This window comes from Diadema antillarum, unplaced genomic scaffold, assembly GCF_040938485.1.
Source record: "Diadema antillarum isolate AM-2024a unplaced genomic scaffold, OU_Dant_1.0 seq00002037_RagTag, whole genome shotgun sequence".
NCBI classification, from domain to species: Eukaryota; Metazoa; Echinodermata; class Echinoidea; order Diadematoida; family Diadematidae; genus Diadema; species Diadema antillarum.
The window spans coordinates 205523-316265 of NW_027272689.1; the positions used below are offsets into that span (position 1 = coordinate 205523).

Below are 110743 nucleotides of genomic sequence, written 5' to 3' on the forward strand. Positions count from 1 at the left end.
TTTGCCAATTACATGTACACTGTACAATGTGCAAACATGTGCAATGTAAAGCAAGTCCAGTGTCTTAAAAGATTAAGATTTATGATGGTTCTGATGAGCTGGTCATGGTGCATTTAAAAGTGTTTTAAAGAATTGTAAAATACAAATTGTACATCATGTTCTTTGCTCATTTAATTCGTATGTTAGGTGGCTTTTGCTATTTTCTGTTTATAAATGTATAAAATGGGCCTAACAAAATACTGAATGAATATTATGTAACATTACTAAATGCATCTGAGCTTTATGGATTACACAGCCAAATCTGGGATAGAGTGAAGAGAAAGTTGTTACAATCTGTTGTGTGTGTATGTTTGTGTTTTGTTTGTTTGTTTGTTTGTGTGGTTCTTATTCCTTACTTTTCCAAGGCATAACTGGAATACAGGTCTGCATTATTCATCTTCTACACAATTACAGAAAGGAACTTCAAATATCAATTATTGAACCTTCTGAAACATTGCAGTATCTAACATCAACATGAAATGGAAAAAAGACCACTAGTGAACTGTGTTGATTAAATACATGTGTACAACTTGTATCAGTGGAGGCAAAAATGAAATCTATCAAAAGTAATACTTTAACTGGTGCAATGATGTACTTGTGCAAAGATGTTCCTGATGGAGAAATTGTTATTTCATAAAATCAAAGCCATGCATGTACAGTCTATTTACTGTACTAGAGAAAATTCAGTTACAATGTTGTGGACATGTTTCCACATCACTATATTTTGGTGAATCTTAAATTTTCTTGGTCATGCATACTGTATTACAAAAAGTCTAACATTGCACAATACTCCTCATATTCATGTATGTATTGTGCATGACATGACGCTGAATTTACAATTGATTACAAAATATGCATATATGATACTCTCTCCATAGATCGCAAGGATTATAGTATTACATTTTACATAAAAAGATGTAGTACACATCTTCAAGAACTCGGGCATGACATTTTTTTTTTGTGGAAATATTATTGTATTTCCACTTTCCTGTTTCTCTTGTGTGAAGCCTATTATGTTCAGGTAGTGTGCAAACATCACAATTTACATCACACTGAAGATATGATAATCTTCTACAACGGGTCCAGGTAGTAGTCATCTGAAGAACCGTTCGATGCACATGTTTTCAATTAAAGATTTACACTTACAGCGCTCCAAGAGAGAAAGCTCACTTATCATTCTGTTTAATTAGCTAGGTACTTTTTCCATACATGCAAACCATCAACACTGATAGATCATTGACATTACTAACATCAGACGAACATAAAACACCAAACACATAACCACAATGAACTGGGAGAGATGTAGTACTTACCCTTGCCTTTGTATCTTAATATGATATTATATTTCTGTGTTCTTGTATTCAGAGTTCCTTTGGTTCCACCTCTGTTGCATGCACCTTGGTATGAAATACTCTCTACCAGTGTACTGTATTACAATGGTGCGTACGATGTCGCTGTGCATGTACCGTCCGATGTATTTTCCAGTGTGTGTAGTCTGCTACAGCTGTGTGAGTGCATACAAGTACGGACACACACGCATAATACGCGCATATTGTACGGAATCACCGTAGCGCGGCAGCGACAATCGTACAGATTCGCACTCACTGGGACATATCAATGAACGGGAGGAGGATTATTTGCTTATGAACGGGAGATTCGGGCCGTCCGCTTCGCCGCTCGGTCAAAGGGGGCTTGACAACCGCATAATGAGATAGCAACAAGCCGCGGGATAGCAACACAACCGAGGGAAAAGCAGACAGCCACGCCACGCGTAAACCGAGGCAGAGTCTGTCGTCAGCTTTCTTTACGCGATCGCTTGCGTTGGCCATATTTCTGGCATAAAACTGCTAGAACAGTTGCACATTCTTGAAGAAAGTTTTTAGGAAGAGAAAATTTTGTCAAGATGATGAACACAAGTATGCCAAACTCCACTACGTGGAATATCAAGCGCCGGAGAGACTTTGCACAGCTAGCGGACGGAACACAAGTTCCGGGGTGAGTATACCTATCAAAATTGAAGTGGTGATTATACGGCATGCATTACAATACGTTGTCATGTGTGATCCAGACGATAGGGGTAGATATATTCAAACATATTACAACAGTCTTTATTTCTTGTTTAGGAATACATGCATATAATGTTTATCTCTCATTATTCCACCAACCATGTAAATTAATTGCCTGTGCAGGATGCATGGAAACATATAGGCCTATCTCACCAATTAACCAATTATGAGTAAAACGTTCAGTCTACAATGTGTATGTGCACACTGTCACTGTTTACATGAGTTCATTATGCGTAACGTGCTATGTTTGTAATCAACTTCCTTGGCAACTCTCGAGAACTCTTCTAATCGTGTATTCCCTCGTGCTTGTGAGTCATGCTATTTGGAAGATTGAGTTCATGTTGGTATTACTGAATGTACAACATTCATCTTTTCATGATCAATAATGTTTTAATAGCTGACATGTTGATACTTCTGGGGTTAATTGTGGCGAATTGAAAACTACAACATTGTAGTAACGTCAATCACATCAAAATCATTAGAACCAAGTTTTAGGAGATGTTAGAAGTATATAGAGTAAGTCACATATAATCATGAATTTAGACATTTAGACATGATTAGAGGATTTGTTTAGCTCAATCTATATGCATCTTTTGTAGCAATTTTAAGGTCTTGTAGACATTCTCTTGAAATAAGGAAGTGCTTTAAAGTTTTATTTTACAATGTATATCCTTATCTCTTTTAAGGCAATTGTGTAAGATTTGTTATCCTTCTGTGTGTTTTCTTTTTATAAGCCATTCATATGTTTTTGGGTGAAGATGCATTAACTGTAGGGCCTACAGGAATTATTTGATGTGATTCTCAATTTGAAAGTTATGACAACCAACATGTAAAGTATAGAATTTTATGAATTTGAAAATGTTACATCATTTGCATGATTCGTCATACCAAATGGACCATCATTAATTTTCTTTGTTCTTCCATATTTCTGTATCTTCCATCAGATACTGTGGCTACATTGAGCAGTACAAGTATCATGTGGGGGATACTTATGGAAATGCAACCAACAGGTTGGAGAATGTAAGTGCAAAATTCCTTCAAAGTACACATATGAGACACAAACATACATCCCCTTCCTGTAATTATTATCACAAACTAGTGGAGACCATACTCTGGGTACACTGGTTGAACCCTTGATAGATTTGTGAATTTTATCAACCAAAGTCATTTTCTGCAAGTTGTTATGGAACAATAATCTATCCAAATGCTACTAACAGGTGGGTAAAGTGATATAGTGTAAATGGTTACCCATGGCCGTAATAGTACTTGTATGTCACTTACAAGGCCAATCAGTGAAATTCTGCATTTATGTTGATTATTGATCTCCATCATCAAAACCATTAAATTTCTATCATTTATTGACATCATTTTGTTTCTTGTAGCCCTCTGAAAGTGGTAGAGGTATATAAGCCTGGAGGTGTATTGTATATCATGCTGGTGTACATCAGGTCTCTCACACACCAGATTGAGAATGACAGTGATCATCAAGCTGTTGTGGTGTAGTAGTTTGTCTTCATTTATTGGGAAAAAATAGAATTTTTACCCCCCCCCCCCCCCCCAAAAAAAAAAAAAAAAAATATATATATATATATATATATATATATATATATGTATATATATATATATATATATATATATATATATATATATATATATCTTTTTAAAAGATTGGAGCATGGGTGGTGAGATACAATGTAAGCACTGAATAATTAGTTCAAGAAATTCCTGGATGTGCCCTTGTTCTTTATTGGATTAAATTGCTGAGTTGTCTGGCATTTTGTGATTGGGGTAATACTGCTGTAGGTGCTTAAAGTGCTTCAGTGTATAGTTCCTCTTCATTTACTCTTTAAGTGTATGTAGTTACCATATCTGCAGCATATCTTTGCATGTGCAGTACACAGTTGTACAGCATGATCTTACAATAAAACGAAGCCATATTGTCATGATAGAAAGGCAAAGACTGATAGGTATACAATCAATCCTAATGCTATCGAATGATTTCCAACCGAAAGGGATTGACTCAAAACAAATACATTGATCATATTTAAACTGATTTTTAGGGAAATGATGGGTTAGTTGTTGAAGACATTTCCAGCAATGCCATAACATCTTTAACTCATTGAGGATGGGCTGATTTTCCTACAACAAGTATTTACCATAGATGCCTGTCCGAGCGTACTCGGGCCTCGTCTTCAATGGGTTAATGATGTCACAATTACGATCGTTGCAATTAATCTTTCCTTCCCTCTCTCTCCTCTCCTCCCTTGAACAGAGACGGGCAAACCGCCATCCCATCATCTCTTCGTGGCCAAACAACTATTTCGAGGCCTCCACGAAGCACGTCGGCACAGGCCTCACTGGAGCCACCACACTGCAGGGAGAGAAGCGCCCTCTAAGGCTGCCCAGGTCAACGGGAGACAACAAGCTTACCGAGAAGATGGTGCCAGGATACACAGGTAAAAGTTAGATGGATATGACTTCAATGCACGAGGAAGATTCTTGTAAAGGGAGATTTTCCCCAGTAATTTACTTTATCCATATTCCATATGCTTATGATAAAAAGAAAAGTGGGAATGAGTACTGTAATTGATAACAGGATGTGTGTGAGTTTTAGAGTGATCATCTCATAATCGTTGGCTGAGAACGAGAAGGACGTTAGGGTGCCTCGAACACTATGGCTTTGGTGGAAGGTATTATAAAAACCATTATCATTCTCATAGTATAGGAGATGGGCGTTTTAAATGATCTTTTGATCTCATGAAGTCCATGGCATTGTAGAGTTTTCTCAATTATTGGTTGGTATCAAAGTTACACCCTGTTGCAGTCAAACTTCTAGTCAGAAAACCCTATGATGATGTCATTCTGCAATTATGATCATGATGGATTATGACTTAAGATTTTCTGACATCATAGTCTGATGATGATATGATTACAGGTACAGCGTAATCATTGATTGGTCAGCTCATTCATATTTATCCCTACACAATGGCTGGAGATCCATGCTTGCCCTCTCACCCACCTATAGTTTGTAGGCCCTACTGTTTATTCAGTCTTGTGATGTGTATTGTGAATAAGTGTAATAATCATACACTATCAACTTTCACCCAACAGGATACATTCCCAGAATGCCCTTCAAGTTTGGCAACACTTACAAGGAGGACTGCGACGTCTGCATCGACGACTTCCTCCACAACACAAAGACTCATGACCAGAAGATTCACAACCTGAAGACCACGGTGGTCCAGTCTAGACCGCTCCGCCCTGCCGCTGATGACAAGGTCGTCATCAAGCAACTCAACTTCTACCGAGACAGGCATCCCACTAGCAAAGTTCTCCTAGGTGAGCTATCCATCTCATTTGCAGACTTCGGTTGCAAAAATGGGGTAAATGCCACTTTTAGACATTTTACAGTGATTCCATCATCAGAAGAGAGCAAAATGAAATCTTTCTGATTATACTAAACCTCTTACATAACAACAAATATTTTTGAAGTTATGATGAAAAATATTCCACATTTTGCTATTATTTTCTTCGTTTTCTTAGCAGCTTTAATTGCAAATATTTGTTTATTATTCTAGTCCCCTCTAAGTCCTAACCTTCTTTTTCTCTTTTCTCATATCTCCTATCACATTTCTCTTTCCTTGACACTCTATTCCAGTCTCTAATCTGGTAGGAGAAATTGATTATCTAAAATGCTCCAGTCTTGAGTTATAGGAAAGGTAAACATATTTCAGTTGGGAAAATCTATTGGTAAGTGTTATATTACTTCTCTAAAAGTGCAATATTTATATAGTAATCACTCATTTTGCAATTGCCTCCTTTCTCAGAGGACAAGAGGGAATCCAGGGAGGCCCCAATGCCTGGCTACAGGGGTTTCATCCCCAGGCAAGGGGTGACAGAACTGGGCCTCGGTTCCAGGTACCACGAGATGTGTGACAAGTCCCTCAACGTCTTCTACGATGAGACCGACAGACATGCAATCATCTCCAAGCCCGGGTATATACCAAGGTGAGTTTTTGCACATTATCCCTCACGTTAGTATGTGCTCAGATTATTACTTTTATTATTATCATTATTAATGTTATCATTATTATTATTATTATTATTATTATTATTATTATTATTATTATTATTATTATTATTATTATTATTATTATTACTATTACTATTACTATTATTATCATCATCATCATCACCATTATCATCTTCATCATCATCATCATCATCATCATCATCATTATTATTGTTATTATTATTACATATTTGGCCATACTCTCTTTAAAAAAATCGAGTGAAAATGTTCTAGAAGGAGTGAATAACAGAAAAGAGTGAAATTAGAGTGAAATTGGAGTGAATTTTGAGTGAAAATGTTAATTTTCACTCAGTTTAGAGTGACCTCAGGGATCACTCAAAGATTTTGGAGTGATCCCTGAGGTCATTCCAAAATCAGTGATTTAGAGAGTACAATTGCGATATACAGTACAATGTCATGTAACATACATACAGTGGTATGCATGTAACATACATACAGTATGTTTACAGTGGTATGCGTGTATAGAATGTAATGGAGTGACACATGGGCCAGAGCTCACAAACGTAAAACTCTTTACTAGTACCCAGGGGCATGTGAGCCCTCGTGTGTCACTCCATATCACATTATAAGGATCAATATAATATCAAATTTGATTCATTGTAATTATCAATAAAACAAAAATTGGAAAATAAGAAATCGTTTATATACATCAATCGTGTCGTGATGATACTATAAACGAGATTTGCAATTGAATACATGATATCCTATACTATAATACTCGAAGTTGTTGTTGTTGTCGCGGCCTTATGTATTTCCTGTTTTATTTCGGCGTTGCTGGTTTCTCTATCTCCTCCCGAGCCGTCGGCTCCGGGCAGTTGCGACCGGTGCCGTCGGCCGCAGGAGAGTATCCTACATCGAATGGCGTGGGTTTCGTCCCCTCTCCGCCTCCGTGTCGACGTCGAGGACGAAAAAGAAAAATTAATTAGCGACATGCATAATGCATTTTTGTGCGTGACGAAAGAGCCGAGCGTTTCAATATTCACGGAACCTGCGCTGGCCTCCTGCTTTCTCGATCTTCCATCTTTTAGCTTGCAGAGACACTGGGGGATACTAAAGATGATGGTGCAGCGAAATCTCTGACATCTTCCGGCGGACGCGCACGCACACACACAATGTACCTCGCAGAACTCTATACACACTCTACACAGTGTGTATATAGTTCTGTGATGTACCTTTGCCTCCGCCTGTTACGTGTACTGAATGTATTGACGATGGTTTCACGAATCTGTGTGTGCGTGACATGGACTACAAGGGCATTTACGTACAGTTCGCCATTATTGGCGTCCCCAAATGAAAACAACGAACGTTGGTTATGTAATTGTATTTTGCACAACTGCAGAATACTATATGCAGCTCAGGTACGTCATTTAGTTTGCTCGCCGTTTGCTCTCAAGTCCGGTGTCATTGTATGCAGACTGTTTAGGACGCGGCTAAATATATTTGCCGATCGTACCTTACATATCAGATTACACGCGCAGCTGTGTCCATTCGTTTACTGCAGAGCTGCTGTAATCATACATATTCATAAGATGAGCGGACGTAGAGGAAAACCTCGCTTTGCCGACCGCCTATTTTTAAAATTGCAAGTGGAAATAAAATGTGTGGTTCTATGGTCTATCAAACCAAGTTTTGGTGACAAAAAAGAGGGAGCAAATGAAGACGAATGCAGTGATGTATATATTCTTCTTTCTTCCATAACATGGGAAAAATATTAAAGAAAAAAAAATACGAGGTCGTGAGAACCTACTCCCACGGGTGCCTATTAAACCTGATGACTATGATCTCCCCCTCCCCAAATAATAACAATGATGATAATAATAATAATAATAATAATAATGATAATAATAATAATAATGATAAGGATAATGATAATAATGATATAATAATAACAATAATAGGAGCAATAATTGTAGGCCTAATATTAATTATGATAATGTACAATCTGAAGCAGATGTAGTTCTATATTGATATGATATATCAAGCCAAGTTTTGGTGATTAAAAACAACAAGGAGGGAGCAAAATTATGAAGACGAAAATATCTTATTTTTCTCTCATAACGTGGGGAAAAGAAACATGAAAAAAAAAAAAAAAAAAAACCGAGGCCTTGAGACCAGCCGTGGATTCCCGCGGGTGCCCGCGTGGATGCAAGAGCAGGGGGTAATCAAAGTCATAGTGTTAATATCTTCCCGTTTCAACGGGAACAACCTGTGGGCAGAACTTTCGGGGAATCTCATTTGCGTTTTTGGTAATTTTTCCCTGAATGTTTTTGTTTTTTGCCCTGCGGAGGTGGAAATGTGTGTGTGCGTGAGGGGGGGGGGAGGGGTGAGGGGCAACAAGACAACTGTTGGACTTCAACGGGTGCAAATAACCCCTCGAAACTCAAGTTCTATAATAAAAGCAAGTAGTGGCGGGAATGATCCCTACCAATGGACCGGATCGCCTGGCATATACTACAAAAATGTATTATAAAATTTCTGGGAAGGGTGGTCATTTAGAAGACAGCACAATTAACGAAAGAATGAGAAGACTTTTCTTTTTATTTCTTCAATAAAAATGTGCAAAATCGTATTATGAGAAAAAAAAATAAAACCCCTCAGACCCGTGGATTTCCACGGGTGCTGCTAGTAACTAATTAATGATGCAACCACCCTCAGTAGGGTACAAGTACATGTATATAATAGAAGGGGAAGGAGGATCCCACGTGTTGGTATGTATACAGTGTACTGTCGTTGACCCTGTCATCATTAAAATCGGCATCACATTATTCTAATAATTCTGATCTAATGAGAATCACTGTTTGTTCTACTCTTCTAGGACCAGGGTACCTGATGAGGAAGCCAAGGCCAGCCTCCAACTAACAAGGGAGGACCCAGGAACACTCCATCAACGTCGCCTCTACAAACAGATTGGCATGGTTCCCAAATACACTGGCTACTTACCTCGTAAGTTGTCCTATTTTGGAATATACATGTATCTCTTTCCTTATTCATTTTGCTAGAAATAGATGATTTTTAAAACCCACTTTATAGTCACAGTATGTTGAGTGGGTGCAAAGGTTTTCCTGGTGATAATGCTGGATGCAGAGAGTAATTACAAACTTACTGCCCGAGTACAGTCAGTCTGATGGATGATAAACGGTAATTACAAAATATCTGAGCTAGGCCAAATTTAGTTTGACATGTGTCATTAGAACAATTTGTCAATGGTCAAAATAGTGATAAGCTTGACGAGATAGGTAATTTAGCACTCTGACTGTGAGAAAATATCCAGTTGAAAGAAATACTACAGATATACACTTGTCTCTGATATAATATACAAGTGACTCTGCATATAATATTAGCAAGCAGCTCCTTAGCATTCATTTGCTTTGAAAATAGATATCCTATATGAAAAAACTGTGTGTGCCAAATGAATGTCAATATCTTTTCCCATTCCCCTTTCTATTTTCAGAAATGCGCTTCCGCTTCGGACACACCTACGGTGATGCCTCAAGATCTCTTCCTGTATGTACTCACAAGCAGGCCAACTATGGAAATCACCTTCAAACTCTTCAACAATCCGCCTAGGAGGTTTCAGTCGTGAAAAAAGGAGAAAGTTTGTAGTTTCGTTCTCAAATGTGGTCTGTTTGGCTGAAATGAGAGTATTTTTCTTTGGCAACACATTTTTCTTCCATGATAATCAGGGCACAGAGACATTTCCAAACCTTGATTTTCTATCGATGAGGAAAAATGCTTTCCAGGAAAAAATTTGGTCAAAACTGAAGAGTTGATATCAGCTACTGTACAACCAGAAACATTTGTGGCATGAAACTTTCACGAACTGGAGCTGATGACCTTTTTTGCAGCATAAATGTTTCAGGAATTGCTGAAGATACTGTTGTACAGCATTGTGCTGGCATTCAATGCATCTAGTAGACAAAAACTTTTGCATGCATTTTACGTTCATGAATCTTGGTTCCTTGCAAAATTCATGAAAGTTTCACGCATGCAAAAATTTATGGTTGACAGTGTCCCTTGATGTACTTCCTGTCACAAAGAGCAATTCTGGTCAATTTTCTGCCATTTTGAGATGCTTCATTTTTCAATGAAGTTTCTCATTTCAGTAGTGTATATTTGTGTTTGGTGCAGCAAGGGTATCAACTTAACACATTGCAGAGGTCAGAGTATGATCAAGAACTTACTATGCGATTGTGACCGTTAAAAGTAGCTACATCGTATCACTATGCAAAAGCTTTTCCAGTAATTAGAGTATTATATGCAAATGATATTTTTTAACATCTTTAAAGAAAAGGCATAAAGGGCTACCAAAGAAAAAGAGCAGTAGAGTTAAAATTGAAAAATATCTTGAAGTTTGTCTTGCAACAGTTAATGTGAAACCAGAAACATTCAAAGCATGAAACTTTCGCAAAATGGAGCCAACAGCCTGTCTTGCAACATGAAACTTTTGCAAATCACCACTGGCATTCAACGGATAGTGTAGTCCTACCCGTTTGCGTGCATATTACTTCATGAATCTTTGCTTCTCACGAAATTCATGAAAGCTTCATGCACATTCATCCAACTGATCAATCTGCACAGCAGATAAATATTTGAAATCTAGCCAGGCTGATTTCCCCTTTATACTTCCAAGTCATTACACATTCTGCTGCTACTGAAAAGGTAATGGTGACACATGTTATTTTTCAAACACGAATGCAGTCACTTTTAATGACTTTTATGCTGATAATACCGTGTAGAGAAAGTAGCAAGCAAGCAGCAGTACTATTTCTATGTACTCGGTTCTCTGTTTGAGCCTCTGGACCAACAGGATGTCTGTTTACCAATTTACATTATATATATATTTCCCATCTTCAAATTGAAAGATTTATGACTGCTGTGATTTACAATATCTGCAACTACCACGCGGCATATTCATGCGTTCAGTGTGTTAATAAATGGTTAACTTTGAGGAAATTTTAGTTATAGATGATCCTTGAGGCATTATTGTTTTACCACTGCAGTGATATAATTCACACAGATTTATTCTTAGTAACTGTTACATTGCTTGCAATCATAATATGAACCAGAGTGCTATCTAAATAATGATATATGCACTTCAGAAAAGTTTCTAGGTCTATATTTCTCAGATTGCTTCCATATCACACACACACACACACACACACACACACACACACACACACACACACACACACACATACACACACACAAATGCACAAAGTAGGACACAAGTAACATCATGTGTTTGAGCTGAAAGATTTATTCATAACATTCCTTTGATTTCACCATATTCTAAAAATATAAAGCTTTGATACATTATGTACATAATTCTGATACTGCACATCACTGCAGCACAAGAGTGGCTAGCTTCACCTGTGCACAAATGAACAAATTCAGTTTGTACATTTTTTCTACATCATAGCTAAAGGATACTCATGTGGTGTTATAACTTTCAAATATATGCAGACCAACAAATATATCATTGTTCTCTGTGGCGTATTTGCAAATCTCACTGTATTCTCCACCGAAACATTAGAGGAAAATCTCTCTTTTTCATTACAATATTTTCCAGATTTGAAAAGAGGTAGAAGAAATAAAGGCTGGATTTGTGTGGATTGTGTTCCCATTGTAACTATATGACCGTGCAACCACAGATCAATATTACAAATTAAGTAAAATGTGATGGAATATATGCATGGTGCATGCAGTGTGCTCATAAAGGTACAAGGCATATAAACCTTTTGTTGAGGTTACTCACTGACTGATGTAGAACTTATTTGAATATATAAATACAGTGTAGTATACAGTGATGCAACTGTGATAATATGCTGCAATGTATTTTGCTTTCAGAAGTAATAGCTAAATACTTTCTCATTCCACAAAGATTGTTAGGAGAGAGTGGCAGCTGCATCATCCACTGATCGGCAAACAATTGATATTTTGGGTGTTTGTTTCTTCTGCTATATACTAACTTCTGGTAAAAGTATTGTCGAATGCTTCACTTTGAGGGGAGGGGGTTAGAATTAAACCCTAGCAGACAGGGGCTAATCATTTCTTTACATTCTGCATACCTTCCAATGAACCAACAGCATTTGTGACCGCCATCAACGATGAAAAAAAAAAAATTTTTGACCTGATACCACAGGCAGCGACAATGATTATTAATTATTCCAGCAAATGCTATGAGTTACATAATTGCGGGACAATTGAACTCTCAGTCATATATAGCGAGTTTTAATTGTCAATTTTGTGTTGCTGTAAGCAACAATAATTCTTAAAAGGCTAGAAATGTTTGTATATAATTCTGAGTACATGGTGAGAGATATTTTCTCTCATCTCCAATCAATTGTATATTTGTACATTACACAATCTTATTATTATTTGCTGTTGATACACACGTGATGTTTGTAAAGGTACCTGTTTTTCTAAGAAATAAAAATACTTGAAATGGTACTGGAAATCAATATCTCACGCCTCATTTTTCAGATGTCTTGTATGGTAATTTGTCTATACTAGTTATTTCTGATGGATAACAACCAGGTAGTATATAACCCAATGTGCAGATTCACAAAATTGACTTTGCACATTGGCAAAATGTGGGGGCACAAGTGCAACAGAGGCCATTCTTTGTGTCCTAACCACGTGTTTCTGATCTCATCTGCATGTATAATTTTGTTCAGCATCTTGTACTTCACCCATTAAATATGCCAGCTCACATATTATGCTGTTCCCAACCAAGACAAGAAAAGCTTGTAAAGTTTGTTTAGTCTTCTTTTTTCAACCAAAAAGTAAGCCCTCTTGTGGTGACCATGCCAAGATTATTTGTGGCAGGGCAGTTACTGGTAATCTTTGTTAAGCTCTACCCTGGACCCTTGACATAGGCCAACCCATGACATGTAAAGAGGCAAGTTTCAGCAGTGAGGAGAAAGAAAATGCAAAATTGTAACAGGTATCTGTTTGCCATTTAGCTGCATCCTGCAAGTCATGAAGCATCCCTATTCACCTTGGTTCTGGAACAAAATGTGTCTTACCTTACAGAGGTACTTTTTTTAGGACTACAACCTATCATTAAGTGTGAAATATGGCCCCATGAATAGACTAAAACCACAACATGTTTTTAAGGACCTTCTGGGAAATTTCACAGTCAAGTTTTCCTTATTTCCAATATCTTATTCTTGAAATAAAAATCCTACTAACATTAGTTGAGATCTCGGCATAAGAAGGATTAATGAGAATAATGGTAATAATTTACATTTATGTAATAGCAACATTTGTTTGATTTGTTTGATAGATACTTTATTTTCTGCAAATCAATATACATAAGTTACATAATCATGAAAATGCAGGAAATATACAAAGTAAATTAAACGCAAAGTCGTTTGACTTGCATAAACCACGATACATACTAAGTACATAATCATGAACACGTAGGACATATGTAAAGTAAATTTAACACAGTCTTTTGACTTGCATAAACAACGATATGAAAGAAATTTAATATACAGTATGCATGTCTATGCAGCAGTGATAAGAATAACATATATAGTTAAGAAACGATTATGCAGAGGGCCGCCATTATAAGCATTGCTTGAAAAGATGGCCGGCCCGAGGAAAAGATAAGGACGTACAAGGTGTACTGAGTGTGAATATAGTTGCAAATACAAATTTTCTCTTGCTTTTTCCCACAAGGCTTAAATATTCTGCCACAAAACACTCATGGCTTTGCTCAATATTTTTACTTGTATAAATGACCTAAGAATGCACATTAATTCTTGCAGAAATAGCAATTTCGAACAAATCTTGTGCAGTGTTTTAGCATTCACATAAACTATGATTGGAGTTTGAAAGGAACATGAACAGATTTGAAAGCATGTTTTCCATGAATGCACTTCTGCCTGCATAAAGAAATTCAGGAGGTCTAACATCAAAAATATTTCATGATTTTCATGAGAGAAAATCTCCATGAGTCCAAGGTATTTTTAAGAAGCACCTTTAATGGCAAAGAGTGGAGTGCTACATATTTGTCACTTTACCTTTTAAAAAAAAAAATGCTGAATACAATTAACTGCATAGCTACACTAACTTTTGGCTGCTTATCATGCCAAAGTAGCAACATACCATTATTTTGCTCCTTATTGAGAACAGAGGTCTTTGACAAATATACATCATTTTGAAGAAAGCAGAAAATAACAGAAAAAAATACCTGAGAATACATTATACTTCCATACAGATATAGTCATTAAAGTCCATAAAAGTTTTGGAGTACTATTTACAATGAAAATATATGCCTCTTGGCTTTCTGTGTTGACTGAAATATTGTAGCCTGTAGATATGCTATTTACATATATAGTACTATTATGACAACAGGTACAGCAAAATTTCCTACAAAACTCACACTTATCAAGATAATATGCTTTAACACTTCACTGATAATCATCCAAAATGGGAAATGTTACAAGGACAGTTTTACGCAGCTTTCTTACTGATTTAGATTATTAATCAGACTCTCAACAAGTAAAGTAGTCATTATTAAGTACACATGCATATATGTATATATACATACACATACTGATATCTTAGCTATAGCATTTTTTGTTTTTGTAGCTTTAGCATAACATAACGCATTTTCACAGGCAAATCTGTAATCATCTTGCAGCAAATCCATTAATTATGACATCAAAGCAACATGCAGCATCACTATCAGGCAGAAAGTATTTCAGCGATTCAGACTTACAGGGACCATAAGAGACTAAGCAATTAATCGGCAGGCTGCATTAATTATTTCATTGATCAATTTGATGTCTACATTCCTTTCCACTTCAAGTGTATGTCAGTATCAATATTTACATCCTCTCAGTATTCACTAGAAGTCAAAAGGAAAGAGTATGTGACATTTTGTGTCAGATAATGACCATTGCTATTGTTTTTTTTTTGTATGCATATCCATCCATTTTTCAGCAGCTTTGTGTGGCACACATTTTCACTGTCATGATTGTGCTTAGAATTTAGCCTGCATTCACGGCTTCACGTGGGGTTTTTTTTCTTTACTTTCCACTGATGTTTCTAACATGATCTCAAAGATAGTAAGACAAAACTCTCTTCTTTCTTTAGTTCTAAAAAAATTACAGTAGTGCTTTTGTGATGGTCCATGACAGGTCAACATCTTGGGAAAATAATGTGAACATATACTGAAAATCTTGCAAGCTAAAAGTGGGCCACCACAATTCAAGAGGAAGATTTTTGGGGTGTTTTTGGTTTGGGGTAGTTTTTTTTTTTTTTTTTTTTTGGGGGGGGGGGGGTGTTAAAAAAGAGATGTGCAAAATTGTGACTTGACTGCACTGAAACAATATATCTGATCTCAAATTTATACAAAAGCATACAAAATACTTCTTGATCATTGAAAATTGGGGTTTCATTAGATTTCCAAAGTTATTAAACTCATTTTAAAGAACGTTGTCTTACACAGAAACTCTGTTACACAAGGGAAATGAGCTAGTCTTACTTAATGTGACATGTAACACACCAGACAGAATTAACACAGATAGTCTTTAGTGCAGACTGAAGAAAAACAAAATTGAAGAAGCCAGCATCTGATTTCTTGGGGATGCACATCCACAGCAAAGTCATCTGTCATAAGAGACATTAAGCGATAGCCCTGGCAGCCGACTTGTTTGGTCTCAGTTATTCATCACAGTACTCCCATCCGGATCTGTCTTCCTTTAGTCTTTGTAATGATGCAAACATATGAGAGAAAGAGAAGTAGAGAATTATATAGACATAAAGATTCAGATAGAAAGATAGAGAGAGACAGACAGACAGACAAACAGATGGGCAGACAGAGAGGGAGGGGAAGAGAGACACAGACAGACAGACAGACAGACAGTCAGTCAGAAATAAATAGACAAAGAGAATGGAAATGTGGCATGATAGGATCATATTAATAGAATTATTGATCAACAATTTCAGTAGAAAAGGGCAATATCAGTGAATTGTTTGTGCCAAAATGGCACAACAAAGTCAAAGAAAACAAGTGTCATTATTATTCATACAAAATTGCATTATCCTGTTATTGTACAACAATAAGACACCCTCTTTGTTTCCAGTGGTGGCATCACATATATGAGAGGAAACAGGCATTAGTCATTGCTTTGTGAATTGCCCTGACATAGAATTCCCAAAATCTACGATAAACACTCTCACACTCTTGTTTTCACACTATTCACTTCTGATTCACTGCAAACACCCATGCTACCTAATTCTTAAATGATGAGTTGGGGGGAAAAACACCTCACAGCGCACTCACTTCATGATACGGTCATGTTGTACCTTGAAATGTGTGCATCGATCTACAGGGCAGTTCCACTTAATGTACTGAGAAGTCAAGAGATGAGGGGTCTAATTATAGAAATATATATGATATCCCTACTCATTCTCAGCAGGACAGGTATGTGCCCAAAAACTCATAAACGGGATGGGAACATACGTATTTCATCCCGTTATGTTTCAGACTAGGAGGAGAGAAAATAAGAATTACTTGAATCTCTTCCAACTGGTACTCTGTTCTTCTCGTGCATACCAAACCCATTAAAGGCAAGTCCACCCTCATATACATATGGATTGAGAGAATGTAGCAATATCAGTTGAACACATCAGTGAAAGTTTGAGGAAAATTGGGCAATCCGTTATGAAGTTTGAGTCCCGCCATCGCTGGATGAGAAGACTACTATAGCTTATGATGTCATGTGCGTAGAATGATATAAGGATAGTTTAAAGAAAATTCAACATATTTTCACTTTTCTTGCATAATAATAGAGCACATGACTTGCCTCTTTCAGAAGGTGGGGGAATAATATTACCCTTAACATATGTCAGTAGGGAGTCGAGGGAATATATACTTTTTTCTGAAAATGAAATTTTGTGGAATTCTCTTTACATTTTCCTAATATCGTTCTATGCATGTGACATGATACACTGTAGTAGTCTTCTCATCCAGCAGTGACTGCGCAGAAACTTCGAAAATTCATAACTTTTGAACAGATTTTCTGATGTTCCTCAAACTTTCACTGATGTGTTCAATTTACTCAATTTCATTTACTCAATCCTATATGAATGTTGACTTGTCCTTTTACTGAGGGACTCCTCCCCCATGTGCACCAAGCAGTAACCCTACCAGTTTTATAGTGTCTCACAGGCAAAGGGTCAAATGGTCCCCCCCCCCCCCCCCCCCGAGACATGAAGATGCTCTAAGGTTTCCTTTATACAAAGTGATGGCTGCAGTATCCTGCACGGTCCCACTTCTCAACTTACCTAACATATAGAATTCGTCGTTAGGCCTGAGGCTGGTGAAAATGGCCATCCTGTTTGCCATCGCGAAGAAGCAGGCAAAGTGGCCAATGTCGAAGGCGTCACGCTCGCTGAGGCCATGGACTTCTAGGTTGGTGAAATGCTCCTCCGTGATTGGCTGGTTCTTGGTGACGGCCATGGCAAACTCCAAGATGGCACGCTGTCTGTCTGTCAAGTTAGCAGATTTCCAGTTGACCGTCACCTTCAAGGTGTTAAAATTTGAGTGAGGGAACAGAGAGTGACTGACCACAGTAAGCATCTACCACAGGTATACAACCATGAGTTTTGCCCGAGACCTTGACAGCTGAATTCACTTAACACTCTTCATTCTTCTGTTAATAATTTTGAGTATTAATACTATGGCTTTTATGCAAAACACAAGTAAAATGCTACCTTTATCTGTTTTGAATACTTGGTATATACAGCATTTACAGGAGAAATTGGATGTACAACAGTATATGAATAGGTTTTACAGATGTGATTGTAAAATCATAGTCTCAAGTAATTTAGTGGAATGGCAATATAACCATCAAAATGAATAAATTGTCTTATCACTTACTCAGTATCTCAAAAGCCATTCAACAACAACAACAACAACAACAACAACAACAACAACAACAACAACAACAACAACAACAACAATAACAAAAATGAAAACATGATCATGGCATCATATCTATGCAGGCAATTTTGCCATTTACATAACATATTTCCAGAGAGACCAGTGCGGTATTTGGCCGGCTGATGAATTACCTGATCGGTGAGCTGTGGATCCTCAGTCAGCATCCGGAGCATGGCTCGGTGGGAGACGGAGCAGTACAGACATCTGTTCTCGCTGCTGATGGCCACCGTGATCAGTTCCTTGTCGGCCTTGGTCAGGTTACCCCTGTCGGCCATCAGGATCTCGTAGTAACCAAAGAATGGCTGGAAGGACTCCGGCACGTAGGACATCAGCTTGAAGATGTTGGGAAGGAAGCCACTCTGCATGTACAGGGAAGGGAGGGAGGGAGGGATTGGGGTTGGGGTAAACATTATGAATACTCTTGGTGAGAGAGGTGTTTTTGCTTGTTCAATTCAACAAGAGAGAATGATATGTCATAGATTTTTACACCACCTGATATTTGCCGTAAATTCTATTCAGAGAAATTCATACATATTCCTGCATATGAAGAGTTTTATTGCAAAATGAGCTGAGAGCCACTTTTATGCATTTCAAAGTAAGTCCATCATCAGAGAGGGCAAAATTAAAACTTTCCAGTAATACCTCACTTGTGACATAAAAAGAAATATTCTACAAGATTAAAAATATCCTGTATTTTCTTATTATTTTCTTTGTTTTTTAGCAGCTTTAATCACAAATATCTCAATTTTACAAGAATGGAGTTAGCTTGTTTTGTGATAAAACTCTTCATATAATGCTCTAACAGAGTCACTGTCAGGTTCTGAAATTATCGATTGAGGTGCAGGCAGACATTTATACTCTGTGCAAATTCAACATCAAGAATCTTTTTGCAATGTTGACTCAAGTCACGATACCAATTATTCATATCATCACTATTTATGCAAATGACACGAGGTTCACGTAATCAGCCAGTTCACTGTTGTGAACACATTCATGGACATTTTTCATATGAGGACCTCCCAACAAGATATCCATCCATCTGTACATACTTAGAATCTGGTTTGATAGCCCAGTCATTTTTCCGGCCGTCAAGGCAAGTCTCTGGTTGAACAACCTCTGTTTTACAAGCATGAGCACACAACTTGAATATTTCAGTAAACTGACATTCGACAAGTGTATTATGTGCCTGTTTTCCTAACAGAAATTTCCACTGACAAGAAAGCTTGTTCATGATTTGCCTGATCAGTGATGATGCATCAAGATACACAACTGGATTCCAAGAATTAGAGTATATATACAGTCATACTGTTCTATCAAAGGGAAGTTTTCCTCAAACATACTGGGTATGTGGATTTGATGAATGCACAGAAACAAGTGAGTTATTCTGTGAAAGTCGGAGGAAAATTCAAATGTTACGAATTCTTCAAAGTTTTTGTAAATTAAATTCCATGTGCCACTCCCAAGATGAGAAATCTTATTCCTATGTAGAAATCACTTGGACATCATACACACACACACACACACACACACACACAAAAAAAAAAGTGCTACGCCTATCAGAGTAACACGTACAATGATATTAAGAAATGTTAGGAGAACTTCACAAATTTTCAATTTAGTATATGAGCAGTTCACATTCCGTCAAACTTTTATTGAGATATGTGAGGCAAATATTATTCTCCATGCCTTCAGGGAGCTAGGTCAACTTCTCATTTGACATCCTACAGAAAGATATTATTTGTGGAAATGCTAGAACCAAATTTAAAGGAATCATAGTGTTGCATGCTTTTCACAAACTTGCAATTTTCTTTTTCAAACCTGCCCATACGAGGAAAAATTCTGGCACTCTGCAGCAGCAAATACTTCTCAATTAGGATAGGGGGTTAGGATCTCGTTCAATTATTCAACATGAGAATTATAGGAGAGGTTTGACACCCACATTTAATGATGGCTATTTTGAGCGGCTCGTAAGAAGACTTCTTTTATGGCCTTGACGTATTCAGGAGCGGGAGAGGTCTTTGTCAGATTCGTAATTTTAGCGAGGTCACACGATTGAATTAGTCCCTTCTACTCCCTCTTGCATTACCCCACATTTTAGCAAGAAGTCAGAATGCTGTGATTAATTCCGAATGCTAACAACAGAAACTACAAGTGCTTTCAAAGTGCATTCACCTCAAACACTGTCTGGTTAATGCATGAGACCAGAAGGTTACACGATGACGCTATTTCCTGGTGCTTGAATACACTTTACAACTTTACAGCAAGAAGTTCTTGGCTTGTCGGGCTAATCTAATTCCAGGAAGGATGCGTTCTAAAGTTCACAATCTAAGACGGTAGTTGATGATGATGGCAGGGTAGAAAGAAGAAACAAATAGGAGAAAAAATTAAAATAGTTACTAGGATTTGTCCCCGTAACTTTGAGTTAACTCTCAGACAAATTAGTAGGGCTGAATGTTAGTTTTAGTCAATTAGATGTGAGTTACTGCATACCTGCAAATGCACTGTATGAATACTGCGAATGTCTTTAGGGAGCATGTCGACTGCAAGTAAAAACAGTTGTTGGGCACAAAAGTGATGGAGTACTTGTAAAATATATGGTTTACATATACACGTATATGAGTAAAATCAGACAGATAATTATCAATAAGACATCTTCCTAGTCGAGTCTCTGGTCTGTTTTTCACTGAGGGGTCAAAATTAGGTGTTTGCAGTTTGGCTATACAAATGACACTTCGTGCCAACAGAATGTTGCTGATGAATTTGATTAATCAGTATATTTTCCAACACAATCATGAAGAATATGCCTCAGGTTTAGATCATATTTACTAATATCAGGCCCTAATGAACCAACAGCTATTGTGAGCTTGCCAGCCAACGTCAGTTTAGATGTCTTACTAATGTGCGAATAGCTATGAATGGGACAAGATCAATGCCATTCACTTTTTCTGTTGGAACAAAGTGCCTCGGTAGGTAAATGAAGACTTAAAACTTGCGCTTCCAAACCAAAATACCATCGACAGTGTATTCCTAGTGACCACTTTTTCAGGTTATGTAATGTTTCCTCATATTAATCATCATTTTTTACTATTTATTGTTAGTTTCTCATTGGGCAGAATTAATCTTCTCTTTCATTTGTGCTTGTTGTTTTCCATATACAATTTTTGTCAAGATGCAGTATGTGTTCGTCAGTAGCCACCTGAATCGCTGTAAGTCTAAAGTTGATATTTCAATCAAATTTTCTCTGATGTGTTCTTCTAATATTGCTGCATTCATTCCATCCACACATATTAAGACTTGTCCTTTAATGAACCATCTGCAGAAACTACTACTTTTGCATCAAGTGTGGGGTGGTGGTACATGAAGAGTATGGGTGTATTGGTTGAATCGATTGCCTCAACATCCTGTCTACAATCATATCTCAGTGATAATGTAAAATTCTAGTACTTTCTTTACAGCAAGAAATCTCCAGGTGCATCAAATTAAACTGAACAATGGAGTCTATCTTGCTGATTTGATTTGATTTGATTGATTTGATTGATTTGATAGATTAGACTGATTAGATTGATTAGATTGATTAGATTGATTAGATTGATTAGATTGATTAGATTGATTAGATTGATTTGATTGATTTGATTTGATTGATTTGATTGATTTGATTGATATGATTGATATGATTGATTTGATTGATATGATTGATTTGATTGATTTGATTGATTTGATTGATTTGATTGATTTGATTGATTTGATTGATTTGATTGATTTGATTGATTTGATTGATTTGATTGATTTGATTGATATGATTGATATGATTGATATGATTGATATGATTGATATGATTGATATGATTGATATGATTGATTTGATTGATTTGATTGATTTGATTGATTTGATTGATTTGATTGATTTGATTGATTTGATTTGATTTGATTTGATTTGATTTGATTTGATTTGATTTGATTTATTTTATTTTATCTTATTTTATTTCATTTTACCTGACTGCAAAGGAAGCAATGAATGCCTATGAGTAAACAGCCATGGGAATGACGGCTGCAAGTCTCATCCAAATGACTAGACAATGATACGATGCCTTGCCTCGGGCACAACTGCTGCAGGAACAGGACTTGAACCAGTGATCTTGTGCTTAATGATTTGTGGTCTGGATTTGAGCCATAGCAACTCCTCTTGTGTGAACTCTCGCTCTTTCTCTCGCTCTTTCTCTGCTTTTGTCTTTAATCTAGCTACAGATGAGAAACCCAGCCATTTTCCCCACAATGATACTTGCCCAGATCTCAAGTGTACCTTTTTTTTTCAGACCTCACAATATCACAATAAATTGAAATGCCTTCACTGAAATGTTAAAGGTATGGTAGAAATTAGTTCTGTTTCCTGTTTTATGCCACAAGTCAAGCCCTGAAGAAGACTTGTAAATAGGTCGAAAGCTTGGCAGAAAGTAAGAAAATATGCAACTTCCTACCAGTTCCTCATTTATTAGTCACAAATTCTTCTTACTGACATGTATTTCTCTCTAAGAAGTCATATTTTCCTCAAATTTCCAATATTCTCTGAGACGGCCTAAAAAAGTTAACCAATGGCAGCCAAGACGGTTGATGAGCCTGGTGTCACATCCAATTGGCGTCACAACAAGAATGCATACTACAGAATTGAGTTGCATTCTGCATGTGGTACTTTGTAAGGACAGAATGTTATTGATACATTTAGAACTGTAGTTGCTTCCTATTCAGTATGACACCCTGCCCTACTCTGACTTTGTTTCTTCACCTCCCCCCCCCCTCTTCCTTTGTCTCCAATTTAGCTAATAATGAGTAGCAGAGCCATATGGCTGCAAAATGATCAAATCTGAAGTATATTGTCCCTCAGTCCTTGAGACAAACAAACAACAATAGCACCATGGAAACGCTTCCACAAGAAATGTAATAAGCTGGGTAGAAATTAGATCTGTATTCTGTGATGCTGTCTGTATCCTTGTCGGCAACATCTGTCTCCTTTTGTGTGTACTTCTCTCTGAGTTTTCTAAAAGAAGTCCAAACATTCTCTAAGAAGTCTTAAATATAAGCCAATGACAGTTAAGCCAGTGATGGACCTTGATGCGTAACATCTGATTGGTGTCGCTAGAAGACAATAAAGACGGTAGTTCAGTGTCACATCCAATTTGCCTGCTCGGTCTCCGAAAAGCTTTGTTCCAATTTCCTCAGTACTTTTTAGTGCCAAGGCCTCTGTCCTCCCTGATTAGAGTCTTCTGACACTTTTTGCGTCCATTTGGAATGATTTATCCCCATCAGGATATTAATCACACAGGCTACATCCACTTTTAGGGGCATCGGCGGCCTCCTAAAACATGAATATACTTTGGGGCGAAGACAGAAGAGTTTTTGTCCCCGAGAAGCAAAACTGGAAGTTGTCAGGAGTTTGCGCAGGCAGGGAGGTTCATCTCACCTCCCTAGCACAGGGCACACAGCTCACAGTTTGAGCCAATGTGTTTAAAGGGTCCTCTGATGTTATGCCAAGTTTTGTGCCATTTCCAATGCAATCTCTTCACAACCTTACGCCTGCTATGCATGATATCTACACCCACAGAAGACATATCAATTTGATGGAGTTTGATTTTGATTATTTATGTTTGCTTTTTGTATTTTCTTCACTTCTCATAGGGTTCTCTTCCTTTATTCTATTTGTACCTAAAGTACTCCAATGAGTGCATTTGGCACATTACAAATCATATAAATTCTTATCATTATAATCATAGATATCTATGGTATATTTTTCTATTCGATTATGTTTCTGAGATGAAATACCTGCAACAAATTCTTCTGATGATATCATGTTGCATCTATACATCTTCAAAAAATACTTCAGCAGATATATCAAAATCATCTGAAACAAATGCAAACACTTCAATGTTTACCAAAATGTGATCAAAGGGGACATTCTCATTTTGAAGTGATTGTAAAGTTTGGCCATTCTCTGTCCACACTGCAACCAAAAATCATGATGTTACAGCACTTGCAATTCGTGGCTTTGGTGTCTACAATAACTAGGCAGGTTGGCTGAACATTTTGCAAGTGGCCGTGGGGAGGGAATCCAATCATTGAACCGAGGTTACATGACAGAAATCATGTTTTGTTTTGTTTTGTTGCTGTTGTGTAAGCATCCTCACTGGGAAAGAGAAATGCACCCTGACCTGCAATTTTTCCTGGCAATGTTTCGGATGACTTTTGGCACAGTTGCCCAGCAGTTTTTATTGAAATGTCATGATCTTTCTAATGCTACAAGGTTTACAGTCAGTGTGAATGGTCCACAGGAAACTCTCACAGATAAAACCTGCCAGAAGATGATTATTGCCAGAAAACAAGAATGCAAACAAGAGACCCAGGAGTCTATGGCGCAAACCTTCACCTTCCATGTATTCTAGTGACTGTTACCCAAGAAGAACATAGCAAACTTGTGGGTTTGGGGGCAGGCAAGGGGGCATGGTGTCCAATAATTTTGTATATTTTACACACTGGCAATAGTACCTGGCAAGTTTGTAGAAAGTCTGCCCATGCATTTTCACAAAGAAAATCAAAATATGTGAAAACTGGCCCCAAATTTGGTTCTGGCTTCAAGGGCCAGGGCCACCCCTAGATGTGCCATATACAAATTCAAAAGTGCAAGTCAGTGATGTATTTACTCAGGGCATTTCTGGCTCTATAAATTTTGTTTTAAAAAAGATTTATAATTATGGAGGCTCTGTCCCCTCCTCCTGTTTTTGTTTTGTTTTGTTTTGTTTTTTGTTTTGTTTGTTTTTGTTTTGTTTTTGTTTTTGTTTTTGTTTTTGTTTTTTTGCTTTTTTTTTGGGGGGGGGGGGAGGGCAGGGAGGGCAGGGGAACATGGTGTCCATGTGTACAAAAAGGACCTATACTGGTAGCTTATGCCATTCTAGCAATAAAACCTGCCCAGTTTAGTGACAAATTTGACCATGTATATTTTCAAGAAATAGATAAAAAATTCACAAACTGGGAACCCCCAGATCTGCCATGAACAAACTTGAAACTAAAGCCCCCAAACTATACTAGTGCATATAACATTAACTTTGCTCTATCACTTCTGGTTCCAGAGAGCAAGATATGCAGAATTAAGGGGATGGTACGCATTTGAACAAACTGAGATCCTAGCCCAATAGGGATGCTACCTGCCAAGTTTGGTGAAAATCTGTCATAATACAGGTCTTTAAGACCAAACTGAAGATGTAAAATGTTCATACATGCCAAATGCAGAACAAATGATCACAATAGCTTACCTGAGCCTGAGGTGCACTTAAAATGAATGCCAGATAAACAATACTAAAGAAAGGAATACTTTCATTTTATGCTTGTATTTGTAAACTTTATTTTGTGAGTTCATCGTGGGTCATACTGTGATACATGGGATGCTGCTACAAATATATTCAAAATTCGGACCTCTACAAATTGGTTCTTGAAGTTAACTGATCCCAGAAATTACAGGTAATAACTCAAGTCATTTAAAATGAATTGAATTTGCTATGGTGAACAGTACTTCATGAGTTCTTAACATAGTGACCACAATGCTTACGTTACCACTGTGCAGATGGTTAACAATCACTGATTTGTGAACCCGCTTAGATTTGTTCCTAGATTGATAACCCCCGGTATGGGGCTGACATTTGTAATAAAGCACCAATTTCGGCACAAAAGATACGGTCAATCTCGATGCAAAGTCACATTCATCACAGTTACAATGGGGCATGATAACAAAGCCCATAAAATATTACTGAATCACATTTCTAACCCACTTTAGAATTTCTACATCAATCTACTGACTCTCCATGTTGGGTTTAAAAAGCATGTAAAAGAACAACAGCCAGTACACTAAGAAGTGTACTGTATTGCATATTGACAGGCCCAAGTATATCACAGCTTCAACACTGGCAATGTGGTTTCTTTCAATGTTAGAGTGTCAAAGGATTTTGTGTGTATATGTGTATCGTTTAATCATGTCCTAATGTGAAGATATTACTGGAATGTCAAATATGTTCTGTCTGTTAATACATATTTCCATTTCATGCCCTTGTGACACCGTGATATATATCTATATGTCTGAATGGATAAAATTCAGTTCATCATTTTTCTTTTCTTATCCATTGATATTTTCTGAGCAGGCAGCACATTTGTATGGTAATTTTTAAATAGCGTAATAGAGGTAACAGGTGCTAGGGTACTCCTGTTATCTTATGCAACATTTTGATGAACATGTTAAAGGACAAGTTCACCTTCATAGACATATGGATTGAGTGAATGCAGCAATATTAGTAGAACACATCAGTGAGAGTTTGAGGAAAATTGGACAATCTGTTCAAAAGTTATGAATTCTTGAAGTTTCTTCTCAGTCACTGCTGGATGAGAAGACTATTACAGCTTGTAATGTCACATATATAGAACAATATAAAGAAAATGTAAAGAAAATCCTACATATTTTCACTTTTCCTGCATAATAAAAGAATGCTTGACTTGCCTCTTTCAGAAGGCAGGGGGAATAATATTACCCTTTTTAACATGTATCAGTGACAAGTTGAGGAAATGTGCACTTTTTTCCCCCAAAAAAATTGTGAAATTCTCTTCATATTTTCCTTAAACTTTCACTGATGTGTTCTACTAATATTACTGCATTCACCCAATCCACATGTATTTGAAGGTAGACTTGTCCTTTAACTATTTTCACCTCTTCAATGTGTACTTTGGTTTACTACATGGACTCTGCTCTCAAAGACCATGCCATGAGTGGAAAGTACTCATTACAGTAGTCGTTGTACAAGTGCCATTGATTAAAAAGAAGTTTTGATGCTGCATATATTTTCAAGTTAATCATACAATTCATAAAGAAGGCATCCATAGCAAACAAAAATCATCTAGAGAAATCAGCAATCGACAGAAGCAGCAAATGACACCACAGCTCTTGAAATGAAATGTGTGATTGATTAATCAGTTCTAGGTTTGTCAAAATGACTATAAAGTACATAAATGACCTAGGGCTTTGTTGAAACACATTAGGATTTTTCAATGGAAGTCAGATAATGAATGAGCTTCGCGTTTTCCTCTATGCGATGTTCTACTCTATTTTGTAGATAGAAGCAATCTTGAGACATGAAAATGGCTTTCATAGGTGTGCATGATTAATATTACACCATGCATGGTAGAAAACATTCCCCCACAAAAAAAAACAACAACAACAAAGAATAACCATTATTAGACAAGACAAAGTGCTACAAAATAACTTTCTTGAAAGTCTCTACAATTAAACCTCATGAATATTTTCATGATGGTCATGTGGGCTTTGGTTCACAATTCAAAAAAGCTCCTTGAAGAAAAGCTAGCTCTCCCTCTCTTTCTCTCCTCCCCGACTCCCACCCCTCTTTTCCCTCCTCTCCCAGAGCAGATGTTGACATCTCTCTCAAGGTCTCCATAAATTCAAAATCAATCTCTGTCACATGTTATCAAAAACATTGCCCCCCAGGCTGCCCAGATCTGACCCACTTCTATCCTGATGGAGGCCAGGAATATTGCATCTACCAGAAGAGAGCCCCTACCCCCAAAGTCAGCCTCACACCAGACACAAATTTCCTCTTGGAAAGTTTCATCGAAGTGCAATGTAGCAGGTTCAACCTAAAAATCTCTCCCCAATTCTCCCTTTCTTCCTATCTCTTTCTCTCTGATTTTTTTTTTTCTCTCTCTCTCTGTCTCTCCTTTTCTCTCTGGGAAGGGGATGAGGATTCAGGAAGTTACTGACAATGACCTCAAAAAATGGTTGTTTGGGTCGCATCATTGTTCGTTGCGACTTCCAGCTCAAATGAGAGGAAGAACGCGTCAAGTCACATTGCACGAAATCACGAAAAACAAGGGCATTCCTGTGATCTTGTTGGAGGGACTTACGATTGTGGAGTTTTTAGATCTATCCCGAGAGGAATTAGAGAAGGAATTTTGAGTGGGCACTTCCATTCTTTTCGCAAAATAGATCAGTGTGTCTGTATACTTTATGTCTCTTCTTGCATTGATCATAAAACATGAGCATACTGTTATTCAAATTTATGCATGTCCCAATTTCACTCATTGCTTTTTTATGTATTGTTGAAAAAAATAAAAAATAAAGTTTGAATTGGATTTGAAATGGGGTAAGGGGAGACAGGAGGAAGAAGAGAAGGGGGAGTAGAAGGGTGAGGAAAAAGAGGAGAATGATGAGGAGGATGAATAGGGAGAATATGAGATGAGGCTTATTGTTTGGTTTTCAACATTTAGCTTCAGTAACCATCATAAAATATCAGTTTGGAAGTGACAATGATGATCAGTTTTCATCACATGTACATCCATCCATCTTTACAAATGTCAGTGTGTCCACTCGAAGGTAACCTTGGACAGTTTATGCCCCCTCTCGGCCACTTCTCACATGGTCTCAGTAAGTGGTATTCTCTGTATGAAACAGACGGAGGGGAGTATGAGGTCGAAGCGCTTCAGGAGCACTCCTGGGCCCAACTTTGTGGATAAATGGGATATGATTGTGTAGCACACAAAAAAATCATTCAAACTGCTTTTATGCTTACAGGTGCCTGATGGGGTGGCCCCAAATGAGGGTGTAGGCCATCACAATTTTTTTTTTTTTGGGGGGGGGGGGGGGGTGTGCAATTGAGATCGATGATCTTCTGGAAATGATAGCTAACATATCCTATCTACCCTCCATATCCATGGCAGGATGATGAACTCCAACACAGCAAAAGTGGTGCACCCATACCATCCTTGACAATCGTGTCTGTGCGTATATGTGTGGCCATGTCTGTGTGTATGTACTTGCAAGTACATGTCAGAGCAGTAGAAGATAGATGTATCTTTTCTCCTTCCATTCAGACATCTCAATAATACTTGTTTATGCTCAGATCAAAGAAATGTGATGCATTGCCAAAACAAACAGTGTACTGACACATCAAGTCCGCACGTAGGGAAGAGACATGACGTGCAGGGTGGAGGAATTCAAGATGAAAACATGATGTTTAGAGCAGTCTCTGAACCGCAGAAACCATCCAACTTGCATTTGTTTTGCTAATCCTCCCATACAACATGTCCTAAACTTGGGACAAAAAACTGACAAATCTTTTCGAGATATTGATTTATTTCAAGGCCACTGGTAAGAATAGGCCACATTGTGGATATTGTCTGCCTGCTTCGGGGAAGTTTCAGGAGATCAAAAAACGCCAGCGTCGCTCAATAACAATCCTTCAGTGCACGCTGCCTTGAGGGCTGTAGAGGCCTGATTCAATTCTGAACCCTGCAAATGAGGTTATCTTACAGATGGAGGTCAACCAGGTATGGAAAGAAATGAACTCCACCAATTTTCACACGATAGGAGGGGGAAAAAAATCTGCAAATCACCGATTCTAGTTGTAATGTGAAATTATCCCGATTATATTTCTTTTATGCCACATCATGCCGCAAATCTCTCATTATGAGAAACACTTTACTACGTCGAGTCTTGATGTTAATCACCCATGAGAAAAGTTACACTGCAAGATTTTGCTTTTTATCATCCGAACAGCGTGCACTGTCCCCCATGACTGTATAAGAAAAGATGGAGCTTTGTGTGCCACTGTTGATCTTTCCTTTCATAAATTTTCATGTTGTTTCTGCATTTCTCTTTGAATTAAACCCTCCAGACAGAAACTTGAGAACAATGAAACAAATATCACATTTAATGTAGCATCATTTTTTCTCTTGCTAGATACTTGTGAGGTCAAATAAAATATTCCTTTCTCAATGCAATCATGACCACTCAACATCAAAAATAAAGTTTGTATGAATGAATGTAAATGAAGATTAGCCACATTGGGAGGATGTCAGTGAAACAGATTCCTTTGTTGTTAATACTTCACATTTTTCTTGAAAAAGTCAAAGCTTTACTGTTTATAGTTTCATGCTGTGAACAAAGATGTGCTGATGTACATATTGTCAGTGATGACCAAAAAGTTTTAACTCCAACAACCCTCCTTTTATGAAGAGTTTGATGCTGTTTTGGCCTTCTCTATAGCTGCCCACGTGCAAATTCACACGTATGTATGCATAAATCATGTCCCAGTGCAAATATACACTGTCAGACTGTTAAGAACTGTTTCAGTATTTTTCCAAGGTTAAGAGCTGACAAGATATATTATTTGTTTGTGTCACAGGCAAAAAAAAGAAAAGACATCAGAGGTCTTGAGTGGATATCTAACGTGGCCTTGAGCTCATCTTTTAAGAAGTAGTCCACCCTGGCTTGCTGGAGATCCTACCTCACTCTGTGTGCCACAAACTTACCTCTCACCACTTCATTCCAAAAAACTCCTCCCCTCCCCCATAATGTCTTGTGGCATGTAAGCTATAAGCCACCCTTTCCTACTCAACTCTCCCCCCCTCCCCCATGAAGAAGAAGAAGAAGAAGAAGAAGAAGAAGAAGAAGAAAAAAAAACCTCAACCCCCTATGAAGAAAATGGGAAAGAAATAAAATGCACTGAACACAGGGGAGTCACGCATCCCCGTTCAATGTCCAATATTTAGAGGAAAAAAAGAAATATCACACACGTAATATTTAGACATCAATGTCAATATGAATCAAAGGTTATAATCTGGCACACAAGTGCATCTGAAAACACACCGCAGGTGTTCCTTCTCTTTGCCTTCTGTTCACACAGAGAGGAATCTGTTTGAAGAATTTTGAAGAGTCAACATTTGTTTAGAATAGTGTCACGTTTTCACGTTCAACGTCCAACGTCTCTTCTTAGGGCCAAGAAGTGATGTGTATCAGCAAACAGAATGACACTTGACTTGGGTGAAACAATCCTGATGGATGAGAGATGTACCAATTCGAGGGCAGCAAGTGCCATCGCAGAGGAACTTGAATCACGTTTCAGATACCAATGTCCAACTACCAGTCTGAACTACTACCATCCCCCCCCCCCCAACACACACTCAAACAGAGTAGCACTTAGGTACCTGTATTTGGAGGATCCATCCATAGGCTCGAATAAGTTTTAAAAGGTGAACAGTTTCACATGTTTTATAACTCACTGCCATGCCACAAAGTGAATGCTTTCACTTACGCTGACACTTTCATTTGAACTTTCAAAAGGCTGCTCATGCTCAAAATTCCTTTGTGGATATGACAAATGTACTGACGTCAATCAAATGATCAGACCCAGTTCATCTCCATGGCATATGACTTCACACAAGTCATCTGGATTCCCAATAAATTTCTCCAATTCATCTGATAAAAACATATTTGTCATTTCTGCTCGCCATTGAGGCTTTGATCTCTTACCTACAGTAGGCACTGTTTTCTCTCCCCATTTCTATAATGAAAAAAAAAAAATCTCACCTAAATTGTTCTATCCTTATATTAGGTTAAACACAACATATTTGATGGCATTGCTTTGGTTTCTGGCAACTTCACACCACAGTTGAGATCACAGATAGTTCTGCAATTTGGCTTGCATTTTGTTAGAGTCGTATCAAATTTCTTCATACATTTGTAATTCATCCAAACACTCCTCCTCTGTAAAAACAAACAAATAAATAAATAATTAAAAAAAAAAAAAATCAATAAATGAAATAAAGTCTTTTATATTTATACACACATACTTGTGTTGTCAAATAATCATCTGTTTCTCCTTAGGTAAGTGCAGAGGGGATGGGTCATCATCACCAGATATCAGAGAAATGTCTTCCTTGGCAGACGGTAAAAATCTTGTGGCCTTGGAGTTCATACATGATATGACTTCCATGTCACCTAGCTACCATTCCAAACACCACCTCAACACGCTGGACTGCAGCCCCAACACCTATATAAAAGCCATCATGTCATTTGCCACAAAATAGTTAACCAATGATTGTGACAAATTGGATTCTACATCGTTCAGATGATTGTGATCTGGGGTACCGCCACCTCATACCATTCCAGACTTAATGGGATAATTGGAATCAATTCCATCGAATCAGTTCTTTTATCCCTGACCTGATAAATTCCTTTCCTCGGGTCAGATCATTTCAAAGGAATAATATCACCCACTCCCCACTTAACACATTTTGCTGAAAATGCGGCCAGGCTCCCCCTACCCCTTCCCTCATTTCTATCCCCACCCCAACCCTCTCCCCCTCCTCCAAGCATCTACTGCACTCACACACACACACTCACATGCATGTGGCAATCATCCAGGGTGATATAAACATTGCCTAAATCATACATTGAGTCGACTTTTAAGATGACATGGGAATTTGGTAAGGAAAGGACTTTTTTTTTTCCTGAACAACAAAATATGTGCAAACATGATTCAACTGAATTTCTGAAAATTTGCATCATGAATTATTAAGCAATGATTTTATGAAAGAAATTCTGATAATTCGACATAATCATGACTAATTCTAAATGTAGCATTGGTTTTCTCGTTCTCTCTATCTCTCCCTATCTATCACTCTCTCCTTTTTTCTCTACCTGCAGGTAAAATTTTTGTAATACAATAATTTTTAGTATAGTAAATATCTTCACAGCTCTCTCATTTCAAAAATAAGTGAAAGTATCACCCCATTATCCTATACCCTACACAAACGCAACAATTAAATATGAAACTACAAGTGTAGTACCTCAAAGATCCAGCAAATTTTAGTTGCTGTCGACCATTATCAGACCTGTTTCAAGAATTGGGTCACTAGTCCACTTTTTACCGGAACACTATTTCATTCTAAAATATTTCCTTAATGTTTCTGTCGGGGCCCATAAATCAGTGGTAGATACGTATGTTTACTTGAATAGGGTATGATTGTCAATATATTTTCCTAAATCTTTTTTAAAACTGCTCTACAGAGTACTGTGGGGAAAATAGAACTATGTTATGAGAAAAACAAATGCAAAATTAACTATGAAATCTGGTAAAAAAATAACAAACAAACTGAAAACTATATGATTTTTTCTGAGTCATAAACAACTCAAAGTCCCTCTAACCACATCCCATAAGTGAAAAAAAAAAAGAGGAAAGAAAACACTATAGACCAGACCACCTTCAATCAGTCAAGTTTTGTCTCCCTTATGCACATAACTGTTCTGAAATGGTTAAAGGTAGATTAAGAAACAGACTATTCCTCAGTATACATAGAGTAAAAAAAATGGGGTATAAGTCAAGGAATTCGAGTGGGCGGCACTACGCGTGAGTTGTAGGTGTCAGTCAAGTACCATGCCCAAGCTGGTCGAGACATCAGGGAATTCTTTGCCAAAGAATTTTGGGCACAGATAGATCTTTATGGATCTTCTTTGCCATAAAACCTGCCACTGACATGTATTCTAAGGTTAGGTAAAAATATGTTGCAGTGGATTGCAAAGTTAGATCTGCTCCAATCAATTTCTTTCCTACAAACAAACATTTGCACGTGCACACATGCACACACACACGCAGGCTATATCACAGATTGAAAACTAAAGTGGCACTAATGCTGTACAAAGTCTATGTTGAGTCAGTATCATGTTTATCAACAGACCACTGCTCACATTTAACATCCAGATCATATCAGAAATGATGTTGCTTTTTCCTTCTCAACCTAATACAATTGATTATGTCCATCAAAAGGAAGGAAGATGCAGCACTACAGACGGATGACCGAAGATTTGGCATGTCTGATCATTCTGCCTCTTTTTTACAGGAGAGAACTTTTAAGTGACTCTTCAATATGAGTCATGTTATCTGCCTCATCATATTTCATGTACAATGTTGCTGCCATGGCTGGTGTATGTTGACTATCGTGTTTCATGAGGGAGATCCATATCACTTTCTCACTGAGCTGCTCAGGTGACATTGACCCAAAAGATGGTACATCCACATGATTGACACACTTACAGCCCTCATCAGATCCACATGTACGAAGCTGCCCGCATGCAAACAAGCTCATCAAAATAGCGGGGATGCCTGGGCGGAAGTGCACCCCGCATCCGGGGCTGGATGACAGGGAGGGAGCACAGCTTCGCACCCAGGGGGCCGAGAAGCGGATGGATATATGTCTGGTGGTGCAGGGGGTCGCGACTAGGTGCACATAGTTCCACTGCCCCCATCGGCACAACAAAAGACATGAAGGAAGTGTGAGACCACGTGCATGGGAAGATTAACTTGGCATGGTTACTTGGAGATTGCATCTCCAGATGATAACTCCTTACAATAAACTGGTGGTAAACCACTTGACCTACATTTGACAAGACCTGCATTACGTGTAGTTCCATATCTTCTTTAGACAAGAGTTGGCCTGCAATGCATCGGACAAATTTCACGCTTTTGTCTGTTGCCTTGGAAACTGCATTACTCAAAAGAATATTTCACACTCTCCATGACATTTCCAGCATGTTATTTAACCTGTGTGCATCCGTTAGCTAATCAGTGGCTAGAGCACAAAGGAAGAGAATGAAATGAGGGTATGAATGCAGGGGACAGCAGGAAAGATGACATGCTTACTCACTCAGTAAATATGGCTGATTTGACCCATGTTTTGATCACAGTGAAATCAATAGACGCTTTCTCACTGTGCACAGAAGGCACATCCTGTTCAAAAATTTCAGTTGTGGTTGGGGGATTATGGTTTGTAAATTTGCCTCATCTTATAAGATTTGGGGAAAAAAAGCAATTAGCTGCAAAATCCTTAGTTACATAATCCCCTATGTACAAAAGGGACAACGATTGGTTAACTTAGGGGAAACTTGTAAAACTTTGTGTCCATTGTCTGAAGGATTTAGTAAGTAGATCTCAAATAGTGAGAAATATTTACTTAATTCAGTTATGCATATTATGCTAGCTACTCCTTTGGAAAGGGGACATTTGTGGCTATGCATTTCACAGACAAACAATCTAGGAGGGCATGTCAGTCTGGTCGAACGATTGTTTGTATGATGAACTGGTGTCATAATGACCTCGAGGGAAATATTAAGTTATATTGACTGGTATCTCATGCTGGCTTCTTACTCCACGCAAGATGAGATGATGGCCTTGTATTTGTTTCCGACGCTGAATGAGCCATCGCACAACAACCCCTGCACTATTCCCGACTCGTCAGGCGGGAATCCTGTGTGGGATTTAATGCTTTAACAGTAAAGCCCCGCACACTTGTTTACCTGATCCACTTGTAATTCACCAGCCAGTCATAATTCCCATCAGAAAACTAAGCACCAAAATAGATGTGACATTTCAAAAATCTGAAAGAGCATTTTTTTGAATGACTATTTTTTTCATTTTCCTAATACACCCTGATCCTTGCTTGAATGACAAATATCCATTCATGTCCATTTAGAAGACTTGACATTTTCATAGTCTATAACAGAACATTCAAAATTACCACTTTACCCACCTAATTTCCCAGTGTTAATCCTGGCAGTTATGATTTGTGACATCATATACAGTTGTGCCTATGACGCATTTGAAGAGAAATGTTGATATAGAAGACTTGACATTTTCACGGTCTACAACAGAATATTCTAAATTACCACTTTTACCAACCTTAATTTCCCAGTGTTAATCCTGGCAGTTATGATTTGTGACATCATAATATACAATTGTTGTGCCTATGACGCATTTGAAGGGAAATTTTGATATAACTTGCCCATTGATGAAACTGCAGAATGAGTGATAGCATAAGTGAAGGCATGAGTGGTCTCGGGGAAAAAAAATACCTACAAAAAAAAAAAACAAACTACTGATAAATGCCTTTTTTTGTAGATAGCCAACTGCATATGTTAGATGTTTTAATGCAAAACAAACAAAATACAACATCAACATTACAACAGCTTGTCATTTTTACAGCTAACAAAATTGCTGTATTCTCTGCTCCTGTATGCTTTAAAAAGAAGAATAATACCAAACACGAGTTAAGGTGGTCATTTTTTTTTGGCCAATTGTTTGTGTCTTTGTGCACTGCATTGTCAATGTTACATGCTATACTAGAGAAGTATGTATCCTTAATGCAAGCAAATTTGTCATCTTGATAATCAGCTCTATCTACATAATTATTTCACACATTGCCTAATTCAAATGATCACAGTTAGAGTTGAAAAGGAAATGAACAATACAGTTCCCTGGAAGCGGCTTTAAGTGCATTTTTCTTACAAGAACAATGTGTGAATAATGTTGTACTTTTAACATGAAAAGAACTTGTATATTACCCACTCGAGAAGGTACGGACCCAAACTCATTGATAAAAGAAAAGTTCTCAACAATCAGAGCTGGCAGATCGAGGTGGATGCGGAGGAGGGGGAGGGTGAGGGTGAGCATGAAAGAGCAGGGATTGAGCCAGTTAGTCTGAATGACGTCAACAGATTTTTATTGTGCTTGCACCGGAGGTCAAGTCTGAAATCTGTTTCCAGTAGCCAAGGGCATGGCCGTGGGCTTAAATTATGGCACAAATATAACTGTTGTGGATCAGGAGGAATGGGATGAGGAGAGCATCTACAAAGCTGTAGAGTTGCGCAGGAGCTGATATGAACGTTGTCAGTTGCAGGAATAGTCTGTGAGGCAGACCCTTTCTGACATTCACAACAGATTCTTGAACCCTGCACACAAGTCACAGCTGAAGCAACTTTTTTTTTTATAAATTTGAACATGCATTAAATTGGGGTATATGTTTGTTTGTGTGTGTGTGTGTGTGTGTTTGTGTGTTTGTGTGTGCCTATGTCTCCTTGTGCCCATGTGTAATTTGTACAAAACTTTGTATTTAAAAAACAATGACATATTAATCTACTGCACTCTCTGCAATTGAGTGTTCTCCTGTGAAAACTTGCAAAAACTTCCAGCATATTTCTGGCATTATTTGAAATATTGAAGGACTGTTTAACGTTTTTTTCACAAAGACTTCTAAAGTGCTTCCATCAGCTTTTTAAAAAGTTCCGACAAGTGCTGAACACCATTAATGATAATCCAAGTTCCCGTGCCTGATAAACTTCTGGTAAAACCCTTCACAAAGCCATTCAAGTTGTGTATGCTTATCAAAAGCCATGTGCCTTCTCTGTCAGGAATAAACAAACAAATCTTGTAAGCCCCTGACAAATACCAAGGCCATGTGACTTCTGCCTGGGGCCTTGGAGCTGCCATAACATGATAGGAACTCCCTCCAGATCACAAGGGGGAGGGGTGCACATGAGAGACCCCGGGGTCTGGGTGTTAGCCTAGTGCTCTGCTGGTAATGCCTGCCCTTGACCATTGGTGCTTCATACACAGGATGATGACAGAAGTTGTAAATATACACCATCCTTACATGGGAGGAAACACCCCACAGCATCTCCCAACTCTGTGCCTACTTGCAGGAGGACTTTTGCAGCTATTTCTGGAATGCCAGTAATTTTCGGCTGAAAATTACAAACAAGCAGTCTCTGGCCAAGATTCTCTCTCGCTTCTCTCTCCATCTCTCTCCATCCAACCATCCTCCTCGTCGTCGTCCAGGTCCCAACTGCTCTTGTGGAAAGTGAGCTCCTTGGTTGGTTCTCCATTTACAAGAGGGGGGAAAGGCAGGCGGAGGTTACCAAAACAAGATACCCAGGAAAGAAGGGAGTTAGGTGATCTCTTCACCCTCCGCCCGTGGCCAGAGGTTTGATAGATTGATACTGAACTGTTGACAACTTTTCCTCCCCAGCCCAAGTAAGAAGAGGGGTAGCAAGATGAGGGATGCGTTGTGCCCCTTGTAACAAACGACCAGCAACCCATCTGGTAGAAACTTGAAATATCAAATATGATACCCTCTCTTCTCATCCAGGGTGCACAAAGAGAGGGTAAGAGAGAGATGAGTGCTCAAACTCATCCCAACATTACTGATGTTCTCTCTCCTACCTATGCACTCATAGTCATGCTCTTCTGTAGATCTTTTTTTTCCACAAATTTCATAAAAGGACATGGCATTGATTGGAATTACTACACAATACATGTCTCAATCATGCACATTGCATGGATAAAAATATTAAACTGAGATCACTGGTTTTACTACCACCCTTGAAGATAAAGTCATGAGAGATAATATACGCCTACTGGAGTGCATGGAGCCAGGAAAGAATATCTAGAAGTACAGGCTCAATGTTATAATCACCTTCCACTTTATTTTCTTACCCTTTCTGTAAAAATCACTTCAAGGTTAACAGATAAAGGAAGTAATGCATGTGTAATAGTATGATTGAAAAATGTGTACTTAATAGCTTGTGATCAAAGCAAGGTGTAATGAAGAGGTTACAGTTCGTTATTCCGAAGGTTCGTTATTCTGAAGGCTTTTTAGTCCGAAGATTTGTTATTCCGAAGGTTCGTTTTTCCTAGTTTCATTTTCGGATTAACGAACCTCCAGAATAACGAACCTTCGGAATAACACCACAAATGTTCGGATTAACGAAACCTTTTTCATTTTCGGATTAGCGAACCTCTAGGTATAGGGAATTTGTGTGTTTTGGATTAACGAACCTTCGGAATAACAAACCTTCGGAATAACGAATAGCACCCAATGAAGATGCACACCTAGTTTCATCTTCTTTCAACATACATTCACTCTTCTAGCATCATGCATGAAAGAACACTCAACTTTTCACCTCTATCAGAGAGCAAGGGGAATGACATTACTCTTAACAACCATGTATGTCAGTAACAAAATGAGGTAACCTGTACTTTTCATCTAAAAAAAAAGTGGAATTCTATTAAGATTTTCTTCATATGATACAGCATGCTTTGCCTTACGCAGGCTCTCATGCCTCGAGAGTACCTGGTATGACAGATATGGTGCATTATAAATGTTTTTCTTGTTCTTGTTCTTGTTATTATTATTATTATTATTATTATTACTACTACTACTACTATCGTTGTTATTGTTATTATTATGATTATTATTACTATTATTACTATTATTGTTGTTATCATTATTATTATCATTGTTATTGTCATTATTATTATCATCATCATCATTATTACTATATTTCTTCTTCTTCCTATTATTATTATTATTATTACTATTATTATTATAATTATTATATTGTCCATACTGACATTACAAACTGTAGTAGTCATCTCATCTAGCAATGGTAGCATTTAAACTGAAGATTCATAGCTTTTCAACAGATTGTCCACTTTTCCTCAAACTTTGATAACGTGTTCTACTGATATTGCTATGTACAGTTACTCAATTCACAGGTATATTTGGGGTTTAGTCCCCTGTAAAGGAGGAGTCTCCTGGGCATTTTCTTCAATATGGTGGCCATCTGCACTTTCTACAGCTATTCTTATCAATACCTTATGATCCTTCATACTGCAAGATCAAGTTAAGTATACTTATATAATTTTATTTTGAGTTATAGTTTATCATTCCTCATTACATTCATTTCTTTCTGCAAGTTAGTGAACTTTATGTTGTAAAATGTTGTGAAATATCGATTGTATCATTCACTGAAAGTGCAGAAATATAGTTCCTGTTAAAAAAAAAATGAAAACACATCATATGTTCAATTTTGGATTAATTCTTTAAGAGGACTTATGCATTATATAAGAGTAAAAGAATGTAGGTTGTTTTTTAGTTTTAAGCTCCTTTTCTTCAAAAGAAAATAAAAACATGTTTACGAGTCACAGGCTTCTGTTGGCATTTTTTTGTGTGGCCAGAGGGCTAATGGATTTTGGTTAATTTGACGGCCGATGAAGGATTTTTTTTTTCTTATTTTGCTCTCTTTCTTGAGAGTTACCTGTTTTTCAACGTCTTCCATGAACCTCTTGATGTCCCTGGGCAGGGTCTCCCTCTCTGGGATAGGGAAGCGGCTGATGGGCTTGGAGTCTGATGATGGAGTCTCGAACAGTTTGGAGGAGGTTCCTTGAAGTCGGACGGAAGATATTTGAATGGGTGTCTGGAACAAAAAAAAAAGAGGAAAAAACATTCTAATTTGATGCCTTCTTATACCACACTAGCTTCATTTTCATTCATTTACTTATTAATTCCTTTCTTCTAATGAGTTACAACTAGCGATCTTCAAATAACACCTAACAAGGTAAACCGTGTAGGCCTACCTTTTTTTACCGACAAGCAACAAGTCAAAAAGGGCATACATAGATATATGCATTGCAAGATCCATTGAAACAAACAACATGAAAGGTATTTTTTCACCTTGAATACTTACGATGATTCAAAGTCATGACCTATGAGATGTACAAACATGATATCACTTTAAACTCTGTTGGATTGGAGATTATTCTACAAATGCTTAGCAGTCAAAAATAATACAAACTTACACAGAGCTCTCACACACAAATCACGACTTATGTGTAAAACAGCAGGAAAGTAAAATAATATATCCTACAAGGGTTCTACAAGATGATCACCAGTAGGCCCTCCTGTTCATGGAAAATTGATCACAGGCATGAAATGCATCTGATGATTCAAAGTGAGTTCATGTGATTAAATTGTTAGTTTGATGATCCAATTCAAGAAGGACCCAAAATATGTGCGATTTTGTGTGGAGAAAAGAAAGATAATTTGCACACTCCTCCCCTTCTCTCTCTCTCTCTCTCCCCTAAACGCAATGATATCACCAAGTAAAACAACAACAACAACAACAACAACAAAACAGCTCTCAAAGATGACACCATTTCACCTTCAACAGGAAATAGCAAATGAAGGAGAAACTTCCAGTCTTCTTTTCTCTAAATCGGTTTCATTCTCTCATGCTGTTTGACAACTTCAGTCAGAACAGGAACCACATTTGAAGCTGAATATGATGTTAGCTTTTGAAAATGGGTAACATTTTATTTGCTTGGACAGTTTCCAAATCCTTAGAGCCAGTTCTCTCCATCCCATTCATAGCGTTGCTCAGCACTGTATTATATTTTCTTACAAGAAAGATCAAGATAAACATGAAAAGGAAAATATTTAGAAAATGGCTATTAAATGCAAGCATCTTAAGTGCCCTAAAAGAACACAATTATCAAGACCCTGACTTAACCCATGAACCTGAAATATCTGAGATGGCGTGTGTGTCTGTGTGTATGTGTGTTAGGGTGTAAAAGGACATGTATACATTTCTATTTCTTTTCCTGGTTCATATCATAATTACATTACCTTATTTACCCTCAAATATGAGTGAAACATCACACCTGCTTTCTTCAGTGAATGTGAAGTAAGTGACATGGCAAGAATCCTCATCGTGTTAAAAGGTAGAACAAATACTTGAAACTGTCTACAAATGTAAAAAGAAAAAAAATGGACAGAAAAAAAGAAATACCAGATCATCTTTCAGGCTAAAACATGCTAGTCAGTCAGGCTGTTGATAGTAGGGTCATGTATGTCATAAAGTACATTAACCACAGAGTGTTGAGCATGGGTAACACAGTTATTTCTACCACACTCAGAGAATGAAAAGATCTCCCAGGTTTGCCAGCAGGCATACTTTATTATTTTTTCCCTTTCCGTTTTAGCAGTTCTGAAACGTGACTTGACAAGCAAGCAACTATTCAAATGGCACATATTGGGAGGCAATAACCTCCACCTTCGCATCAAACTGTTTGAGAGAAATAAAAACTGTTCATTTGTTGGAATAATAAAAAGAAGTAGGCAAACAAACAAACAATAATCAGCAATGCATTCATCTATTCACAATAACTCACGCTGAAGGCCGCACAATGTTTTTTTTTTCCTTAGAAAACATATACCAATCACCATCGTAGCTGCATATAGATCAAAGGGAAAATAGTGGAGCAGAACACACCAATAAGCCCAGCCTTTTACGCTGTCTAGAGGTATCAATACAAAAATAAGGAACATTTCTTCCCTAATGTCCTCACATAGGTCTCTCGGGGTATCGCCTGGGGCGAACTTATGGAACAATCGCATGTCATCGGATAATGCGAGTCTGGGCTGATGTTTGAAATTTAGCTACAAAAGAGTTTTAGGGTGAGCAGAATATCTCCTCCAGCGTCTGACAGAGTGTCCTTAAACTTGTGGCCCGCTTTATTCTTGTTTAATCATGTACGGACAATGACAGGCTCTGCTTTTGACCTTCACACGGGAGAATCACTAAGCCTCTTTCTTTCACCGCCTCTTCTTTTGTTTTCATTTACCGCCGTGATGCAGCCTTGAGGAAAGTGCAGGGGGAGGTTATGGCGTTTTGGTGCCACAATACGGGAAAGATGAATTTTGAATATTACTCACAGTTATAGATGTTTTGTTAATTCTGTTTGCCAGTATCGCATCCACACACTTTGCACCTTAATTGTTATGATGTATGCACTAAATTTCATTACTGAGAAAATTGTCTGCAATATCAGAATGACTGAAAAGGCTTATTGAATTTATTGATTACTGCCTAGCACATTGCTGATTAATAGTTACAGCATTTTATCATTTATTTGACTAAATGTGGTAGAAAAAAGGACCTCCAAAAAAACAAAGGAATGCTTGAAAAGAGTTGTGACAATGAAACAAGAAGAATACAACACAGGTTTAGTGGCATAAAGCCATTGGAGTTAAAGAACTGTTAAGCTGCTACAGTTACCATCTGTACCAAGAACTATATTGTTGTAATCTGCATGAGGTATTTCTAAGAACAGGTAAGAACATGGTTTCAATGAAATGTGGCACAAGAGCAAATAAACCATCTTTTTTTTCAAATACATGTAACCAACTTTTCATCATATAGGCCCTATACAATTGATTCTTTCACCACTGTTATAGAGATTACTAGTGTAGTTCTCTTTGTATGTATACTAGATGCACATTCCCATTCAAATCAAGCATCTTCTTTTTTTCAAATACATGTAACCAACTTTTTATCATACACTTGATTCTCTCACCACTGTTTCTATGACTACTAGTGCAGACTTTCTCTTGTACACTAGATGTACAGTCCTATGTTAGGCAGGCATCAGGCAGAGGTCATTAAAACCCTAGGGTTGTCATGGGGACACTTATTATTGATTGAAGTATGCAAGAATCAACAACAAACAGCAAACATTAGCAAAAAAGTTTATTCTATAAATTCATGGGAATCTGCATGAAACCTCTGCCAGAGGCATTATTTTACATTATATATATATATATACTGCTAGTCAGCATCAATGTAACTGTCAGTGTAAGTGGCAGTGTGTATTTGTAAAACTTGCTGCGGTATGCGCCACATGTCTATGGGCACTATAGAAGGTACAAAACAAACAAATGAAGAGTTTGTTCGCAAAAACTGATAAGTCCATATTTGCCAAATGGAGATATTAGCGATTAAAGGTCAAGAAAAATAAAGAAAATAATAAGAAAAATTTTGCTTCTTTTGACCATAACTTCAAAAATGTACTTTTATATGTAGTGAAAAATATATCATTTAGCAGGTATTATTTTGTACTTTAAGACAGAGACCGTACATCAAAATCTTCAAAAATGGAATTATCGGTTTTTGCGAACAAACTCTTCAAATGTTCTCCAAGATCATTTATAAGTCTGTACCAATGCTGGTATGGGTTGACTGGAAAACAAGTACATAATATATATCTGGAGGTTTCAAACTTTTGAACTGAACTGAACTGAACTATTGCAGTTACCATGGCACCTGTATGGCAATGAGAATGAACCCCAAATACATACACTGTCAGGGAATGCAGCAATATTACTAGAACATATCAGTGAAGTTTGAAAAAAAAAAATCAGATAACATATTCAAAAGTTATGAACTTTAAAAGTTTTGGTGCACCATCTCTGGATTAGAAGACTAATGATATTTATCAAAAAAATATACAGAAAATTCCAACATATTATTTTCACCTTTCTAGCATAATGAAAGGACACTTAACTTGATTAACTGCTTTAAGAAACCAGGGGAAACCATTTGTCCTTTAACATATATCGGTAACAAGTTAAACACGTACATTTTTCATACAAAAATTACATTTTGGGGCACTCTCTATGTATTTTCTCTAAATTGTTATGTGATGTCACAAACTACAGTAAACCTCGCATGAGTCGAAGCTCTCGGGACTGACGAAAATGCGTCGACTTAAGTGAACTTCGACTCTCGCGAGAGTCGATTTTTTTCGACTCACAGTTATGTACATGTATTATAGTACATTTGCATGCATGTGTGTGTGTGTGTGCGTGCGTGTGTGTTTGCATTCAAATTTGTCTGTTCTTGAAGATAATGTTCTTATTTTGTTCTAAATTGAACATGGAATTTGTATCAATACTAGTAGCTAAACGTAGTTTTGAGAATGTCTGCGCTAATCGTATGTGGCAATGTGCATGGTGCTATGTCTATGGTGCAACATAGGTAGCCATCACTGTCAACCTACCCTGAGACAAACACTCTCCCAGGCCCATCCCACCTCCATTGAACAAAAATATACAGCCAGCCGGGCACGCACAAACAAGCTCCGCCCACTTGGCCTGTCACTAAAATATTAAAGCAGCGATTGGTTGGCCAAGGAGTTCTGGCTTGACATGGATAAAGTATGGATGTGCTGTGTGTATATGGATAAAGTATGGATCGATGTGCTGTGTGTATACATGTATACATCTATTGTGTATGTATTCGACATGCGTGCGGAGCGGTACGGTGAGTGTGCATGCTTACCTGCAGCAGATCAGGGACGGGGTTCTGCGACATGCCGATTTTTTTTTCTCCTCTAAATGTAATGAGAATGCCAGACAAATCTTCTTCGGCTCAAGTGATGTAAACTACGTGTATTTTGTACAAAAGGGACTGAATGTTTTACTTCGACACAGCCGAAATTCGACTCTCGTACTTCGGCTTATCCAAATATTTCTTAGAGAAAATACTTAGGGAAAAATCGGGACTTTTTATTTTGCTTCGAGTTAAGTGATTTTCGACTCACTCGACGTCGACTTATCCGAGGTTTACTGTAGTAGCCTTCTCATCCAGTGATAGCTAAACTGAAACAAAAGAGCTAACAACTTTGGATTAGATTATCAGATTTTCCTCAAACTCTGCTGATATGTTATGCTAATATTTCAGCATTTATAGCATTCAATCTCAATGTATACTTGGGCTCCATTCCTCTTTAATGGTCACAACTGACTGGTTGTCACCTGGCTACTGCTGCAGCAGCTGCAATATGCAATAAAAAATACTTGTTTTTTTTTATTGAGGCAGATTACTAATATCTCACTCTGTTTTAGGCCTGTTTTAAAAAAATGCTGAGCGTTGTCAGACTAAAGAATAGCAAGAAGAGAATATTGCTGTCTTTACTGATGTTTGATTTCCTATGATCTTATAAACTAATAATTCTACTGTAATTCAGGTCATATTCCATATTGAAAATGTTATTCTTATTGGTATTATAGTATCTGTGATAAATGCTTACATTTTGTAAAGATCCCTCACAAACTTATTTTCTCCCCAAATGGAGCAAGTCATGACTTGCATTTTGGTCTTTTTATATCAAATTTTCTGTTTGAAAACTAACAAAAGGAAGAAGAAGAAGAAGAGAAAACTGGATGTAACAATAAATATAATCTCAAAGAGCTAAATTCTTGCTACAGAGCCAGCAAACAAAGCACTTTGGTCAATTTTCGCCATGAATTAATGAACTCAACTCAGGTTTTTGACACTTCTGATATCATACTGCCATACATTTTTCATTATTTCACATGAAATAGGAAAATTATGACATTTTTCATTTTTAATTATGTATTCTTGCAAAATATTGCAACTGGTCATAATAGTTTGCATGTCATTTAAATGGTTTATTTGTGTTCACGTTCTTGGGGAAGGAACACAGATATGAAACAGACAACAACAACAACATATTTGTCAAATTAGTTTAGGTGATGGTGCTATTGCTGTACATGTCTCCCCCTGGCTATACAGAGATCACCATGATGGCATTCTTCTCTTCTTTTTCAGTTAAAATGAAATTGACAAGAAAAACTAATTTGGGTCTCCATCCAATTATTGCTGTGTTGCAATAACTTAGCAGTGATTCCCTTTTAGGGAAAGGGGTATACTTGCTACATTATCAATACAAACATGATTTCTACAATTTTATTTTTGTTTTGCAAATCAATGTAGGAGCTACAACATGGGGATATCATTACCTCATGTATTTCACATATACATCATACTTGTAATGTATGTGGTTATATAATTGATATCTCTGTTGTATGACAATACTTAAAGATACAGTAAGTAAATAGTTTATGTCTGTTTTTAATGAAACGTTAAAGATTTATTTCATTGCACATTATTTCACTAGAAAATGGAACAATTTTCCCTATAAAACAAACTGGTAGGCCTACATGCTAAAGCTCCAAAAAGCCTCGCATCAAATATAATCACACCATGAATAGTAAAAAGCTTATAATACGTCTTAACTTCATGAGGTATAAAGAATGATTTTGAAATTACTTGTACATGATCTAGTTGTGGTTATTGTATATTTGCATACCTGTTAACCAATAAACTTGATGTGCTAATTTTTTCCCTGCTACTGTTTGAATACTATTTTGACATGCAGTCAATCTCAATCCCTTAAGACTTGGAAGTGTGAATCAAGGTTTGCAAAGTGTGCTAATTTATTAATAGTTCAGAATGTAACACAAGCAGAAATCCAAACATGGGATAAAAAATTGAACTTCCTTAACTTCTGGAGGCAATCACATAGCAACTGGCTGCAAAGCAACTGGTTTGGACATTTCAGCAAGCTTACAGACAATGTCCCATTTTCATACTTAGTTATGTCACCAAAGGAACGCAATTTCTTTAGATAATTTCTCTGCATGGAATTCAGTACTTCCAATAGCAAATAAGAGATCACAAGCTAAGCTCACCACTTACATGACAAAAAAAAAAAGAGATATCAATTAACTCCCATGTCTGATTATCTCGTTCCACAACAAGGTTATTTCTGAAACAGAACATTGATATCTTGTTATGTCCAGTTCTTATCTCAACTGACTAGCTATGAGTATATATCTCCGTATATGTAGATTTTTACAGACTTTCAGACTTTTACCAAATGATAAAATGATTGTATGACATAACTTGACACAATGATGAACATAGAGCTGCACAGTAGGGCCTACACTCATGGATGAATATTTTTCTAACTATTTCTGATAATAATAATAATGAGCACATGCCATTACATCCTTCATGAACAAAGAACAGCAAATTGGATATAGGAACCTATACCTCTCTCTCTCTCTCCCTCCCTCTCTCTCTCCCTCTTGTATTTTCAACATTTAGGATATGTTGGTTGTGTTTTTAAAACTATGGGATTTTGTAACCAGGCAACCACAAATTTTTGAATGTGTTACAATCTACTTCTATACACAAGTAGTAGGGCCTACCCATACCTCTTCATATATTAGTACATATCATCCACAGGGTAACTCTTAAGACAAAGTGTATAACAAAGAAATTCAATTGCAAACTCTGACCTTAATGAAGAACATTCCTTTTCAACCTGCATTCCACTACACAATATCAAATGTGAAATGCAGTTCACTTTAGAAAGACTTTAAATCTTTTAAATGTATCAATACAATTCCAAGTAATTGAAAGTGGACACCTGACTACTGATCAGTTTCAGTTGGTAAGATATCCTGCAGACACTGGCAATTTTTTTTTAAGAATCAAAGCTAGTAAGTACACTCTTACATAGAACCATTAACTGGATGCTACTTGGAGCTCCATAATTTTATGCTGAACACTGGTTTTGTTATTGAATGGCCATGACTGAAACATAGGCATCCATAGCAGATATGAAAGATTAAACATGAAATTTACATTCAGTCCAGTTACATTTTCCTTTCCAGATGAATGGTAATTGAGTGTTCTATAGCATATGACATTCCTGCAGGAATCAATCAATCTGCCATAATTTACAAAACTGAAGGAGCCTGGTCTATCCGAACAAAGGGGAGGAGAAGATTGCATACAAAACTGGTTTTATGATAATTTTATATAGGCCTATGTTTTATATAGTTTACCCTACTATTATGCAAGTGTCACATCTTTTGATATAATTCATGGTGTTTAAATTTCAAAATACCAATAAAACAGAAAGCTTTCTTGAAAGACTAAAGAGCCTTGTTAAAAAAAAATAAAGTTGGGCATATTCATACTTGCTATAGTATTGTAAAACCTGTTTTATGATATATAGGCTAGGTCTATGTTTTATATACCGGTAGTTTACCTTGCTATTAGGCAAGTGTCACATCTTTTTATATAATTCATGGTGTTTAAATTTCAAAATACCAATAAAACAGAAAGCTTTCTTGAAAGACTAAAGAGCCTTGTTAAAAAAATAAATAAATAAATTGGGCATATTCATACTTGCTATAGTATTGTATAGGCCGATATGAATCATGCAGCACCCATCAGGTTATTGAAAGACAATGCAACAATTCAACAACAACAAAAAGCAAACAGTAAAAGTTGTATGCCCCAAAGCTGAATTAGCCGATTAGGTTCGGGTCGTTGAAACACTTTTAGGGAGGATACCAAGTGTACGAGAGGAAGACAGAAAATAGGAGAAAAATTAGCTAGAGAAACATGCAAAGTGTAAATCAGACCTTCACTTCAGCCAATCCGAGTCGTTTGGGTGAGATGCCCTTCCAAACCGATGGAGCGAGTCGGATGCCGCACATCAAGCGATTTACCAAAGACGCCATCTCGACAAACTTTCAAGTGTTCGAAGTTCTTAGTTCGGTAGTGGTCTATCTACAGACGATAGCAGGAGGGCTTTCCACCAGCAGCGGCGTGTACCACCAGTACGCAAGCTTTACTCCGAAGAAATCGGCATGGCTCATGACGATCCAGGGTTTTTATACTAGCGGCCCAGTCAAAAGTTGGCAGCACCATGCGTCATCGCGACATGCTCTGTTGCACTTCGGCCGAACTGGCCGCTGGGGGGCGCGTTCGCCGCAATTCCATAAGATTCCGAATATTCTGGGATCGAGGCCACCGTGTAAATATACGGCGGGCGGCGGATATCGACCCGTGACGAAAATTGAGGTCTGCTCTCTACAATCAGGGGGCACTGCACCGAGCTAGTTCTGTGAATGGCCTGTTAATTCTGAGATCATGATTGACCATAATTTACAGTATATGGGCTTCCTAAAGTACAGTTGGCACCATGCAGCTTGTTTCATGTGATTTGTTTGCTTCCCTGTTCGTCTTTTTTCTTTTGTTGCTTTTGTTTGGAGTTTTCTGAATCCATTCCAATGATGCACGCTTCATGATTATGGATGTGTGAAGGAAAAGCGGCCGGTGTTGGCGAACTGCAGCGGACCAAAATGTTCTCTCAAGGTTTAAGTGGAATTGTTTGTTTCCTACACTGCTAAAGATCGACCAGAAATAATGAGATATATTTTCCTTTTAAAGGAAGAAGGGAAGAACATCGATTTATCAGATTCACAGCAGCATACTGGACAGCGTCTCTTTTCTTCTTTCAATATGTTTTGCGTAGGCTTCGTCTTTCGAGATTTGTCATTATTGTTACTTTAGTAAAATAGATGTTGATAGTTTCCTTGGCAAAAACAAATGCTTATTAAGGGATTAGTTGCTTCCTAGCTGTTTTAAAGGCTTCATTTAGATTGATTGGTATGAAACAGATCGCTGGTTTATCAATAGGGGTCTACCTAACATGTCTCAAATGATCATGCCTTTTTGCCAGGAGTTATGACATTCACTTATAATGAAACTGAAATTGGAGTTCTCACTCTTTTATCTTATTTTTTCATCACTATCAGTATCTTCTATTCAGTCCCTTTGTGTCTTTTAAGTCTCTGTATGTTTTTGCCTTCCCTATCAAGTGGTTTTTTTTATCTCTCTCTCTCTTTCTTTCTAGGAACTATTTCTGTAGGTCGTACTGAACAAGAAAAAAAAAATCTGCGCAACTTCCGCAAAGTAAATCGTTGCCATGCAGTGGCGGATCCAGAGGGGGCGCAACCGGCGCACACCCCCCCTTATTTTTCGTTAAAAACAAAAGAAATAAAAAGAAAAAAATGAAATGAAACCCGGAAGTGGCACCAAAAATATTAGTCACCCCCCCCCCCCATCCCCTTTACAGAATTCCTAGATCCGCCCCTGCCATGCATGCTAAATTGGCAAACGTCATCCGTACAGGACGGACTGCCTGTAAAATATTCATTCCCGTTTCCTTCTTTCATATTCTTCACATTTCCCCTCTTTTCTCCAACTCTATTTTTTAAAGTAATGTCATTCTTTTGATATTCTTCCTTAGCGCTCTCTTAACACCACTGAGCCGACGTTCCTTTCACCGCACAGAAGAAACCAGAATCCCTTCTTTTTTCCCTTTTTTTTAACCCATGCTCAGTGCATACCCGAAGAAGTTAGGTGCTTTATCGCAGGTGTATAAGTGGTTCAGGGGAGAGCAATTCTGTGTAGGCATCACTCCTAAATCGCATCGAACCTACGATGACCTAGAGAGCAACAGCTCGCTCTCCTTTTCAATACTTTCGGCAGCTATAATTTAATGTGCAAAGAACAGGAAACGTGAACAAAAATACAGTTGTTATCTTTTATAACCTAAGCATAAATTTGTGCAGACTGCGAAGAGATTCCTCCCAGTCCATGTTACACTTCTCTGATTTCACATCCCGTCTTTTTCACCCCCCCCCTTTTTTTGTCAGAATTGTGGAAACAGACTAGACAGCAGAGGGCGCTCTTACTTTTTAAAGTCGATTATTCATGAAGCTTTTTCTCATGTATTTCCCCATGGACCTAATATACATGGACTGTTCACGGCAGTCTTTCTTTGATGTAATGATCATCACCGACACCTGATTATGTGCATCTTAGTGAGTACATTCAGGTGTCTGGACAATAACGATTGTGTGATCATGTATTACCACTAACAAAAGAATCTTTTCCCTCATTTCAGTCTTGTTTCGGTGATGTGCATTTTTTAGATGGAAATGTCTGAATAAATACAGACGAGGAGGAGCAGCAAACCTGAGATCATTACAAATTATGTCAAAAGATGGGTAATTGCTGATTCGCACATTTCTGCAAGCGCATAAGACCTTGCCTAATGGCAAGATATATCTGTTCTCTACCATAACTGTCCTTTTTTGCTCTGAAATAAGCTGGAGAAAAGTGAAATACATGTTTTGAGATCACAAATGATAATCATTCTGCAAAAATGTTAGCTTTCTTTTAAAAACTGCCTGCTTCTCCAAAGCGAAATTGTTTGAATGTATAATGAAGAGAAATTTAAGAGATATGTGTATGCATATATCTGCATATATGTAGCAAGTGCACTATAGACGATGTGATGTAAAGCACTGTGCAATAAATAAATGGTTCATACAAGCACTATACAAATGTAAGTATTGTATTATTTTTCTCTCACTCACTCACTCTCTCTCTCTCTCTATTCATATATGATCTATATATATATATATATATATATATATATATATATATATATATATATTTATATATATATATACAGTTGAACCTCTCGTATCCGGACAAGTCGGGACCGGGGCTCATCCGGATAAGGGATTTGGCCGGATACGGGAGACTCAATACTTTATACATGTACATATACATACACATGTACTGATGTAGCCCATTGTAGTACCACATGTAGTAATGTGTATACTGCAACCTTTACATTGTTACATTTGGGGATGTTTGGGGATGTTAAAATGTCTGAAGGTAAGCAATTTGGAAGGAAATTTGATGTAATGTATGTTAATCATGTTGGAAGTAATGTGTAATTCATGTGTGTTTGTGTAGGAGTTCTCAAGGAGTTGGGAATCCCCCTTTCCTCCCGTAATTATTAAAAAAAATAAATAAATGAAGGCGAGATTGCGTCTGTATAATAGAGAGATCCGGATAAGACCAGGCGTCCACTAGGGCGCGGACAAGACGCGGACAAGCCCCGGAATGCAAATTTGGTATTCCGCACTCCTTCGGGAACCTGTCCGCACGTTCCTGAACGTGTCCGCTCACTGTCCTAAACATGTCCGGGCGTTTCCGCACCTTCGGGAGAGAGAAAAATTTCCGCGTCCAAATTTTGATCGAGACCAAAATTTGGACGCGGAAATGAACTTCCTGACACCTTCGGCGACTTGTCCTGACGATGTCCTGAGGATGTCCCGCTTGTCCGGAACCCTTCCGCTCCTTCCGCATACGCTCCGGAAAGAATCCCGTGGTGTGGGGAAGCTTCCCGAATGAAAGCGGAAGACACCAGGAATGTTTTAGGACAGCGCGGAGCCGATGCGGATCTATATATGCAAGTGTCCGGAACCGATGCGGAAATTTTGTGATCCAGACACGAAAATGTCGACACTTTCCGCGAGCGTCATGCCAATGAAACGCAAAATGAGCAAGAAGGGAGGCGAGGCCCCCATGCAAATATCCCCATCACAGGCACACCTTTCGTCTAGTGATGAAGAACAGGTAAATCTAAGGAATTTCCGGTCCCAGAAGGCAAAGAAGAAGGTAGTAGAGACTGTGCCAAAGCAACCAGAAAGAAGTGAAATCAGCCCCCTAACTTCCTAGTAAGTTTGTTTTGATTTGATCTTTTCAGAAATTATTTTTCATCTGAGTGACTTTCCTGGTTCCTATTACTTACTATAGTACATTTTCCTTTGTGTTGTTTTCGTATTTTATTTGCAAACAAACTAGGTTGTTCTATGTGACAGCCCAGCTGAAAAATCACAAAAGTGCGTGGAAGTACACTCAGAAAAAAAAAGCATAGAATTTTTGGCTAAATGTTAATGTATCATATAAACATGAACAAGTTGTTATTCATGCGTAAATGCTTTCTAATGATACAACATAATATTAGAACAAAAGACAAATTCATCACACTAAAAAGCATGAATTCAAATTGCAAAGATATACCTGTGGTCTCATTACAATGTAATGTCTTTGAAGCCCAAAATAACAATGAAAGCTAAAGATGATGGAGGAAAATGAAGAATTTTCTGTCACTTCAAAATTCAAGTGAAATGAGAGAAAAAGCAATAAATCATAAACTCCAAAAATTAAATCAAATTTCTGTCTTTCTTTTGTTTTTTGCTGAGTGTATATATTAAAGTACACATTAAGCATCACAAATCAGTTCAGAAATATTCTTTACCTGAATGATTTTCGTAGTTGTTATTACCTTATACTTTCTTCTTTTCTTTTTGTTTTAATTACAAATAAACTCGATTGTCCAATTTGACAGCCCAGTTGAACCCCCCCCCCAAAAAAAAAGTAAAAGTATAGGTTGAAAATATTTCCCCCATTTTTACACTTCATTGAAAATAGGCTAGTAAGCTCTAAGCATGAAAAAAAAATTCTCGGACTTGAAAATGTTCAAAAGTGATCAAAATAAGAGAGGGTTAGAGATGCACAAGGGTAAAAATCAGAGAAAGAAAAACAAATTTAATGATTAGGATCATTTTGGCATGCTCTACAGAAGTATCAGGCAAAACATGTCTACTTCACGATGGATAAAGCACAGGTCTAAAAAAAGGGAATAAAGAATATATATATATATATATATAAGTAACAAAACTGCAACAAAGTTCATGCTGTATTCATCAACAGTTTCTTTCTTGTGAAGAAATAAACCGTTGGTGAATACACCATGAACTTTACAAAGTTCATGCTGTATTCACCAACGGTTTATTTCTTGTGAAGAAATAAATCGTTGGTGAATACAGCATGAACTTTGTTGCAGTTTTGTTACTTATCTTTTTATCTTTCCCACACGTGGACTACCTTATCAACATGATTATATGTACATATATATATATATATATATATATATATATATATGTATATACATTTACATTTTTTATGTATATTATATATATATATATATATATATATATGGTTCAAAAAGTTTGAGAATATTATCCATGTGACTAGGCAGAGAAAATTGTTCTCCCAGATGAGACAAATCCAAAAAAAAAAAAAAAAAAAAAAATGAGTCGTCAGCCGACATGTAGACAATCCTATTCTTCGACTTTCGGTGGTCACATTTATCAAATAATATTGACTAATCATATTAATATAATATCAGCCGCTACTGCGGAAGCACAACAAGGAGCATCAATGACGGCTAGCAGTCAAATGAGGAAAAGTCAAAGTCAGCGCCAAATTTATACCTTTCCATTTTCCTGGTGTTGTCCGCAGTTTGTCCGCATGCCTAACTTGTGTTGTCCGGAAGGCATCCTGATTGTCCGCGTTCATTCCTGGTGTAATCCTAGATGTTTCCGCGCTGCCCGGCTACGATTAGCATATTACGAGGTATTTCGCGCTCTTGCGGAGTGATTCCTAGGAATGTCTGCAGTCAGTCCGCGGACAGTCCGCGGACAGTCCGCGGACAGTCCTAGGAATGTCCCAGGACAAGCCGATTCACAAAGTTATTCCGCGCCTGTCGCGGACAGGATGCCGAAATAACAAAATTTGCTTCCGCAACCCTTCCGGGGCTTGTCCGCGCCCAAGTGGACGTCCGCCCTAAAGGGAGGCCGGATAAGAGAGGTTCAACTGTATATATATATATATGTATAGGCATCAATGAATATGAATAAACAATAAAATAAAGTATATATATATATATATATATATATATATATATATATATATACACATATACATACATACATACATATATACATATATGTGTACACACACATATGGTAGATACATGTGCATGCAGACAAATCTGTTAACATTCACATATTCATTCAAATGGCAAAGTAACATGAATCCATATCGCAGCCCCTCTCAGTTTTCACTGCACTCTTAGACTAAAATCTAGGTCTAAAACATCGCAACAAAGGACATAGAAGACCTGTCAAAACCTAGAGCATAAACTTGACAAATAGGGAAAAAATGATGAAGTTGCACACAGGCAAATCTTGACAGGTTATTGCCTTTAATTGCCTTACATTTGTCAATGAATACTTATGACATGAAAACAAACATATATAGCAAACAAAATACTGTAAGTATTAGAAAACCACCATTCACTTTGCCAAATGTCCCTTGATTACTCTTGATCACCTTTGTACAATTCATACATATATTCAAAATTGAATACTGCTCGGTAGTATACAGTGATGTACACAGTGATACGTACACTATTTCTCGAATTACAGGGGAATTTACATAAAAATATATATATCTGAATGAATGCAGCAAAATACGTGCAAAACGTAAGTGAAGTTGGAGGAAAATCAGACAATCCATGAAAAAGAGAAGTGCAACAATTTGTGATGTCACATGATGATATAAAGGAAATAAAAGAGAAGTTCTCAAAATAATCCTTTAAGTTATAAATCAAATTGAAAAAAAAAGATGTTATTGTACAAAGTTACTAAAATAGTCTGACATTAAAGGACAAGTTCACCTTCATAAACATAAGGATTGAGAGAATGTAGCAATATTAGTAAAACACATCATTGAAAGTTTGAGGAAAATCAGACAATCCGTTCAAAAGTTATGACTTTTTGAAGTTTTTGTGCAGGACCCGCTGGATGAGAAGACTACTGCAGTGTATGAATAACTTAGATGTCACATGCGTAAAACAATAAAAGGAAAATATAAAGAGAATTTCACAAAATTCCATCTTTTGAAAAAAGTACACATTCCCCTGACTCGTTACCGACAAATGTTATGGGTAATATTATTCCCCCTGCCTTTAGAAAGAGGCAAGTCAAGTGCTCTTTTATTATGCGAAAAAATTGAAAATATGTTGAATTTTCTTTTACATTTTCTTTATACTGTTGTACGCATATGACTCACAAGCTGTAGAAGTCTCCTCATCCAGCGGTACCAACACAAAAATTAAAAAAATTAATAACTTCTGCATCGATTGTCCAATTTTCCTCAAACTTTCACTGATGTGTTCTACTAATATTGTTGCATTTTCTCAATCCTTATGTTTATGAAGGTGAACTTGTCCTTTAATATTACTGTCCCTGCCCTCTACACTATCATATTGTTTTCCTACAGTGATATCACAAATTGTTGTGGTCTTCATATGGAGTGATGAGGGCACATGGATTTCTCAAAAACTTGAAATTTACTTTTGAACGGATTGTGTGAATACAATCACCCTTCACTGATGTGTAGTACGTCACAGCGTTCTCAAAATCAAGATTTCCAGTTGGGATTATTTCCCCATTAATTGCCATTCTACCTATCACTCAAAGATTTCCCTTCACAATCTCTAACAAATCAATAATCACTCTTATTCATGATTTTCCTTCACAACCTGCAACAAAAAAAGTCACACCTTTACATTTGGGACAAAATAGGATACATGTAAAATAAGCAGCAAAACAAAGCGAATCCAATTACAGCAATATCATATTCAAATGTGTGAATGTCATTGAGAATGAGTTCAAAGATATCTCATTTGGGCAAGATTCTTGAATCAGCTCTAAAGATGATTTCAGATTTTCCTATGAATAGTTTGCTCCACAAGGTGTGTTAAATATTACATATACGTTATAACGCTTGGTATGACAAGTATGACAACAACAAAATCTTGCTTATCTAGGCCTAGAGGCCATCTCGTGTACAAAATATTTGGTACCTGGATACAATGGACGAAGAGGCCAACCAACCAACCAACTAATAAACGACACACTGACTCCACTATAACCTATCTAAACCTTTGTTTGGCCGAGGAAAACATTTAGATGAATGTACCTTGCCGTTTTCTGTATCAATGTGCCATTATTGCTTTTTTTTTCTCCCAACTTTTTCATGTACGTATGGATAAAAGCAAGAAACATTGATGCTATCATTGCCATTTCTCTGTAGTTTGTCACATTACTGATAGTCAGACCAGTACAAAAAGACATGGTACACATGTAAGGGCTGTTCACAATTATCAACATTTTTACAAGCGTACAAACTGTACGCCGGGTGGGGAGGGGGTCAACACCCGGCGTATGCTTTCCAATTTCGAAAAATGTTGATCCATATTCTCGCGCCCATTCCGTCTGATCACGGCCTCTCGTCTCGCTCGCGTGTGCTAGTATTCCCGGGCGCCCACAATGCAAGAAGTAGAACACAAATACAAGCATGAAAATGCCCAGTGCGTGACCAGAAATATCCCACTCGGTATCCACCAAAGAGCGTACAACCCTTTGGTTGCTAAAGCACCAGGATGAGGAGGGACACAAACTGAAAAAAAGGCAGACCAAACAAGAACTGGACACAGTGAAAATAATGCGAACAAAAAATCAACATTTTTCTCCGTACACTTTAATGGGGGAGGGAGGGGGGTCTTGAAAAGTGTATGGTTTGTACACTTGTGAAAATGTTGATAATTGTGAATGACCCCTTACAAAGATTGCCTCATTAAACAGTGCTACATACAATGTATTCATTGAAGTGATTACCATATTTCCTAGGCACTCATTATGAGGTATATCGCTGATCGACAAACCTTTATATCTTCTCAAAAAAAGAGGTCCCTTTGCTATTCCCTGATCAAGAATCACAAGTATTCCTATCTTGGAACAAGTTGAGGTCTGCAAGGACATTTTAGAAGTGAAAAATGAACTCTCATGATCCATAATTTTATGACAGCTGGAAATATATAGCATACTCATACTCTCAAAATATAATGATCACTGCAAGTCAACCATCCTCATATAGAGTACTGGTGACAAGTTGTCATATTGTACTACCAGTACTTGAAAGGCAATGATCCTATGACATCACATCATTTTTAAAAGACAGACTGAAAGATCCTTTCACATGGACGGACTATTTCTTCTCCCTGGGAACCCGTCCAAGCAAGTGGAACTCTTTGTTTGGCTTCATATCAAAGAGGTGGGCCATACGATTGGACAGTGCAAAGAATGCAGCCACACTGCCAATCTGGAAGGCATCGTCTCGGTCCAGACCGTGTGCTTGCAGGTTGGCAAAGTGGGCATCGGTGATTGGCTCATTTGTGCACACAGCCATGGCCAGGTCCAGTATGGCGCGCTGGCGATCATCGAGCTCTGCTGCACGCCAATTGGCTGCAACCTGCAGGGGTTTAAAAATAATAATTGCAAAGAGTTCCTGGTCATTCCATCATGTGATCTAGAGTATAGCGCCCCCCCCCCCCTTTTTGGCACAATACATAGGGTGTAACCACTTTTGGCCACCCCCCCCCCCCCCACTATTTATCTTCTTTTCTTTTTTTTACCAGGCTGATGAAATCTGAAAGTGGGAGTGCAGGTAAGGTCTTCTTGGTTTTTTATTTTTGTTTGCTTGTCAGCTGAAAAAACCCCGGAAGTGGAATTAAAAAGTTGCGCTGAAGACCGTTTTTTTTTTTTTTTTTGCTCGTTAGCTGATGACATCCGGAAGTGGAATTAGAAAGTTGCGCTGAAGACCATTTTTTTTTTGCTTGTTAGCTGATGAATCCCAGAGGTGGCACCAGAAATATAAACTGCCCCCCAACACAACGTGGCGCCAGCCGCGTATAGTTTGATCTAATGCATATCTAAAAGGGGGGGGGGGGGAGGGTGTGTTACTCTTTCTGAGAGAATTGCATTCAATATGGAGTTACATAAACCAAGGCAAACTTCCCAACAAATAAAAAGATTATTCCATCTGAGGGAAAACAAAAAACAAAAAAACCCTCCCTACATGGTTACGATACATAGCCATAGCTGTGCCAAAAAGATGAAGATCTAAATAGTATCATTACTGAGTTTTACCTGGTCTGCAAGAACTGGATTTTTACTGTAGACTCTGTGAAGTGCTCCGTGGGCAACGATGCAGTACATGCAGTTGTTGGCGGCACTCGTTGCCACGACGATGAGTTCCTTGTCAGCCTTGGTAAGGTTCCCGCTGTCCACCATCAACATGTTGTGGTATTGAAAGAATGCGCGGAAAGAGTCTGGATGGTAGGAGTACGCCTTGAAGACATTTGGCAGAAAACCACTCTCCGGGGAAGATGGAAGAAAAAAAAAGAAGCAAGGACATTAGATATTTTGCATCCGTAAAGTCACAACACAAATGTTAGAAATGAAGTTCATAGCTTTTCAAGTCAAATAAACAAGACAATACTAGATTACCATGGTAGGTTTGTATACGAAGATGACTCTAGAAGACTCTTTATCTGTCATTGAAAACTACTAGACTTCCCGTTATATTACGCATCAATGTTTCACAATCTGTATGACCATGTCAAACCACTTTGACAATGGCGAGCATTATCAATTGAAATGTAAAACAGATACGCACAATCTCTCCCAATATTTTCTTCATTCAGATGATCATAGTGAATATGTATTTGTGACAGGCAAGGAAGCTTTTATATATATATACATGGTGTATATACATAATACATATATTATATATAGCAGGGCTCGACACTAACGGTGGCCCGGTGGCCCAGGGCCACCAAAATTGAAAGTTGGGCCACCAAATTTCAAAAAAGGGCAAATTTGGTGGCCCGCCTCGGGCCACCAATTTTTTTTGAAAAGTACGTCAATTAATTCGTAACTTTTTGCGCCGGAAATTAGCAGTTATATTTGTTTAAAGGATGGATGAAAAGGACTGAATGAGTGCCTGAGAGTGAGTGTTGCGAGTTTGTTGAGGTTCATTTATGAGTAGATGTATGTCCAACTTCCATTTCTTACTATGACTGGATAAAACTTAGATATTTGACTCAATAAAAAAAACCAGGACTTTTAATGTTTTTTATTGTTTTTTTTTCGGGGCCACCAAAAATTTGAAATTGAGGATTTTGGTGGCCCCATCGGGCCACCAAACAAAAAAGTTAGTGTCGAGCCCTGTATATACATATTATATCAACATGCATTTAAAAAGCCTCAGCAACATCCACACAGTCCTCTCTCCCAGCATCCTCAAGGAACAGGATGCAGGAAGAAAGCAAAATATGACCTACCTTCTCTTCAACGACATTCATGGCCTCTTGGAGGTCTTCCGGCAGAGTCTTGCGATCAGGAAGTGGGAAGCGACAGCTGTCAGCATCATCATTCCTCCTACAAGATGTGTGAACAGATCTTGCTCCTACACACATTGCCGGTATCTGGAGGATAAAGACAAATCAAAAACTGAAAAAGAATCCATTTATCCACCTGGGACAAAATTTTGATTTCACATGTTTGCAATTATGTCCAGCAAACTCACTTTTGTGGATTTCCTAGATATGGTTTATTGCATCAATATTTTGATATGTCCTGCATGATTGTTGAAAGGATTTATTCAATAACAGCCCTGCAGCTGATGGCTTCACATGCAATTTTAGTCACACAGTATTGTGCAAAACAAACAAAACTCTCTCCTCACAGTACTAAAGATCTGCATCACAACTGATACTTCAATTGTTTGACATAGTCCTCAACCTTTAATTGATTTGGTCCAGACCACAAAGTACATTGCAGGAAGCAAAGTGTTTTTTTTTTAAGTAAAAACTTCAGATATCAAAAAAAAGGAAGTAGATGATTATGTAAATGAATGCACAATGAGTCAATCAAAGATTGGCCTGATATTCACATAAATGTGTAATGTATACTGTCTATATTTGACATCTTGAATCAGTTAGTATACCTAACATAATATCAGTGAAAGCAACAACAAAAAAAAATCAACTCAATAGAAACTTCTAAATTGCAGACCATTTGAAAAGTCAGTTTTGCAGAATTCTTTAAAGTCCTTGTAAGTTATATCTAAATGGTAATCTTGCAGTACTCCTTTGTAGATTTTCCAAAATAAAGCCAAAATATCATACACTCAATTTATTATTATTATTATTATCATTATTATCATTATTATTACTATCATTATCATTTATTCGGCAATTCAACATACAATACAAGCGGACATAAAATACAAACAGAAAATCGTATTACATGATATAAAAATTGTGGTGATTCCAGGTGCATGCCGCAGGTTGCCAGGGGAGGAAAAGGCAAACTTAATCACCTAGGCTCAAGACCTTCCTCCCCGACCAGTGCATGCATCCAGAATCAGCTATATCAATGTTAAAGTTACACAGTTGCAAACATTATCAAATAATATATTATTACACAAAAATGCACTGCATTCAAATACAAATTTGACAAGAACTATCACTGAATATGACCGATGCCCCACCCTGACCTAATGGTGTTAGCTCATCCAGCAAAACTGGTGATTTGATGTTCTTTCGAAAAAACAAACCCCAAAACAAACAAACAAAGTATTATTGTGGTACCATGGCAGTACATTGCCCAACGATGATCAAAAACATATTCTGCTCATTTCAAAACTGATCATTCTGTTTCTGATAGGAATACAGTTTAATCTTAATAGCGGGTTTATTGTTTTCCTCTGAGTTAATAAACCTCATGGCAGGGTGCTACATAATTTATTTTTTTTTACATATATTTTTTTTAAACTTGCTTTGTCAGGCAAGCAGACTTTCAAATTATTGCAGAACACTTGCCCAAACAAGAATTTTACTTGCCAGAAAAGAAAGTTCAAAAATGAAAAAGAAAATGACACAAAAACTCCCTTGTACGTCAAGAGCCTGATAAAACACAATCATTATTCGAATAAGCAGCACACGTTGATTCACGCACAATTTAATAAACACATTAAAGTAACAAACTTGGTTTCGACATCGAGTGTTGGTGTTGTTTTGCATTGGGGCTTTTCCATGTAGGCCTATAAAGTGTTGGAAAGTTTCTAAAATGAAATTAAAATGTGTTGCGCACAGTGCATCACTAAATTTAAATAGTCATCACCTTTGCCTTTGGCCTTCTGTGGGCTTGACGGAGGAATAGTGAAAAAAGGTGCCTTCGAAACTTTTTGTTTGCCCAATTTGAGCATTTTTTTTCTCATTGTTCTAAAACACTTGCCTGACTTTGATTTTCACTTGCCCCAGGCAATCGGGCAAGTGCTCATCTAAGGTGTAGGTTTATCAATGCAAAGTATAACTATAAACTGTTTATCTTTGTCATCTTGCCGTGTTGTCACTGCACATCCCATCCCACTTCAGTTCACTTCAAAGCTGCTTCATCGCAAGTTTCACAAAGTCAAGAAAGGTGCCTTTTTATGTTTTTGATGCTAGATACCAAAAGCGGGACATGTGGCGCAACATCACAACAAAAGATTCAACTGTTTTACGCAACGAACAAGTACATAATTACGCTTATGACATATGTCAATTGATATCAAACCCTGCCCTGGTTTAAATTTAATGTTTAATTGGTAGGAATTTGGAGTGATTTTTTTAATCTCTCTCTATACTCAAGATTATAGTCTAGTCTCTAGCTGTCTGCTGCACAGCTGCATGCCGCGTGCGTGTGCAAGAAACAGCAACTTGAACAAGTATTGAAGTAAAAAGTATTGTAATCTGACCATACATCGACTCATTATATTTACATTTATATACAGCGTTGAAATAGAGCGGGTATACTTTTATAATTCTATAGTAAGGCTGCCCTATAGTAATAGCAGTAACAGAGTTTCTAACACATGACAATGCTTTTGCTGTTCGATTTTTGTTTGTATCAAACTTCGTGATTTTGTCTATCGAGGCGTGGCGAACTTCGTCACGCTACCCTGGCTACGCTAAACGCTATGCGTAGAAAGCCGGCTGCTTGCTGCGCCGTAATGGTAACCGAAGTGAACCGTGGGCCCTACCTGGATCTGTTGCTGACGAGACATGCATGTCCGATGTCGGGTGACCACTACTCTCGCTGATGCAAAGGAAGAAGCCAGTCGATTGTACACAAAAGAAGATGTCATCCTCATACAAGCAGCCATTTTTTCACAACTTGCAGCAACGTAGGAGAGAGGTTTGCAAAATGCCCCACACACTCGTACAGTTACAACGACTTCAGCATAATGTAGATTATATAGGCCTGCATTCACCCATGTCACGCACTGGTAACATATCACATATCACAGCTCTTAGAAGTAAGTGGGATGAACGTTTATTAAACTATGGAATGCAATATGTAAAAAAAAAAAAATCGTTATTTGCAATCTATCTTAATCCTTCTCTCAAAGCATATACGATTCATGCTGGTAAATCTGTTTCATGTACATAATTGTACTCAAGTCACAATAATCATGGAAACTCTGGAAAGATCTTCCATTGTATTAAACATCGATCTTGGGATTCAGTCAGTAAACAGTCTGATCAATCAGTTCGAATACATATATCGCGCTCCATACCATTCGGGAGGGGTGGGGTGGGTGAAGCCAAGGAGAACCCGAGGCTTCAAGTTTGATAGGCAAATATACAACCACGTAAAAATATAAACAGTGGAGTTATAAAGATAAATCGGGTGAAAAAAAATGTGCCAGGTTAACTACTGGATCTGAGGTAAAAGTCGGAGAAAGTTGAACATAAGGCCAAATATTTCATCTTATTGCTGTCACTGACACGTAGACCGTTCAGTTCAGTTCAGTTCGATTTTATATCGAGAGAATTTTTTTATAGGAGAATTTTTGAAAATCTGTGTGTGATAATGGCGTTTTCTTGCATCTAAACCAATACTATTTTTGGTATAGAGGTCATCGCCAAATTACCCCCCCCCCCCCCCATGATGGTCCCCGGATATTTTTTTTTTTTTTTTTTTTTTTGGGGGGGGGGGGGGAGTTGCAACCCCCACCCCCCACCCCCCACCCCCCCCCCCTCTAGATCCGCTTCTGGTGTATCTGACCACAGAATAGGAAAAAAAAAACATGACATTCATAGTATCATAATCACAATCTTTAAGGTATAAACATAACAATGAGATCAAAGGAATCGAGGATACGTGCACTTGTTTCAGAATAATGGAGGAAGAAAAAACATGCAGGAGCCTGCCGTCTTTAAGCACATGCTTGATAGTGATGGTTGCAGCCTCAGAAACTCAAAAAGGAAATAAGAAACATCATAACACATTTACAAAATGGGCAATTTCCCATTGAAATACTTTGTGCTAATTTTGTGGCGTCCGCAAGGGGATGCCAGTGGAATAAAAACGAAAAAGAAAAAGAAAAAGCAACATGTGCAGAGTAGTGAATAAAGTGCATTAAGTGCAGTGAAAATTGCTTTTATTAATTATTACTATAAATCAAGTAAAACAAATTTTATGGATGTGAGTAATATGTATTACATGGTTGTGGACATACATGTGTTTATGTTAAATGTATTTGTGTGTGTGTGTTTGTGTGAGTGTGCGTGTCGTGCAGCATCGTACAACATATTTTGTTACAGGCCTAACATATAATTATGATCTTTAACCCGTTATTGATGAGTCACTCTGATATGTTTGCTAGAGATATCGGCCCTCTGAAGATCAGGAAACGGGGGGGGGGCTGTTGGGGCTTGAGTCCACCCCCCCCCCCCCCCGTTTTGGCTGAAAAAAATCTGAAAACATAATGGGGAAAAATAACGAAGTACGATTCGTCGAGAGAAATCCGACGCGAGGGGATTCTTCCAATCAAAGCGCGGGGGGGGGGGTACTGGACCCACAGCCACCACCCCTTAAAAAGAAGAAGAAGAAGAAGAAGAAGAAGAAGAAGAAGAAGAAGAAGAAGAAGAAGAAGAAGAGGAGGAAGAAGAAGAAGAAGAAGAAGAAGAAGAAGAAGAAGAAGAAGAAGAAGAAGAAGAAGAAGAACAACAACAACAACAAAGTTCAGCGGCCCCTGTATTTTATCATCACCTTTTATCCTGATCTGAAGGAATGATAATGATAATGACAAGTAATACATATTAGTATAGGGATACACAATTGCAAGACTGAATAAATTTTAGGCTGGCTAACGCAATCAGATTTGGTGCCTACTTTTTTTTCTGTTAGATTACTGTTCAGAGACTGTCAGACGGCGATTAGCGGCGGTGGTGTTGAATTTACTCTGAATTATTTATTTTGTTTTAGGCCTATTTATTCTATACTGCAGGGTTGGCATGTTCAGTTTTGTAAAAACTTGTTTAAAGCCTCAATTTGACTACTCATTACATGTACTTGATATTTGTATGTCCTTTATCTCCTTCACTTTCTCTTCCTTCCGCGCCTAGAGCACTCTGCAGAGTGGATTTGGCGCTATATAAATCATATCAATTATTATTATTATTATTAAAACAGCTTTCCAAAGGCGACCTGCGGGAATAACACACATCAATCTACATGTAAATACAATTTGAATACATTAAAGTAAAATTAAAAGTAGAACCAAAAAAAAAGTTCCGTGAGACCCAGTACTGTAGCACTGGGATACAAGGCGAAAGGCCTCTTCCGACTCTATAGGATATATTCAGTTATTCCCCTAACGAATTGTATACTTATACAGCTTTGGAGTCGAAAGTTACCTATGAATTCATAACGCTTCGCTGCACATATTCGCGGACGGACAAGGAATGTTTGGATAAATTTCAATCGAAAAAAAAGAAAGATAGGACGAACAGTAACTGTTGATTAAAACCAACCACTATAGATTATTGTTGCGAGATTTCTCATGTAATGACGACATAATTTTAATAATTATAGAGCCTAATAAAAAGTGCAACTACCTGTGGGGGTGGGCCCGTAGGGAGGTCGTATGCATGTGACCAGGGGATAGGCCCTATGACCCTCCCCCCCCCCCCACACACACACACACGAAGGAGCTTTTGCATTTTAGACTAGGCCTATTCAACGATCTGGTACCCCCTTTTGTTGGGATATTGGAGGTTTTTAATCAAAGAAAAATTCGGAAGAAACAGGAAAATGTGGGTTGGTTAAATCGTGGTATCTTTCACATCTTGTCCCGCATAATAATGCTCGTTTTCAGTGTGTTCTAAGTCTATGGAGGCGGACAGCAAAGGGAGGATGTGATATCGGGGGTATATATAAAGGGATAGTAATAGAGATCAGTGGGGATTACTCGGTCCTAATCGCCCTCCCCCACGCGCAACTACTGAGTATATATAGGGATCCTTTGTATTTTCAGAATTAAAGTTCAGATCCGCATTTGTTGGGTTATTTAAAAATTTAATCAAGGAATTAAGGAAAACTAAACACTCGGGGAAAATGTAAACGGCTGAGCTGATTCGTGTTATTAATGCCACCTCTATTCTGTTCCTGATGTGCATCTTTAGTGTGTTGCGTCTTGTGTTCCTATAGAGATGGAGATCACTCTCACCTTAAAAAAACAAACAAACAAACAAACAAACAAAACAAACACAAACAAAAAAATAAACAAAAAAAGACACACACACGCAAAAAAAAAAAAAACACTACGGGGGCAGGGAATGAAGAGGGGTGGCAGATTATGCCATATGTGTATGTCACAAGAAATGGTTTATAAACACGTATGGACCTGTTTTGTGCGTGTGTCGTAAGTGTTTTTGCTTTTGCTTTTGTTTTTATTTTGTTTTTTGCTTGTTTATTGGAGAGGGGCTGGATCGGCTTTTTTTTTTTATGTCTCAGTTTTTTTTTTTGTTTTTTTTTTTGACTGAGTACTGAGTACTGTACTAAGTACAGTCAGTATGTGTGATCTTTACGACCACAGAACTCAGCGTAGAGTTCTGTGTGTCTGCGACTCATGGTTGCCAATCTAATATCACTGAAATATATACTTTGAAGAAAAAATCTAAATATTCAAATATGAAAAGAATTTTGATAAATTTATTATTGTATATCAATATATACTCATCAAAATAGATCATGATTAATTTTTTTTTGAAAGATTGTGGGCGTAAAAGCTTTTAGCATATAAATGGTTTTGCTTGGATTTTGTTCTATTCAGACAAAATGGCGAGCTCCATGCAGAAAGTACTACGATCTGTTTTACAGGTGAGGGATTGCGAAACTCTTCATTAAGTGACTTTGTAGTTTGACGTAATACTTGTGTAATTGCCAGGGAATAAGCCACATTCTGAAAGGGTCAAGACTGTGACTGACTCCACGAAGTCACTTTACTGTAAATTTCTTTATTTTGCCAGAACGATGTAATTTTATGTGCAGTTCTAATTTGGTGTAACCGCACCGCTACCGGCCGGCGTGCGGCACCCGCCGCGCCCCGAACCAGCAGCGCAACGTATAGACCGGGGGCCCAGAGCATTTATTCAGCTGAAAAGGGTCACACTTTTTGATGGTCTCATCATATAAGGATGTGGCCAGGGGTCAATAAAATGAATTGCTGGCAAGTCACATCCTGTACCGTAAGCCTAGGGACCACAAAAAGGGACCCCGAAAAATCGATTTATTCAGCCGAAGGGGGTCACGGACAAAAGTTGATGGATATTGTTCCTTTGGGTGTACTTATCATGAAAACAGCAATGCCAGCTATTTTATCCTGTACGGGGCCCCAGACAGTAGCCCCAAAGGGTCCCACAAATATGGTGTTATTCAGCTGAAAAGGGTCACGGCTAATTTCTTTTGCAATGGAAGTAGTTCCCATCAGAGATATCCAAAACACCAATGCCAGCTATTTTATCCTGTACGGGGCCCCAGACAGTAGCCCCAAAGGGCCCCACCCCCCATAGGCCCTACGTACAAACACACACAAACATTGATTTTATTCAGTTGAAAAGAGTCACGGCTAATTTCTTTTGCAATGGAAGGAGTAGAATCTACCAATCAGTATTCAGAGATATCCAAAACACCAAAGCCAGCTATTTCATCCTGCACGGGGCCCCAGACAGTAGCCCCAAAGTACCCCACCCCCTATAAGCCCTACGTACAAACACACACACACACACACACACACACACATTGACTTTATTCAGCTGATAAGAGTAACGGCTAATTTCATTTGCAATGGAAGTAGTACCCATCAGAGACATACAAAACACCAAAGCCAGTTATTTTATCCTGTACGGGGCCCCAGACAGTAGCCCCAAAGTGCCCCCCCCCCCCTACACACATACTCACACAATAGTTTCATTCAGCTGAAAAGGGTCACGGCTAATTTCTTTTGCAATGGAAGTAGTACCCATCAGAGAAATCCAAAGCACCAAAGCCAGTTATTTTATCCTGCATGGGGCCCCAGACAGTAGCCCCAAATTGCCCCCTTACCCCCTCCCCCCCCCTCCCCCCCCCCCCCCCACACACACACATTGATTTTATTCAGCTGAAAAGGGTCACGGCTACTTTCTTTTGCAATCGGAAGTAGTACTCATCAGAGATATCCAAAGCACTAAAGCCAGTTATTCTATCCTGTACGGGGCCCCAGACAGTAGCCCCAAAGTGCCCCCTACACACACACATACACACACACACACACACACACACACATATTGGTTTCATTCAGCCGAAAAGGGTCACGGCTAATTTCTTTTGCAATGGAAGTAGTACCCATCGGATATCCAAAATACCAAAGTCAGATATTTTATCCTGCACGGGGCCCCAGACAGTAGCTCCAAAGTGTTTTGCTTTATTCTCTTTATTGTTTGCATCTCTTCTTCTTCTTCTTAAATATGCGCTCCTTCGTCTTCATTTTCGCGACAACGACAACGTCCTCCTCATCATCATCAGTTTTGCTGTTCTGGCAAACATTTTCCAGCGTATCGGCTACGTTCGATTTTAAAGCGGCGAGAGCGGAAGACATGCGTAATTGAGTCTGGGAAAGCGTATGAACAGCGTAGCTAAAGCGGCCAACAGCGTTATCGAAGCAGGAATGAAGCGTCGTAGGAACAGGCCTTGATTTTATACGAGAGTAGAGAACTTAGTGAGAGCGTCGTTAAAGCGGGAAGGTCGTGCTTTGATCAAGAAAGCGGCGCAGCAGCGGGACCATGTCGTCGGTGTCTAGTCTGCTAGTTTAGACTACTTCCCGTTCTTGTGCCGCTGTTACTACGGTCAGAAAAACCTGGAATTGTTACGCTCATCCCGCGGTATTTACACTGTCACTGCTCTCTCCCCGTTGGAGCTACGATTCAAAATAGGTCAATCTTGATGGGGAGATGGGGAAGAAATTTTGAACCAGTTCAAAATTTTTTGAACCAGTTCAAAATTTCTTCCCGATCTGTAAAATTGCCAGATCCAACCCCATCACCCAAACGCTGCTACTACGATGCTCCCGGTCCCCGTACACTTTTGCCACTCTCTCCCGATCTGACAGATTGAATAGATCGGGATGCAGATCTTGATAGTGGAATTACATGTGGGGACACTTTAGGAACACTCCGTGGGGCCCCGTACAGCTATATAACTGGTTTCGGTGTTTTTGATACCTCGTTGAGTACTACTTCCATTGCAAAAGAAATTATAGCAGTGATTCTTTTCACTTAGAATAAAATAAGACGGGAGCTCTTTCCGGCTACTGGCTGGGTGCCCCTTAACTGGATGGGTTTGTGTTTTACGTATCTCAGCAGTTAATTCCACTGCCAAGTAAATAGGCATACATGACTCTTTTCACCTAAAAACACTTAATTCATATGAAGTGGGAATACCTTGGGGCTATACCTGTCAAGGTCCCTGCATCCGGGCCAATTTCGCACCTCTTTTAATCGAATTCTTTAATGTTGAATTAGATTTAGCAAAAATTTCGCCTAGATGACATGGTAGTTCAATGTCATAATCTCTTCATTCAAATTCATTTTGAAACATTCACATTACCTCTAACCTTATTCTAAATAACACTTTTTCAACTGAAATCCATATATAAGACAAACACCATTCCACTATCCGTTCATTCATAAATTCATGATGATATAGTCACGTGATCACACATGCTGCGCTCGTTCATTCAAATTGATTTCTGGCCATCTAATTTACCATGTTCTGCAGTCAATTAAATAGATATGTTCATGCTTGACCTCTTTCCTTATTTTCTTTCATCGTAGTTATTGTTTTGTAAGCATCATAGCATTTCATGTTTTCGTATTCGTTTAAGAGATTTTGACACCAGTTTTTTTTTTTTTTTTTTTTTTTTTTTTTTTTTTTTTTACGTGCTTTTTGAATCCGAAGAAGTAAGAAGCCACAAATTATCTGGCCGTTACGAGCGCTTTATTACGAGCGGTCGGCCAGTTCCAGGAAGTCAAGGTTATGATCCTCAAATGTTTTTTTTTTTTTTTTTTGATAATTCTTTCTATGTCTTCTAGAGATATACGTCTGTATCTATTGTGCTGTCATGACTATAAAAAATGAAGTTAATCTGCATTACTGGTACACGTATAGGCCTATAATTACATGTATATGAAAGAGAAGGAGCGTTACCAGTCTGGTTACAGAACAACCAAATCCAGTTATACTAGATAAGAAATATGATACTTTTACTGCTTTATAACAGTAATTCATAGATGAAACGAAAACACACATAGAAAGACACGTTAAAATGATCTGAAACAAAGAAATAGCAAGATTTGAATTTGAATGAACACGTTTGGAATTTGACTGTCTTTCGCGAAATTTAATGACTGAAATACCCTTTTCGGCAAGTCAAGGCGAATTTGCATGAACGTATGGTACCAGCCAATTTGAATACCCATTTTACGAATTCGAACCTTCTATCAAATGAACCAACAAAAGTGCGAAATTGGCTGGGAAAACCTAACTGGCTTTGATGTTTTGGGTATCTATGATGTAAACTAAGGCCTACTTCGATTGTAAAAGAAAAACAACTATGACTCTTTTCAGCTAAATGATGTCATAATAATCATGTGGGGGAGGGGCACTTTATGGCTACTGTACTGGGCCCAGTACAGGATGAAATGACTGGTTTTCGTAATATGGTCATCTCGGTTGTGCACTATACAGAAGTATGCTTCCTTTGCAAATTTCTTGGGCGTTTTGCTACTGTAACCTATCGGACCCCGTATACAGGATAAGATGACTTGCTTTGGTGTTTGTGATATCTCTGTTCAGTAGGCCCTGATATTTACGTTACAAAAGAATTTGTAAGACCATTTTCAGCTGATTCACAGTACATGTATAATGGATGGGACACTGTGGAGCTACTGTCTGTGGCTCTGTACAGGATAAAACAACTGGCCTTGGTGTGTTGAATATCTCTGATAGGTACTTCTTCCAGTGCAAAAGAAATTACCCGTGTTTGGGGCTATACTGTCTGGAGCCCCGTACAGGATAAAATAACTGGCTTTGGTATTTTGGATATCTCTGATGGGTACTACTTGCATTGCAAAAGAAATTAGCCGTGACCCTTTTCAGCTGAATGAAACTAATGTGTGTGTGTGTGTGTGTGTGTGTGTGTGTGTACGTGGAGAGGGGGGTGGCACTTTTTTGGGCTACTGTCTGGGGCCCCGTACAGGATAAAATAACTGGCTTTGGTGCTTTGGATATCTCTGATGGGTACTATTATACTTCCATTGCACAAGAAATTAGCCGTGACCCTTTTTGGCTGAATGAAACTAATGTGTGTGTGTGTGTGTGTGTGTGTGTGTGTGTGTGTGTGTGTGTGTAGGGGTGCACTTTGGGGCTACTGTCTGGGGCCCCGTACAGGATAAAATAACTGGCTTTGGTATTTTGGATATCTCTGATGGGTACTACTTCCATTGCAAAAGAAATTAGCCGTGACCCTTTTTAGCTAAATGAAACTAATGTGTGTGTGTGTGTGTGTGTGCGGGGGGGGGGGGGGGGGGGGGAGGGGGGGGGGGCTCCTTTAGGGCTACTGTCCGGGGCCCCGTACTGGATAAGATAGCTGGCTTTGGTGTTTTTGATATCTCTGATGGGTACTCCTTCCATTGCAAAAGAAATTAGCTGTGACTCTTCTCAGCTGCACGAATAAAATCAATGTTTGTGTGTGTTTGTACGTATGGCCTATGGGGTGGGGCACTTTGGGGCTACTGTCTGGGGCCCCGTACAGGATGAAATAGCTGGCATTGGTATTTTGGATATCTCTGATGGGAACTACTTCCATTGCAAAAGAAATTAGCCGTGACTCTTTTCAACTGAATAAAATCAATATTTGTGTGTGTTTGTACGTAGGGCCTATGGAGGGTAGGGCCCTTTGGGGCTACTGTCTGGGGCCCCGTACAGGATAAAATAGCTGGCATTGGTGTTTTGGATATCTCTGATGGGAACTACTTCCACTGCAAAAGAAATAAGCTGTGACCCTTTTCAGCTGAATAACACCATATTTGTGGGACCCTTTGGGGCTACTGTCTGGGGCCCCGTACAGGATAAAATAGCTGGCATTGCTGTTTTCATGATAAGTACACCCAAAGGAACAATATCCACCAACTTTTGTCCGTGACCCCCTTCGGCTGAATAAATCCATTTTTCGGGGTCCCTTTTTGTGATCCCTAGGCTTACGGTACAGGATGTGACTTGCCAGCAATTCATTTTATTGACCCCTGGCCACATCCTTATACGATGAGACCATTAAAAAGTGTGACCCTTTTCAGCTGAATAAATCTTCTGGGCCCCCGGTCTAGTAGTGTGACTGTAGTATGTATGGACAGGGCAGGCAGCGGCAGGCAGGGCCTGTTCATTGTCGCGCTTTGATCCTGTGATCATGTGATGTGTGGAATTGGTTGCATAGTTTGAATTTCGCACTTGATTTGCGCCATTTTTTAAATTCATGAACGACTGTGAGGGAATGCACTTACCTTTATATTCGTAAGAGTGGTCTAAAGAGCATCATTCATGGCAACGGTCAAATTAAGGCCGAAGGGCATATCAAATGCTGTTGTCCCCTTTTCAGTCTGAAGTTTCAGTGCAAAAATATCGCCGTCGAACTTGAATGCCCTTTTTTCAGCTCCCCACGGTGTCGCTCCTTTGTTAGATCGACCGCTTTTTTTGTATTGACAAAGCACGCAAACCGTGTTGTATTGAACACCGTGTTGTACGAAGCTTTTTTGATTCAGTTAAAATAATCATTCGAAACTTTGTCCTCGATTTAAACCATTAATCTAATGAACAGTGAATTTTCATTTTCCCATACAAACTCATCAACAGTCAAAGCCAATACATTTTTATGTGCTCTGCGCGCAGTGCAGTGTGTACTAGTGTTCTGTGTGCCAAAAACTAGGTGGTCGGTTTCAAAAGGGTGGTCGATGTATAGTAGAGTTACCATACACCTAGCGGAGACCCGGCTATGATGCGGCGGGGTCCTGGCGGCTACCTCGCAGTTTCGCTAAAGTGAGAATCACGAACAACTCCCTATTGCCACATCAGTTCGGGAAACCCACTCACAAGGGGGGCCCCTCCTTATAAGTAACCCGTCCCCCTTATAAGTAACCCCGTCCCCCTTATAAGTAACCCCCGGGGCACCCCTTATAAGGAGTCTCCACGCTTTTTTGCAATGCAACGCGAAAATGAAAGGACTGCGGCAATTCGCTTGATTATGTCCATAAAGCTTCACAAGTTTCCTAGTTACTCACGAAATTTGAGCAAAATCGGTTTGAGGCATCATATCTAAAATCATGGATTTAAATGCGATGTCAAACGACCCATGCGAATGCTTAAATGTGAGCGATTACTGGCGTGAGTGTCGCCAATGCTTGAGTGCAGACGTGGCGACTGAGTACGAAAGTCTCCGTACTCAGTCGCCACGTCTGCACTCAAGCATTGCCGCGCCGCTGCGCCTGGCGACACTCACGCCAGTAATCGCTCGCATTTCAGCATTCGCATGGGTCGTTTGATATCGCATTTAAATCCATGATTTTAGATATGATGCCTCGAACCGATTTTGCTCAAATTTCGTGAGTAACCAGGAAACTTGTGAAGCTTTATGGACATAATCAAGTGAATTGCCGCAGTCCTTTCATTTTCGCGTTGCATTGCAAAAAAGCGTGGAGACTCCTTATAAGGGGTGCCCCGGGGGTTACTTATAAGGGGGACGGGGTTACTTATAAGGGGGACGGGTTACTTATAAGGAGGGGGCCCCCTTGTGAGTGGGTTTCCCGAACTGACATACGGCGACTTCACGAATAAATCATGGGTAAATTTCTATCATTAACACAGTGACAATAAAAAATGAAATATACATTACCCCATTGCCTTGGTTCTTTTACCAATTTATCTGGAAACTGCAAAATTTTCCACATTTTTTAGTAGTAAGCGGCCTGCCCTAGTGGGAGAGCCGTGCTACCATTTTGAACGTATATCCATTAGTAAGCATCTATGCATGTAGCGAGTAATACGTAGCCTTTTGTCAAGGCCCTCTCGCTGTATGGTGTAGAGAGCCCAGCTGAGTAAGGTAGCGCGACTTGCTTCGCTCGTCCCTGCGCTCGTCTGTTACAGCGAGAGGGCCTTGACAAAAGGCTAGCATGCAACGTTAGTGAGCATCGGTGAGCTGAAGATAAATTCGCCTTATAAGACAACATTTTCTGCATCATAAGTAACGAAATGCATCAAAAAGTCGCCGATTTGAATCATTTAGGTTTAATTGACCCATGTAAGTATTCCTAGTAGTTTTTGTTGAAAAATTAAGGAAATATAGCGCAGAAACGGCACCCGTTTTGTACAACATTAAGATCTGAATGCGAAAACGGCACAGCCCCAACACGCTGCGCTGCACGTTGGGGCTGGTCGCAGTTACCATACACCAAGCCATGACAGAGCTACCAAGTCTCGCACATTGTGAGTGAGACTCAAGCATTTAGTGTCTGTCTCACGATCTCACACATGACACCCATTTTTCTCACGCATTGGCAATTGAAGGCATATTCCCTTTTGTCTTTCAAAATAAATAAAAAATAGTCACTTAAGTATGCACCAGCCTGCACCATTAAGAGCTAAAAATTGAAAAAGCTCCCTATCGTTGGAGGGCGGACACGCCTCTTCCACACCCTCCCCTCACTCAGTCGCTTTGCTCCCTCGCTCTCGCACATGCACGTACGCCGAGATGCTGAGTCATGAAAATCTCACTCATAAAAATTTTTTGAACTTGACATCTATGCCATGAAATGAGATCAATTAGAGGATCTTGTATATGTAGATTGATAAGTATAAATATAAACATAAATAGTGTTTGAATCAGCCAAATATTTTTTGTTTTCTTGAAAAAATCTCGCATTTTAATAACTTTTCACGTTCACGATTTTCCCATTGTAAGTGGCGGCTTCGAATCCCCCATCGTCGTAAGTAGAGAACTCACTAGCGCTGAGCCAGCGCGCGGCGTCCGCATACGCGGAATGGCAGTAATAATCACACAACATCCATTGCGACTCCCGCGGCAGCAACCACGAAGCTATTCACGGGCTCCAATTGGGCAGCCGATTCACTGCAACCAGGCGTTACAAGGTCCATTTCGTGTACTGTTGTTAACACATGCGCTTACATGAGGTTGATAAATCTTTCTTTCAAAAATTCAGAAAACATTTCAATCTTGAAAAAAGTGTAGTTTCGATACTGCCATATTTTGCGCAATGTGGATTTGATAAGTACAAAATACACCAAAGGTCACGACAAATAAGTGTGGAATTTCGACGTAGCACCCTGAACAGATCATCCTCGGGCTACTAGCGGTAGGTAGCTGACGCAAACCCACGTACAGGAAGGCAAAAGTACTTCACGTTTGTGATTCGAATACGTTATTTGCCATACGGCCTTATTACATTTGAAAAGAATGATATCAATGCACCCCTGTCATATTCGATAATTGATACAGCTAGCGATCGTCGCTAATGCCTGGGCTCAGAAGTTTAGCACTGCATGCGTAGAAAGCGATGTACGTGCGCGAGAGCACCATCTAGTGCTGAATGACGAACGCTATGTTAGGTTCTATTCTCTCGTCGACTTGTCTTTGCCAATTGGAACATATCCCCAACAATAAAATACAGACTGATTTTTCGCTGGTCAACTTCAAGCTGCTCTTTATTTCCAGCGTGGTTCTCCACTGCACTGTTGCTGTCTCCATTGTGAGTGGGAGCCCCCTTAGTGGCTAGAGCATGCTATTTGTGTAGGCTGAGAAAAAACAAACAAACATTAATTCAGGCATCTGAGTCCTGACTCTCTAAAAGTGTGCTACCCTATATCTAATTCACCAACAATGTTTTTTTTTTTTTTAATAGATAGGCTGGCTTAACTAGACTTGACTAGAGTAGAATCTAGTGATAGAGGTCAGAGTAGATCTAGATCTATTTAGCTATCTAATCTAGACCCTATCATATGCAATGATATAGCTAATAGGGTATAAAATGATTGTAAAATATAAATCAAGCTACCCTAACCCATAATTCACCAAATTCAACCATAGGGCCATCCAGAATTCAACGGCTTGCTACATGTAGAAACCCAAAACATGCTGCCCACAATTTGACCATTTAAACCCTGTTCAAATTTTGAGTTCCGGCTGCATGTAAAACCTGGGCTTTTGCATGCGGTTGAATTTTGGCATGGGAGGTCGAACCTTGGTGCTGGTTTTTTCTTTGGCATTTATGCAGTCTGTTCCCATCGTCTTAAAAGACATTTAAAAAAAAAATCTTCTTTCCCTGATTCGAAACAGAGTGCCCAGGGTTGTGCCTTTGAGGCTTACAGGGGATGATCAGCTAGTGCATGTGCACCATAGGTTGCAAATCACTTATTTCATGTAATTGAAGCGTAGTAATATCATGGCGGTGTCAACCTTTATTTTAGTGTATGAAATAGACTAGACTGAATAAAAATTCATCAATTGGGACAGTATAGCCAAACGACTACAAAATGTAGATCTATTTCACAAACCTAATTTTACCCATTACAAGTTATTAGCAATTGATTAGCATATATAGATCTTTACATACCGGTATTCAGAGATTCAGTTATTAAAGCTTATCAAATTTAATATTGAATTTCCTTCCGTATGAGTAACTAAATCCTAACATCTGCAAAGCTACGCATTCTGGCTGGTCGCAATGAGGGGCCCTCCTTCCAATAAATAAATTTAGAACCTGCGGCTCTACATTTCAAAGTGATATTATCCTATGTAAAATCATGAAACCAAAATACATGGCAGGGAGGGATGAAAGCTACACTACTGAAGACCAAGAACTTTATGCAATTATTCAGAGTCAAATGCAATATTCTTACAGTGCTCATCTACAACACCTAACCTAGTGGTAGTGATAAAGATAAAGCCCAGGGTGCTTTCAAAACATGCTGATGCTGATACTGCATCTTCTGGAAGAGAATTCCACTCTCTAGACAATTCTAGAAATGTCAAACTGTGTAGCCTTTTCACATGCCATGTCTGCAAGCTTTCACATCTTAGTTATCTGTGCTATTTTTGTCCCCGCCGAACGAGTTCGAGCAGGGGACTATGAAACGGGCTCCGTACGTGTGTGTGTCCGTGTGTCCGTCCGTCCGTCCGTCCGTGTGTCCGTCCGTCCGTCCGTCCGTCCGTGTGTCCGTGTGTGCGTCCGTGTGTGATCAAAATCTTCAATTTGCTACTTCTCTGTCATTTATGAGCCAATTTTGATTCTGTTTGCTTTATATGATAGCACTACATGGGAGCTTTGAAACTTCTACACAGAATTTCAGTCGTGACCTTTGACCTTGACCTTTGACCTATATTGTACATTTTGCTACAAAATGCTACTCCTTCGCCATTTCTAACCCGATTTCGATTCCGTTTGCTTTATGTGATGGCACTAGGTGAGGGCTTCAAAACTTCTACACAGAATTTTGACCTTCGACTTCTTTGACCTTTGACCTTGATTTTTGACCTATATTGTACATTTTGCTATGAAATGCTACTCCTTCGCCATTTTTAACCCGAGTTCGATTCCGTTTGCTTTATATGATGGCACTAGTTGAGGGCTTCAAAACTTCTACACAGAATTTTGACCTTTGACTTCTTTGACCTTTGACCTTGATTTTTGACCTATATTGTGCATTTTGCTACAGAATGCTACTCCTTCGCCATTTCTAACCCGATTTCGATTCCGTTTGCTTTATGTGATAGCACTAGGTGAGGGCTTCAAAACTTCTACACAGAATTTTGACCTTTGTCTTCTTTGACCTTTGACCTTGATTTTTGACCTATATTGTACATTGGCTACAAAATGCTACTCCTTCGCCATTTCTAACCCAATTTCGATTCCATTTGCTTTATGTGATGGCACTAGGTGAGGGCTTCAAAACTTCTACACAGAATTTTTACCTTTGACTTCTTTGACCTTTGACCTTGATTTTTTACCTATATTGCACATTTTGTTACAAAATGCTACTTCCGGCGGGGACATATGTTACGCACCGCGTAATTTCTACTTTTCCTTGTTTTTAAGGTCATATCTCAACACATATTGCAAAAAAAAATGTTTTTTTTTTCGCAATGAATTTTTTTGCAATGAAAAAAAAAACTTTTTTTTTTCATTCTGGCAAGAAAATGAATTTCATGTTTATAATTTTAGCAGTCATCCAGCAGCTAATAACAAAATTTGTTTTCCTCTTGCTGCCTGGGCATTTAGACACATTTCCCAGGATAGAACTAAGTGGGCTTGTGGGTTTGAAGAATTCTGCTCACTTGTTTGCCAGTTATAGCATATATATACATGAAAATGTGGTTCAGAGAAAATCATTTGCACATGTTTTTATGCCTCCGCCACGAAGTGGTGCCGGAGGCATTATGTTTTCGGGTTGTCCGTCCGTCCGTCCGTCCTTCCGTCCGTCCGTCCTTCCGTCCGTCCTTCCGTCCGTCTGTAATGAATTTTGTGGACAGGGTAACTATCAAACCCTTTTGAGGTTTCCTAATGAAACTTGGCATGTATGTGTATTAGGGGGAGAAGTTGTGCCTATCAACTTTTGAGTGCACATGCTCAAGGTCAAAGGTCAAAAGGTCAAGGTCAAATACATAGAATTTTACTATTTCCAACATATCTATTCAATGCCTGAAGATATTTTCTTGAAACTTAGTATATACATGTATTACCCAATTAAGATTCTCTGGTGAAAGTTTGGGTCATGAGGTCAAAGGTTAAAGGTCAAAAGGTCAAGTAAAAATATCAAAACTTCACCTTTTTTCTCTGTACCTTGGAAATTGTTCAAGGTATCTTCATGGAACATAGTATATATACATGTACTGACTGGCAGTGATTATCTAGAGAATTTAGAGTTCATGGGGTCAAAGGTCAGGGGTCAAAGATGAAGGGCAACACTTCAAAATTTTACTATTTCCCCCATGTTTATGCAGTTCCAGCAGGATAATCTTTTTTTTTTTACACTTGGCGTATGCATGTATAACCTAATAGAGATTCTCTGAAAAGTTTTTTTTTTCTTTTGTTTTTGCCTCAAAGGTCAAAAGGTCAAAGATCAAGTGAAAGTGCTGAACTAATTTTTTCCTCCATATCTCGGAAGTGGCTTGAAATGTACTACATATTTATGCATGTTCTGCCTGACAGTGATTATCTTATGAATTTTAGGGTCAAAGGCCAGATGAAAATTCAATACAGAAATTGCACTTTTTCTCCATACCTTGAAAATTACTCAATGCATAATAAACATATGAATGGGTCAAAGTCAAGTTAAAGTCCTTAAATCCCAAATACATGCTCTCCTATTCATCCAATTAAACCTAGGTCAAGGAAGGTGAACATTCAACACATTTGTGACAAACTTGTCATTTCAATATTTTGCCAATTTTGTGAAAATGTAATCACACATTGTCCACATGTACTATCTAGACCTATTAGGAGAATCATGCATTATGGCGGAGGCATACCAGTCGCCATAGCGACATTTCTAGTTTGTTATGCTGGTATGACATCTTGGTGAAATGCACAAAGCTGTCTACACCATGAAATGTTCCAACATTTATGGTTGTTTGTAATCTTTCTTTGCTTTTTTTAAGAGAGGCAACTTTCTTGTTGCAGTTAATTTATTACATGCATTTTGTATTTGTTCTTGTCCAGGTCACAAAGTCCCCCAAGTATGGCATACACAGATGTTTGTCTACTACATCCTGTACGAAACAGGTGAGTTTGCACTGTACATCATAGTGTCTAGCATGCCCATGGATATCGAATTGTATACATACATGTACAAGTGTGTTTAAAATACAGCAAGAGACATGATGATTTAGAGGAATATGTTTTAAAAATGTAGACATCATGTAAATACATGTCTTTGAACTTTGGTCAACAACTTTTGAGAATTATGTCAACCTAGACTATATCTGATGATTAAACATGTTTCATTTGATATACCATGGGAAAAATGGACAGTGCTATGGTACACCTCAAATGAAATCCAGGGAAACATACTCAAATTAGACATTAACAGCATGGTATTCTGTAGGTTTAAATCTGAATTTATTATTTTTTTTTTCTCAAAGTCTATACACATTTTGCATTTTTCATGCATCAAAATCACCTGAAAGTTTTGTTTTCCAATTTTTGTCAACAAATCTCAATATCATTCCTGCAGTAGTCTGCAGTAATCTTTCTTGCATTTATCTTATAAGAAGTGTTTTCAGTAGAACACCCATTGATTTCATTGGACCTTCACCTTTTAGCATGATAAACATAACAGTGATGATATAAATGTCTGGTGTTTTTGTTTTTTGTCTCATTGATTGTTTTTTCCCTTGTTGATTTTTGTATTAAATCAATTAGGCCAGTTCTGATGAGATGAGAACTGTGACTTTGATTCCTGGCGATGGAGTTGGACCAGAACTCATGCAGTCTGTCAAAGAAGTCTTTAAGGCTGGTGGTGTCCCAGTGCAGTTTGAGGAAATCTTTGTCAGGTTGGTACTTTCTGCATGTTATCAGGTATGATAATACAGACTGGGTTGACTTTTGACTTGAAAAGATGTCTACAAATTTTTGATTTTCAAGTTGATTCTGAATGTATAGTTTTGTGGGACATGAGTTTGATTAATGTTCCTTGTCGTGTGACTTCAGGATTCTGTTTTACACATGTCGAATGAAATATTGTGTCAAAGGTTTTTAATATAGGATTATTGCCAGGATTTTTGGGTAATACATCTTGTAAAAGATAGCAGCGAATGTGCCTTGTATGACAAAGTAACATGGATAGACTATTAGAATGTATGCATGTCATTGACCTAAGCTTTAGATTTAAAGGACGTATCATAATAACCACCCAGATTTCCATTAGATTTTTTTTTTTTTTTCCAATGACATGGCAATGGCTATGTTTTTATCCCGTAAATGAAATGAACTGTATCTGTGTTAGAAGTAAGTGGCAGGGAACATTCTATTAGTAAGTGAGAAGAACAAGACCTTGTGGATAATAATCTGGACATGTTGTAGAAAAACAACCTACTAATAAGAATAACTGCATTTAGTGGAGCTGGTGCACCAATATTACTTCACATCCTCCCAGTTTACTCCATGACCGGAATGAGAGATGTGCCTTTGTACGTTAAACACACAGTGAAATTCAGGAGAACCGCAGTGCTGATGTCGAGGAGGTGGTGGAGTCTCTGAAGAGAACGCATGTGGCCCTGAAGGGGATCATCCACACCCCTGAGGGGGGAGTAGGGCAGCTCCAGACCCTCAACATGAAGCTCAGGTGAGGCATGGCCAGGGAATAGTACACTGTACAGTCAACCTTGCTTACTGTAAGTCGACCTCACATAAGTCGAATAATTCCCAAGGTAAAAGGTCTTTTAAAGTCCTCTTCTCTTTATATTCTGTTGATTTTAATCTCTCATAAGTCAAATTTTCTCCAACTCGAAGCTATTCAGTCCAAACAGATTCGACTCAGGCAGGGTTGACTGTATTTCGCATTTGTGCACATGTAGCTACGAGGTCTGCTGAATTTACACAAGTGAGTTTTATTCTGTGCTCCCAATGCGAGGATGTGTTTGTACGTACTGGTGTGTGTGTCAGTGTGTGTTTGGTTGTAGTGAGCACACTGCAAGGAGGTGTGTCAACTTTGCTTTCAAAAGTTATTGCACCTTACCTGAGTTTTCTGGCACAGAAATCTTAAAGAAGGAAACCAAGGAACATCATGGCTCTTATAATGTAATCTCACACAGTCTTGACACATTGTGGTATTCTTTCGTCTGATTCCGCTGTTATGTCTCGCTTGACTATCTGCCAAATCTAGAAATGAGCTGGACCTGTTTGCCAATGTTGTGCGCTGCCGTACCCTCCCTGGACTCAAGACCAGGCACAGTAATCTGGACTTTGTTGTCATAAGGGAGCAGACTGAGGGAGAGTACAGTGCCCTTGAACACGAGGTATGTTTACAATGATTGAGGACCAAATTTTGCCTAGAATAGAATTACTTGAAGTGATGCAATTTTAACTGTCAATATCAGAATGGCCTAATTTCTGCCACCAAAGATACAATGCAGCACATGGACACCAACATGATATGAGTAATTGACCATTTGGAGTTACTTCTAAAACATCGAGGCTGTTGTTAATTTAACAGATATCAAATCTACCTCAAACAAAAGCATTGCAACATAAATGCCATATGGAGTAATGAATACACTATCATCACTCATGATGACTCTGTTGATCTCCATATTTTGCAAATGGGGACATACTGCACTTAGTGACAGTCAATGAACGAGTCTTGTTTCCCCTATCTCATTGCAGAGTGTTCCGGGAGTCGTGGAGTGTTTGAAGATCATCACCAGAGCCAAATCAGAGAGAATAGCAAAGTTTGCCTTCGACTATGCCACCAAGCACAGCAGGAAGAAGGTCACAGCCATACACAAAGCAAACATCATGTACGTTCAAGCCCGTTCAAAATTCAGAGCACTGCGTATAACATGCTTTTCCCATACACTTGTTCTCTCAATGGTCAGCTTGAAAGTGACATGAACAAACAACGAGTGAATGGAAACTGAGGTGATCCAAGAAATTAAGGAATCAGTGTATGTAATATATTTTTCCCAATGATGGTTATATGTCATGATATTGCATTACATACATTCTCCATTCCTTTGCAGGTGACATATTTAGTGGAACTTCAATTTACAAGTGTTCTTTTTTTTTAGATGAAGTGCAAATTCATTAGTTGTAAGGGAGATACTGTGTATAGAGCTGTTTGGTAGTTTGTGCACTATGCAGCTATAGCATGTAATGCCTCACACAGTTGTGGATACTATTGAATGAAAATATGTTGCCCCATGGATGGTTCAATGTCATATACAGGTCATATACAGCATTTCAGAATAATGGCATTCTAGATTTTGACTGCTTGTTTGTTGTTTTTTTCAGTGAAAGGCATGGACAGTACCAGTGAATGTAATGTTAATCTTTAAAATGTGTGTAAGACAAGTCCAGAATTTTGCTATAAGATGGGTAGTCTGTAGTTGGTGGAGAAAATGAAAAATTTGAAGTCAGTGGGCAGTTGACAAGGGCCTAATGCAGTCATAAGCTGAAACTAGAATGGTTCTTCCCATTTGTCTCATGGCTACAATGCTTTAACTGGATCAGAGGAAAATGAAAAAAAATCTCACATTTTACCCTAAATAATGATTGCAGGAAACTCAGTGATGGTCTCTTTCTGGAGAGCTGCCGGCAGGTCTCCACCCTGTACCCCAAGATTGAGTTTGAATCCATGATTGTTGACAACACCTGCATGCAGCTGGTCTCCAACCCGCATCAGTTCGACGTAATGGTCACGCCCAATCTCTACGGCAACATAGTGGATAACCTCGCTGCAGGCATGGTGGGAGGGGCAGGTGTGGTTCCAGGAGAGAACTTCTCAAAGGACTATGCAATCTTTGAACCAGTGAGTACGGCACCAACTTGTGTGCCAATGTGTGTGTGTGCATGTTTGTGTATAAGCAAGATAGAATGTGTGTCTTTCTTTGTGTGGGCAATAGAGAGGGAGAAAGAGTATGTGTTTGTGTGTGTATGTGTGTGTATGTCTGTGATTGTTCCATGTGTTTATGAGACGTGAATTTCTGTGGGTGATTGCATAATTTGATTGTTTTCAAAGTCAATCTAGTTACATACCCTGTATTCACCTGGGTTGGATCAGAAAATACACAAGGTCATAGTACATAATGTTTTCAACTTTATATTATTTAACCTTCACATCCAACAAGAGGCCATTCAATTTACCTACTTTACTTCCAGCTGAAATCATTTATGTGCTTGTAATTCAGTGTGTATGCCTTCATTGCTGCTATTTCAATTAAACTTTTTTGTTGTTAGGAACAATATTTGACACAAAGCTTTGCTGTGATGCCTAAAAATCCACTGTGAGAGATGACTTGCCTGTTATTTTTCATTGGATTTATTTTGTGTGGTATATTCATGAGATGAGGATCACTGAAGGGGAGTTCATTGCACTCTAATCCACTCTGTCTTTGTGTATTCTGTGGTGACAAAAGTTAGGAAAGTGATCAACAGTATGCTGAGATGTTTGAGGAGTGATAGTTGATGCCATTCTAGTATATATCTGTAGAGACTGGATGTGGCAGTGTTGAGTGGTAACAGCTCTGGATGTGGTGTCCAAAGAAGCATAAAATGACTTGTTACAACCATCATTACTTTATGTCACAATCTTCCCCAGGGTGCAAGACACACCTTCTCCCAGGCTGTGGGTCGTAACATCGCCAACCCTACCGCCATGTTGCTCAGTGCAGCAAACATGCTCAAACATCTCAAGTAAGCAATACTGTACTCTCTTTAGGCCAGGAACCAATTTAGACAGTGCCGCACACTGGCACTGGTCCGATGGTCCAGGACCATTAAAATCGCTGTCAGACCAGTAACTTTTCAGGAATAGACCAGTAAAAAATGGAAAAACTGGGTATACCTACTGGTCTGACAGACAGATTGACCAGTAGAAAAAATGGGTTAGTGTGCAGCCATGCAATAGACATGTAAATGTAAGTAATTGCATGGTAGCAGCCCATCAATTAGTAAGAACACTTCATTATTCTAGATTAAAAATATAAATAGCAGTAGTGTCTCTAATTCTTTGTGTAAGTGTGAAAGTATTACTTAACGGTATGTTGACCTGATATCATGTGACCAGAAACATGATAGAAAAAAAGCTAGTGATAAGATGAAGGTATACTAGTGTTGATTTTGATTTTTAGTATTGGCATTATTGTTATTGGCCTTGCTATTGTATTGAGCAGTATTATCAACGTTAGAGTCGTAGTCGTAGTCGTAGTCGTAGTCGTAGTAGTAGTACTAGTAGTAGAAGTAGTAGTCGTAGTAGTAGTAGTAGTAGTAGTAGTAGTAGTAGTAGTAGTAGTAGTAGTCGTAGTAGTAGTAGTAGTAGTAGTAGTAGTAGTAGTAGTCGTAGTAGTAGTAGTAGTAGTAGTAGTCGTAGTAGTAGTAGTAGTAGTAGTAGTAGTAGTAGTCGTAGTAGTAGTAGTAGTAGTAGTAGTAGTAGTAGTAGTAGTAGTAGCAGAGTAGTGGTAGTAGTAGTAGTAGTAGTAGTAGTAGTAGTAGTAGTAGTAGTAGTAGTAGTAGTAGTAAGTAGTAGCAGAGTAGTGGTAGTAGTAGTAGTAGTAGTAGTAGTAGTAGTAGTAGTAGTAGTAAGTAGTAGTAGTAGTGGTGGTAGTAGAAGTGGCAGTAGTGCTGCTTGTTGAAATCATAGTACTTGTAGTAGATGTAGTAACACCAGGATGATGATGTTGACAATGATTATGAAAATCGTTATTTTATCATGACTGTCTTAAGTCTGTTAACAGCTATAATGTCACTTTCTATGGAAAAAGAAAGAAAAAAAGGAGTAAAGCTTAGTAAGTATGTCTCATCTGCTGCTCTTATTTCAGCCTTGATGTCTACGCTAAGTCCCTGGTTGATGCAGTGGAGAGGGTCATCAAAGCAGGAAAAGTAAGTCACCATGTGATATTCATGGTGAAAAATCTAACAAACCAAACAAAGATCCTCCAGTCTATGTCCGTCATGTGAGAGTACGGCAAATTTCTGACAATTCTGCATGCCCCATAGATTTTTTTTCTCAAGGGGGAAGTGTTTCGGTAAATGCAGAGAACACAAGAATCAATGGTGCATGCATTTAATACAGTGCACTCCCGTTATAACGAAATGCTCGGGACCGGCAGTTTTCTTTTGTTATAACGAAATTTCGTTATACTGTAAACGTCAATATTTTCGCGCGATTAATTTTTCGCGCTGAGCGGCTCGAAAACGTATTCGCGGGTTCTTAAATTCGCGCTCCGCAGCAGGTTACTTTACTGTAGTACACATTCACTGCTTTCATCCAAAGCCTCTGTTACATAGCTTGCTATGCCAGCGTACGACAAGCGACGTAGCGAGCGGCTCGACTGCGAGTACAAGCACTCAAATACGTAGTACAGCTGTGACTCTAGTACCGTAGTCACGCGGGACTGTAGCTGTAGCATCGATGCGTGCGGTGCACACATGCATGCTACAGTACACAGCAATCTAGGGTATCGTCTCTTCGCACAGTACTAGTAGCGTAAACATGCCTGTACATAAGATGTACTACGTAGCAAGTTTGAAAGTTTGAAAGTTTGAAAGTTTGAAAGTTTATTTACTCACAACCCAAACTCTGGGTATCGGAGTCCAATGAAAAACATATAGCACATTATAATATCAATAAATAATAATTGCAAATAACTCTGAAAAGTGTACAAAACAACTATAACAAACAAAATAAGAATGAAATGCGATTGATGAAAAGAAAAAAAATGTACAGAAATATACAATATATACACGATATATAGTGAAAAAAAACAAAGAAAGGGAAATATGACGAGAGAGAGAGAGAGAGGAGAGAGAAAGAAGGGATATATGGAGGTGAAGAGGGAGAGTGAGAAGGACACAAGACTGGTGAATTAACAAAGGATATACGAGTGACTTTTGGTTCAGGAAAAAAAGAAAAAAAACAGAAAAAAAGAAAACACACAAAGACATATGGAAATGAATTCATACGCTAAGTGAACAAGAAGGAAGGAAATATGGACGAGAAGAAGAAGAAGTAGAGAGGGGAAGAAAAAAGGAGGAGAGAATGAAAAGACAAATAAGTTACAAATCAATTGTAAAGAAGGCACAGCCTGTAAAAAAGGCATGTAGTATTTGCAAAAAGGATAAAAAATACTAATAATCTAAACATGTGTCATTATATAATTACAAAACTTGGATAAATTGGAAAGGACTGTTTTCTTTTGACAATTAAATAATTGATCCATCTTCATAGTGTTGGGGTATTTCCAGTAATATTTTTTTAAGTATTTCTTTCGTTGTTCATTAAAGAGTCTACACTGAAAAAGGTAGTGAAATTCATCACCAATTTTCTCTTCATTACAATGGGTACAAAATCTTTCGTTTCTTGGAATCTGATTGTATCTTCCAGAGACAATTGGCAGTTTATGATTAGCGCAACGGAATTTACATAAAATTTTTGCCTGTGAATCATTAAGGTGTCGAAAATACTTCTCAAAATGAAGATCCTGCTTAAAAATTCGATAATTTAAACATTGAGAATTTTTGTCTACATTACTATGCCACTCTTGTTTATAAATATCATTTAATCTGGTACTAACTAAACTTTTGAAGCCAGCTAAAGTGAGATGTGCTGCTTGGCTGTTCCAAATTGCAGTTAGACCTAAGTTGTTAAATATTTCTTTTATCCTAATTACCCATGTCATCGAATTTTCTTGCCTCGCCGATAAAACATATTGAAAATTATACAAAATATGCGCTATCTTTGACATATTACTGTTAACAAGTTTAAACCAAAACATTAACATCCGAAGGGTCACTGTTTTTTGTAATCTATCTTTACCTATTTCTCCGTAAACCATACAATTCGGAGTTCGCTTATGTAATCCAAGAAGTTCCTTACAATATCTACAAAAGAAAGTTTCAATTTGGGCGAGGTCTTCAAAACCCCAAATTTCACTGCCGTAAAGCAAAATAGGCATGATCAAACGTTCAAATAGCTCTAGTTTTACGTCGATTGGAAGGAGGAGAGGTAAAATTTTACTTTTCATAGAATACAACGCTCTTTTGGCTTGGGTTACTTGTTTGTTTATAGCTTTCTTAAAATTATTATTATAATTGAACGTCGTTCCTAAGTAAACATAATCATCGCAGACACAAATTTTGTCATCTCCGAAAAGAAAGGTAGGAGCTGTTCTAACTTTTCCACGGGAAAAAATAACTATCTTAGTCGTAGCAGTATTAACGGTCAGATGCCACAATTGGCAATAATCAAATAAAGCATCAAGAGCTAACTGGAGTTCCTCAGCATTTTCAGCCAACACAATCGTATCATCTGCATATAGTAATGTGAATAAATCAACAAACATATTCACTTCTTCGGTAGAACATGTTTCATTGATACCTGACGAAAGAAAATCCAGGCCAGGGTATCTCTGAGACAGAAATGACGAAAAATCGTTTAAATACAACGAAAATAATATTGGTGATAAATTCTCACCTTGTTTTACACCTATGTTACTCTTAAAAAAATCTGATTTAGAATTGTTATAAAAAATGCAGGATTTTGACTTTCTATAGATATCCTTAACGACCCGGAGTAATTTACCATTAATTCCATGGTCAAACAATTTCAACCACAGTGAAGATCTATCAACCAAATCGAATGCTTTTTTGTAATCAACAAAAGCTGTATACACCCTTTTCCTTCTCTGTAAATAAAAATCAAGAATAGCATGTAATGAAAATACATGGTCCATAGTTGAATATCCGCATCTAAAACCAGCTTGTTCCTCTCCTAACAGGCATTGTGATTCTACAAACAAAGTTACTCTATCATTTAATACTGCCGTGAATAGCTTCCCAACACAGCTCAATAATGTAATACCTCTGTAGTTGTCAACACAATCTCGTGAGCCCTTCCCTTTATACAATGGTTTTATCAAACCGTTTACCCAATCTGTTGGGACAATGCCACTGTCAAATATAAGATTAAACAATTTGGTTATCAACTTGACCAGATTTTTTGAACTATTCTTCAGAAGTTCATTCAAAATCAAATCAAGGCCTGGTGCCTTGTTATTCTTAAGTCGTTTCATTTGATTGACAACTTCCGATATTTCAATCTCTCTGTCTAATTCTTCATTTGACATATCATGAAGCAGTGCTTCAATACCAGCATCATAAGATCGTACGTTACCACTACCCAAACTTTTAAAATGATCATAAAAATCATGCGATGATAGTTCTTGAGATGTTTCACAGTATCTATTCTTCCTATTAATCAGTTTCCAATAATCTTTCGGATTTGAACTTTTTAAATTCCTTAACGCTGAATTTAATTGCCAGGTATGATTTTGCTTCTTTAAACGGATAACATTTTTGTACAGCTTACTTTTACGTTTCATTTCACTCTCACTGTGATCAGTTTTAGTTCGACGGAAGACATTTCTTGCTCGTATAAAATCTTTTCTTGCATCAGAACATTCCTTATCAAACCAAGAATTTGCGTGAAATTTGTTTCGGCGTGCCTTGAAATTCTTTGTTTTAGACTCAATAACCATATTACACGCATCTGCAGCATCTAAATAGATATTACGTAGATTACCAGTGATCTTATCAATTTCACTTTGAGAGATGTTTCCTTTAGCAAGTGTCTCTATGTAATCTATTGATGCAAGTATTTCTGCATCATCAAAATTTTGAACGAACATATTTCAGTATCATCGATGAAGCGCACACAATTCATCCCGTTCAAAATGTGCGTAGAAAATTGTGAAGATATATTCGCGCGTTTTTGAATTCGCGCTAGCCGAGCGTAGCGCGAAATCCGCGAAAATTAATGTACCGCGAAAATTTCCACGTTTACAGTAACCGAACAAATACAATATATAATGAAAACAAGGAAACCACACATATATATCATATTCTGTTTGCTGAATACTCATCGTACACTGGAAAGCTATGGGAAATGGGATGGGATTATTGTATTACAATATTAAACGCAAGTTCCCCTCAGAAACTGTGCATGACACAAGGAGCGAGCACAAAGTGATGTGGAGCGTTTGCCCGTGCAGAGACGCTATAAATGCTTGTTCCGCTACGTATTTTCGAAAGCAATTCTCATTTCGTTATAAAGGAGCACATTTCTTTTGTTTTTCTTTGTCAGTGGCGCTTGGAAAAGACTTCATTATAACGAAAATTTCGCTGTAACTGTGTTCGTTATGAGCGAATTTTGTACCGTAGACTTTAATGGTGTTAATTTTGGGACCAGAAGTTTTACCTCGTTATAACGAAATTTCGTTATAACCGTGTTCGTTGTAACGGGAGTGCACTGTAGCTGAATTCAAGGTGCTGTGTCAAATTTCTGGCAGGTACCGGTACTTCTCCTGCTCTTTTATTTTGCTCAGGTGGACAATTTAATTCTTAACCAGGCCATTGGAGTCTCAACTGCGCTCCTGACTAGTATCCCTATCAAATGTAGTGTTCTAAATTTGGTATCTTGTGATAAGTATTCAGTTAAAGTCAAAATTTTATTCATGTCGATGTCATTTGTCAGGAAGCAAAAAAAATTGTGAGAAATGTAGAATTTCCTATCAATTATTGGAGTGCTATTATGTACCTGACTAATGTTTTCATCGTATTCTTTCTGCAAAATATGGTCTCAATTAATGGGTGTACAATTTAAGTCCATGTCTCATTCATGACAATGCCATTTTGCAGAGGAAGCAGAATTATCCTGAAAAAAATATACACTTTCCATTCGTGCCATCTGACTAAACATGATAGTAGACCGGGGGCCCGTTTCATAAAACTTGTCATCAGTGACAAGTTGTCATAGATGTGATAAGCTACTGAAATCCTTGCATCTGATTGGCAGAGAGCAAATTTGTTATAGAAATGTGCCAGTTGTCACTAATGACAAGTTTTATGAAACAGGTCCCAGATGTGAAGAGGCTTATCTGCCAGTTGTTTGTATCAATTACACTCAGCTGGGTAAGACGGAAGTTTTGAGGAGGAGAGAGACAACAGGAGAAGGTAGAATGAGCAGATATTCATAAAAGACTTGAAAGTGACAAATCAGTCTCTGAAATATTTTTGGTTTGTATGGGCAGTGCTGCTCTGAACTCTGCAACATCTACATATTGTACCTTTTAGTTAAAGGCACATGGTCCCGGTGGTTCAGTCAAAGGCGTACGCGGGCCCACGGCACAAGTTTCCTATAGAGACCTACGCTATCTACTCCTCTTTTGCGCTTGCGCTGTGGCCCGTTTCTCCCGAGTCCGAAGAAGTCCGATCCACTGTAGTCAGTGGGTCCGATCACAGTTTGGCTCATGATTCGGCTGAGGGGGATGGCAGCATTAGCAAACTTCTTTTGTGATGTCATACTAAGAAGCACATGAGCACGCTTCCTGGCATAACTACAGACTGCGTGATGCGCAGAGAAGACAACGAAGGCAATGTTACCTAGCAACACCTACGCGCTTTACTCTTGATGACAGCTCAAATTCGGCAATCTTCGTATCATGCTAACAGTGATCGGCAGTATCATCCAACAGTGCCCTCTAACCCACCGGGACTATGCGCCTTTAAAAGTTGTTACCCTAAAATTATTGTTTTAATTGTGGCGACCACATACAACTGGCTTTCAGTGCATCACCCATCAACCTACTCAAATTCATTCATGCATGGATCATTCTCATTTCTAATCGACAGGTTCGAACCCGCGATCTCGGCGGTTATGCCACATCCCAGGACTTCACTGCAGAGGTCATCAGCAACATGAGATAGGATTCGCACTGTCTTGCCATTCACTCACAGGACTTTGAAGTGAACAGTAGAATGTATTTATGTCAGAGTTGCTGAAACATTTATTTATGAGAAAAATCAACTCTAGTTTTTGTTTTCACTTTGAAATATATTTCGTGTTACACACTGTTCCGATATCTCAAAAAGAGAAGACTTTTTGGTGAAGGGTACAAATGATTAATTGGTGAAACAAAGTGTTATTACAATGACAGATCCAATGGTTAGTAAAACTGGTGAGTTCCTTTACCTGCATTTAATTTCTTTTCCTTATTAGAATAAAGTATTTATTTGAAAAGAAAGGTTAAAAAAGAAAACAGAAGCAGAGCCATGTACTTAAAAGTAAAAATATGATTTTGAACTGAAATCTACCCTCGTCTACAGTGGTATAAATGCAAATTAATTCAAAACTTACCAAAAATAACCAATTGATAGATATTACATAATGGTGACCACTTCATGATGGAATGAATAGAGATTTTCCAATCTTTTATCCTTTGAATTGGTGAAAGCACCAACCGACATGCCTGTTCATGGGAATTGTTTTGTGGTTTAAATAGGTTTCATCATTTATTAAAAGTGCAGTTGTGTGTATCTCATACCATTCTTGAGAAAGTTGCATCAGAAAGAAGAAAGAGTAAAAAAAAAGGTATAGCCCCTATTATAATGATCTAGTTTTGGGAGCTGCAAAGGCAGGCTATCTATATCGCACAAAGTACATGTAAGTATTTACTATATGCTGGGTGTGACCTGCATGCTTTTTAATCTTGTACCAAATAAGATATTATGATGTAGTACATGTTCTTGTTCTATCTTGAAAGATTGTTTTCTTTGTTTTCATGCAGATTTGAAATGTGGGAATAATCACATTAATGGAGTGGAGTTTACTATAACATCATAATTCATGCAATGTTGGAAAGTTTCATGAGAGCCTGTACGAGAGGTAAATGTTCTGAAAAATAACTTGTGAAGTATATTCATCACTTCTTAATTAAGCATACACTGTGCATTATTAGTGGTTGGAGTAGAATTTTCATGTGTTGATTTTATTGGTTCTGTATCAGTAACCACAGCATTTGACACTTATTTTGAACAATGACTTTATGAACCAAATTGATCTCGCATGACTCATTCATGTGTTTGACAAATGTTGATAGAATTTATGTGACACTCTGGTCCAGTTCTTGGTGCTAGTAAAGGGTTACTTCAAACAATTGAAGATTGCATTTTGTGGACCTTCTTGCGTGTAATTTCTGCAAACTGTGAGATGACTGTACAGCAGAGGACAACTCCCCTATGGTTGCAGGGGCAGCAGAATGTTTTTCAGGGTGGGGCTGCGAGAAGGGGGGGGGGGGGGTCAGGTCAAAGTTGAATTTCCAAAACTTTGGAAATTCATGGGTGTTGTTGTTTTTTTCTTTTTTTGTCTTGTTAAGCATGTGAATAGTCTCTAAACCGCAAAGCCTTTATTCTCAGTACACTTTTCCAGAATGTGTACTTTCTTTCCATTTTTAGATGCAACTCTTTCACAATCTGCCCTGAACTAAAAATCTGTGTCTGGAGACTTTGTGGTGGTTTTGTGATGCAGGGTCACATATGATGTCATTGACATTTATGGCTGGTGGTGTGGAATGGCTTTAATGAGAGAGGTGTATGTAAGTGGGAGAGAAAATTTACGGATTCCCGATACTAAATCCCTGTTATCACATTGCAAACAAGTCGAGGATTCACAATTTTTCAGTTCAACAAATACCGAAGATGCATGCTACCACCAGCAAATCAATCATGAATTGAGTTAGAGAGAGAGAGAGAGAGAGAGACAGACAGATAATAAGTACACTAGAAGAATAAGGAAGCTGCTCTGGACCTGTGTGAGTAGTTGTGTGTGTGGTTGTGTGTATGCATACATATCTGTGTGTATTTGTGTTTGTGCTTTCTCAGAGCCAATTGACGTGATGGAAAAGCAAACAGAGAAATGTTCAGTTCTGTAGGGATGAGAGGCAGGCACTGGGAAGTTTTGTGTATAGGGCTTTGTGTATGTGTTTGCATTTGTGCATGTGTGTGTCCAGTAGAATACAAATAATGTGAATCTTGCATGACAGGTTGGTCAAACAATCACATGGTTTCAGACACCTACACACTAATCACACGTATGGAATCACAGATATTACAATGCCCTCGGACTGTAGTAAGACAGGTTTGTGGTCTGTAAATTTACACCAAGGAGGTTCAAGAGCTGGAGTTTCAACTGGCTACGATTACGCAAACAGCTGCCGTTTTCTAGGGATGCATGAAATGATTCCACAAGTGCATTTATGCCTTTGATAATGGACCTCCTACACATGGGCGTTCATCACTTGTTAATCAATTCATGCACCTGTTTCTGTTAAAAGCGTCGCAATAACATTTTAAACATGCTTTCCTGCTTTGATCTCATCATTACCGATGACAGCCAGTCTGGACAAAAACAAGACGATGCTGTCGGAAATCTAAAAACTACATGTGCAACAGATAATACCTCTTTTAAATCAAGATAAAAATGTATGTACAGTTGTAGAGTATATTGGGAAATGATTGCACAAGCAATTTTATTTGCTAAATGCACATACTTGATTGTACAAGAAAGCAAATGAAGACCTGAATATAAGAACGACCCAAGTCCAATTTTTGGTCAAATTCAGTTTGACATGGAAAATTGTAGCTTATGCATGGACTCATCTTGTGTATAATGATAAATCCTAATTACCCCCAGAAGTGCCAGAAATGAATGAGTTAAATATTATATTAATGTAAGAATGAAGGACTTGGGTCATTCTTACATTCATATTATAGCGCCCTCTCTCTTCCTTCTCTCATCTCTATAGCAGAATATCATGTATATGAATCAAAGAACGACCCAAGTCCATCACACAAAATGGCCTCTCCACAATTAATGTAAATGTTGACTGTCATAATAATATATGTTCTAATTTGTATATACAATGTTGCCTTCCCGTCACAGTTAAATAGAATATAACTGGACAAATAAAAAAGATATGAAGCTTTTTTAAGTTTACTCGAAATGGTCTTCCATGGACTTGGGTCGTTCTTATATTCAGATACTCAAATGTTTTGGCATGTTGATAATGAATAAAATGAAAGAGCATGAAGTCCTGTAAGAAGGTAGATCCAAGTAATACAACAAATCCCCATACTTCTCAGGTCATACATCATGTAAAAGATGAAGAAAAGAAGTTCTGAATTACATATGAGCAGTCTATTTGAAAAGATCTTTATTTCAACTACAAAATGACAAAACACTAAATTTTAGACTAACAGAGTACAGTGTTCCATAAGCAAATACAATGTATGTATGATAGGCTTCACTGAATATATTTCTAGGCAGAGCTCTGGCTGTACTTCGTAGTACCTTTACTCAAAGAGAGCATATATCTATTATGACAAAACTTTTGTGACCTCAAGTTTATGGTACAAATATTTGTCTTGACCTTAAAAGGTACATACACTCAACAATTACACTTCCCCTTGGAGACTATGAAGGCCATCTAGACTGTACAATCATGCTTCTCCTGCACCTATGAATGATTTCTTTCATGAAAGAAAGATATTATTCAGAGGGGTGAAGGTTCAGGTTGAGTTTCTTCAATTTGCCTCCCTCTACAAATTAAATTTGTGAAGATCACAACTGCTGATCTGTAAACTTACAAACATGTTGGAAAAAGGAACCAGTGGGACTCGAACCTGTCATCTACTGCTTTCCGGGCAGTGACACTACCACCAGGCTGTACCTGGTAGCAGGCAGTGACACGATGAACATGGAAAAAATACCCAAGCTCCGAAATTCCGACATTGTTATGTTAAATAGTCCAAGGTGGACAAGGCATATTAAATGAAAGAAAGATATTATTCAGAGGGGTGAAGGTTCAGGTATGGGTTTCTTCAATTTGTCTCCCTCTACAAATTAAATTTGTTAAGATCGCAACTGCTGATCTGTTAATTGTGATCTTAACAAATTCAATTTGTAGAGGGAGACAAATTGAAGAAACTCACACCTGAAGACTTCTTCATGTTTGGATAAAACTCTGACAATGGGCCTTTAAAGGACATGAAAATGTAAAAGCATTTGCCAGGTGACAAACAGAAAATTGCAATAATCCACTTAGTGAGCGACGTAAAACACCGATTCTGGCATGAAATTCCTCCTAATTGTACAGGTAATTCAATCCAAAATATCAATCACCAACTTGGGATGTTTTATGTACAATTCCTGTACAATGCAGACAAAAGAAAGACATCTTTGAGCTATATAAAATTGCAATTCACTATTGTTTTTTCCAACTCCCATATCTCCCTATATTTCCCTATCCCCCTACTTTTCTGTTTGATTCTATCACTAATATAACTTTATGATGCGGATCTTTCCTTACTGTTTAATCAAGATTTCCACTATAGGCTCATTCTTACACATCATCACCCAATGTGCTCCAACAGAAAACTACATGACAGAAAGAAAAAAAAATTACAGCAACATAAAATATCCTGTAAATTGGCCAGATTAGAAACTCAAATTTACAATAGGAAGGAAAGCATTTCAAGCAGCAAAGGGCATGGCACCACATTCCCTGTCATGGCCATGTTGGTGCTATGTCACACATAGGTTCAATATACAATGTTAATGCACAAACAGGGGAAAAACAAACAAACAAACACATAACACACTAATAACATGTGACTGAGTCACATAATGCTATGCACTATTCCAACACTTTGAATTTCATTTTGCAGTTGAAGTACAATCCTGCCCTTAGAGAAGTTATCCTGTGCTACTTCTGGAAAACACTACAAAAACAAACAAACAAACAAACAAACAAATCACGGAAACTACTTTCTTGAAGAGAATGCTAAAAGATATCAATATGTGGCAGTTTTCATTCTTTCAGGATAAATCATGATTCATAGATTTTACAAGAATAACTTCTATCCGTTTGATTCTTGTGAAAATTTCAGGAAAGACACTAAATTTTATATAAGTGGGATATATACTAGCTCTCACATTACTTATCTTCAGAAAGTAGTGAATGTACTCAAGGTCAATTACTAAGTAACATTTGTCCTGTGATTTTTTTGCTCTTTTTGTGTAGGCATTACGACCCTATACACTCTTGCTACACATTATCAACTTTGTATAGTACTTAACTTCATAGGTCATCAAAATATAACACACAATACAATGCTTATATGTTGGCATCTAGACTGAGTACAGAAAGATTGAATACCTCCCTCAACCCATCCCTACCCTAATTTCAGAAAGTATAATGACCTTTTTTTTCCATAACGACGGGACTGTATTGTAAAATACTCCTACTGCACCAAAAGAGATTCATCTTTTAAAATAAAAGCAACACAGAAAATAAAGATTCTAGGCAAGGAGATAGGAATATTCATTACTTCTAGAAGCACATGTAAAAAATGAAACAGCAATAGTTTGTGCAAAGGAGTTCTGGTACAAAATGCACACAACTTGACTACATACAAATATACATAGTACGTATATCTTTACCCAGTACTTCTCCTAAACATGGAAAAAAAGGCTTAGCATACTGAGTGTATCAATGGCAATACTTTATGATACTGATGAATATGAATGTAATGTAATGATATGTATATTCCTAGCTCCCACTGAAAGAACTGCACCATTTATACCTAAATTCAACATCTGCCCACATATCTATGTGGGGAATTCTAACGCACTGCAGCTGCACGTAGATTTCATTCCGAGAGTATAGCGTCTTCCTCGACTGAGTCATCATAGCTGAGTGCCTTCTTGGTGCGCTTGCCGATGAGAGTGTAGATTTTCTCGGGAAGAATGCCCTTTGGAAGGCCCACCTTGACAGTAAGCATGTCTTCTGTAAGTACAGTGCCAACGGGAATGTCCTTGGAAGCGATGACACATTTACCAAGCTGTCCACCAAAAGAAATGGATAGATGGTCATTACAATTGCACAACTGAGGATATCAAATTGGCTGAAGCGCAATTCCACATGTTTAAGGTGACCTCAATCAGTAGATTAGATGAACAGAATAGTACTGGTATATGTCTAACCAAACTGAGACTTAAAATAGGAAATTTTAAACATTTAATGCAACATTTTTCTGGTCTTAGAAAATAACTTGTGAAATTTCCAAGTTTCAAAAAATGTTTTCGGTCAAACCGTGATTTTGGTCACAGCCAGAAAATGCACATTACAAAGCTGAGGTGACGATGTCACTAACTCACAACTCCCTGTTGCTTTTTGCATTCATGAGTAATTTCATAAAAATCATGCATTTTGGTCAATAATTTAGCAACGACAACCCTCTCCCCTGAAAGTCATTTTTGCTAGAATTACACAGGGAAAATGAAGGGTGTTTGTGGTATTGTTTGTTTGTTTTCTAAAATAGTAAGGTCTAAGGTTTAACATACAGTTGCAGTCTTGTGACATCACAACATCCCAAAGGTGGTACAAATAAATTCAATAGATGGGACAATGCAAAATTAACAGACTTGAGATGGAAAATAGCAAATTATGATCTCACAAATCAATCTCTCAGCAATATAAACTTTCTTCTCTCCTCCCCATGCGCATTATGACATACTTAATGTTTCAGCTGTCCTAATACATCAATTTCCTTATTTGTCAGATAAGAGGGACATAGAAATGGAGTTTGAAATGACAACTTATCTTTTACAAACTTACTTGACCAAAATATTGGATTTGGTGAAATCATATCTTTCACATTATGCATAAAGCCTAAGATGCTTAAAAAAAAGTCCTACCGCTATCACTTGTGCATTCCAACTTCATTCATTTTGTTGAACAGGAATACCATGTGCTTATCTAACAAGACAAGTGTCAAAATGTGTCTTGGCCATTTGCATTGAAGAAATTAATGTTCTTCTAACTCCCACAAGTTCATTGACCCTGCCTATGACCTTTGACCTTGTGATGACCTTTAACTCCCCAAGGAACATTTACCAGCCAAGTTTGGTCACAAACAGACATGTGGATCAAAAGTGATGAGCCATAATCAAAACGCGCCGTATAAACTTAACATTGGGCCCTAAAATTTTGTTGACCCATCTGTGACCTTTGACCTTGTGATGAACTTCAACTCCCCAAGGGACATCTACCATCCAAGTTAAGTCACAAATGGACACAGGGATCAAAAGTTATGAGTCATAATTGAAATGCGCCGAAAAAAACTTAACAGGGGGCTCTACAGGTTTGTTTACCCCTGTCTGTGACCTTTGAACTTGTGATGACCTCCAACTCCCCAAGGTACATCTACCATCCAGGTTTGGTCACAAACGGACATATACATCAAAAGTTACGAACCATAACCGAAACATGCCGTAAAAACTTAGCATCGGGCCCTAAAGTTCATTGACCCCTGTCCTGGACCTTTGACCCTGAGGTGACCTTCATGTTTAGTAAAACATGTAACTTTGTATAACCACTCTTCCCTTTCAGTTTGATTGAAATTGAAGTCCTCAGTAGAGAGTTATTAAAGTTTTTGTAGCGTTATGGACGGACGACGGACAGACGGACAGACACCGCAGGTGATCCCCTTACTCTCCCCTCACCTCCGGTGGGCTCGACAAAAATGAGCTCTGATTTAAAGTTTTCTCATGAGTAAAGATGGAATAGCACCATCAATTGCTGCAAGGTGAACCCACTCAGACTTCACAATAACTTGTCAGGGAGTCACATCAGCATAACATGGCATGACACAGATCATTCTTTACTTTTAGAGCAAAGGCCATTTGGACACTTGATAGATCTTCACAGCCCGATAGCCCTAATACATTCATCCCCTGGAGTTTTGGCATGCATGCAATTTGGAGAAGAGTGCACCTAAATGTTTGCAATGTGTTTGAAAATATGCTTAGTTCCAGGGTCCTTTGTATCTATAAATTGACATGACAATTGTGACATTATGATATAGCATTATTTTAGCTTCCCTGGCACACATGTACAGCATGATAAAAAAATGCCAACACCTCACAAACAAAAAAGTATGACAAATAACACAAATTAATTTCGTATTCATCATTCCAAACAGCTGCCAGGCTTACCTTGTTGAATGTGGGAAGCTCGCATTCTCGCATCTCTTTGACCCCTGACCCAAGGGCACCTTCGACAATCCTGATTTCTCTCACCAACGCTGCAAGTTCCTGAGGATCTGAACAGCCAAAAAAAAACATTGGGTTTTATTTCCCGGGTCTTCTCTGTCATGGTTGCTCTGCATGTATCAAAGTGTGAAATGAATGAATTCTGATGCACACGACCTGACACAATCCTGGCAAGCACAAGATCCAGTGTTTACCACAATTGATGTGCACAGAACATCTTTTGCAATAAAAAAGAAATGATAAATGAAGCAAACACTTATGAAAATGCTCCTAATATACATTTGTCCATGGGTACATAGGCGCCGGAAGTGGGGGGGCAGGGGGGGCGGCCGCCCCCCCAATCCAAAAAGTGGGGGGGCAAAACACATTATTGCCCCCCCAAAAAGCCCCCCCCCCAAAAAAAAAAAATAATAATGGTAATAAAAATAAATGAATAAACAAAGAAAATAAAATAAATATGTATATATATGAATAAAAGGGAAAAAATATGGCTACAAACAGCAGCTTTTGGACTGTAAAATGTCAACATTTTCAAGCTCGCTCGCTTCGCTCGCTCGCATCCAGCAGTTGAGCCCGGTGCGCCTCCCCCTTAATTTCTAAAGCGAAAACATAGCTACGACAGCAGTTGTTGGACTCTAGAATGTCAAAATTTTCAAGCTCGCTCGCTTCGCTCACTCGCATTGAATCGTTATGCCATTCTCCTAATGTTGCTGACAGTAATTGCCAGTAGTTGCGCCCGATGCCCCCACCCCTTAATTTCCAAAGCGAAAGATATAGCTACAAACGGGAGTTTTTTTACTGTAAAATGTCAAAATTCTCAAGCTCGCTCGCATTGAATCGTTATGCCATTCTCCTAATGTTGCTGCCAGTAATTGCCAGCAGTTGCGCCCGATGCGCCGCCCCATTAATTTCCAAAGTGAAAGATAAAGCTACAAACCCCAGTTTGGGGACTGTAGAATGTCAAAATTTTCAAGCTTGCTCGCTTCGCTCGCTCGCATTGAATCGTTATGCCATTCTCCTAATGTTGCTGCCAATAATTGCCAGCTGTTGCGCCCGATGCGCCCCCATTTATTTCAAAGCGAAATATGTAGCTACAATTAAAACTCCAGTTTTGGAACTGTAGAATATCAAAATTTTCAAGCTCGCTCGCTTCACTCGCTCGCATTTTATTGTTATGCCATTCACCGTATGTTGCTGACAGTATATAATTTGTTGATCGTTTCACACCGTCATTCCATAATCCATGTAAGGAAAACTTACATTGTTCCTCTATGACTGCGTTGTTGAATGTATCACATTCCGTAATGTATTGTAGTCCCATTATTGCTCACGCACACACGCACAAGCATACAGACCGTCAAAATTACTTTATGGTTCCCCCCATGTTTCGACCCACCGTACGCCACTTTATACATATATATATATATATATATATATATATATATATATATATATATATATATATATATATATATATATATATAAACATACCCTCCAATGTTTGCCCCCCCCAATCCAAAACTGCTTCCGGCGCGCCTGCATGGGTATGCTTGCATACACATATGAAAGTCATTATGAAAAATGACAATGTACAGTATAGATAATGATGACATTAATTATATTCATCATCATCATCATCACCTAATATCACAAAGTGCCGGTGCTTTTTCCAAGTCTTAGCGATGCTATGACCTGGAGAAAACTTGGACATAAATAATATTCATCCCGTTTATTATAATACACAAAACATTGACGGAGATGTAAAGTGGGATAGGAGTGGAGAGAGCTATTAACTCTGGACATATACCTAGAGAAGCCTCGTGGTCGTTGCCCTTCCATGTCTTGTCCATGGTGATGTGGCGTTCGACGACCTTTGCCCCAAGGGCCACAGCAGCCAAGGTGATGGAGAGGCCACCCTCGTGACCAGAGTAGCCGATTGGAATGTCTGGGAAGGCTTGCTGGTATGTCTGAGAAGACAATAGCATGAATCCACAAAAAGTGGTCATAGTCATAATCGCTTTAAATAGCAAAGTCTCCATCACCATTTCACACATTACTATTAATGCCATACTTTTTGCGGACATTTTATCTTGGCATATTTCGGGAGTTGGGTGCTATTCCCAAATTTAAGAACAAGCGAAAACACGAACTCTAATCCTGATATGAATGTGATGTGCATGTATACATGTACTGGTGCTCAGTACATGAACAAGGTGCGTGATAATGCTGTACTCAATGATCACAAATGTAACTGCTCGTGAAAATAAAGTCCAAATTTGCCAAAAATTATATCTGCTATGAATATTGACCGATTCTGTGACGCGCTATGTGTATTTTTGGCATGGGCGCAGCCATAGTGGGTGTATCAGCCGACCCCCCCCTCCGCACTCCCCCACCCCTCTCCCTACATTAGCACGCGCGCAGAATGAAAAACTGCTTTAGCCAATGGGCGTCTCGTACTGAGTGCGCGAATGCTTGCTAGTGCGCGAACCTTTGTTACAAGTGCGTGATAAACATGTTGCCCGGGGGTGGGGGAGAGCAGGGGGGGTCGGCTGATACACCCACTATGGCTGCCCCCTGTGCCGTAAAATGTCTGCTGCCCTCAACGAACCCGAATCGGTCAATATAACGTATGGCATATACACTATTGGGTTGTATCATTGGTGTTGTGAAAGATATGGAGCTCCCTACCCAATCTGGCCTCTTATGAAGACATGTTATTCTCCATAGTACACACCTCCTATTTTCAATTAGGAATCAATTAGTGCAAAAGTAAACAAGACTGAGAGATGGGGGGGGCATGAAATATATTCATAATCTAACCATGATTTTTTTATGTTGTTGTACTGTTTCATAGATGACTAAGTTTGAAAGTTGTTTGTTCATTTTCCATCTGAGAAGATGGCTGGACAGCCCATATTCAGTTACGTTAAGCTGGTCTTCCATGGGGTCCAGTTGGATGTGAGGTGGGACCACTTCACCGGGTTAAACACCCTGCTCTTTGCGATGAATGAATGAAGTGGGATCTTTTACGTGCAATGAGTTGTTACTCTCTCATACACGGGACCTCCATTTAACGTCCTATCCGAGGGACAGAGTGTTTTGCCTCTTGCTAGAGGGGACAGTATGCTTACACACAACATTGCTCAGTCCAGACTCGGGTTCGAACCCGGGCCGCGTGATCGTGAGGCAGACGCGCTACCGACTGAGCCAACTCACCGCCCTTTTATAGCCCATATTCAGCTATAACCTAGTTATTCTAGGTTTCCATTCCTTTCAATCTCACCAAAAGAATAAAACACTATTCCAGAAATACAAAGTTCTTAATTATGAGATTGCTCAATTCAAAAGTACGGCTATTAAAAAATTTTACTCTTTATCATACTAAAAAATTGACAGCAAAATTGACAGAAAGGACAGAAACTTGATGCTCTACATGTTTCATTGCATGTTACCTGAATGACCCTGAGATGTACATCCTCTGGATTGAGGGGGTAGGCACTGGTGCACTGCAGAATGCAAAACTTGTTGTTGTACTTCTTCACTGTTTCATAGACCTACAAAAAACATTTTGATGGGATACACAGTGAAAGTACAAATTGTATGTATGTAATTTCATAAACTATCTTGGATGATGAATGATGAATGATGATGATGACTATGATGAATGAATGAAAGGATATAAAAAAGCAGTTTACAAATACAATAGTTAAGTAATTATTCATATGATAGATAGCATGCACGTAAAATGTAAAAATGTTCCATTGAATAAAAACATTATACATGCACAAGAAACAACAGACAAATCAATAATAATTTCATCAGTGCACAGAAAGCTACATGTATCTCTACAACCGTGCACTCTACACAAATGACATAGTTTCACAAAATCATGTGAGGGCTTAGAATATGACAGCAATGCACTTTTATGTAAATAGTTAAATGTTGCAATTGTTTCAAGTGTGATTCAAATATCATTCAAAACTAATGCATCATAATGATTTGTTCAGGAAGAGAATATTGTACAAGGAATAATTTAGAATTCTTTTTTTTTAAAGACAGCAAAGCAGAAAAACGGAAATGGAAGGAAAACATAAATTAATCCAAACATTACAGTGGATGAATTGAACAACTGCATTCATCAACTTGCAGAACACACACACACACACACACACACACACACACACACAAAACAATTAAAGATCATAGAGTGATGAAGTACCTCTAAGAAGAAAGACATACTAAGAGAAAGAAGAGTCAATGTAGATCTGCTCATTTGTCACATTCAGTAAATGCCTTCTTTTAAATGAAGCTGTATTCTAACCTAAATATCACTTGAAGTCCTAATCAGCTTTGTACATAGCCTGGCAATAATGATATTGATTTTTTTTTTTCTGCCTGCATATTTGCAAAAGACAAATATTAGTTCATACAACAGCTCTGCAGCTGCAAATTTCCACTGCTAACTGGGACAAGTGTGCTATTAGTGAAATCAATTGCCGCTTTCAGCCATAATTTACAAAATCTATCTAGCACTGTCTAATGTTATGCCCTACCCCAGCTCTTTTCTATTGGTCTGAATAAGGGCAAATAAATGCAGTTAAAACATGACATTGTTTGAGCGTATATTCAACTATAAAGATTTAATTCCTTTTCTGCTCAAGTATAGCTTGTTCACACTACACCTGTAACAGTATTTATCAAAAAGAAAGCACTTTTTTCATTTCTTCGTTTGTTTTTTGCTCAATGGCTATTGTTTTCTCTTGAGCTGACTGCTTTGATTTTGTTTATCATCATACAAAGGCATTGTGTAGACCCTCCCCCCCCCCCCCCCAAGTGATTTTGGAACAGTGGGAAACACAGAATATGAAGTCAAGTATGTTTTGGACTGTTTCAAACTTACAGAGGGATCAAGTAAAGTCCATTATTAGTTTTATAAAATGGGGACATGATCATTTCGCGACAGCCATTTTCTCACGATTCCAAAGACAGTCACCATCTCCAAGGATACTGAACTACACACACTAACAATTACTGTACAATTGAAATATACAAGCGATGCAGCTGATCAAATAGGGCAGACAAGTGGTCATTAGAACCTGCCAATAGTCATGCTAATGCAAGGTGAAAAGTAAACTTGGGGCTTTCAGCAAAATGAAAGACTGTCACATGGTCATTTGACTAGGATCCATATCACCATATTATACAAGTAGTTTTGTATCCCTCTACAACTCTGAGTTTATATACAGTGCACTCCCATTATAACGAACACGGTTACGACAAATTAAAATTTAGGGCGGCAACATTATCAACTCTATGTATTTTTATTCATTTGGTTATAACGAAATTTTGATATAACGAAAGAAAATTGCCGGTCCCAAAGACTTCGTTATAACAGGAGTCCACTGTAGTTTCTTTCATTTTGGAAAAAAATGAAGTATCGCCACATCCATTTCTTACCTTCTGCATGGTCTCCATGGACTGCATCCCTGATGAGACTACCATCGGCCGCCCTTTCTGTGCCGTCCTCTCAATGTAAGGAAGATTATTTGTGTCGCCTGAGCCTACCTTGAAGAAAGGCACATTGATGGAGTCTAGGAACTCCACAGCCATCTGAAAACAAGGCAAACACAAGTTCAGGTCAGAGATTTGTGGATTTGTTTGCACAACATGTATTTTCAATCCCTGATGGCATGCCTGTTTACAATGCACAGTCTTCTACACTACCACTAATAACAACCTTCAATATTAGTTTTTTTTTTTTCTTCAAGAAAGAAGCAGATGCAATGCATTGATTTTTGGTGCTTGATTTCCTTTCCATTTCTTCAGAGTGGCTGGATTGTGTCTTGGAGCATTAAGTTCGTCACCATACGCCAACGTCTCGCTATTCGAGAATCTGCCCAAGGATGTCTTAAAGCTTTATGCACATGATGCATTTGATAACATCAATGTGATTGGAGACTGTCAGGTTTTGTATTTGGAGATACATACGGCAATGGGGAAAAATAATAATACAGATGATATGTATTCAAATCTCACATTCAAACTGTTGGACAGGTTCAATCTGGAATAAGACTAATACTATTCTGAAATAGTATGCCCACTGCGGATGAAATAGCAGTAGCATTATCCTTTCAAAAGTTATTAGGAGTTGAAAGTGAAGAGTGTGCAAAGGATATCAAAAGAGTTCTCTATAAGACATACCTATCACACAACACAACAACAACAACAAAAGAGGGTTGTAGAAAAACTGTAAAAAACACACTTTCCTATTCATTCTGTGGTAGCAAACTTAAAGATAATATAGAAGAATAGCTCTTTCAAAAAATCTAGGGTTGCGACTTTTTGTTTGTTTTGTGATGCACGGTGGCATACTGTATCCAACACATATGGATCTCAACAATTACCTCATCCATGCCTGACGCAGTGAAGTAAATTCCAATCTCCTTGGCGTATGCCTGCAGCTGTCTGAACTGATCATGACTGAACTCGAGAAATCTCTTGTGTTCGCCATATGTCTTGCCAAAGGAATGTTTGGAGGTATAGGGTCGCGCCAGTGCAGCCTTATTGAACTTGTGATCAAGTTCACTCTTCTGGAATTTGGCACAGTCTGCTCCAGCTTCCTGCAATGGGAATGTGATTTGTATTAAATAAAATGAAACATTGTATTATTAAAGCATATTACAAAGTATTTCAATAACATCATTATCATTAATGGCAACACACACTTGTAATAATGCCCAATGTGGATATTAGTCAACTTTACCATCATATCTGGTCATCATTAGACTTTTCTCTGTTTCATTAGGACTTAGTTTGTAGAGTGAAACAAGGCTTGTTTTAACCCTGCAAAGTGTTTCTATGTATACAGTGCATGAACATAGATTACCTGGAAAGTTTGCACTATTTTCAGTAATGTCTATACTGTATCCATTCTTTAAGAAGACTTCCATATGTACAACTGTACTCCCTCCCCACTAAACCCTACCCTTGTTTGCTTACTAGTACCTATGGCATGCATGGATACACACACACACATGGTAAGTGATGAGGTACAGTATTAGATTGGGGGGAACATATTGAAGGTTTGCCTTACTTTATATCATGATGTAAACCTCCTGTCTTTTACCCTAACCAGTAAAAAAGAAAGGTTTTGGGCAAGAGTTCCTTAAATTCATGCTGCCCCCACTAATCTTGCTATATCAATCTACACTAACCTACCCTTGTTAGCTTGTGCATGGATGCATTTGCACACATATTTGCTCAGCAAGTGGGAGAGATAGTGTGCAAGCTAACAAGGATAGGATAGTGTAGAGTTGTAAGGCAAAATTAGTAGGGGGTAGAGTCTACATTTACTGTAAAGCCAGAAATATTTGTGGCATGACATTTTTGCAAACTGCCATTGGCATTCAAAGCATTTACAGAGTGTAGTGTACACAAGAACTTTCACCTGCATATCAATCTTGGCACTCATTAGCTGTGACCGGCCCAATCACAGCCAAGACTCAGAGCAGGTACAAATATGTGAGCATTCATGACGTACAGATTATGTGCAGTTACACACAAAGCTGTTTTGAAAATGAACAGCGGAAAGGCGACTGAGTTACTCTAAACAAGAAGAAAAATGTCTTTTCAAGACCGTGGGAACAGTCTGGGAAGTGCCAGTACTATAAGCCTATTGCTGGCATAGCAGGGCACGGCACTTTAGAGGTGCCTGATGATGTTATGGTTTTTTTCCGATCGTTCAAAGTAAAGCAAGCACACTATTTCAGGGGGCTGCGAAATGTTTTTCAGTCAGTGGCTAGCTGCTGGGGGTGTGTATTAAGGTCAAGACCCACCCCTTCCCCCTTAACCAACTAAGAGTGAAATCTATGGAAGTTGAGTAAATCTATTTATGTGTTGTGATTTTTCCCCCCCCCCCCCAATATTTCTCCTTTTTTTTCCCTTTTTTTTCGGACGGTCCGTCGGGGAATGTTCCGCGGAGACTGCGTCTGGCTTCACGGATCCCCTCATACAGACTGAAGTCAATGATTGCGGCTCCTGTGTGGAGCAGTCACGCACAGATCAAACGTTACGATAAACCAAATTTCAGACAGCTTTTTTACATTCAAACAAGTTTGACATGACACGACACATTATGCAGCAATATTTGGGATAAATTTCTCACATTGTGCAATCGAAGTACTCACATAAACTCGGTTATAACACAGAAATTTTATCGATATCGCAACATCGCCGTTCGCAAGCAGTAAGTCGCCATTTTGAATCTGTAAGCCAAACACATGCGAGGTACGTGTTTTAGTAAAACAAACACGTAGAAACTACCTCGCATGTAATTGGCTAATAATAGATTCATAGTGTATGTTTCTGCAGTTTGAATGTGACGACGCGACAGGCTGTGTTTTACGTTGAAAATTCTACTAAAATGTTGGATTATTCATTAATCTGATGAGTGTCATGTGTTCTTAAAAAGCTAATTTCACTATACAAGCTTAAATTTGCCGACCTAGGGCCGTGAATTAGACGCAATCGAGAAGGGTGAGGTACCTCACCCAATTTTCCATAGAGACAGTGGTTGACAAATTAAGAACATCCACACAGCAATGGGTACTGATACCTTCCGTCTGTCTACGGAGGACAGCGTTAATGGCAAAATATAAAAGAGTCCTCCGGATAGACGGATCTTTCTGTCTAAAGATCTAGGGCGGGCACAGCTGCACACTTACCGCAGCAGCGACCCCATACGGACAAATACGTACCGTAAAGGGTACTGTGTTACAGCGCCCCGCGACGGGGTTAAGCTGCACACATGACATGGCACAGTATAACTATGTATAAGAACCCCGGGGTTACCTTCCGACAGGCCAAAAGCAAAATGACAAATAAATGTATAAAGGGCAATGCTCAGCAAAGTGATGTCAAACACTAAAGTCAACAAGCCACACCTAAAAATAAGATTAAGAAGTTGGTCACGCACGTCAGAAGCAAGTGTTGCTCTTATAACACAAAATCCAGTACGTGGGACTGGCACAAACGCTGATAGCGCTCATGCTCACCTTCGCGACTTTGATGAGCTTCTTGGCTATATCTATATCTCCTTGGTGATTTTGTCCAATTTCCGCGATGATGAAGCAAGGATGACCTTTACCGATCATCCTTCCTGGTGCGATTTCAAATTCTAAAGGCATCTTTGTGAAGGTATTCAGCCCGGGTTTTCACGACACGCTCACCACTTTATAGCAGCAGCTCTGCAAAGATCGACAGCTCGCTTAAATGCAATGCGTGGAGCGCGCAGCTATGCATGTACCATATCAGGGGAGTGGAACCACTCCGCCCCCTGAGTATCAGTACAATGTAATCTACGTGTACTCAAATGACCACAGATCGCAGCCAGCTAGCTGTAGGCAAAGAAGGGAGGCAGACACACCTGTCGGCAAGTTTGGCAACACCAATGCGTTTGATGTTGTTCATGCTGTGCACAACTATCCAATCACAGTTGACGCAGGTGTACACCTTAATTGAATGTCATATATGATATCATAAAATATTAGGTATATGGGCCCTTCTCGAGATTTCACCCTAAGTCAAGGCCGGCGGAACCGAGTTGGGGGGGGGGGGGGGGGGGGGGGAGGGGCCCCACCAAACATAGGAATACGTAAGGTGTCATCACATTGGCCCCCACTTTTTAACTCAGAAGTACGTAAGTGGCACTAAAAAGAAATAGATAGAGATCTTGAAGTGTGAGCGCGGTAATGTTATGTTTTTCCGCTGAAGACCTTTTTTTTAAACATTAAAAAAAAAATAATTATGATACTATTGATACCCCTATGAATACAGTAGTCTTTTCTGTCCTCATACAAGTGTCATAACAAATTCTAAAAACATGTACAACCTCTTTTTTTTTTCTTTTTCATTTGTAAGGTGGTCTCACGGAATAATCCTTGCCGGAGTTTGATCCTATACTTGTATTCAGGAAAATTTAAGGAACTAAACAAAAGCTTGAACTTTAGCTTGAATTTCCCTCTTTGTTTTTAAACACTCTTCTCTGTCACCACACATGAAAACTTTATTCGTCTGAGAACTAACATCAGCTTAGGAGAATTGTATTTCAGTTTCAAAGGGTCTCAAAATATCTTAGTTTTTGTTGTTGTTGTTGTCCATCGGAAGTGATGATGAGCTTATCAACGTCTGTCTGTTTACTGTGGACTAAAACATCTGACGTCATGTTTTGTCCCCCTTTTTTTCCTGGCTGCGTTAGAGCTGCATCTGCTTTACCAGCTACACTCTTGACTCTGATGACGAATACTAAAATATAACGAGTGTGGAGCACGTACACAATGTCTAAATAGAAGACAACAAGATTCGAGTATAAGGAGAGATATACAACTTGATAGTCTAATAGAGGTATCACTTGTCTGTTAGCCATTTTTTTTTCTGTCTAATGTCACGCCTATTTTTGTTTATTTTTGTATGTATGTATGTATGCGTTTTGTGTTTTCTTACAAATTGTGACTATGATGGTAATCATTTTCATTTTAGTTTGGTGCCCGTGTACTTCGAAATGACGGGTAGAAACGGGTAGCTATGATACGTCGGAGTGTAATCAGGTGCATGTATTTGTGTTCATCACGGTGTTTGACAGTGGCGTATCGGGGGGGAGGGGGGGGGGGGGGGGGGGGAGGCGTATCTAGGAAAAACGTGATTCACAACCAAACACATGTACTGAAGAAATTTCCAGCGTTTCTTTTGCAATAATACAATAACTTTGACTCTCTACAACTTATATATGCCTCTCTCCAACTTATATAAGCCTTTTATCAATTAGCCACTATATCATCATTGAGAATTATACGATATAACTATTTGCCAACCTAAGTGAAAAATAAAAGGAGCTCACTCGCTGCACTCGCTTGCACTATTAAACTCTTAT

At 38.4% G+C, this 110743-nt stretch overlaps 5 protein-coding genes across 5 annotated transcripts; 2 read left to right on the forward strand and 3 right to left on the reverse strand.

Annotated features, from left to right (window-relative positions):
* Positions 1-1824: 1824 nt before the first annotated feature.
* Positions 1825-9790, forward strand: LOC139713711 (ciliary microtubule inner protein 2B-like). Its single transcript, XM_071625416.1, has 7 exons — positions 1825-2034; positions 3050-3125; positions 4378-4561; positions 5217-5444; positions 5933-6113; positions 9014-9141; positions 9650-9790. The coding sequence occupies exons 1-7, from the start codon at positions 1943-1945 to the stop codon at positions 9763-9765; spliced, it is 1005 nt and encodes a 334-aa protein (XP_071481517.1). The 5' UTR covers positions 1825-1942; the 3' UTR covers positions 9766-9790.
* Positions 9791-15610: 5820 nt separating this feature from the next.
* LOC139713712 (uncharacterized) lies at positions 15611-48943 on the reverse strand. The gene is made up of 5 exons (XM_071625417.1): positions 48736-48943; positions 39911-40069; positions 18292-18519; positions 17503-17740; positions 15611-15919 (listed from the first exon to the last, which is right to left on the reverse strand). The coding sequence occupies exons 1-5, from the start codon at positions 48832-48834 to the stop codon at positions 15915-15917; spliced, it is 729 nt and encodes a 242-aa protein (XP_071481518.1). The 5' UTR covers positions 48835-48943; the 3' UTR covers positions 15611-15914.
* Positions 48944-57914: 8971 nt separating this feature from the next.
* On the reverse strand, positions 57915-63031 carry LOC139713709 (uncharacterized). Its single transcript, XM_071625414.1, has 4 exons — positions 62804-63031; positions 60060-60203; positions 58864-59091; positions 57915-58186 (listed from the first exon to the last, which is right to left on the reverse strand). Exons 1-4 carry the CDS (start codon positions 62924-62926, stop codon positions 57923-57925), a joined length of 759 nt encoding a protein of 252 aa, XP_071481515.1. The 5' UTR covers positions 62927-63031; the 3' UTR covers positions 57915-57922.
* Positions 63032-66888: 3857 nt separating this feature from the next.
* Positions 66889-92335, forward strand: LOC139713718 (isocitrate dehydrogenase [NAD] subunit beta, mitochondrial-like). The gene is made up of 10 exons (XM_071625422.1): positions 66889-66930; positions 79869-79931; positions 80571-80701; positions 81355-81492; positions 82033-82165; positions 82533-82666; positions 83427-83676; positions 84466-84560; positions 85685-85745; positions 91554-92335. The coding sequence occupies exons 1-10, from the start codon at positions 66889-66891 to the stop codon at positions 91626-91628; spliced, it is 1122 nt and encodes a 373-aa protein (XP_071481523.1). The 3' UTR covers positions 91629-92335.
* A 4092-nt stretch (positions 92336-96427) lies between these two features.
* On the reverse strand, positions 96428-109062 carry LOC139713719 (N-acetylneuraminate-9-phosphate synthase-like). The gene is made up of 7 exons (XM_071625424.1): positions 108870-109062; positions 106221-106436; positions 105274-105426; positions 103269-103370; positions 101621-101780; positions 99757-99863; positions 96428-97601 (listed from the first exon to the last, which is right to left on the reverse strand). Exons 1-7 carry the CDS (start codon positions 108999-109001, stop codon positions 97410-97412), a joined length of 1062 nt encoding a protein of 353 aa, XP_071481525.1. The 5' UTR covers positions 109002-109062; the 3' UTR covers positions 96428-97409.
* Positions 109063-110743: the final 1681 nt, after the last annotated feature.

Coding starts and splice junctions, on each gene's coding strand:
- LOC139713711 (XM_071625416.1), top strand. CDS start 1,943: ATGATGAACACAAGTATGCCAAACTCCACTACGTGGAATATCAAGCGC. Junction 3,126..4,377: donor CAACCAACAGGTTGGAGAAT/GTAAGTGCAAAA, acceptor TCCCTTGAACAG/AGACGGGCAAACCGCCATCC. Junction 6,114..9,013: donor AAGCCCGGGTATATACCAAG/GTGAGTTTTTGC, acceptor CTACTCTTCTAG/GACCAGGGTACCTGATGAGG.
- LOC139713712 (XM_071625417.1), bottom strand. CDS start 48,834: ATGGCGTCTTTGGTAAATCGCTTGATGTGCGGCATCCGACTCGCTCCA. Junction 18,520..39,910: donor TGGAAGACGTTGAAAAACAG/GTAACTCTCAAG, acceptor CTGTACATGCAG/AGTGGCTTCCTTCCCAACAT. Junction 17,741..18,291: donor ATCCACAGCTCACCGATCAG/GTAATTCATCAG, acceptor AACACCTTGAAG/GTGACGGTCAACTGGAAATC.
- LOC139713709 (XM_071625414.1), bottom strand. CDS start 62,926: ATGGCTGCTTGTATGAGGATGACATCTTCTTTTGTGTACAATCGACTG. Junction 60,204..62,803: donor CTCGTCAGCAACAGATCCAG/GTAGGGCCCACG, acceptor TTTATCCTCCAG/ATACCGGCAATGTGTGTAGG. Junction 59,092..60,059: donor TGAATGTCGTTGAAGAGAAG/GTAGGTCATATT, acceptor TCTTCCCCGGAG/AGTGGTTTTCTGCCAAATGT.
- LOC139713718 (XM_071625422.1), top strand. CDS start 66,889: ATGGCGAGCTCCATGCAGAAAGTACTACGATCTGTTTTACAG. Junction 81,493..82,032: donor ACCCTCAACATGAAGCTCAG/GTGAGGCATGGC, acceptor TGCCAAATCTAG/AAATGAGCTGGACCTGTTTG. Junction 85,746..91,553: donor GGGTCATCAAAGCAGGAAAA/GTAAGTCACCAT, acceptor TCTAATCGACAG/GTTCGAACCCGCGATCTCGG.
- LOC139713719 (XM_071625424.1), bottom strand. CDS start 109,001: ATGCCTTTAGAATTTGAAATCGCACCAGGAAGGATGATCGGTAAAGGT. Junction 105,427..106,220: donor CTGCGTCAGGCATGGATGAG/GTAATTGTTGAG, acceptor CCTTGTTTTCAG/ATGGCTGTGGAGTTCCTAGA. Junction 99,864..101,620: donor CGACCACGAGGCTTCTCTAG/GTATATGTCCAG, acceptor TTGGCTGTTCAG/ATCCTCAGGAACTTGCAGCG.